The sequence below is a fragment of the Lynx canadensis genome, chromosome X, assembly GCF_007474595.2.
Source record: "Lynx canadensis isolate LIC74 chromosome X, mLynCan4.pri.v2, whole genome shotgun sequence".
NCBI classification, from domain to species: Eukaryota; Metazoa; Chordata; class Mammalia; order Carnivora; family Felidae; genus Lynx; species Lynx canadensis.
Window position 1 is genome coordinate 113,386,747 of NC_044321.2, and position 144,179 is coordinate 113,530,925.

The window sequence follows — 144,179 nt, forward strand, 5'->3', positions numbered from 1 at the left end:
TCCTCAAGACATCACCAAAATTTGTTAGAACTCATAAACAAATTCAGTAAAAGTTGCAGGATCCAAAATAAACATGCAAAAGTCGGTTGCATTTCTATACAATATCAGTGAACTATCCAAAAAAGAAATTAAGACAACAATCCTACTTATCATAGTATTGAAAATAATAAAATATTAGGAATACATTTAACCAAGGGGTGAAAGATGTATACACTGATAATTATAACACATTAATGAGAGAAAGCAAAAAAGACACAAATAAATAGAAAGATACCCCATGTACGTGAATTGGAAGAATTAACATTTTGAAAATGTCCATATTACCCAAAGCAATCTATAGGGTCAGTGACAGCTCTATCAAATTCCAATGGCATTTTTCATAGAAATTGATAAAACAATCCTAAAATTCATGTGAATCCACAAAAGACCCTGAATAGCCAAAGCAGTCTTGAACGAGAAAAACAGAACTGGAGGCATCGCACTGCTGGAATTAGTTATTTAATTTAATTTAATTAATGTTTTTCTGTTTTAAGCCATCTCTGTCTTTTATTTAATTTTAATTTCAGAATACTTAATACAATATCATATTGGTTTCAGGTGTACAACATAGTGATTCAAGAATTCTGTACAGTACTCAGTGCTCATCACAGCAAATGTACTCTTAATCCCCTTCACCTATTTCACCCATCCCACCACCTACCTCCTCTCTGGAAAATCATATATTTGGTCTTTCTTCAATGAACTTATTTGGCTTAGTGTAATACAATCCAGCTCCATCCATTTTGTTGCAAATGGCAAGATTTCATTTTTCATGGCTGAATAATAGTTCTATGATCTTATGTGTATATATACCACTTCTTCTTTTTCCATTCTTTTCCCGTTCATCTACCAATGGACACTTGGGCTGCTTCCATAAATTGGCTATTGTAAATACTGTTAACATAGGGGTGCATGTATTCCTTTGAATTCGTGTTTTTGTTTTTTGGAGGGTAAATACCCAGTAGTGCAATTGCTGGATCGTAGAGTAGTTCTACATTTAACTTTTTAGGCAACCTCCATACTGTTTTCCATACTGGCTGCACCAATTTGTATTCCCACCACCAGTGCACGAGGGTTCCTATTTCTTCACATCCTCTCCAAGGCTTGTTGTTTCTTGTGTTTTTGATCTCAGGCATTCTGGTAGGTGTGAAGTGGTATCTCATTGTGGTTTGGTTCGAATTTCTTTTGAGGATGAGTGATGTTGAACATCTCTTCATGTGTCTGTTGGCCATCTGTATGTCTTTGGAGAAATGCCTGTCCATGTCTTCTTATTTTATAATTGGATGCTTTGGGTGTTTTTGGTGTTGCCTTGTATCAGTTCTTTATATATCTTGGATACTAAGCCTTTATCAGATAGGTCATTTGCAAATGTCTTCTCCCATTCAGTAGGTTGTCTTTTAGTTTTGTTGATTGTTTGTTGTGTTAGTAAGGTTTGGGTAGGTTGGCTGTTGGAGGGGACCTGCAGCTGTGGAAAAACTCCTGCCCAGGTCGGAATGGTGGAGGCAGATTCACAGACGAGTGCAGGGGTGGGGTGCACTGTTAGCAAACCAGACGGAGAGCGTTTGTGCTGTGGTGGTTCCTGGAGGTGTCTGTGTATCTAACCCAGGTGGCAGGGGAGTGAAATGGTGCATGCCAGCTCTTTTGTTCTTGGAAGAGTCTACCAAAGATCCCTGTCCCTTTAGCACATGCTCTGAGATTAGTAAATAAATCTCCTTTCTGTATACCCCAGGTATTTGTCAAACTGCTGCTTCTATGTTGTATCTTAGCAGGGCTGTTTGCTGGGCTTTCTCTTTAAGGGTGGGGACTCGATTTCATATTGGCCCCCCAGCTCTCCCAGAGCTGAGTGGCTGGTTTTTAAAGTGCCAGATATTAAGCCCCACTGAATGCAAGAAGTTGCTAAGTTAGGCTCCTGGGGTTTTTTTGAAAGCCAAATGTTATGGGGATTTATCTTCCCAGTGCGGATCCCCTTGCCTGGTGTGCCCAGGGCTCCTGGGGTGGGATTTGCTCCACTGCTCTCTCTGTGCCCACGGCACCCCTCCTTCCTGTGGACATTTCCATGGCTTGGTTTGGCTCCTGACTGCATCTCTGTCCTTCCTACCCTCTTCTATGTGGCCTCTTCTCTACAGTTAGCTGTGGAGGGTCCATCTGTTCTGCCAGTCTTCCAGTCATTTGAAAATAAACACTCTGATGTGGGTGTTATCTAGGTGTATCCATGGGACCATGATCCCTCCATGAGCCTAGGATCCTCCTACTCTGCTCTTTTTTCCAGAAGTCCACATGGCTTAATTTTAACATACACTATAAAGCTATAGTAACTTAAATAGTATGGTACTGGCATAAAGACAGACATAAACGGGTGCTTGGGTAGCTCAGTTGGTTAAGTGTCCAACTGAGCGTTTTGGCTCAGGTCATGCTCTTGTGGTTTTGTGAGGTCAAGCCCCCCATCGGACTCTGTGCTGGCAGCACGGAGCCTACTTGGGTTCCTCTCTTCCAATCTCTCTGCTCCTCCCCCACTCATGCTGTCTCTGTTTCTCTCAAAATAAATAAACTTAAAAAAAAAAACGCAGACATATAGACCAATGGAGCAGAATAGAAACCAGAAAGAACTCCACACATTTCTAGTCCACTGATCTCCAATACAGATGCAAATTTTGGAAATTTGTAAGTCCACGTGCTGAAGGATTAAATTAGACCCTTATCTCACACTATATACACAAATAAAGTCAAAATGGATTAAACACTTAAATGTTAAGACCTGAAATTGTAAGATTACCAGAAGAAAACACAGAAAAAGCTTCTTGACACTGGTCTGGGTGATGATTTTTGGATATGACTCTAAAACCACAGGCAACAAATACAAAAATGGACAAATGAAATTGCATCACACTAAAAAGCTTTTGCACAGCAAAGGAAACAATCAAAAAAGTGAAGAGACAACCTGGGGAATAGGATGAAATATTCCCAAACCATATATAAAATAAGGGGTTAACATCCAAAATGTATAAGGAACCCAAGCGACTCATTATCACAAAAAGAAGAAAGAAGAAAGAAAGAAAGAAAGATCCTAATTTAAAACTGAGAAATAAACCCGAATAGACATTTTGTTCAAGAAGACATACAAATGGCCCATAGGTATATTAAGAAGTGCTAACCATCGTTAATCATCAGGGAAATGCAAACTAAAACTGTAATGAGATATCACCTTACATTTGTTAGAATGCTTATTATCTAAAAGATAAAAGGTAAGTGCTGTCAAAGATGTGGTGAAAAGGGAATCCTTGTACACTGTTGGTGGGAATGCAAATTGGTACAGCCACTATGGAAAACAGTATGAAGGTTCATTAAAACATTAAAATTAGAACTACCATATGATCCACAATCACACTTCTGAATGCACATTGGAGGAAACAAAATTTGTGTCTCAAAGAGATATCTGCACTCTGATGTTCATTTCAGCATAATTCACAGAAACCTAGATATGGAAACAAAGTGTCCATCAAAGGATGAATGGAAAGTGAAAATGTGGTATAGATATGCAATGGATATTATTTATTTATAAAAATGAAGGGAATTCTTCCATTTGTGACATGAATGAACCTGGAGAACATTATGCTAAGTGAAGTAAGGCAGACACAGAAAGACAAATACTGCTTGAACTAACTTAAATATAGAATCTGAAGAAGTTGAACTCTTTAAACCATAGAGTGGTGGTTACTTGGGGCTGGGAGCTGGAAAATATGGAGAAATGCTGGTCAAATGTACAAAGTTTTTAAACACGTAGGACAAATAAGTTATGGAGGTTCAATGTACAGTATGGTAACTGTAGTAAGCAACACTGTATTCTATGCCTGAAAGTTGCTGAGAGCAGATAATTGTTTTCACCAAAAAAAGTAAGCTATGTGAGGTGATCGATATGTTAATTAGCTTGATTGTGGTAAGCATTTCACAATGTATACATATATCAAAAATCATGTTGTATACCTTAAATATGTACAGTTTTTATCGATTGTCAATAAAACTGGGGAAAAAACCCTAAATCCCATGATTTTTAATATTACAGTACACTGATTCCCTAATGTCATTTGGGCATGTGTTGGGTTGCTATTCTAGATGCTAAACAAGATCAAGGTATTACTAAACGTGAGATGAATTGTTTGACTTTTACCAGAAGGACGTGCTCAGATCCAGAACAGGGTTTTTCCCAAGTGATTTGTTTCTGGGTAAATGTTCAAGGTAGAATTACCCATAATCTACATTGAGAGGGTTGCAGGGCTAGGACTGGGTTTTGCACCAGTGCCTTCTAGACTGTAAGATTACTTTCCAATATTACACTTTCAGCCAGGCACTGAGGCTTGATTCCTTTAGGTGGCCTGAAATGTGAGGTCATCTCCAAGTAATCATCTCTGCGCTTTGATTTCCATTTCTTCTTTTCCAGGTAAGGTAGAGGCCTTACACACATAGCCCTTACTGGACTAAACTATAGAAAGGTAAAGGAATATTGTTCATTAAGGAAAAGGGACACTATCACAAAACCTTACTTCTCTGTTATAGAAATAGCTAAGCTCTGAAGGTCAACCCAATCCACATCCCGTGTCACATACAGAGTTCAATTATATTTATGCCCTAGTTTCGTCACTTGTAAAGTGTACACAAAATTTCTTATAGTATACTTCATTTATTTATTCATCAATATTCGCTGTTCATTCATAAGGCCTTAGGGTGACACTATTTTAGTGTGTCTGGTCTGCTGTAACAAAGTACCATACCACAAACTACGTGGCTTAGAGCAACAAAAATGTATTCTCTCACAGTTCTGGAGGCTAGAGTCCAAAATCAACAGAACTATACTTCTTCTGAAGGTGCTAGAGGAGGATCTTTCTTTGCTTCTTTCCAGTTTCTGGTGTTTGGCTGACGACCTTTGCCGTTCTTGGGCTTGTAGATACGTCACTGCCATCCTACATCTTTACACGTCGTTCTCCCTGAGTGTCTTCAAAGGGTCTTACCTGTGTGCATGTCTGTTTCTGTGTGCAAATTTCTCTTTCGTGTAAGGACACCGGTCATATTGGATTAGGGATCACTCTAATCTCATTTCGATGACCTCTCTGAAGACTCTGTTTCCAAATAAGGCTGCATTCGGAGGTAGTAGGGGTTAGGACTTCAACATATCCTTTTGGGGGGATTCAATTCAACCCATAAGAGATGCTAAGATGAATAAAGCACAGTCCTTGATGTCAAAGTGATTCCTATTTAGTAGGGGACATTAGCTGCACAGAAATAACTGTTCTACGAAGCATCAGGCAAGGGCTTTAAGTGAATGACCATGCCAATTCTGAGGGGAGAGATCACTTTGAATGAAGATAACATGGAAGGAATATGATTTGGAGCTCCTGTTGCCTAACATGGAAGAAATGCCTCCCATTTCCAGTGTGCATTAGGAAATACTTTTAAATAGGTTGCAATAAATTATTTGTGTCCATTCAATAGCTAGCATATCTCTGAACACCCCTGTTCCCACAACAGTCTCTCTCTAGCCTCCTTATCCTGCTTTATTTTTCATAATACTACACACAATCTGACATATTATATAGTTAGTTGCTTATCTACCCCTAGCAAAATGTAAGCTCTTTGAAAATGGGACCCTTGTCTATCTACCTCTGTATTCCTAGGGACTAGATCAGTGCCTTGTATGTAGTAGGTACTCAACAAATACTTGACCAACAAATGAACACATGAATTATCCCGTGCATAGCTTGAAATACCAGCTCGTGAGACGGTTATGGTACTTCCTTTTCCTGAAAAGGATCAGGAAGGCAAGTGACCTTTGGGTCTAACCATCACCTCACGTGGTGAGGGAATCTTCTTGCAGCGTACCAATTTAAGGGATGGAAATTAATTAAGGCTACTAAGTACCCAAGATTCCAAAGAAGGTGCCGGGCCCTTCCGTGGCGGGCAGGAGCTGCCCTGTCAGGTAAGAGGAGAAACAAGAGTTTGGCTGCCAGGACTAATTTATGTGATTCCATTCCTTTTTCCTCTTGGCTCTTCTTCATGAGTTAAAAGCCTATGCAATAACCCCCTGCAATTTCCACAGCATGACAGCCAGGAGGAATCGTGCGGCCAGAAAGCATTGCGGTACAACACAAATGGAGGGGTTCAGCAACGCTGCAGCGTCTGTTCTTTCCTTTCACCATGAGACAATGGCACAATTACAAGCAATTACTTATTAGATGTTTGAAAACTGTTGTGAAAAGCCAGCACCATTTGCCAAAAGTAATTTAATGAAATTGGGCATAATTGCACCCTGAACTGAAGTTTTCTGATTTGCCCACGTTTAGATGACTCCACAGAAATTATTTAGCAAATGAAGGAATAAAAACACATAGACAAAAATCTCTGTGCAGTTGTTGGAAATGCATGGCATCAATACTGAAGACCACAGGTCTTGAAACGATTTAAAATGAGGTTTTGGCAAATGGAGAGGAAGTAAGCTGATATTCGCTTGATAGAATGTAAAACACCATTATGAAGGAAAATAAGATACGTTATGGCTCAAGAATCCATTTGATATTTTGATTGGAAGTTGAAAACAATGATAAATTTCATATGTGGATTAATTGCATTCTTTAAATAACAAATGTGACATCAATTAGGCAAGTTTTCACCAATTTGGATGAAGAGAGTTTTAAATTTGTTAAAACTCCCATTTATAAGATAGTTTTTAAAAAAACAGAATTTCGTTATTTTTTCATACACACAGTAGCTACATTGGCCAGCTAACTATTGTCTTGTCCTGTAGAGTCCATTATTTTCTGCGAATTGATGAGAATGATTTATAATTAACACCTGAATTGTTTGTAAACTGATGCTTAATTACAGCAGGTTCTCTGATGGGATTTGAACATTCCTTCTCATGTTTGTCTATTGATAGGTTATTGGTTTAGCAATCCTGTCTCTATGTGTTTTATTTTCCCATTTATCAATTGACTTGACTTTATCAGCAAATGTTTGCTTATTTTTAAAAAATCAAACAATACAAAAATACAAAAAAGGAAGAAGTCACCTCAAAGCCCATTACCCAGAAACGACCACCATTAACATTAGTGAACATCATTCCATCGTTCCAACTCCCCATGCAAATATACAAGTGACTTGGTGACTAGATAGATGCATGAAATAGTTTTATAAATTTAGGATTATACTATATTAATTTTAAATTTAAAAGGAGTATGTTGAAGTTAACCTGAATTTAGTAGAAGAAAAAGACATCAGAGTCAAATTGAAAAAATTGTCAAGGTTAAGCAAAAAATATACATTCAAGTATTATTTTTAAAATGTTCTTAAGTTCCATGGGGGATTTTTAGACAATATTTGTTACTTATTTTTATTGTTAAGGCTATTAGCATTTAAGTTGACTTCAAAACATCCCAATTCCTATAACTGGTTAGTTTTAACTCTGTTTAAAAGCATTCAGTGCTTACCATTAGTTTGTGGGCACAGCGTCTCCATCCTTAAATTCTATATTTGGATTAATCTCTTATCTGACTGGTTGCATTATAAACTAATTTTTTCAGGTAGGGCTCATGGCGGCACTTGAACGCGTGCATGCTTGAAGAAGCCTTTTACCTTTATGCACAGAGGACAACTTGACTGTTTATAAAATTCTACACCATGGTTTCCTCCCCCTCTCAGGATTCCAGAAATGGCTCTATTATCTTCCTGCACTGAGTGTCGTGTTTCCGTTTACCTGACTTCTCCATTCATCTTCTGTTTGGCTAGATTTCATCATCAAGTTGTTTGTATAAGGGTTCTCTTTCCCCCAGATCCCTTTATGTTGAATGCTGCTACGGAGAAGTGTGAGGCCAGCCTAATATATTTCTTTCTCTTTTGTAAATGCTTTTTTCCCCTTGTCTGGATGACTGAAGAATTTCTGAAGGTGGTAAATAATGGCTTTGACTCTCAAGAGTTCAGTCTTGGCTTTTCTCCGGGCTGTCTCTCCATCTCATCAGTCTGATTTTGACCAGATGATGGGTATCAGGAAGAATTCTCAAGTTTTTATTAACACTTTTTCCCTCAGTATTATCTCTGCAGGTTGTGATTGGGTTAAATTCCTTGATATGTCACCCTAGAATATCAGGATCTTCTTTTTTCCCATTGGCCATGACTTTTTGGAAGTGTTTGCTATGAGCTTATAGCCTTATGTTAACTTGTTACTGGTAAAGTCACCACCCTTCCCATTTTGATTGTTTAAAAATATTGCTGTCTTTCCTCGTTGCATAAAATATTTTCATTCATTCTTCTGAATTATCTGGAAGTAGAGCACAATACTTGTTTATCTGATTTTCCCATCATTTTATTTTTAAAAATTTCGAACATACAGCAATACCGTGAGCACCCTTATACTCACTTACTTGATCAGTGAATGCCCAGTCAAGAGACAGATACTACATCAGAATTTTTTAAACATTTTTAATAGTGATTTATTTATTTGTTTTGAGAGAGAGAAAGAGAGTGCATACATGTGCAAGCGAGCAGGAGAAGGTGGGGGGGGTGGTGCGGGGAGAGAATCCCAAGCAGGTTCCACACCATCAGCACAGAGCCCAACATGGGGCTCGATTGCACGAATCATGAGATCATGACCTCATGTCAGAATTTTGAACAAGGAAATTTAATATAAAACTGCTAACCAGGAAAAAGCTGACTATAGGCATCATCATTTCTCACATTAGTGCAGTATTTTTTCCACCTCCAATCTTGTCACCTTCTCACACCCACTATTGGCAGAGCAAGACTAGAAACTACTTGGCAAAGAGGAGAATGAGTTGCAGAATCCATCTCCAGAATCCCAAAATGGGGCCAAGAAGGGTTGGGTTGAAGGTATGAGGCAATAAATTACAGGCATACCTATTCCCTGGATTCTACCATGAACATTTTCTTATACTTGTTTTATCACATATCTACCCACTGGCCCATCCCTTTGTTCATTCAATCCATCATAAGTTTGATGTATTAGAAAGTAAATTGTAGGCATCAGCACATTTGCACCTCAATGGTTCAGCATGCAGAGCATTAACTAGAGTTTGATACTTGAGTTTTTTCAATTTGAAAACTTGTAGAATTTTTAAATAAACAAATGTAAAATTAAATTGTATGCACAAATTCACTGATGTTTGAAAAACCCACACATCTGTGCAGCCCTAACCCCTATTAAGATATAAAATATTTCCATTGTCCCCAGAAAGTTTCCTCATTCCCATATCCCAGTCAATCCTCTTTCTCTGCTCCCAGGCACCAATGTTCTGATTTTTTTTTTTTTGCCACCATACATTAGTTTTCTTTCTTCTAGAACTCCATAGAGATGAAATCATAAGAGTATGTATTCTTCTGTGTCTGGGTTCTTTCCCTCAGCATAATGTTTTTGAGATTCTATCAATGGCTTTGGCCAATATCAATAGTTCATCCCTTTTAAACACTGAATAGTGTTCCACTGAATAGATATGTCATAGTTTGTTTATTCATGCTCTTATTAGAACACCCAGGCTGTTTTCAGGTTTGACTGTCATGAATAAAGCTGCTATGCACATTTGTAAATAGTTTGTCTGGATTTTAAAGACAAGGTCAAATCTGTGTGTGTGTGTGTGTGTGTGTGTGTGTGCGTGCGCGCACGCGTGTGTGCATGTGTGCCCTTTCTCACAACTTATATGTGAATAAGAACAAAGAGACTTGCATTCTAACATAGGGAGCCTTATCCCTATTCTAAAATTTAAAGAACATAAGTTTTATCTATGTTTGCCAATGAGGCTAGGGGAAAGAAGTTGACTACAGTCAATGGTGATTGGCTGAATCGATGTTCCCCCTCACAAACTGATGTGTATGTGTAGATATTGCCTCAGTCTGCTCTTACTTCTCATTTATTTGTCTACTTCTCCTGTTACAAGAAACATACATAACAAGCATTGGTAGACATATACACTGGAGACTTTTTTCATATTTTCTTTTGAGACTTCTAATAGTCATTCTCATATAATCATACACAACATGCACTACATGTGATTTATTCTTAAAATATTAATTTTAGTGTTTTTTTGCATTGGAAAATATTTGATAATGGTAGTTTTAAATTTTTGATTAAACGGTCGTTGCTCAAACATTTTTATTTGGCAATTAAATAAAAATTGGGAAATTTCGTCTGACTTTGTTTTATTAATTGTTAGAAATTAATCAGTGATCTCTCAATAAAACTGAAAACTTAATGTGTTAAAAGGCTTAGAGATTTGACAATAAATTTCATATATTGAAAAAAAAAGGCTTAGAGAAGCAATAAAATGAATCAGCTAACAGTATCCATGGAAATAGAGGATAAAAAAGGGGGGAAAGCTTAGTAGAATTATGAGGTAATTTTTTAATGAATGGCAACACTAATTTTTATTCATAGGGGATGTGACCCATGCTTGTTATTAAAGTTTATAAAAATCAGTTTGGTCATTTAAATTTCAAACTTCTTTCTCATTTTGCTTCTGACTTGCACTAACACTAAACATTTTATGTAATAATAACAAGTGCATTACAGTGTTTGTTGTTTTTTTTTTTTTTTTTACAGTGTTTGTTTTTAACTATGGGTTGATGCCAAATTTCAGACGTATTGAGTACCAAGTACTGAATAGCAAATATAATGTTTAATGAAGTCAGTAGTTTTCAACTCAGAGCACATTTTCTGAGATAAGCAGTGCTGTGAAGGCATTTCATCCCTCAATCATATCTTCATTCAGATTTGTATAACGTTTCACCGGGGCTACGTACAACAGCCTTCTGTTTCCCTTGCATTCACTATTGTTTTTCTCCAGACTCCAGAAGAGTCTGAGGAGTCAGTCCTTTGCTTAAAAACAGTAACTAGCTCCTCACTGCAATGGAGGCGAAGTCCTAGGTCCTTAGCATTTTGGCTCTGCCTATTGTTGTAACCTCACCTCCGTCACACCTTTGCTTCAGGCTCCCTTGCTCCCGCCAGCCCCAGATCCGCACTTAGGAGAGATTTCAGAACCACATTGTACTTTTTGACTCCTCTTTGCTTTTGCACATACTGTTTCCTATGTCCTATGGCTTTGACCTGTGATCTTTTCTGGGCCTCCCTGGGGCCTGGATGAAACACCCCTAAAGACTTCTTTCTCCTTTGCTCTACGTTCAACTTACCTAGTAGCCCTCTGATTGGAATTTGCCTCCTTATATAGATCTGCCTTCAATGAAGGAATACATGGGTCAAAATTTCTGGCCTTTGAGAGCTGAGGGTCAGATCCAGGATAGTAGGAAAGTCACCCTGGACAGAGTCATCTCGGTATCTCTCACCAGCTGGCCAGATTACCTTTATCTGCCCCTCCTTTCCCATCTTGATTTTGAAAATATTAGTTCACTCTCCCCTATGTCTTTTCCCCTCTCGGCTGTCAACATGTGTTTGCTTTTTAAGTGTGCAGATAATGTGTATAAAGTGTTTGGCCTAGTAGCTGTAAGTGTTGGCTAATATAAACAACCCAGCAACAATAGAATCTCTGATACTTGTCCTGAAGAGAGGAAGTTTACTTCAGTAATCAGTTGTTAGCTTGTTTTAATGGTTGTGTCTACACTCTGGATATTTGAAAATATAGCTATTACATTTTCTAAGGCCCCAACTCTTTGGAATTGTAGAGACAAACAACTTACATCCTTGGAATTGTTGAGACAAACAACGTACATCCTTATAACTGATTATTAGTATTACAACTCTATATCGGGGCATTTGGGTATCCTGGTGTGATAACCTTTAACAACGTAATTTGTGCTTTTGGGATAAATCACTCTTTAAATTGTGTGTCAAGGGCTGAAGCACTGACTAAAGAATGGAACTGTGGGTCTTCAGTAGGCAGTTCATATAAAAAATCCCTTTGTTCTGACGTTATTTTAAAAAGAGGTTCTTATTCCTCGGTTTTCTTCCTAAAGTGTCTAATTCTAGCTGATAAATGTAGCTCAACTTCGCAAGGTTGTTTGCATTTGTCAAATCTTCAAAACAAAAATTCTTATTTGAAAGCCCATGTGTAATTTATTTTGCACGTATACATCTTATTTAAAAATACTTTAGCATGAGAACCTGAATAAAATATAACACTGTATATAGATCACGCATACTTACTGACGCGAAAACAGGCTGTCTAAATATACTTAAACCAGTATATATTGTAATACAAGCAAATGCATCGTCTTAAACATTTCAAAAGTGGTTTAGCTTAGTATTTAGTATGGATTTGTACTTAAAGAGAATTTAAGGAACAGGGATTTTATACATATTGCTCTTTGAGTCTAGGACTCTGTTCTACAATATTTGCTTTACTTTGGAGTTTATAATCGCTGATTATCTAGCCGCCACCATCCCTATGTTTAAAAGCCTTTATTTTACAGAGAAGAGAAGGTCTTGATGTACAACCGACTTGTGCAATTTCAACCTCAGAATGTTTTCTTTGTGCCGTGCGAAATACATCTCCAGGGCTTGCATTGACCGTCTCTGCATATCATTAGACAGATATTTGCAGACTATAATGTGCATCCTCTATGAAAAATATACTGTGGGTATTTGCCAGCTACTTTACCGTTTTGATTCCATGAGATTCTACAACCGTCTATTGATTGCCTAAGTTTTGGTGGGGATCAAGATGAGCAAGACGATGTTGCTGCCTTCAAGATTTCACAGTTGAGTAGGGGGAGGAGAAATGGGCCACAAGTATCCTAGTATCAGAAAAATGTGTTAAAACGTACTTTTGAAAGAGCCACAATGTGCCGCAGGGGTTTGAGGGAGGCAACGTTTGCATCAGGGAAGGCTTCCTGAAAGCAGCAGTTCTTAAAGGGCAGACTGAGCGGAGAACAGCATTTGAGGCAGTGGGAACAACATAAGCAAAGGCACGGAGGGAGAAGAGAAAGATTTGCTGTATCTTACCAAAGCCTTTGTATGTGCTTGCTCATTTAATCTGCACAATCACCCTCTAATGTGAATGGTGCAATTTCCATTTTAGAGATAGCATCAATGCCCAGAGCTGGTAAAACAAGCCGCGGAACTGATATTGAACCCAGATCAATCAGGCATCAAAGTCTGTTCTTTCCTCACAGAGGCAGGAAAATGCACAATCTGTTTGGGAAAAGAAAGGAATGGAGTTATTCAGAATGGGGTAGCGTTGAAACGTAGCATAATGAACAAGGGGATCGATGGAGCCCATAAGGAACCAGATGTGTTCTACTGGATATCAGCAGTGTGGATGATGCTTCCTCCAGTTTCACATGGTACACGTTTTCCTTCCCTAATTCCTACTTCTGGGAACAGGCTTCCGTGAACAGTCTTTATGTGCTGAACATGGGTTACGGGGTCTGACATGATATTTATCCCCTCCATCTTGGGGTGGCCTGATGGTGTTGGGGCAGCTGGAGTCCCTGTGCTGGTTACCTTCTTCCCAAACAGACCTGTCCACTTACCCCAGGGTCGACATAATTTTCTTGGTGTGCCATGATGTGAGAATGGTTGGGAAACACTGATTTTGAAAATAGCTTTGAGTTACTTGCTAAAAAAAAAAAATCAAGCCTTGTTTTATGAGGCAGTGGTATTTTCCCCCCATAGCACCAGAAATATTGGTACAGTCAACGTTGGAGGAAACCGGCGTTATTGCAAAATATACCGCAATGGAAGAAGAATCAGCTCTTTGAGAATGATGTTTTTAGATCATTTTGCTTATCAAGTTGTGAGCATCACATTAATCTGTTTTTCTCTCATGACAAAAACTTTTGGGGATAACAGCAATCACTCGTTTATGTGCAAATACCTAGAATATGAGCAGTGTGAATCCGTAACAGTAGAGGAGGCATCGAGGGTGAGGTGGCACAATTCTTTAAATAGTCACACATAATTTCAATTGAAAAACTTTGCTCAACTGAAAGAATGACAAACACGCTATTGTTAAAGGGGGAAAAAAAACTGTGGAAAGTTATGAATGTCTAAAATTTCCTGCAGTTATTTTTTGCAAGGATTGATTCATATTCAGATTAGCTTCCTGCCAGATGGAAGAAACACACAGTAAATCAGCTTTTGCAGGAGAGAAATCAAAAAGAAGTACAAGCTGCTATTTAAAGGGATTTCTTTCTTCTTTTTGCCGTATTAATAGCACATTAACCCATAGGGAGTATTAATGTAAGAAGATAAACTACGGGGGCTACCATTCTATCCTTTAGGAAGACTAAATATTTTTCAGTCCAATAGGCTGAGAAAAATTATTTCCTCGGATTGCACATCTAAGATAGTATTTCTATTTAATGATGGCCAAGCCTCTTGCATTCCAAAGCAAAAAGGAAGGATAGATGTGTGGAAATAGGAGATAAATTCTTCCTCTCGGACCCAGTGAACCACTGCTTTATGTGGTTGGTCCTGGGAAGGATTAACTACACAGGAGATGAGATGGATTGTGTGCTCAGGGGTTCACTAAATCAGATACATGGTGTTCTGGCAGGGGTACTGGTGGAGCGCACACAGCGTCTTGAAGGAGGTATGCTGGTTCTGGCCAAATCAGCCAAGCGTCTAACAGCAAGATCTTACTACATGCCCAGCGCTAGAGGCTACATTTCCTTGTTCTTATCATGGTGTTTCTGCCTTTCCCATTCAACTCTCCACCCCATTTGTTCTCTCTTTGGGTTATGATCTAGGCTTTCCCCACGATAATACTCTTCGCTCTACTGTAGTTCAATAACATATCATAGGTTGTGACTCTTCAGGCCTGATCCATCCCCAAGTGTGCTCTTGCTCTCTCTCTCTCTCTCTCTCTCTCTGTCTCTCACATGCTGACTCCACGGGGACAGATTTCCATTTGGCCTGTCTGAGCCTTGCTGGAAACTCTGATAATAATTGTAACAATTCAGCTATTGACATTTGTTTTACGAACACCTACAATGTGCCAATCCTCTCGACAGCCCTGTGAGATGGATATTATTATTATATCATGTTTATAGCTGAGGAAATAAAGCTCAGACAGTTGAGGAACCTGATCAAAGATCACAGAGTAAATATTATCGCTTCAGCAAATAGTGCTAGAGCCACTGGACATCCACACACAAAACAAATGAACCTAGAAACAGATCTTACACTCTCTACAAAAATTAACTCAAAATGGATCACAGACCTCAATGTAAAGCACGAAACTGTAAAGCTCCTAGAAGACAACACAGAAGAAACCTAACTGACCTTGGGTGTGGCGATGACTTTTTAGATGCAATACCAGAGATAAGATGTATGAAAGAAATAAGTAATAAGCTACACTTCATTAAAATTGAAAACCTGTGCTCTGTGATATCTTGTGGTATCTCATTGTTGTAACTTGCAATTTCTTAACATTATACGATGCTGAATATCTTTTGTTTATATATATATAATTTAATTGTATATATATAATAATTTATATATATATAAATCATATATATATATAAATGATATATATATCATAAATATATGTATATATATATATATATATAAATCAGCCATAAAAAAGAATGAAATCTTGCCATTTGCAATGACATGGATGGAACTAGAGGGTATTATGGTAAGCGAAATAAGTCAGAGAAAGACAAGTACCATATGATTTCACTCATATGTGGAATTTAAGAAACAACAGATGAATATAGTGAGGGAGAAAAGAAAGGCAAATCAGAAAACAGACTCTTAACTATTGAGAACAAACTGAGGATTATTGGAGGGGAGGTGGGCAGGGGGACGGGTTAAATGAGTGACGGTTTAAATGAGTGACGGGTATTCAGGAGGACATTTGTTTTGATGAGCACTGGGTATTGCATGGAAGTGATGAATCACTAAATTCTTAACCCAAACTAATATTAGACTGTGTGTAACTAACTGGAATTTAAATAAAAACTTGATAAAGAAAAAAAATCACTTTTTCTAGAAATCAAGAGAAACCTTGTACTTCCTCCTTTGGTTTGACACTGAGCTCTAGAGACCATAATTTAATTATAATGTATAAAACATCCCATTTGACAGATAAGTAGTCTCATGGGTTCCGAAGTCAACCAAATCATTGTTGAAGGTTAAGATGAAAGATTAAAAACATCCAAAATACACAAGCATCTACAAAATCAGGGTTTTTTTTTTCTTCAAATCATTTTAACAATACTTTTATAGACCTGTTCCTTCTAAGTACAGAGTGATATATCGTATCTACTCCTTGTGTTTTCACAGTCCTTCCAGTGCACCTTATAAGTATGCAGAATTGTATCAGATGCTAAATGCCTGAAGCATGAGGTTCTCTGGGTTCTTATTCTTAATTATTGTGCTGAATTTCATATTTGGGTCTAGATTTCATATGAATAAATTATTCTCCAAATACATAATTTAAGACAATTAATATTCAGTCTTACTTTAACACAGACTGGAATCTAAGCCAGATTTATCTATGAACAAGAATGTTACATAGAAATGCCATTTAAAACCCCTAAAATTGTAGTTAACTCATGCCTTCTGATTTGTTTTGCTACTGACTCCTTAGTATCCTGGAACTGACAGGTCACAGAATAACTTGGGATTCTGAAAAAGTCATATCCCTGAGTCATTTTCCACTGAGGCTATTGCACGGTTTACAGAGTGCTATCCTGCCTCTCTGCCCTACTCAATTCTGTTCATGATGCAGCCTTGCTCTACCTTCTAGTCTAGGCCTATTTCCATGTTTTTTGCTTACATTAGATTTTAATCTTCTCAAGAATAAGGAGCACTTCTTTACAAAAAATTCCATGGCATTTAGTTAAATAATTTTGCTTCAAATGGATGCTGGGCAGGGGAGGGGCAGAGAGAGATGGAAAGAGAGAATCCCAAGCAGGCTCTGTGCTGTCACTGTGGAGCCCAATGGGGGGCTCGAACTCATGAACCATGAGATCATGACCTGAGCTGGAATCAAGTCGGACTCTTAACCTACTGAGTCACCTAGGTACCCCTGTCGGCTGTTTTTAAAACTCATAAATGACTTGATCCAAGTGGGGTGGAAGAATATTAATCTGGTATAAACTGTAAAAAGAGGGGCGCCTGGGTGGCTCAGTCGGTTAAGCGTCCGACTTCGGCTCAGGTCATGATCTCACGGTCCGTGGGTTCGAGCCCCGCGTTGGGCTCTGTGCTGACAGCTCAGAGCCTGGAGCCTGTTTCAGATTCTGTGTCTCCCTCTCTCTCTGCCCCTCCCCCTGTTCATGCTCTGTCTCTCTCTGTCTCAAAAATAAAAAAATAAACATTAAAAAAAAACTGTAAGAAGAGAAGAGTGATGAAATTACATGTTTTGTCTGTAAGTAATGCAAGTAAGTACAAGAAAAGATTCCCCCCCCCAAATATTGAAAAGAATATAATTCTAGGTTTAGGTAGTGTAATCACTCACGAATGATAAAGGGGTCACTTCTCCAACATGGCATAACAGCCTTAAATGTGTATGCATTTAATAGTAGAGTTTTAAAATGCATGAAACAAAAAATGACAGAACTGATTATTTAACCTGATAAAGAATACCTTAAATAAGATCTTCAATTAACCTACCGATTAGTGAAAGACTAAATACTCCCCCCTAAGATCAGGAAGAAGGAAAACATGTCCATGACCACCACCCATCTTCAACATTGTACATTTCCAAACGCCTTTTAGAAAGGTAAAATTGGATTAGAAAATAATTAGAAAATTGGATTATTCACAGATGACATGCTTAGGTAGAAAATCTCAAAAACTATTCAAAAATGCTGTTAGAACTGATGACTGAGTGTAGCAAGGCTGCAAGATATAAATTTATTACACAAAACTATTTTGTTTATATATTAGCAATAAATAATTGGAAATTGAATTTAAAAAGGAGTAATACAACTTATAGTGGTATTGAAAACATTACACCATAGTATGATTGTGCAGGATCAGTATATCAAAAACTAGAAATGCTGATGGGAAAAAAATTAAAGAAAATCTAAATTAGTGAAACATGTCCATGGATCGGAGGACTAATTGTTAGAATTGCAAATCTCCCCTGAGTTATCTGTCGATGCAGTTCCAATCAAAATCGCAGTCAGATTTTTTAAATAGAAATTGGCAAGCTCATTGTAAAATTTTTTTGGATAAACAGAGGAACTTGAAGAGAAAAAAAACACTTTTGAAATGAACAACAAATTTGGAGGGCTCAAGTGATCTGATTTCCAAACTTACTATAAAGCTACGCATCTTAAAATAGCGTGTAGTACTCTAAAAATGATACAGATATACAGAGATGGAGATAGAAATATGGATCAATGGAGCTGAGCAGAAGACCCATAAAGAGATGCACACAAATATATTCAACTATTGTTTGACAAGGTTTCAAAGGCAATACAACAAAGGATAGGCTTTTTAGCAAGTGGTGACAGAACCACTGGATATACATATGGAAAAAAATGAACTTCTGCACCATATTTGAAACTAACTCAAAAGTACTCATAGTTCTAAATATAAAACCTAAAACAATAAATCTTGTAGGAGAAAACATAGAAGAATATTTTGCGACCCTAGATGAAGCAAAGATTTCTTCTATGGCTTACCACCAACACACGATTCCTAAAAAGAAAGGTGATAAATTTGACTTCTTCAAAATTGAGACTTCTACTCTTCAAAAGACACTCATAAGAGAATGAAAAGATAAGCCACAGAGAGAAAATATTTGCAAATCACACATCTAATAAAGTCCTTGTAGCTAGAATATATTAAGAACTCTCATAACTTAATAATGAGAAAAGAAACAACTCAAAACTTTTTAAAAATGGGCAAAATATTGGAGTCAACAGTTCAACCAGGAAAATATATGGACGCTAATTAAGCACAGGAAAAGATGCTCAACATCATTAGTCAATAGCAAATTAAAATCACAATGAGATACCACTATACCCCTATTAGAACAACTTAAAAAATAAGAAAAAAAATGAGACCACCAAGTGCTGGCAAAGATGAGAATTCCAATACATTTCTGGCCTTCCAATATACTTCCAATACACTATAAAATGTTACCAGCCACTTAAAAAAAAAAAAGTTGGTTAATTTTTTTTAAGTTAGGCATATATATTCTATATGCCTCAATGAGCCCACTCCAAAGTATCCACCCAAGTAAAATGAAACCGATATTCACACAAAGCCTGTATGCGTAATTTTATAGTAGCTCTATTGGAATCACCAAGAACTGGAAACAAACCAAATACCTCTCAAATGGTGATTGGATTAAACAACCCTTGGTACAAGGATTGTACAAACCTTTGTACATCCTTACAGTGGAATGTCACTCAGCAATAAAAACGGAGGCACTAAGGATACATTAAACAATAAAGATGACTCAAAATCATTATGGTGTGTTAAGAAAGCCAGAAAATGAAAAGCCAACATAATTCATCTCTCTATTCTCTTGGCATCCTAGAAAAGGCAAAGTTCAGGAGAAAACATCAGATCAATGGTTGCCTGAAGCTAGGGGTACTAATGGGGGTTAACTGCAAATCAGCATAAGGGATCCTTTGGGATAATGGAAATGCTCTGCAACTGAATTTTGGTATTGTTGCACAACTTTGTAAACTTACTGGAAAACATTCAACCATATACTTATGATGGGTGAATTTTATGAAGCTTTATTTATTTAATTATTTTTTGAATGTCTATGTATTTTGAGAGAGAGAACGAGTGGGGGTGGGGGGTGGGGGTGAGCAGGAGGGCAGAGAGTGCAGGAGAGCGACATGGGACTTGATTTCAAGAAATCAAGAGCCAGACGCTTAACTGACTGAGCCACCCAGGTGCCCCTATGAAGCTGTTTTTTTAAAAGGCACCATAAAAGGAGACATTTACTCTTCAGATGTCTTGGTTCTGAATCTCCCACTTTGGTGAGGTTCAGGCCCTTATTTGAGAGTCCCCTGTTGCCAATTTCTGTCCTCATTCATTTCTAAAGGGAGGATTCCATCTTCACTCATATTGAGTGAAATATTTGGGTGTCGGGTTCTTAGCGAGTACTTGGGTATGGGAAAGAATTCTTCTAAGGAGACTTTGACAATCAGCCCCCAGCTAGAACTCCTGCAGGACTTCTGTTCAAGGAATAAGGCCCTTATTGCTGTAAATTGTCTTTGTCCTGTTGGACTCTCATTACCCAGGATGATTTAAAAGTTTATCGGCCAAGATGGGCCCTTTGGATACCCTGAAATTAGTTTAATTGTATGCACGGGATTATAAAAGCAAACAAAATGAGTGAAAGCTTATTTCAGTTGGCACCTGGAGGCCTCAAAAAGAAACACTGAAAATGTTGCTGCCCTTCAGGCAGTTAACTACAAACTTTTAGAAGCTAACTCGGACCCTTCCAAGAGGCTGTCAAAATTAGAAAAATCGGTTGAAGCCACTCCTATCCCCTTCCTTGGAGTACTCAAACTGTACAAATGTTTGGAGTCGCTAATCACCCTGTATCTGTCTTTACATCCCTCCCCATCCCATTCGAACTGGGACCCATTCAGAGACACCATCCGTTCTTCCTGGTCCTTTCAGCTCTTATTCAATTATTGGGTCAAGATTTTCTTGGAGCCCATCAGGCACACAACTCCTTTTCCCAAAAGGGGGAAATATTTTTGAATATTGAACCTCCAAATCCAAACCTTCAAGAAAATCTTGACATCCTAATATCTATTCCCATTCTTTCTCTAAAACACCCTAACTCAGAACCCATCTTTGATTCTATTCCTGAAACTCTTTGGTCAAAAAGTGACATTGATATTGGGGGTATTCATTCTGTACCACTCATTAAAATCCAGATTGATGAAAGAAAGAAAAAGCCTTTGCTAAATATCAAACAATATCCTTTAAATGTTGAGGCAATCCAAGGAATCAAACCTACCACTGAGGATTTTTTTAAAGAAATTAATTGTCCCTATACTAGTCCCTGTAATACCCCCATCCTCCCATCCACAGGCCACACGGAAGGGGATGGAGATTTGTACAGAATCCTAGAGCAATTGATAACACTGCATTTTCTAAAGAAGATAAAATACTACAACATTAATTACTGAACATAGGTTTATCCACTTTTGGTTTCTTATTGTAGAGAAACTAAGGATATTTGGGGCTATTGGTGAACACGTTTTATGCTACACTGAGAAAGCAACATATTTCAAAAATTATAAAACATATTCATAAGTGTGCTGGTCCACAATTGCTGACTTCTTAGTTTTCACTAGGAATTAAAGATCCTAAGGGTTAAGAATTCTAGTTGATATATATAAAAATAAAACAACTAAAAACAACAAGGATGGAAGAAAATGATTGTGGATGGAAAGTGTGCAAGGAAATAGAAAGTGTGTTTTTGGTAAAAGAAGGTATGAGGAATGGAAATGCATTTTGTTGAGTGAAAACAGAAGGGGTTTTGTGCGAAAGTAAAGCTGGTTAGTTTGGAAAGGGAAAGAACAGGGATAAAGGAAAACGGATGCAGAAAGTTGTAGAAAGTTTGTGGAAAAGGAATTTTATGTTGTACGGTCAAAGCTGGCTAAGATTGAATGGATTTATTTATAGGTTTTTAAAAATGAACTCAAAAGGGTACTGATACAAAACTAGAGTTTGGTTTTCTCTCTGTTGAAACAACAAAATTTTCTTAGATTATCAGTTTTTTCTGAATAAGAAATTATAAATAAAGCTTCTTTGCTGTTAATGTAACCCACTGGGGGAACAAGGATTCTGTGTTTTGTTTTTATCACATCTTTGATGACTTTGAAAAACTGAGTCTCCTCTATTAAAAAAAAAAAAAAAAAGGTAAGCCTTTACAGCAATGTAATCTTCTATATTTGTCCTTGAAACCTTTCTGTCACTTGGGTTTTAAGTAGATAATTAAGTATTGTTTCATAAATTTCTGTGATCCTTTTTAGCCAAGTGTCCAAACCTTTTGATATTTTTGACAAACTTCCCCAAATCAAATTATAAATGAAGTCTTTTGACTTGGAAGAAACTTTGGGATATTTTTTTCAGAGGGTCCTTGGGACATTTCAAAGCATTAATTAAACTAATTAGGCTTATTTGATACGTTAAATTACGTGGGAAGCATTGTCAACTAAAAATAGTACTAAACCGGGGCGCCTGGGTGGCTCAGTCGGTTAAGCGTCCGATGTTGGTTCAGGTCATGATCTCACAGTTTGTCAGTTCAAGCCCCGCATCGGGCTCTGTGCTGACAGCTCAGAGCCTGGAGCCCGCTTTGAATTCTGTGTCTCCCCCTCTCTCTCTTCCCCTCCCCTACTGGCGCTCTGTGTCTCTCTCTCAAGAAAATAAATAAACATCCAAAAAAATTTTTTAAGTAGTACTAAACCTTATTTATGTAGTATTTACACAGGTATATGTTAATATAAGTGTTCAAAAATTGTATGAAATTCCTAAATTTCCGATGTAAGTTTGATGACATTCTGATGACATTCTGCTTCCTTTGATCTAGAGCTGATAAAAGGGGATGTACTTCAATTTTGCAAAAGCCTAATAAAATCCATAGAGAATATTATACTTTCGTAGAATAGTCTTTCCACAGTGTGCTCCCGGGAGACAAAGACATCAAATATCACAGCCTTCAACCCGAGGACGTGGTTTATTAGAAAAGACACATTCACAAAGACTCCCTCCAGCCTCACTGGAAGGGACCACGCCACTTCTTGCTAACCAGTCCTTGCGCCAGTAAATTAGAAGGTGTTGACTCATGGAGTCATGCTTCTCATTTTTTAAAAAAGGCTCCAACGTCCAACCGGACTACTAAACTTACTGGAGACCTCAAACTGACTCTATCCTAGAAAAAGAAGCTGACGACATGTGAGTTGACTGCTTTCCCAAGAGTCAGGACCGGGCTAATACAGTAACTCTTCCCTCACTGCCAAAATTAAAAATTTTTCAAATGTTTATTTATTTTTGAGAGAGAGAGACGGAGTGCAAGCCGGGGAGGGGCAGAGAGAGAGACACACACACACAGAATCGGAAGCAGGCTCCAGGCTCTGAGCTGTCAGCACAGAGCCCAATGCGGGGCTTGAACTCTTGATCCATGAGACCATGACCTGGGCTGAAGTCAGACGCTCAACCGACTGAGCCACCCAGGCATCCCCATAACTGCCAAAATTTTAATGGAAACTCTTAAACTTGGAGTTTTGGATTATTGTTTCTCTGTGTATGAATTCTTAGAATTTTTGCTGTTGTAAATTCAGTGGGACGTCTTCACTGTTGGTAACCGAAATCTGAATGGTTCCTTCCTGCCTTTATGTCTTTCCAACATTATAACATATAACATATAACATAACATATAACATATGTAACATATAACATATTTGTTTTCCTCCCTGCTCTTATCACATCCCTAACCCAGAAGGATAACGTTATTGTTCAAACATCGCAATCCTGGGAATCTATCTGACTGTTGGATCTGCCATCATTCCCCCATTGGAAGTTTTGCAAAAAGTAATGACCCAATAATTATGCCTATCTTTAACTTTTCAAATATTCCCAACTTTATTGTAACTTTTGATACAAAGCCTCCTGCTATATCCTATCAAATTCAAGTTTTCAGCCCCCAAACTCCTATTCCATGCTTTCTCTTAGTACCCTACACCCTATCGACCTTGTTTTCTTCTCTGGTACAAGACCGTTAGACTCCTGGAAGGTGCATTTCCAGGTTCTTACTTGTATCTGCAATGCAAATGCATGGACACACCTTTTCCTGATAAGAATTCACTAGTCTGTAAGACTTTCTTATCCAACCCTATTCCCGTGCCCGCCCCCCCCCCCCCCCCCCCCCCCCCCCCCGCCGACTCAAGCTTTTTAACTTAATAAAACTTCTGATCCCTGACTTGAGCTCACCTCCCCTTCATTGTCTATTAATGAATCTATAAATACTGCCAACATGTCTGGCTTGCTCTGTGCATCTAAGGGATATATTTTTGTTTGTAAATATGATCAACAGTCTTGGGCTTATGAATGTCTTGATAGTTGGAGAGGCCTTGGTAGCTCATGTCTCTGGGTCATTTATTATCCCCTTTCACTATTCTCAAAACAGCTACAGCCAGTACTCGTGAATCTCACCCAAGAGAGAAAGAGGTCTTATCAGAAATATAGGATTACCCTGATGAGGACCCTTGCAAATATGAAGGCAACAGCTGGGGATGAAGCCAAGGCTGTGACCTTCTTGTCGTATATTCTGGAGATCAGTTAACTGGTACTTTACAATCATAAGTTCATGGCTTGGAGCAGACACAGCAGACTTAGAAGTTACAATAAGAAATGTGACCAGAACTGTTAACAGAATAGTCTTTCCATGACCAGGGCCCCCAAAAAGATCTTTAGATTCCTTAACTCAGATCGTCCTTGACAACAGGATTGCCTTAGATTATTTACTTGCAGCCCAAGGAGGAGTTTATGCCATAGTTAGTACCTCTTACTGTACTCGGATAAATACCTCACAGCAAGTAGCATTAGAAACCACTAAGTTACTCAAACCAGCCAAATCCTTAAAGGGACATTCAAATTTTATCCTAGGATGGTTTCATTTTAGGTTTTCAGATATTTTTAGCAGGCTTATTATTTTAATTAATGTGCTGTATGCTATTTTCAATTGCTTATGTTGTATATTTCCCATTGCCGTGCTACTACTCAAAATGTCATAGTGACAGTTGCTCGAAGACTCCAAACAATTCACCAGATCTACCCTTTAACTAAAAGAAATGAGAATGTAATTGATATCTAGACCTTACTTCCTCAAACCTCCTTTTTGCTGAAATATGACTGTAAGACTCTAACTCAGCATGCTTATTGGATCTGTCAAACATCAACCAACTATAAAAGTCCCCATTCTGGAGGATATGATAGACCTAGAGCAGGCTGCCAACCGTTCTCTCAGCAAGAGGGGACTGGCTGCATAATCATGACATTGACCCATGATGCTATCCTGACAGAAGGATCTCCGTTAAAAGGGGGAAATGTGAAAGAAGATTCCAAAATGGAGTCAGCATTGCCAAACGAGTCACTCAAAATAGAGTCCGAAGGACATAGAAGAAGTAGGGTCTTTGCATATCTCCTGTTTCGCTTCTCAGAACACCATGAACTTTGACTTTTGTCAGTTGCAGCCCTACCACCTCCTGAAACACACTTTTCCACATTGAACTGAAATAGAGACAAGGTAGCCCTTGTTAGGTAAATAGCCAATCATGTAGACAGTCAGTCAAACTCTGTCAGTCCCAATCATAATTCTTTCAAAAATCCTTATGTACCTTTGTGGTTTTTGCCTTTCCTGCTTGCAGTTGGCTCCATACTTTGATTTTGGTCCACTCTGTCTCCCAATCCCTGAGACGCCAAATAAATGTTGGTTGCTCTACAGCTCTCTCGTCTTCTTGGTTGACACTTTCTCTCTCTGTCTCTCTTAATCTCTCTCTTTCTCTGCCTCTCTCCATCTCTCCTTCTCTCTCTCTCTCTCTCTCTACACACACACACACACACACACACACACACACGTCACACACATTATCAAACGACAAAAGATTCAACCAGACTGCAGACTGTTCCTGTTAAATAAAGAAAAAGAGACAGCCAATCCAATAGAAAAAGAGTGGAGAAGGTAGCTCAAAAAGGGGGACATCCCAATAGTCGGCAAAACACATAAACAAATAAACAGTAGGCCCATGTAAAAAATACTCAACGTGACTAATCGTGAGAGAAATAAAAACAAACCCGCTGTGAGATACCACCATGTTCCCACCATATGTATGCCAGAATGACTCACAACCAACCGCCACACAAAGTGTTAACAAGGATGTGGACTAACTGGGACTAACTGGAAAACTGTCTGGCAGTGTCTCTATCAAAGCTGGATGCACCCATACCCTACGGCTCAGCAATTGCACTTTCGCTCCACCGTAGGTACTCAACATGTATCTATGCATATGCTTACTGAAGCACATGAACAAGAATGTTCACGCTAGCCCTGTTTGTAGTATCTGGAGACTGGAAACAACCCAAATGGTCCTAAACAATGGAACGGCTGAATAAGTGATGGCATACTATTAAAACAATAAGTTACACAGAAATGAAAACCAATGAACTGTTGTCACAAGCGGGAGCGTGGATGAACCTCACAAACATAAGTCGAATGGGAAGAAAATCAAATACTAAAGACAACATACTGCATGACTCCATGTAAAACTTAAAACCAGACCACACTAATCCAAAAGAAGTTAAGATAGGAGGTACTGAGGCAGCCGGGACCGTGGTGGTGGCCAAGTCCCAGAGTGACATTGTGCGCCCGTGGCTATAGGCGAAGTCCTTCCAGTGGGACATGGAATGTTAAAAAGGGACTGGAGAAAACACTCGGGCAAAGTGCACAGCACTTGTTATTTCAGTTCTGTGGAGATATTATCTTAGCTCTAACTTCACTGAAGGAAGCTTTACTTGGGGATCAGAGCAAGCATAAAAAACTAACAAATCCAAGACAGAAATAGTCCCTGCCACTCAAGAAATCCTCAGAAGTATTTTGCTGTGGATACAGAGGAAGAAGAACACAGAAATGTTAGTAGGTGCTGTTGCACTTGTTCTGGATAAATTCGATGATCTGACTATTTCTCCTCCCCTCACACCCGCTGCAGAGTTCTCGCTGGCATTGTCATGACAACAGGCACAGATGTTACAGCTGCCAAGGTGATGAGTGTTTCTACAGGAACAAAATGTATTAGTGGCAAATACATGAGTGATTGTGGCCTTGCATTAAATGACTGCCATGCAGAAGTCATATCTCAAAGATCCTTGCTTAGATTTCTTTATACACAACGTGAGCTTTACTTAAGTCACAGAGATGATCAAAAAAGATCCATCTTTCAGAAATCGAGGGAGAAGGGCTTAAACTGAAGGAGAATGTTCGCTTTCCTCCGTGTATCAGCAGCTCTCCCTGTGAGATGCCAGCGTGTTTTCACGACATGAATCAATACTGGAGGAACCATCAGACTTGCTCAGTGGCAAGTATCTGTAGCGTGTGCTCACTTAATCTCTTTCAGAGAACTTTATTTTTTCGATGTTCAGGTCCTTAGGCGTAAAAACGACATGTGGAAACTGCTCTGTGGCTAGCACAGGAAAATCAAAGCCATTCTCAAAGGATGATAGGCCATGATCTGGGGCCTCTGGGGCCGTGTCTCTAAGGCCTTTTACTTGACCCCCTCTGCAAAATCAACCTTTTTTTTTTATCAATTGAAAACTTTGCTATGCATAGAGGAAATTATAGCCTGGACATGGCACCCCTGTGTGTGTGCGTTTTTAGTGTTTATTTATTTTTGAGGGGAGGGGAAGGGCAGAGAGAGGGAGGCAGAAGATCCAAAGTGGGCTGGGCGCTGACAGCAGAGGGCCCGATGCGGGGCTCGAACTCACAAACTGTGAGATCGTGACTTGAGCCAAAGTCGGACACTAACCGACTGAGCCGCCCAGGTGCCCGGGCACCTGTGTGTTTTTCTGTCTCTCACGCATCTGTACTCAGATCCTGTCCCAGTAGCAGATGCTCATGGATGCCGTGCAAGTTATGGAAGCATTAGGCTTTTCGATATTAACTTTGGGCTGGAACTTGCTGAACATCCATCCCTTCATAAAAGCCACTTGGGATATGTCCTCACAATGACAAACTGCCACCCACAGAGCGAGCCCCTCTGCCAGTGCCGCCAGAACCTGCCCGGGGCTCCTGGGGCACGATACCCAGGCTCACTCTTGGGAGGTCTGATGGATATGACCGAAACGGACTCATGACCGGTAGATGGTGTTTCAGCGGTGTCTTGTGCCTACGCTTAATGCCCCTTATTACTTAAAAAACAATTCAGTGACTAGCAGGAAAGTGGGCAAGAACTTTTGAATTCAAACGTCCTAACGTCTAAGCTCAATCTGATTTAACAGGACAGAGTTCAGGCATTTTTGTCCTTTTGAAAATATTGTGTTACTTACTGTTTTAAAGCTCAAAGCTAAGGTCATAATCCTAAACTAAAATGTGTGTTTTTTTTGTGTCATGCTGTTTTGTTTGTTTTTTTGGGGGGGGGGTGTGAATGCGTACTCTGCTCTGTTCTGTAGTATTTGGTTACTAGCATGTCTTTTTAAAAAATTTTTTTAATGTTTATTTTTGAGAGAGAGATGGGGTGCAAGCAGGGGAGGGGCAGAGAGAGAGGGAGACACAGAATCCGAAGCAGGCTCCAGACTCTGAGCTGTCAGCACGGAGTCCGACGGGGGGCTCGAACCCACGAGCCATGGGACCATGACCTGAGCCGAAATCAGATGCTTAACTGACTAAGCCACCCAGGCACCCTGGTTACTAGTATATCTTTAATTTGAGAAAAAGGAGGATGGATTTCTTATTTGAAATCAGGTGTATTAGAGCACATAAATTAAGCAGGGATGAGGGAAACAGAAGCTTTCTCAGATCAAATTTTACAGCCTCAAAACCTTAAGAAAAACACAATAGAAAGACTGATGAGCTTAATGGTGGGTAAGTGGAAATCATGGCATCAGTGACCGTAGAGCTTTCGGTGGTGGACGTGAAATACAATGTAACTGTTGTGTTGTACAAAAAAAAAAGAAAAAGTAAGAAGATACCTTTAGGTGGGGCACCTGGGTGGCTCAGTCAGTTAAGCGTCCAACTCTTGGTTTCCACTCCAGTCGCAATCTTATGATTTCCTGCTTGGGATTCTCTCTCTCCCTCTCTATCTGCTCTTCCCTCACTCGTGCTGTCTCTGCCTCTCTCCAAAACAAATAAATAAACTTAAAGTTTTTTTTTAAAGAAGATCCCTTTAGGGAGGAAAGGAGGGTAGTGACTGGGGGGGGGGGCGCGTCAGTGGTACTTGTCCTAGTTTCTGATCTGAGTGGTAGTTACGAGATAATTTTACTGTGGGAAAAATCATCACGCTGCACAGTTATGATATGTGTTCTTTTCTGTATGTATGTCACTTTTTCAATTGACTGATTTTGTTTCAAAAAGAGTAATGGTGCCACAATTAAAACAATTATTTCCACCATTTCTTTCCCCCAATGAGTCTAGTCGACTCATAAATATTTACAGTAATTGGCCCCAAATAGTGTAAGTATTCTTCCGATGCTTAAGGAAAAATTCTAGGTAAGGTTTTGCAACATCAAAACACAAGAATTTCATATATTATTCCATCCCTTTTCACTCTGGAGTAGATTCAGCTTTTCAGTTTAAGAGAGGCTTTATTGCAACAAAGCACGCTTCAAAGTCATCAAGCATCTGTCTCTGACCCTTCCATTTGACATTGTATAATAGCAACATTAAGGGCTGTGACTGATCTTCATCAAGAAATTCTTAGCATTGGCAGCAATACAGGCTCGGGCTGGAGTGTAGTTTACAGTCTTGGAATCCTTTCTCGGATGTCCTCCAACTCCCTTCGGTAGCTGTGGCACAAATTTTCCGCACAAAATGGAACCAAGGAACTCAAACAATACCGTGCTGTACTTTCAGATAGAAACAAAGGAGTCTGTTGGATTCCCCATCCATGTTCACTCAGGAAATCTGCCTCTGGCTAACCTTTGCGTGCACGACGTGCTGGCTGCCGTGTGGATAATGTGTGTTTCTGTCTTTTCTCTTTACCCACCTGAGCTGTAAACAGCCCTGAAATTAACCTGTGTCACATGGTCTCAGCAAGGTAGAAGCACATGGGGGGACCCTGGGGGATTTCTTTTCGTGCTTCTTGCTGACATCTGCCAAAACAGAAAAAAAAGGTACAGTCTCTTCAAAATAAATACACTCACCTTTTTTTTGTCATAAGGCCGAGTGTTTAAATTTTTTTTTAATGCTTATTTATTTTTGAGACAGAGAGAGAGAGAGAGAGAGAGGTAGAGAGAGAGGGAGGCACAGAATCCAAAGCAGGCTCCAGGCTCTGAGCTGGCAACACACGGCCTTACGTGGGGCTTGAACTCACAAGCTGTGAGATCATGACCTGAGCTGAAGTCCGATGCTTAACCCACTGAGCCACCCAGGCACCTCACAGAGTGTTTGTTTCATTAGGAAGCCTGTGCTTAGGATTTCAGCATCCTACAGAAGAAGATACTTGATAACTTCACTTTGATTTTTAAAAACCTGTTAAGTAAATATGTGACCAAAATAATAGCCACAGTCAACTGTGATACATGACATGTGTCTCAAAGTCCTTCCTGAAACTCCAAGATTTGTCAAAAAGGAAATTAAATGATTTGTTGGGGGTAGGGAAGTTGCACAGTTAATGGTGAGGACAGTTTGAGGAGCATGACCGATAGGTTATAAAACGCTTCCTCTCTTGCTACCTCTTTCTGTCTCTGGTGTTCGATGATTCTTCATTTAACAAATGCTCACTGAATGTTTACGTCTACTGGGCCTTGTCCTAGGTGCTGAGGTGCCGTTCTATGCATTGGGAATTCAATAAATAATATAGGCAAAAGGCCCTGACAGCGTGGAGCTAATCCCCTCCTGGGTATAGAGACCACCAGATGCAGACAATAATAAAGGAGTAAATATATAAAATAAATGGTATGTCAGATGAATAAATATATAAAATAGACAGTATGCCAGATGAAGAGGAAAAAAGTAGGGCAAGAATGTTAAGGAACGCCAAGGGGCCTATTTTAAATAGTGTGGTCATGATGGCATTACTGAAAATGCAACATGTGAACTTTTTACCTTGAAGGAAGTAAAGGAAAAAGCCACGGAATTACGTGTCGGTAGGGAGCCATCTTGCAGGAGAGCTCCGTAGTCAGAGCCGTGAGCACACAAGTCTTTGGTGGAGCCTGTGTGAGGAGAGGCAGGGAAGCCAGTGGAGCTGGAAGGAAGGTAGATTATTTTGCCAGGACTGCTGTAACAAGGTACCACAAACGAGGTGGCTTTAAAAAAATTCACTCTCTCACAGCTCAGGCGGCCAGAAGTCCAAAATCAAGGAGTTAGCGGTGCCATGCTCCCCGCAGAAGCTCCAGAGGAGGATCTATTCCTTGCTTTTCCAGGAACCCTGTGATTATATGGGGCCCATTGGGATCATCTGGGATAAGCTTCTCCTTTCAGGATCCTTAATTTAGTCACATCTTTTGCATGGAAGGTACCATTCACGGGGTCCAGGGAAGTGACATGGATATCTTTAGGGGAGGACTTTTGTTTTCCTTTCTTTCCCCCCAGAGGGAGACATTTTCAGCCTACCACAGAAAAGGAAGAGTGAAAGAGTAGGAATGAGGTCAGAGACCCCGCCAGCAAACAGGTCATGGGGTGACGTGGCAGGCCACCGCTAGTACGTGGGCTATTTTGCGGAATAAAATCGGAAGTCTACTGACATTATCCAACTTATTTTACGTTCTTTTTAACTGCTTCAGAAAACCCTTTCAAAGTAACATGTGTACAGTTGTGATAAGGTTGTGATCCTTTCTTGATCACCTGATGGATCTCACCGATCCACACTGTGAAGAGGGGACTGTCCATCCCTCACACTGAAGTCTTAGAGATGTTTTAAAGTCAGAAAGCAAGTTCAGAGACCAAACCTGCCTGTGGCTACTGAACATGCCCAGCTCTTACAAGTTTTCCAAGGAAAACTCAAGGACAGTACAATCGGTGGCAGGAAGGGCAAGTGAGCCTAACAAAGAGCTCCCCCAAAGGGGGAGGAGGAGCGGGCACTGCAGGGAGCTCCCATAAGGCAGATCAAACCTCCCCTTGTCCCTCTCACCTCTGCTCCGTCACCCTCCTCTCTGTCCATACCGATGCGTGGACTCCCGCCTGATCAGAAACATCCTTACCAGCCAAGAAGCTTAGGCTTAACCCTAAGAACGATGGGCCACCACTGAAAGGTTCATAGCTAAGACTCAACGTGGCCTGGTTTTTGTCTCAGACACATCACACAGGGTGCAGAGGGCAAAAGAAATCTTAACGCTCCTGACCCTCATTGCTAACAGTGTTGAAAGAAACAGTGGTAAGTAAAACAGTGTCACGCTATGTGATCTATATTATAGAAGATGGGTCATATGGATCAAGGCATGTTTTCACATGGAGAGTCGCTGTTCCTGACAGATGGGAGCACTGATACATTGCGACCCATGGGGCCCGCTCGTATCACTGTCTCTGGGAAGGAAACTGGGCTGTCTGTAGCAACGCAACTCTCCTTAAATGACGGCTGCTCTTTTTGCTGTGATAATCAAGTCCAGATTCAAAAGAGCACTTTTAAACTAACTCCGTCATTTTCGCCCTGAGCAAACCTCGAGAGAAAAAAATGACCCCTGAAGATATCGACAGAGTGAGCATAGTCTTAGACTTCCCAGGAGAATAACAGCACCTCTGGGGCGCCTGGGTGGCTCAGTGGGTGAAGCGACCGACTTCGGCTCAGGTCATGATCTCGCAGTTTGTGAGTTCAAGCCCCGCATCGGGCGGGCTCTGTGCTGACAGCTCAGAGCCTGGAGCCCGCTTCAGTTTCTTTGTCTCCCCCTCTCTCTACCCCTCCCCTGCTCACGCTCCGTGTCTCTCCGTCTCCTAGGAATAAATAAATGTTAAAAATTTAAATAATGATAGTAATAAAAGCACCTCCATTCAATCTTAAAAATGACCTGGCTCAGATGAATACTTGTATGATCACTCCCAGGAATCAAGATACAGAAAAAAAAAAAAAACCCACCAAAAAAACAAAACAAAAAACCCCCAACTCCTCAAACCTAAGGAGGCATTTTGCAGTTTCATGGCTATCCCAGAGGCATGAACAATCTTGTAGATATCACATTGTCACCTAATGATCCTGTGTCCTAGATTAGAGAAAACGCCCCTGATTTCACAGAGGAAAACGCTGATGAATACGATCAGTGTGTCTGTTCCACTGTCCCCAAGTACTGCTAGTTTTGTTCATATTTAGCAATAAAAGGATTTGGGTGAAGCTTTGCATATTTAGCAATAAAAGGATTTGGGCGAAGGCTCAGGACTGGAATGAGCACCAGAAGGACAAAGAGCAGGAGAAAGTCAGGACCGACACACAGTGGCCACCATTGTATGTTCCCTTCAAGAGGGAAGCGAAGGAGTGAACTCAAGGTAGGGTCTAGCTGCCATATAATGGCATACTCCCGTGCGAGAGTGAAGCAACAGCACTTAGAATTCTAGAAAACTTACATCTCCACGGATGGGACTAGCCACAGAATTTGTGGGGCTGGTCCTGAATGAGAACGCAGAGCACCTGGTCCACAAATCACTACAATTCCAGGATGGCAGCAGCAACACGTTCAACAGAGTGTGGGGCCATTCTAAGTGTCGTGCCCTGTGCAGTGACACAAATGCCCACAACGTCCGCCTGGCTCATCGGGGCCTGGCTGGCCCGGACCGCACCAGATTTTCCCTCCAGTGCCTCCGTACTCCCTCATCACCTCTCTTCCATCCCCGCTTCCCAGACTCACATGAACCTACAATAAAAATAACCGATGTCTTTGTGTCACTTTGCACCTTACGCGGCACTTTCACATACTCCAAAGTCCGTTCGAGCTGCTCTAACAAATAGCACACACTGGGTGCCAGCACGCTTCTCTTCGTCCCCTTATGAAGGCGCCATCGCATTATGGGTGCTCTCTCCAATGACCTTGTCCAAACCCACTCACTCCCCAAAGGCCAAATACCTCCAAATACCATCTCTTTGGGGATGAGGGCTTCCACTTTTGATTTTGGGGGGTGGGGTGGGGAGACAGGTACATTCAGTTCACAGTAACGCACTACCTCAGTGGGTTTCAAACCGGTTTGCCTGGAAACGTCTCGGAGACCAGTGAGGGCAATGAATGAACGACCAGCTGGGTGGGCTCCAGGATCCTACTTTCATCGGTTTTGTTGGGTGAGTTTCCAGGTAAGCCGTCCTCTTGGGAAAGATAAAAGGCTCTACTCGAAAACAAAGCTTAAAAGCCACTGTGTTGTTTGGTTTGAGATAAGCGGGGAAAATCCTATTCTTCCTAATTCTTGAGTGAGAAGAATAGATTAACGTGTATTAAGTGCCTATTGTATTCCCGGTACCCTGTGAAGTGCCTTCAGGCTTTATAACATTTAATCCTTACAACTCCACAAGGTATGTGTAATTATCCACTTTTAATAAATGGGGACACTGAGGGCCAGATAAGTTAACAGATAAATCCAGTCAATATGTGGCAGAGCCGAGATTTGAACCCTGGCCCGTTAACAAAGCACATGTTCTCTCCACAACACCATACGGCTCCCCATTCAGGTAAGCCTGCCATCTGTTCTCCGGCGGACATCTGGCTGCATAATTTACTGGGTAGCTTTTGGTTAGACTCTCGGCCACCAGCCCATCTCTGTACCCCAGGGAACCAGCAGAAAGCTGGGAAGCTATTGAATGGAGAAGAGAGAGGCCAGGAGCCCAGGGGAGCCCGGACTTGTTGTCTTTGAGGACGGTTATAAACCACGGGCAGGGAAGCCCAAGTGATGACCCAGAAGGTATTGCACCGTTTGTCCTTTGAGAACTGGACACTGCTTCATCTCAGAACAGCGTAATACCTTCCGACAATCACTTCTGCAAATGCAATTTTCGGCGTCAAAGAGTCTTAACGTGTTTTAGGGATATAGTGTCAAATTAGTTCTATGGAATGACTGTAACGTCCATCAGGTGAATGAATCCCGAGGCGTCTCTCATAACGAATAGTATTTATTCCATGCTGGAGTGTTGCTGAACACTCCCGTGCCGGAGGCAGAGTTTGGAACAGAAGTATAAAGCTCCATACTGGCTTTGGGCAAAGAAAAACTGTATGGAAACGGTAAGACACACAGACAAGATGCAGACATTGTAATAAAGGGTCGTGATCTGGTGAGATCAGAGGGAATATTCTGTGTCAACAAGAATGAAGAGACTGTTGCCAAGGACAGCAGAGGGTGTGCTAAGGCTGGTGGTTTTCAAATAAAGGGTATATTCAGAACCCCTGCTGCCAGGACGCACGTTTTTCTCACACAGAATGGAGATAAATTGTGTGTGTGTGTGTGTGTGTGTGTGTGTGAGACGCTTCCTTAGATTAAAGAGTCAGAATTAAATTGAAAGTAATTCGATCTTATCTTGGTATTTTTGATGCAGTCGCATGTTATCTGTAACAGGAGGCGACCACAACTGGTTCCCATGTCTCCGTCGTCTTTTAAATGAAAAGAATGTGGGGATGAAAGCACAGCTTCCTTCCCATTAGTGCCAACAACTGCACTTCTCGCTTTTCAAATTTGCCTCTTGGGAATTTGAGTTTTAATAAGTGCTTGGGCACCAAGCACTTTCACTGAGAGAAAAGCTGTAATTTTTACCAGAAGTGCAACCTTCAAGCTGAATTTAATAGAGTCGGAAGGCGACAGAGAAGGACTTAATATGCTATATTATCCTATGCAAATTACAGTTGTTGGGCAATAATTAGGTGTTCTACAATTTCCGTTCGTGGCGCAGCTTTCATATGTGGACTGCTTGAAAGTTGGAAGTCTATTCCTTCTTAGACAGGCAGTCTATGGCAAGCTACATAGGACCAGAAAGTTTAAAGGTCCCTACGTCAATCGACAGCGAGAATTGGATTTTCTGTTAAATACTAGCAAAGCTCCTGTAGAAACTGCCGAGCTGCCCTCACTCGTTTGGAGGAAACAGCACTGTCCTTCAGCCTCCCAGCTCCTGACCGCTCCCTGAATATGGCCCCTGCTGGCCATTCCATGGAAGAAGCCTTATTTTCTTCATCTGGAAATTGGGTTCAACACCTGACTTACAGGACTCTTGGAAATTAGGTAAAGAATCACGATGCAAAGGGCCCGGCACTCTCTAAATAGTAGCTACGGATATTATTATCATCAGTATTATTGCTGGTGTGGTTGTGACGAAGAAGAGAGGGCGAATGCCACAACAAGTAACAGTATTAGCTTCGGGCGTGTTTCCATAATAGCAAAAGCAGAAAGGACATGATGTCAGAACTACAAAGAAGCCGGAGGAGAAAGCCCAATTCTCAACGTACTGACTGAGCAGCTGTGGAACTCTGACCTTCTGAAAACAGCATCCTGGCACTATTCCACTACGATGACACTGGCTCCCAAATGCTCCTCTAACATTTGAAAATCACTGTATCATGAGGGTAAGTTGATAGGCATGTTCATTTCACCATCCCTTTTATTTTCCGTGGTATACATTAGCAGGTCTTTACCCAATTTCTCTTTCTTTAATGGGGAACTTCACCTTCTTTCATGACATTCCTGTTTTGCCACTTGACACGTAAATGCTTTTACTGAAAGCAAAGTGCAATTTACAGCATGGGACGTTTCCAAATTACAGGTTGTGTGAAACTCGGGTCGCCATCTTAGAAACAAACTTCAGAATCAAAGAGGAGCCGCAGAAAACAACAGCAGCCAGTGACACAGATGCCAAACAAATCGGAGGTGACATTTCGAGCTACATTTTAATTCTTTTCTCTCGAGTAAACTACCTTTCCCATTAAATCTCTGTAGCCCTGTACTCAGCTGTGATGCCGCAAATCTGCCTAGCGTTGCTCTGAACACACCTCTTTATTTATTTTTTAATGTTTATTTATTTTTGAGAGAGAGAGAGAGAGAGAGAGAGAGGGAAAGAGAGAGTGATCAGGGGAGGGGCAGAGAGAGAGAGGGAAACACAGAACCCAAAGCCGGCTCCGGGCTCTGAGCTGTCAGCACAGAGCCCGACGCGGGGCTCGAACCCATGAACCGCCAGATCATGACTGAGCCGACGTCGGACGCTCAACCGACTGAGCCACCCAGGTGCCCCTGAACACACCTCTTTAGATTAGAACCAAGATAGACCTGCCTTCTCACAGGAAACTATGTTTTCATTTTGGGGCAGATATGACAGTGCTTTGCCAAACGTTGTGCCCGATGTTCTTTCCCGCATATTCCCGTGGTGTTCAATGACTGTCAACGAAGACCAAGGTGGCAGATGACTCAGACAAGAAACTCAGAGACTTTGTGACACAGGTAGTGTTTTCTTCCCTCCTTCCTACTGCCGTTTGCGGCCTGGGAGGAGAAAGGCAGCTCTGGTTGGGAAAAGGCTTCCAAGAGAATGGACCTTTGTAAAACCCAGATGGGATCGCGTCAGACCTCTACTTAAAACTCTCCAGGGGCTTCTCATGAAGTACACGGTCCTTACAATGACGGCTATGGCCCGCTTCCGATCTGTGCTACTGCTGGCCTCTTGAAACTCATCCCTCATTCTCCCCGTTGCCCACTCTGCTCCTGTTCCAGTGTCCTTTTTCCTTGCTCTCAAGCAAGTTCAAACTCGTTCCCACCTGCGGGCATTTGCACTAGATGATCACTCTCTGTGGAAGGCTCTTCTCCCATAACTTCATGTGACTGGCTCCTTATGATTCAGGTCCAGCTCCAATGTCACCTCCTCAGAGATGACTTCCCTGACCAGAAATAAAATAGCCCTGTCAGACTACAGTATCAACCCCTGCTTTATTCTCTGTCTGGCATTTATTACTTTGTGACATTTATTTGTTCACATGTTGGTCTCTTCCATCTAGAATGTAAGCTTTGTGAGATCAAGGATGTCACATGTCCTGTTTGCCACTGTATTTGCAGGGCCCAGAAGAGTACCAGGCAAGCTTAGTGGATACTCGATAATATTTGTCTATTGTGGAAACAGGGTATGAATTTCTACCCTGTAGCTTTATATATCAGATGAATGTGTTCTTTGTTCAAGTTAGAAGGCATCTCAATGCATGGGGATAAACATATTTGCTTACGCCGAATATGACGAAAGGGTGGAAAATACGACCTGATAAACTTCCGAAACCAGTTACTAAAGGGAACGCGAGGCAACATTAAAAAAATGAATGTGGGGGATATTAGAGATTAACATAAGAAAAAAATCCTGAAGGGATTTAGGGCCGCAGATGTGTATATGCTAACATGGCCAGGGTAGATAATAAACAGGGTAAATACGAGTTTATTAAAATAATATGGTGACGGTGGTCTCATAAATAGTATGTTTAGGTGGGATGACGATCAAGATTAGAATCCAATGTTGAAAAGGTCTTCCCTGTATGCCTGATATGCTGTAATACTTACTGGCCAGCAGGACATTCATGAAAAGGAAAAATGAGAGAAGTGACACAAGTGTGGAAACATCATTGTTAGTCATATGTGAAATTATTTCAGTATTATGTGCATAATCCTTCTCTACCCAAACAGGTCAGACAGCACAATCCAGGGCCAGGTGGTTCTTGGCCAGCATCAGGGTAGCTGGTGGGGTTTAAACCTGGGGGAGGGGCATCCATAGCCTTTGGGTTTGGCATAGGAAAGGAGGGAGGGAGGGAGGGAGGGAGGGAGGAAGGAAGGAAGGAAGGAAGGACGGACGGATGGACACAGGTAGTGTGTGGACACAGGAAGGATGAAGTAAGCAGAGGGACTAGTGAGTGCACACGAACAGACTGGTGAGTGGGCACACACCTCTTCCAAGATGGACAGTGTTCTGGCTGCCCCTTCCTGTGTTCTCAGGAGCCCTAGCTTTCAGCCCACTTAAATGCGGTCATGGATAAAATTGGCGTGGGAAACAATTAGGGCAAGTTCTTTTATCTATGCTTGATTTGTTTCCTTTTAAAATACATTTTCAAGGGGGGCAGATTATAAAGAAAATTACTAAATGAATATAATACTTATGGATTATGGGAAGTTTGTCAATACAACTGAAGTGGTACTTTAAACAATGTCATTGTGTGTATTTTCCCCCGTTTGACTTTGAGTACGAGGATCAGACCCGCACCACGGTCTTAGGATTTTCCCTCACGGGTGTTTCATCTAACGTATTTTTTGCATGTCTGATTCTGCCTTGGCATCTCTGATTCTCAGAGGACATGAACTAAACCTCAGACATTAAATATAAAGACATACATATGTTAAAACTGAAAGAATAGAAATATATGTCATACAAAAACAAATCATGAGAAACCAGGCAAAGAACTATATCTTTTTATCTATAATAGCATTTCTTATTCTAAAGTCTATTTCTCTGTTATTAATATAGGCACTTTCGTTTTCTTGTGATTTCTTTTCGTATGATATATATTTCTATTCTTTCATTCTTAACCTCTTTGTATCTTTATATTTAATGGATGGCGTTAGAAAGTATGACGCTAAGTGAAATAAGGCAGAGAAAGATAAATACCATGTGCTTTCACTCATACGTGGAATTTAAGAAACAAAACAAACAAGAAAAAGGGAAAAAAGAGAGAGAGGCGAAGCAAGAAACAGACTCTTAACTATAGAGAACAAATTGATGGTTACCAGCGGGGAGGGGGTGGGGGATGTGTGATATAGGTGATGAGGATTAAGGAGGGCACTTGTGGTGAGCGCCGAGTGTTGTGTGGAAGTGTTGAATCACTGTTATTATACACCCGAAACTAATATTACACTGTACGTTAGCTAACTGGAATTTGAATAAAAACTTAAAAAAAGAGATAGTTCATGATGATACCAATTTATTGAAATGACCTAAAATTCAAAATGTTTATGCATCTCCAAATAGATGAAGCAAAAACTGACAGAACTTAAAAGAGAAATAGACAAATCCACAATAATAGTTGCAGACGTCACCACTCGTACTTCGCTAATTGACAGAGGAGAAAGACACGAAGTCAGGAGATACAGAAGACTGGAAAAGCGCGATCAAGCAACTTGACCTAGTTGACATATGGAGAATACTCCACCATGAAAAAAGAACATGAGTTTGTTTCAAAGGCACATTGCAACATTAAAATTGACAGAGCATAAACAAGACTCAATACCTTTTATGGAATAAATGTATTTTTCACACAGCATTTGTGTGACCACACAGGATTGCATAAAAAAAAAATCAATAAGAAAAAGATATCCAGAAAGTCTCCAAATATTTGGAAATTAAATCTGACCACAAAGAAACCTGTAAGTTCATATGGTTACCCTGGTGAATTCTACCAAACATTTAAGGAAGAAGCCATGCCAATTCAACAGATAGTGAAAGAGGAGGCACCACTCTCTAACTAATTATATGAGGGCAACATTACCTGAATACCAAAACCACATAAAGACATTGCAGCCAAAGAAAACTGGACAAATATCCCTCATGAACATAGATGCAAAAACCTTAACAAAATTTTCGCAAATGTAATTCTGCAATATTAAAAAAAATCACATCATGATCAAGTGGGGCTTATTTCAAGAATTTAAGATTGTTTTGTATTTGAAAATTAATTGGTGTAATTTTCCATGTGAACAGGGGAAAACGATCATTTCAACAGATGTAAAAAAGCATTTGACAAAAGTTAACAGCCATCCACGTTAAAAACAGCCAACTAGGAATGAATGCAAAGGAAATATCACAATCTGACAAAGAACACCTAGGAAATCTTAAAGCTAATAGCATCCTCAAAAAGATTGAATGCTTTCCCCCTAAAATAGACAGTGCATTAATGCCAAACAATGGCATACACGTTGGTAACAAGATATAAAACTGTCTTCGTTCACAGGTAACATGACCACATGTGTAGAAAATTATAAGGAATCTACCAAAAAAAAAAAAAAAAAAAAAAAGCTTCCAGAACAAATAAGCAAGCATAGCAAGGTTGGAAAATGCAAGGTCCATGTATGTAAATCAGTTGTATTTCTATATAGCAGTAAGACAAATTAGAAATTGAAATACAAATATTACTTACAAAGTCATCAAAAATATGAACTACTGTCAGGTAAATTTAACAATATATGTTCAATACCTGTATATCAAATCCCACAAAACATATCTAAGAGAAATTCAAGATTTAACTAAAAGAAGCTGCATAACAGGTTCATGGTTTGGAAGACTAAATGTTAGGGTGTCCAGGGACACCTGGGTGGCTCAGTTGGTTGAGCGTCTGACTCTTGGTTTTGGCTCAGGTCATGATCTCATTTCGTGAGTTCAAGCCCGCCTCGGGATCTGTGCTGGCAGCACGGAGCCTGCTTGGGATTCTCTGTCTCCCCCTCTCTCTGACCCTGCCCCACTCACGTTGTCTCTGTCTCTCTCAAAATAAATAAATAAACTTAAAAAAAATAAATGTTAGGATGTCCATTCATTTCCAATTGATCTATAGATTCAACGAATCTCAGTTGAAATTCCAGAAGGCATTTTGAAGAAATTGACAAGCTATTTATGAAATTCATATGAAAAATGGAAGGGCCTCCAGTAGCTAAAAGTTTTTAAAAAGAACAAAGTTGGAGCATTTACACTATTTGATTATAAGGCTGGTCATCAATATAGAGAAGCATTTGTGCAAATATAGATCTGAATTATCATATAGATCAATGGAACAAAATGAAAGAGATAGTCGTTTCAATAAATGGTGTTAGAAAAATGGACTATATGCAAAAAAAGAATCTAGAACCACTATTAATCATTTCCACTAGTAAAATCTACCATCCATTTTGAGTTAATTTTTATGTATCGTCATCTGTGGAAAGCTAGCACCTAATGTCATTAGTGATGAAAGACTGAACACTTTCTCCTCAAGACTGGAAACAAATATATCTTCCCTCACCACTTTTAATCAGAAATTTACTGGCCATTCTAGCTAATAAATTAGGTTAGAAAAAAGAGTCATTCAAACAGGCAAGGAAGAAGTACAACTCTCTATATTTGAAGATTACATGATCACATGCAAAGAAAATTCCAATAAATCCAAATACTAGAAGTAATCATGAAATTTAGCAAGGTTGCAATATCCAAGGACAATATAAAAGCGTATCTGATTTGTACATACTAGCAATGGAAAATTAGAAAAGAAAATAGACCTAAATAAATGGAAATAGACCTAAATAAAATGGAAATAAATGGAAAATAGACCTAAATAAATGGAAAGAAATTCCATGTTCATAGATTAAAAGACTGAATATTGTTAAGATGTCCATTCTTCCCAAACCGATCTATGGATTCAGTGCAATTCCAAGATGGTAGAAGGCTTATTTTGTAGAAATCGGCAAGGTGATTCTAAAATTTTCATTGGAAATGCAAAGACTTGGTAGAGTCAAAAAATTACGAAAGAAGAGCAAAGTGTGAGGACTTACAATATTTGATTTCAAGAGACAGTGTGGTATTCTAGGAGAGACATATAAATACCCTGAAAGGAATAGGGAGTCCAAAAATGGACCCACACATATATGCTAATTAATTTTTGACCAAAGTGTCATGGTGATTCAATGAGAGGAAAGGACAGTCCTTTCCACAAATGTGGCTGAAACAACTTGATATGAATATAAAAAAAAATATGAACTTCAACTCTGCCTTCACACTATATATAAAATTTAACTAAAAATGTATCATATACCTGAATGTAGAAGTTAAAGCTCTAAAACTTCTAGAAGATCTTCGGATACCAAAATTATTATTTGAGTTATACAAACAGTGAACCCTACAGAAAATTCATAAATTGGGCTTCACCAAACTAAAAAAAGTTGCTCTTAAAAGAGTACTGTTCAGAAAATGAAATGCAATGCAAGCTACAGACAGAAAATGTTTTACTAATCCCTGCAAAAGAACTTATGTCTAGAATATATAAAGAACTCTTACAACACAGTAAAAAGACAAACAACCCAATAAAAATGTACAAACGATTTGAACAGATACTTCACCGAAGTTGATATGTGAATGGCTGGTAAGTACAAGAACATATGGTAAAATAATTAGTCATCAGGAAGAATGAAATACAACCATAATCAGACAACACTATACACCTGCTAGAATGGATAAAATTAAAAATAAAGACTAATACCAACTGTTGGCTAGGATGTTCAGCAATGGGAACACTCATAGTTGCAACTACTTTGGAAAACAATGTAATAATCTCTTTAAAGGCTGGCCTTGAATTTACACTCTGGGCCAGCAAGTTTACTCTTAGATATTTACCCAATAAGAAATCAAAATACATGCCTTCACAAAAGGCTGGCACACAAACATTAACAGCAGCTGTATGCATAGAAGCCCCAAACTGAAAGCAATGCAAATATTCACCAGCTGGTTAAAAGATAAACAAATTGAAGTATATTCACACAATGAAAGACTAGCAGCGGTGAAAACGAATAAACCGATACATGTAAAAATATGGGCTGAATCTCAAACACATTATACTGAGCAAAAGAAGCCAGGAACAAAAGAACACTTACTCTACGATCCTATTTCTATGAAATTCTTGAACAACAACAACAACAGAAAACCAGTCAGTTTTGTCAGAAAGTAGATCAGTGATTTTACACTGGGGTGGTGTAGTGACTGACTTCAACGTGGACTGGGGGAGCTCGGAGGGGTGGCGGAACTGTTCTTTAATTTAATTGCAGTGTCCGTTCATAGGTGTATATGTTTCTCAAAACAGATCAGACTGGTCACTTAAAAATGGGTGTATTTGTATCATATGCAAATTAGATCTCATTCAAGTTAAAGTTTTAAATTTGCAAATCTCATTTATTTTATTTTCTTTTTTTTCAATATATGAAGTTTATTGTCAAATTGGTTTCCATACAACACCCAGTGCTCATCCCAACAGGTGCCCTCCTCCATGCCCATCACCCACCCTCCTCTCCCTCCCACCCCCCATCAACCCTCAGTTTGTTCTCAGTTTTTAAGAGTCTCTTATGCTTTGGCTCTCTCCCACTCTAACCTCTTTTTTTTTTTTTCCTTCCCCTCCCCCATGGGTTTCTGTTAAGTTTCTCAGGATCCACCTAAGAGTGAAACGATATGGTATCTGTCTTTCTGTGTATGGCTTATTTCACTTAGCATCACACTCTCCAGTTCCATCCATGTTGCTACAAAGGGCCATATTTCATTCTTTCTCATTGCCACGTAGTACTCCATTGTGTATATAAACCACAATTTCTTTATCCATTCGTCAGTTGATGGACATTTAGGCTCTTTCCATAATTTGGCTATTGTTGAGAGTGCTGCTATAAACATTGGGGTACAAGTGCCCCTATGCATCAGTATCATTTATTTTAAATTAATTATTTTTAATCCCAGTATAATTAACGTAGTGTTATATTAGTTTCCGGTGTAGAAAGTACAGCACTTCTACACATTACTCAGTGCTCATCACGATAAACATACTCTTAATCCCCTTCTTCACCTATTTCACCCGTCCCCCCACCCGCCTCCCCTCTGGTAACTACCACTCTGTTCTCTCTAGTTAAGTCTGATTTTTGGTTTCTCTGTATTTTCCTTTGTTCATTTATTCCTTAAATTCCACATATGAGTGAGATCATATGATACTTATCTTTCTCTGATGGGCTTATTTCATTTAGCATTATACCCTCTAGCGCCAGCCATGTTGTTGCACACGGCAAGAGTTCTTTCTTTTTTATGGCTCAGTAATATTCCAGTGTGTGTGTGTGTGTGTGTGTGTGTGTGTGTGTGTGTACACCACATCGTCTTTATTCAACAATCTAGGGACACTTGGGTTGCTTCTATAATTTGGCTATTGTAAATAATGCTACAATAAACATAGGGGTGCATATATCTTTTCAAATCAGTGTTTTTGTCTTCTTTGGGTAAATACCCAGTAATGGAATTACTGGATCACATGGTAATTCTATTTTTATTTTTATTTTAATTCCAGTATAGTTAACATACGCGGTTATATTAGTCTCAGGTGTCCAATATAGTGATTCAACAATTCTATACACTACTTAGTGCTCATCATGATCAGCGTCCTTTAATTCCCATCACCTACTTCACCCATCTCCCCACCCACCTCCTCTACCTACTTTGACCAGCAGATGACAGCTGGTAATATAATAAGGTGGGAAGTTCCTGTGTCCCTGAATCACCGTGTGTATCAGAGCTACTCTCCCACCTTACGCTATTCATCCTGTTAACACGAGGAAGAAAAACTTTTATATTATTTAAATCAATGCATATGAGGGACTTTTGTTAGCCTTTATGTTAACATTCCCCAAATAAGAAATTCCCCAAATATGAAGAAAGGAGAATTCTAAATAGTCTCTAAGGATCTTACAACTCTATGGTTCAATGGATTTGTATAAATTTTCTAAAAGAATTTGGAACAAAGCAACCATGACCCTTAGTACAAGCCTATGCTTTTTCAGTTTTCCATACTTTACACCATGGGGCCTTCACTTGGAGCTTCCATTATTTAGGGACATTCCTTGTGTTCATTTTCTTTTTCTTCCTTCCCTCTTTTCTTTCTTTTTGTCCTTGTATTATTTACTTAGCATAGCTGCCTAGAACACAGACTCTGGAATCAGATCGCAAAGGTTCTCACCAAGACTCCAACCACTTCCTGGTTGTTTAATTAGTTAGAAGGTAAGTCAGTTAACTTCTACAAGCAATCAGTTCCTTACCCAAAACAATGGGAATGAGGGGCACCTGGGTGGCTCAGTCGTTAAGCCTCTGACTCTTGTTTTTGGCTCAGGTCATGATCTCACGGTTGTGAGATTGAGCCCTGGACATGGAGAGTGCTTAGGATTCTCTCTCTCCCTCTCTCTCTGCCCCTCCCCTGCTCATGCTCGCTCGCTCTCTCTCTCTCTCTCTCTCTCTCAAAAGAAAAATTTTAAAATATTTACTTTTGAGAAACAGAGAGCATGCATGCATGGGCGTGTGAGTGGGGAAAGGGCAGAGGAAGAGGGGAACAGAGATCTGAAGCAGGGTGTGGACTGACAGCAGAGAGCTCAATGCAGGTCTTGAACTCACAAACCGTGAGATGAGGATTTGAGCCGAAGTCGGACGCTTAACCGACTGAGCCACCTGGCACGCCTCTCAAAAAAAATTTTAAAAAATTAAAAAATGAGAATGAAAGTTGTACCTACCTTGTAGATATATTTTTGGGATTAAAAAGTACTTTCCTCAGAATCTGACAAACAATAAGCATGAATGTTAGCAAACTCCGATAACTCATTACTATTGATCTTTTGTTAATGCTGTTTCCCTAGTGTGGGAAATTATTACATTTCCTGTTCCTATCAGAATTCTGTTAATCTTTCAGGGCTCAGCCAAAATACTTCCTCCTCTTTTGGGGCTTTTCCTATCAACATCCAAACAGGAGAGTTCTCTTCCCTCCCATCATGCATTGTTTGCAGTAAGAAATTTGTCTAAGGCTACAAAGCACTGAGTCATTGTGCTTCCTTGTGTATGTGTATGTGTGTGTATAATACACACATAATTTTTAGTTTTCACTACCACTTCCCTGATTTTCCTTCTAGGTCACTGGCCACTCTTTTTCAGTTTCCTTTGGTTGGCTGTCCCTTGTGTATCTCACTTCTAAATGGTAGCGTGCCCAGGTTCAGTCCTTAGGGCTTGTCAATATCGACAGGTGAGATCATTTCGTCTCATGTATTTAAATACCATCCATGCTCCGATGACTATTTATTTATGTCTCCAACATAGATCTCTCCTAACTCCAGTCTCCTCTATCCAACTGCATTCTCAACATCTCCACTCAAGTATCTAATTGGCATTTCAAACTTAACCAGGCAAAAATATATCTTTCCATCCATGCACTCGGCCTAAATTTGCTCCTCCTGTGGTGTTCCCCATTTTAATAAGTTAAACTATCATTCACCCAATTGCTTAGGCCGGACATCTAGAACCATCCTTCATTTTCTGTATTTCTCTTACTCTCCACATCCAACCACCCAGCAAATCTAGTCACCTCTATCTCCAAAAACATATCAAGTCCAACTACTTCTCACTGTTTTCTCTACTACACACACCTTGTTTAAATCACCATCATAAACTGATAAATCCTGCAACAGCTTCCGGTCACCCTGCCTCCTCACAGAGCTATAAAGGAGATTTTAATATGGAAATAATAACAAATCTGCCTCCTAATCAAACTCTCCAAAGACTTCATATCACATCTGGAGAGAAATTCAAACTCACTCCACGGCCTAGAGGGGCCCTATGTGATCTAGCCCGTGTCCTACTCTTTGCCGTCATTTCTAACCCTTTGTCTATTACCTAACTATACTATCTTTCTTTCTGTTACTCATGCATGTCAGGTTCAATTTCACGTTAGGTTATGCGCATTTATTTTTTCTCTCTGCCTGCAAGGCTCTCACTCCTGATATTTTTCATGGCTGGCTCCTTCTTCTCATTGTTCCTTGAACACTCATCCTAAAATAATCATCTACACTTACTCTCATGTCAGCCAATTTAAATTCTCTATGTAGCACTTAATACTAGTTGATGATATACTTGACTATTTATATCTGTTTATGTGATTCCTATCTCTTCTGCTTACCAGAATGTGCGCTCCGCTAGAAAGATCTTGATTGTTTAGGGGCGCCTGGGTGGCGCAGTCGGTTAAGCGTCCGACTTCAGCCAGGTCACGATCTCGCGGTCCGTGAGTTCGAGCCCCGCGTCAGGCTCTGGGCTGATGGCTCGGAGCCTGGAGCCTGTTTCCGATTCTGTGTCTCCCTCTCTCTCTGCCCCTCCCCTGTTCATGCTCTGTCTCTCTCTGTCCCAAAAATAAATAAACGTTGAAAAAAAAAAAAAAAAAAGAAAGATCTTGATTGTTTTATACTGAGCTCCATACCCAGTATCTATCCAAAACAATGTGGAACATAGAATAAGAATTCGAGAAATATTTGTTGAATGAATAGCTTTGCCTTTAGTTTCCCATACAGTGCTTATTTATTTTCCTCAATCAAATAGGTGTAAAGTATAAAGAAAGAATAAAGACACTAGAACCCGTCAGAAGCAAATCAAAGTCAGAAACATTTGTAGAAAACTGTGTTGGACAAAAAAAATCTTATCAAGGCCAATTAATAGACGTGTGTGTATAGCCATATACATACACACCTATAGTCATAAAATCTATTTCCAATTCCAACTGAAATGTACGAATAGGGGTAGGAGGAAGGATGGTTAGTGCTGACCTATACCTCCAGTGGCATCATCTCAGAAATTACATGTCCTTCTAAGGAAAGGTTGAGTTTCTTGTGTCATTTAAGCTGGCACCTAAGAGATGCTATATGGATAACATGTAACTGTCACAGACTGGTAAGTGCCAATGGCCAAGAAAGATAGTTACAATGAATCACTGTCACAAGAGACCATCCTGTGGGAAGAACTCCTTTTTGTGAAAAGACAGAAAGACTAATATGACTTATTTGCAGTTGCTTAAGACAGAAATTATTTTGACATCTGATTCATAAGTAACCATAAGTTCAGTGATCCAGATAATGAAAAGTTGAAGACGCTTCTGGAAAACGGTTATAACTTCTGATGCTGGCCAGACTGGAGTCAGCTCACCACATTCCATCTCTCCCACTAATTATAGCTAAAAACTGTCAAGAGAACACAAGAAGTCACTTCCCGAGAACTCTGAAAAGCAAAGTAAATAATAGGAAGACTGGAAAGAGAAGTCAGAACGTGAAGAATGACTACAATGGTAGCGAAGGGCCTGGTTTTATTTTCTTCCTTTGTAATAGGTTTTGACCCAAGGGTAGGATATGTTGCCGAGGTACACAGTGCGAAGAATTCTGAGAGACGCTATTTTTTCTCACTTCCTTGCCTTGAGGGAAGGCCCAGTGACACCCAACATTCTCACCAAAGGAAATAGGAAAAGGGGCCCCTGAGAGCTAGAAAGTGTGGGGGGAGTCCTGGAGAGGACAGCACTAGAGAAAGGGGTCCCCTAATTCTGTGTATCAAGTAATCCATGTCTAGAACTTGCCCCTGAGCAAGACATGCATAAAAGAAGCAAAGAGGCATAGCTTGACCATTGAACTATGATATCAACCACCACAAGGGGGCGCCTGGGTGGCTCAGTCGGTTAGGCCTCCGACTTCTGCTGTGGTCATGATCTCATGGTTCATGGGTTCAAGCCCCGCATTGGGCTCTGCACTGACAGCACAGAGCCTGCTTGGGATTCTCTTTCTCTCCCTCTCTCTCTGCCCCTCCCTCACTCGTGCTTTCTCTCTCTCAAAAATAAAATAAAATCAAAAAAAAAAAAAACAAAAAGCAAAACAAACCAAACCAACCAAACAAACAAACCCTCAAACCACCACATGAGCCTCAAATTAACCCCCGAGCGGCACATACATGAGGCAGACCCGTATACCATGATAAGGGTTTCGAAACCTCAACTGCCATTGTAGTCACTGCCCACAGAAGGTGAGGCAGAATTTGAGATTTGCACCTAACCATGATGTTGATTGCCTTTAAAGCAAATGAACAAAAATCTACACTCTACAGAGGCCCCAGAGTCTTACAACATAATATTCACAATGTTCAGAATACAATCTAAAATTACTCAACCTATAAAGAACTAGGAAATTCAGACCTAATTCTCAGAGAAAATTATAGTCAGCAGGTGCCAACACTGAGAAGACACAGATGTTGGACTTGTCGAAGGTTTTTAAGCACTTACTAAAAACACATTACATAAGATAAATGTAAAGTATCTTTAAATTAATGGAAAAGTGGAGGTCCTCAGGAGAGAAGGAAATTATTTTTAAAAAGCCCAGTGGAGATTTTAGAACTGAAATATAAAACATCCAAAATTAAAAAAAAAAAATCTCATTGGATATGTTCAAGAGTAGAATTAAAACAACAGAGGAAAGACTCAGTTAACTTGAAGAGTGATCGGTAAGAATCATCCAATCTGAAGAAAAAAAGAAGTGGTGAAAAACTGAAAAGACCTTCAGGGACCTGTGGGACAATCACCTAAAGTGTAGCATTCATGTCATTAGAGTCTCAAAAAGATACTGATTGACTGAGAAAGGTATTGATACCCCCAAATTTTGAAAAAATAATGGCTAGTAATTTATCAAAGTTGTTTGGAGACATAAAGCTACATTCAAGAAACTCAGCAAAATAAAAATAAGGTAAATTAAAAGAAAACCAAAAGTAGATTCAGCGTAATTAAAATGCTGAATACCAACGATAAATTTTATTTTAATTTTTAAAAATGTTCTCTTAATGTTTATTTATTTTTGAGAAAGAGAGAGAGAGACAGAGTGGGAGTGGGGAGAGGCAGAGAGAGAGGGAGACACAGAATCTGAAACAGGCTCCGGGCTCTGAACTGTCAGCACACAGAGCCAGATACAGGGCTTGAATGCACAAATCACGAGATCAGGACCTGAGCCGAAGTCAGATGCTTAATCGACTGAGCCACCCAGGCCCACCCCCAAAGATAAATTTTAAAAAACCTTGAAAGGGGGTGGTGCCTGGGTGGCTTCATTGGTTGAGCCTCTGACTCTTGATTGCGGCTCAGGTCATGATCTCATGGTTCATGAGATCAAGCCCCGCATCGGACTCTGTGCTGAAAGCACAGAGCCTGCTTGGAATTCTCTCTCTCTGCCTCTTCCCTGCTTGTGCACACATGCTCTCTCTCGTTCTCAAATACATAAACTTTACAAATAAATAAAGATTAAAAAAATCTTGAAAGCAGCTGGATAAAAATGACACATTACCTCAGTAAGAACAATTCAAATGATTGAATGTTCCTCATCAGAACCCATGGTGGTCAGAAGATATTAAACATCTTTAAAATGCTATAGGGAAAAAAAAGAAGAAAAGAGTCAAACCAGAATTCTATATCCAATGAAAATATCCTCTCAAAAATGAAAGCAAAATAAAGACATTCCTAGATGAATAAAAAGTAAGAGAATTCATTGCCAGCAGACTTTTTCTAAAAGAAATGTTAAATTAAGTTGTTTAGATGAAAGGAGAATGATAAAAGAAAGAAATATGGAACTTTAGGAATGGAGGAAGAACAAAAGAAATGGCCAATGTCTGCATAAGTATAATAAACTATCCTAAGTTCTTCAAAATATATATCACCTTCGAAAGCAAAAATTACATTATTTGGTGGCATTTTCAATGTATGTATGTGTGATACATATAACACAAAGGGGATAACATAAATAGACCACCCGAGGGGGTAAAATGTTAACTCTAACTTGACTGTGAATGGTAGATATGCATGTTGAAACCCCTTGAGCAAACACTAAAGATAATAACATAAAGAGATACAATCAAAAAGTCAATAGATGAATTCGGATATATATACACACATATATAATTCTATACATATACACAAACGTGTGTGTGTGTGTGTGTGTGTGTGTGTGTGTGTGTGTGTAAAATAATTCAAGTGTTGTCAAGGATGTGGAGCACCTGGGCCTCTCGTACAATTCCGATGGGAATGCAAAACGGTATAGCCAGTCTGGAAAAGAGTTCGGCAGCTCCTCCAAGCACTAAAGCTAGAGGTACCGTGTAAGCCAGCAATCTTATTCTCTGGTATTTACCCTAGATAAATAAAAACGTATGTCCACACAAAAAAATCTTGCGTATGAGCATTTATGGTAGCATTATTCAAAATAGCCAGAAAGTGGAAACAACCTAAATGTCTACTAAGTGATGAAAGAACAACATGTGGTAAGCCCATACTGCTATCTGGATTCTACGGACAAATAAACAGACGTGAACTCTAATACACGGAGCAGCATGAATGAAACCCCAAAGTAGTATGCTAAGTCAAATAAGTCAACTTCAAAAGGCTACATACGGCATGATCCCACCTACAAGACATTCTGGAGAAAGGAAATTATGTGGATGAGGACAGATTACTGATCGCTAGAGTTCAGGAAAGAGGGTTTTGCTTCGAAAGGGCAGGCAGCACAAGGGAATATTTTGGGGTGACAGAACTGCACTTTCACGTCACTCCATTTATCAAAACTCAGAGAATTGTATGCCAAAAAGTTTCAATTTGACCAAATACACGTAAAAAAATAAATTAAAAAAATAAATGAGTGTGTGGTTGAACTCCCTATCATCTGGGAAAGAAAAAAAAAAAAGTCTTAACCTAAAGAGTTGTTCAGTGTAAATATGATCACTAATCTAAAAGGAAAAAAAAAAGAGAAATACTTGAAAAAAATCCCTCCAGTTAATGTTATTTAACATCTCTAAAAGCTGACGCAGACAGCATAACCAGGAGTTGGACCGCAGGGAGTCTCATCAAGAAGTCATCAAATTAGGGGCGCCTGGGTGGCTCAGTCGGTTGAGCGGCCGACTTCGGCTCAGGTCATGATCTCACGGTCCGTGAGTTCAAGCCCCGCATCGGGCTCTGTGCTGACAGCTCGGAGCCTGGAGCCTGTTTCGGATTCTGTGTCTCCCTCTCTCTGACCCTCCCCCGTTCATGCTCTGTCTCTCTCTGTCTCAAAAATAAATAAACGTTAAAAAAAAATTAAAAAAAAAGAAGTCATCAAATTAACATACCAGGCCTGCTGGGGAGGAACTGCTTTCGGTATAGAAGTGGCACATTTCAACGTTTATTTATTTTTGGGACAGAGAGAGACAGAGCATGAACGGGGGAGGGGCAGAGAGAGAGGGAGACACAGAATCGGAAACAGGCTCCAGGCTCTGAGCCATCAGCCCAGAGCCTGACGCGGGGCTCGAACTCACGGACCGCGAGATCGTGACCTGGCTGAAGTCGGACGCTTAACCGACTGCGCCACCCAGGCGCCCCTAGAAGTGGCACATTTCAAAGATCTGTTCTGCTTTCTAGAATCTTCTTCCAAGAACCGTATATTACCTCTTCCAGGCTTGTGCGTCCCATCACTTAGGAAAAAAAAAAACAAAACAACTAATATATTTAAAAGACTAATTAGAATTTAGCTTGCACACTTGGAGACATCAAAATAAAAACATTAAAAACACGTTTAAGAAGACTAGGATAGAGGGGCGCCTGGGTGGTTCAGTCGGTTGAGCGTCCACTTCAGCTCAGGTCATGATCTTACAGTCTTTCAGTTCAGCAACGCCCCCGCCCCATCAGGCTGTGTGCTGACGGCTCAGAGCCTGGAACCTGCTTCCGATTCTGTGTCTCGCTCTTTCTCTCTGCCCTTCCCCTGCTTGTGCTCTGTCTCCGTCTCTCTGTCTCTCAAAAATAAATAAACATTAAAAACATTTAAGAAAGAAGACTAGGATAGATATGGCAACTGGAAACAGGAATGATGTGAGCATTAAATTAGTTACTTGTCAGTTTTATATAAAAATTTGCGGCAAGGTATGGTTCGGGGGCCTAAAAAGATAAGTGTTGATAGAGGACCTACGTACAAAATGCTGGCCACAACTATATTTCAGTTATGACTATTTCACTGTTCAGAATACAAATATGACGGAGGGACCATTTATTTATCACTCAGTATGGACTAAGCACCCGCCATGCATTTTCTCATTCAACCCTCAACACTTCTGTGAGGTAGCATTTATTGCCCTTTTTCATTGATGAAAAAAATGGCAACTCAAAGAAATTAGGTGTGATGCCCTGTATTACAGAGAGGATTTGAACCCAGATTTGATTTCCGTTTCACACTGTCTCTTTAAGTAAGTACCAGAAGTACCTCAGTCCTGTAGCTGAAAACATAAGTGAAAATATAACCAAGGGGAAAGAGGCCAAACAGTGCTTATTTTCTTGATATTTTTACATGTAAGGGGTCGGTTCAGGGACTGATAGAGGGAGAACAAGAAGAGAGAAAAAAGTAATAGTGGAAAGTTTGGAAAATTTTAATCAAATACAGTTATTTTTGGTGCTCCTAGTTTCTTGTTTCTCCCTCTGTGATTTATAAAAATAAGGATGTTTCAGACCTTTTTCTTGCTCAAATGATCACATAACTTAGAAAAAAATGTTAATGAAAACCAAGATTCACTTTTCAAAATGTTGTTAAGAGGTAACTGCACTTAGAAGGATATGTTCTTTATTCCCATTACATTTTTGGTTTTTTTGCATTTGATATGGCATGGTATCGTTTCCGTTTTTCTTTAAGCTCACACTCTAGTTGACTTATATTCATTCTATTCTTGCTCTCTCAAGACCAGCTTCACTTCATAAATTCTTGTTACAAGAGTTGTCTGGGGAAAAAAATGTATGTACCTTCCTGAGATTTTGTGTTCCTTTCATTCCAACCTCAGCTTCACTCTGCCAAATTCAGCTGGGTTTTTTTTTTTTTTTTTTTTTTTTTTTGCTGATAACTCTGCCTGAAGCCCAGCTGTTATCAGGACCTAACCCTACCAAGCTTACAACTTGATGATAATCAGTAGAACAAGGTCTGTGTTTCAGGACACCCACATCCACCTCGAAAGCTAGAAAAAAATTCTAAAAGTTTATCTTGCTGTGCACATTTGTATTCATATACATAAACATGTATGCTTAAAAAAGCTAGTCTCGTTATAATAGTAATTTTCATCATGGCAAAATTAGCGGGGTAACAGATGGTTTGCCTTAGTATGTGAAATGCATTTGTAAAGGACAAGAGGTGTGTAAGTGCTCTGGGAAATTTCCCTTCTTTCAAAAAAAAGGGGAAATTATATTTAGAAGAATTGAATAAACTGATATTACAACTGTTGAATTTTTTCTAAACAAAAACCAATAATGTATGACCCATCTGCTTATGAGTCAACTTTTATTTCAGATCCTAAATATAGTTCCCCAAAGTTCCTCGGATAAACTCATTTTAAGGTATCTGACTTGTTATCACAATACAATGTTAGAGAAGCCAATGTCAACTGATATTGGAGCTTTCTTAAAGGATACTTAAAAAACAATTGATCTTGAGATTTTAAGTTCCTGCTAGAATTCTACTGAGGCAATTGTACAGAGTAAAAGAATTAAGAAAGGTCACTGAATGTATTGATCGCGGTGGTCCCAATTTAGTCACACAAATGGCTCATTCCTTGCCTCACAGTGCCATCTCAAATGAATGTGCTTGATTTAATCAATTCTGATCACAAAAAAAGAGAGAAGAAAGAGAGACAGAAAGCGAGAGATAGACAAAGAGAGAAAGAAAGGGAGAAAGAGAGAGAAAAAGAGAGAGAAAGGGAGAAAGGAGAGAAAGACAGAAAGGGGTAGGGATGAAGGAAGGAAGAAAAGAAGGAAAAAGAAAAAAACAAGAGAGGTCATTCATGGTAAATGGCTTTTGCGATTCAATCAAATCAGTTTTCGTGACTATCAAATCTAACCCAGGAATATTCAGCGCAATGTTTTATAAAATGAAATTTTCCAAAACGCAGATGCATAACTTCCTTATTCTATTTACTGTCTTTCTGATATATATTTTTTCATTTTAATTTAAGGAAAACCAAGGCTCAAACAAAACATCAATTATATTATAGCATTTCTGTCGAATAAAAGCCAATCTAAGTGCCATAGTGCAGGGAATTTATTTTTACAAACATTATGATTTTTACCATGCTTTTAATTATAGCACATAATTCTCTTCTAAAGTAGTTACAAGATAGAAAACTAAGAGTAACATACAACTCAGGAAGCTTCTCTTCAAAAGAGACTATGAAGGGATTAGTGATGAGTGAATATGCAGCTTCACATATCTGCTTTCCTCTCCAACTCTCACTATGTGCATCTTTTGTAGTGTGGCTGCATCGCCCAGTTTCATCTCATGAACTATCACATGTAAATTACAGCTCTGCCCTCACACACAACGGGGCTAAGGGTGGTGAAAATAGATGATAAATATAAAAGGGAACAAGTACTGCAAAGGTCCCAGGATGGAAACAAGCTTGGCATAGTTGAGAAGAAAAATATCATTGTAGCCTAAGGACGGAAGGCAAGGGTTGGGCGAAGATAGAAGAGGTCACCAGAGGCTGGATCCTCCAGTCTTGCGGGTAAGAGTCCTACAGTCTACAGTCCTACAGTTAAGAGTCCAAATGTTATTCTAAGGGTAATGAAAAGCCATGGGAAGGTTTTGCATAGGAGAATGAATGGTCTGACCAAATTCTAAAAGGGTCATTCTGCCTGCTGAGTGGCAAATCAACTAAAAAGCAGCAAGGACAGCAAGAGAGATCTGGCTGGAGGCCATTACAAGAGCACAGGAGAGAGCTGGTGATAGTGGCCGGCGCTGGGTTTACGGTACAGAGCACAGCGAGGAGTGGTTGAATGCAGAACAGATTTTGGAGTCTCCCGTGGATTCGCTGATGGATTGGATGTGGGGAGCGAGGAAGACAGAAAGAGGTAACGGGTGACTCTTACTTGTCTAACCCGGGGAGCTGAGTGGACAGTACCGTGAAGGCAAAGACCGTGATGGAGAGGTTGGGTGCGGGGCGGGCATAGATCAGGACTTCTGTTTGCACCGTGTTAGGGTTCAGATGCCCTATGAAACATCTAGGTAGGGTTGATGATTAGGCAGTCTCACATGCAAGTCCAAAGCTTGGAGGGGAAGGTTGGCACGTGGGGCATACATAGAGCCGAGGAATGGATTGAAGTCGGTCAGGGAAGAATGCAGGTGGTAGAGGGCCAGTGGAAAGATTGCAGATACAGGTATTCCCTGCTTTTTGGGAGTGCGGGGTATGCCACTTAACTTTTACGAGACACCTCCATTGGTACCTGTTTTCGCTAGCCGAAGAGGATTTTTCACCTTTATGAAAAAAGGTGAAAGGTGAAAAGAGCGTGCCGCTTGTTGTGCAGCAAAGCTGTTTTATACAGGCAGGGCGCACACGGGCACAGCTGCCACCGAGGTGCCACCTGGCCCCTTCTCCAGGAGCTAACCCAGGATCTCAGCATCAAGGCACCATAGCTTGAACTGTGTCTGTGGGCACCTGTGCTTTTTCCCAAATTGTTTTGCGCATCTGTTAACAAGAGGTGTCCTAAGGGATCGGAAAGGCCTAAGAGAGGCAATTTTGGGGGGTCTGGGAACACTCAAAAATTTTTCCACATAAATTAATGGTAATTGCTGAGGGTTGATGGGGGGTGGGAGGGAGGGGAGGGTAGGTGAGGGGTATTGAAGAGGGCATCTTTTGGGATGAGCACTGGGTGTTGCATGGAAACCAATTTGACAATAAATTTCATATATTAACAAAAAATGGTAATTGTTTCTTCACTTCACGTCACTTCGGCCCAGGAAAGGTTTCCTAAGAACGCTCTACTTTTGGATAGTGAGGGAGACCTGTAATCCAGTATTCAGCTAGTGCAGAGAAGAAGCAAGCAGACAATCAAACGAGACTGAGACAGGGTTCCCAGTAATAAGAGGAAATAAACAGGAGAATGTGGCATCTTGGAAGCCAGGAGAAAGTAAAGACGTTGTAAGAAGAATGAAATGAGCCTTCTAAAAGGGAATTGAAGGATTCGAGAATGAAGAGATGTATCTTCAAAAAGTATTGCTCTGTGAGAAAAGGAACTGAGAAATGGGGCTGTAACTAGAAGGTGATAAAGGGTAAGACAAATGTTTATTCTTGCCTTTGACATAAGAGACACTAGAGACTTCAACTTTTATTTTTATTCTTAATTGAAGTATAGTTGACAATACAATCATCATATTAGTTTCAGGTGCACAACAGAGTGACTCAACAATTCTATACATTATGAAATGCTCACCAGAAGTGTAGTGACCATCTGTCACCATACAAAGCTATTAACAATATTATTGACTATGTATCCTGGGCTGTACCTTTCATCCCCATGACTTACTTATTTTACAATCGCAAGTTTGTACCTCTTAATCCCCTTCCCCTATTTTCTTGGTCTAGTTTCTGATGGGAATGACATAGTAGAGAAGGAAATGCTCGATGCAGGAAAGAGAAGGGAACACCCGTCGCCGGACTGATGACCTGAAGAAGGTGAAGAGATGACACCAGAAGCACGGTTGTGGGGTTGGCCTTGGATAGCAAAGGAGGTGCTGCTTCCACAGCGTAACAGGAGGAACGTAAAGGAGTGTGGATAGAGATGCAGGGATGTTGGGAGTTTGGGTTTGGAAAGATGGCGATTTTCTGGTTTACCTGCACCAAGAACGTGGATTTAGGGGTAGGGAGGATACTTGCGATCAGTTCTATGAATTCACACATTCCCTGAACTCAGACTTCCTGGTCATAATTCAGTGTTAATCTTACCATTGTTGCATATACTCCTACACAGCTTATTCCTCATAACTTCCCGAACACACGGTAATCAAAGTGGGTATTAAGGAAATTAAATCAGAAAGAGGACTTTTCTAATGTCACAAAAGCAATTCCAAATTTTCTAGATTTTGGTTTTAGTCTTGTGGCTAAAAAATTGTTTGCTTCAGAAGCCTAGGTCCCTTGATTCTGACCAATGTAGGGCTTAGAGGACTGTAGAGCTCTCAGACCATTTAGTTTAGGGACCTGAAAGCTTTATTGACTTCGTCACTTCCCTTCTGTAAGAACTCTTTCTAGGGGCTTCCTCCAATGTTGCTCTACTGCCTTTTATCACATCCCAGGCAATCTGCCAATCCCATCTTTCAGAAACAAAGAGGGTTGATTCAAAGTTTGTCAGCCCATAATATGTTCAGTTATTTTCAGTGGGCAGATGCTATATGCAGGGCATAGTTGTAAGTTTTCTGGGGAAGCAGGGTCTCCAATCTGTATTTTCAGGCATTTATTAGAGACCCTGCGGCTTGTAGCCTGATGCAATGTGCCAGGAAACAAGCGGGCTACATGATTCCAATAGTGCTGTTACCAGCTCCAGTCTTCCTGTTCTCTATTGTTAAACCCAAACAGCAATTCTTTTCATGTTTCACATTGACATAGTATTTTCAGAATCCAGCATACCAGAACTCTTAGATTTATCTAGTTCAGCAACTTTACACAATATATACAATAGTATATAGTATAGTATATTTGGGGGAAACTGAGACCAACCTGAGGCTAGAGACTTGCCAAAGTTGACCCAGACTTACTAACTGCTTATGCATCACTCCGTTCACTGTTGTTAACATGCTCCCCTCTCTCAAGGGATCACCTCACTGTAGCAATAGTCTTCTCAGAGCAGGCCAAGTGGTCATGTTGACTCCTGATGGCACCTGTACTGCAAGCTTCTAGAACAACTTTCCCAGGGACCATTGCAAAATCCAGTCATGGTTAAGGAGCAAAGACTAGAAAACAATAATAAAGCAGAGGAAGGAAGAAAGTGATACATGGGGAGAAACACAAAGATACAAAGTCCTGAGAAAATAGGAGAAAAAAAAATCTAGCATGGGGAAAAATGAAGAAGAAAAACAGCTGGCATGAGGAAAAATAAAGAAGAATCTATAAATTGTTTGAAATAGAGGGGCAGAGAGGAAGGTGAGTTATGTAGCCCTCTCTCCCAGACTGATGGGAAGGACCCAACCCAGCTGCCCTGACTCTTCCAAAGGCCACTCTATTTCTTGCTGGTGATTCATCTTACCCTTGACAGAGATAGACCTCCTGCCTAGCTGCTCTTTCCCCTGTTCCCTGCTTTTACTATCTTTGGTATTGTAAGATGACATTACTGTTAGTGCAATCTTTTTGTTAGGGAACTCATGGCCTTGAAACTAAAGATTTCATTACAAATATAAAACACTTAACAGCTTATAAAGTGCTAACTCATATATTGTCTCCTTTGGATCCCACAATACACTTGAGGCAAATATTATCTGAGACCCTTTAGCAAGGCTGGTGGGTGGGTAGAGAGGGGCTAGAGGCCGTGAAGGGTCATTAAACCAAACATCCTCTGGAACACACCAATTAAGGAGGACATTCCAAATGGGACCAGAAGAAAGTCAATGCCGCAAGCCAGGAGAGGCTAAATCGTATAACCAGGTGCTGAGGTGACAGAGGAAGATAGGGAGGAAGACCAAGGAAACTGAGATCCTGGATTAATGAGTAAGGGTGAAATGTGACAGAGTTAATTGATTCAGAAATGTTGGCATCTACAAATCCTAACCGTGCTGCAGAATGCTCCAGCCAGACCCAGCAACTCTCCTCCATCTGCATACTATGCTAAGCACCCATGCTCTTAATGAGCTTTCCATTCCTTCTGGAATGCTGTTCCACCCCATACCCATATCTACATGGCTAACTCCTTCATGTCATTAGGTCTCTACTGAAATACCGCCTTACTAGTGAGGTTTCCCCATACCTTCCTTTCCCACCTAGCATCCTTTTCGATGCTTTATAGTTCTCCATAGCATCTGTCACTATCTGAGTAGAGATGTAGATGTAGATACAGATATATCTATATAGATACAGAGATAGACATATACATGTCTACACACACACACACACACACACACACACACACACACACACAGACTCATTTGCCATCACTCTATCCCAATTGTAATATGGTTACAGGGACAGAATGTTTGTCTCCTTCCTTCACTCCGTCTCTCCAGCCCCAGGAACAGTGTCTGGCCTAAAGAGAGCACTCAATAAATATTTGTTGAACCAATGAAAATTACATTTCTCTGTCTGTGTAGCTAGACTGCAAATATCTCAAAAGGCAAAAATTATATCTGTTTTCATCATTATATCCCTGGTTCTTTGCAGGACGCCTAGGACACTATGGGTGCTCACTAGGGATTGGTAGAGTGAGAAATGGCCAACCTGTCACACTTCTATGGCTCGAACTGCAGTGTAACCTTAACTCTTTGTCCTGCTAACCTCAAATTTACCTCTCTTCCTTCAATTTCCCACTGAGCAACTGCTTTGTTATTCTGAGAGCATCCATTCTCCTTATATGATTGCTTTCCTAAAACTAACCCAAATGAATATGGCTTTATTCTTTGAGGAGTCAGCTTGCTCAGGGTCTTCTGTATCTGCCGAGTTTTTTTGCACTTGATGAGATATTTGTTAATTAACTTACAATTGACGAGGAATAATTTCATCTACGTGAGCACTATCACATTACAGTATCTTAAAATGTTATTTGAAGCAACACAATTTTTAACTGGAAAGATGTAAAAATATCCTCTAAGTATAAGGCTAGCTAAATGAGTTCCCCAATCAAGATTTCACAAGTGATTACAGAAATGGATACATTCTGTAGTTGAGTTAATGGACTTCCTTTTTTAGGGTATAAAATCCTTAATATCCAGATCATGGTTTCGATGTGTTCTTTATGCTGCCTAACACATTTTGACTGCTCAATAAATAGCGATCAAATTGAAACCGTGGCAACTGTAACACTAATAAGTCCAACGGAGTGCTCGGCTCTGCCTTTCTCTTTCACTAGCAAGTACCTGTCAAAGGCCTTACATAACAGATGCAGTGCAACTTTAGTCATCAGTATTTTGTCCGTTTTCTCACATGAAAGAAGATTTAGACATATTTATACTCTGTAAACAGCAGAAGGAAAGATATACATACAAACAGTAGCGAATTAGTAGAATTCAGCTCAAAATGACAAAGTAATAAATCAGAATTACAAGAGGCCATTGACTTTTAAATTTTCTTCGGAACAGATTACGGGGAACACCTTGATTTGGGAGTGGACAAAAAGGACCATTAAATGGCTCCTTTTCACAGGTGATTTTCTCTTCCCCCGTCAGTTCATCTGCCACGGTAGCTGCCAGTATGATGGGACGATAAACTTTGGATAGGGACAAGTACCACTCTATGCACACCCTCTCATCCCAAATAAGTAGGGATGGTTGACTACCAATAAAAGGGCACCCTTTGGTCCCATGTTAAAAACAGGAGTCATAATGCACAGTGATATTGTGAAGGTTATATTGAATAATGTATATGAAAGTATACAGGGCCTCATACCCAAACAGATACAGTCCCATTTATAACTTAGAGCACCCTAGTTACGCTTTTGCATTCTTGTGATTCTCTATAGACCAATTTGTAATTGCACATAACTCTACCATATACAGATAAACTCATGAATACTTCATAATTTTTTTCAGAGTATAGGTTTCACTCTTCTCAGCTGAACTTCCTGTGGTCTTTGTAAAGGGCTGAAAAAATCGTCCACTTTAGTAAATACATGTTTCATTATCTATTGGGCATTAGGTATTAACTTAAATAATAATCTTATTGTTTTAATCTTCCCAATAACTCCTTAGTAAGTGGATAATAATATCCCCATTGAAAATGATGAAATTAAGAATTAGATGGGTTAAGTCACTTGCGCAATGTCATACAACCATGAATAGCTCAAGCTATTATTCAAAATCCAGTAGGTCTGACGCTGCTATTCTTTCCCGAATACCAGAGTGCCTTTCAAGTACTGTGCAAGAGTATTTGAACTGGAGGTCCAAGCGATGGCTGTAGTCATTGCCCTAGTGCTACATTCGAGTAGAACAAAGGAGCTTTATGGATTTGGGTATGAGACTCCATAGACTTTCATACATGTCATTCAGTATAATCTTCACATTATCACTGTGCATTATTACTCCTGTTTTTAAGATGAACCAACTGGAACTTGGCAAGGTTGAGTAACTTGCTCAGGGTCACACAGCAACAGGCAGATGCACATATCAAACTTCAGCTCTCCAACTTCAAGTTCTATGTTTTGCCACTGGTTATCATGCTTCGTTTTGCTACTTGACTCCGTGAGTGTCTATACACATACATGTGCACATCTGGTTTATCTCTTTAATTAGACCATAAGCTCTTAGAAGGCAAGGATTATATTTCATATTGATCTATATGTTACATTGTACTTTGTACATGTACATGGAACTACATCTTTACTAGCAGTATGAAAATGATTTAACATAAATGTCAAATCAAAACTGATTTCTAGTACTGTGTGGAGAAGTGACACGAGCTACTCATAATACGACACATGTTTTCAATATACTCTGGTACTTCAAGCTAGAAATCAAGAAAAAACAACACCCAAACTATTTTTATCCCAAATCAGGGACATTGAAAACAATCATTTGCTAAAAACTGCAGTGCAGTGTGAATTGAAAGTGTTTTATTAAGTTTTAATTGACATTTAAGAATATAAGAGTTCTTCAAAGGAGAAAGCTGTGAAAGATGAGATACTTTCAACCTTTGTATTAAGTATAAGGCAAGTGAACGGTCTATAATTAAAAGTAAAATGAACATGTAAAGCAGATTTCTAAAACAACGAAAATCTAAATGGAATTTAGATGGAATTTCTAAAACAATGGGTAGAACATGGCTGACAGAAATGGTTTGTGGTCCCCGAAACAAAATTATTTGGTGCAATTGGTAAGATGCAAACATCAAAAAGAAATTTATATAGAACTCAAAATAATGGCATTAATTTTTAACTCCATATAGCTGAAGCACACTGCATATGAAAGAAATACGTAGCTAAATAAACTGATGGCTGGGCCATGTTTAGTGTATTTAGATATATAAGGCATCAAAAGAATATGTGAAAACTGAACTTTTTTTTATTTTGCTATTTCATGCAAGTGTTCCAGATTACAGCAAAGCACAATAACTTTGCATGACTTATCAATAATTCAGGCCAATATATTTATATCGTGAGTTTATTTTTCAAAGATTCATGCAAGCTTGTGTGAAATAAAGCAAAGTTGGCTCTAGATAGGAAATAAGGAAATTAATCACAACTGGATTGTTCAAAAAATGCACAAATAGACGTGTCAGGAAGCTGACAGAGGTAGAAAATATTGACAGAATATAGGTTCATGAAGAGGACACATGGAGTGATTCTCTTCATTCTGAGATGGCAGAGACAGAAGACCTATTGATTTCCTTAGGTAGATCATCTGTTTACCAAGAGAATGAAATAAAATTCTGGTAACTGCATTCTATTGGAAATTATCTGTCTCGGCTCTCTTCTTCTCCCTGTTCGACAGAGAGCCACATCTCCTGGTGCAGTGCCAGCTGCATCCTGGAGACACGATGGTGAAGGTCAGAATAAACGGATTTGGCGATATTGGGCATCTGGTCACTGGGGCTGCTTTTAATTCTGGGAAAGTGGATATTGTCACCATCAATGACCCCTTCGTTGACCTCAACTATGGGGTCTTACATGTTCCAGTATGATTCCACCCATGGCAAATTCCACGACACAGTCAAAGCTGAGAACAAGAAACTTGTCATTGATGGAAAGCCCATCTCCATCTTTCAGGAGTGAGAACCCGCCAACATCAAATGGGGTGATGGTGCTGAGTATGTTGTGGAGTCCACTGAGGTCTTGACCATCATGGAGAAGTCCGGGGTTCACTCGAAGGTTTGGGCCAAGAGGGTCATCATCTCTGCCCCCTCTGCTGATGCCTCCACGTTTGTGATGGGTTTGAACCATGAGAAGTATGACGACTCCCTCAAGATTGCCAGCAATGCCTCCTGCACCACCAACTGCTTGGCCCCTCTGGGCAACGTCATCCATGACAACTTCTGCATCGTGAAGAGACTCATGACCACAGTCCATGCCACCACTGTCACCCAGAAGACCGTGGACGGCCCCTTTGGGAAGCTGTGGCGTGATGGCCGAGGGGCTGCCCAGAACATCATCCCTGCTTTTACTGGCACTGCCAAGGCTGTGGGCAAGGTCATCCTGGAGCTGAATGAGAAGCTCCCTGGCGTGGTCTTCCGTATCCCCATCCCCAACATGTCCATTGTGGATCTGACGTGCTGCCCGGAGAAAGCTGCCAAACACTTGATGACATCAAGAAGGTGGTGAAGCAGGGGCATCCTGGCTACACCAGGGAAGAGGTTGTTTCTTATCACTTTAACAGTGACATCTACTTTTCCACCTTTGATGCTGGGGCTAGCATTGCTCTCAGTGACTTTGTCAAGCTCATTTCCTGTTATGACAATGAATTTGGCCATAGCAACTGGGTGGTGGACATTATGGTCCACATGGCCTCCACGGAGTAAGAGCTCTCTGGACCACCAGTCACAGCAACAGCAAGAGGGAGAGGCCCTCAGCTGCTGGGGAGTCCTTGCCCCAAACACACTGAAAATCTCCCTGCTTCTACACAGTTTCCATCCAAAACCCCCTGAAGAAGGGGAGGGGCTTGGGGAACCCTACCTATCAGGTACCATCAACAAAGTATACTGTACCCAGCAACCCCCCCACAAAAAAAAGAAAAAAGAAATCATCAGTCTCTTCTTAAGTTCAATCATCATCATTTTGATGTTCAAACTGTCCCTATAACAGACACAAACTTTCAGCTATTAAGTCTCGAAAACACATGGAGGAAACTTATACCCATATTTCTAAATGAAAGGAGCCAGTCTGTAAAGGGTACATACCGTAAGATTCCAACTATATGATATTCTAGGAAAGACAAAACTATAGAGATGGTAACAAGATCTGTGGCAACCAGGGATTCGGGTTGATGGAGGGAGGGATGAATAGGTGGAGCACGGGAGATTTTTTAGGGCAGTGAAACTATTCAGTATGATAGCCATGGTGGATGCATGACATTATGGATTTCTCAAGACCCATAAAATGAGCAACACAAAGAGTAAGCTTATCATAATGTAAGCTATGGAGTTTTTAATAATAATGTTTTCATATTGGTTCACCAATTGAAAAAATTTGGCATAATAATGCAAGATGTTTACACTAGCGGAAGTTGTGTGGGCAGGGAAGGATCCCTGTGCTTTCTATTCAGTTTTTCTGTAAATCTAAAATTACTTTAAAAAATAAAGTCTATTAATTTTTAAAACAATCTTCTTCATGTAGTGTTAGATTTACCCATAAGTATTTCATGTTGTTTGGGTGACTGTGAATTGAATTTTGTTTTAAATTTCAGTTTCCAATTGTTCATTGCCAGTACATGGAAATAGGTTTGCGTGTTGATCGTATACCACGCAATCGTGCTAAATTCACTTATTTCTTCCACAAGTTTTTTTTTTCCAGATTTACTGGAATTTTTCTACACAATTAGCTTGATTATGAATAAAGATGATTTCATTTGTCTCTTTCCAGTCCGTATATGCACATACACATACACAGCTCATAGCTGACTTTGCAGGAATGGACACATTTCATTAAATGACAAATATTAGAATGTTTGGAAGTTATCTGCATAATGTACTTCTGTCACTATGAATTCCTTTCATAGGTTATATTTTTAAGTGACAATCATAGCTACATCCAGAAAATAAAGTCATTTTTGATGGATGTGTGCAATGACCCAAATACTTAAGTAACATCTATAAAAGGACTTTGGAACTATCTAGATAGAGATAATTGCTTTTCTCATGTTCTGCAGATTTCCTGCAAAAGATTGCTCAAATAATGTCAACACTGTACCTGGTAAATGCATCTCAGAAAGAATATTACTCAATCATTCTGATATGGAATTAAAACAACATAGAGTTTGAGTTGAACTGGGAAGAAAAGACATATTCTTACTTTGATTTCATCACTTACACAAAAGTGATCAATGATAGCCCATCATCTAACGATTCTCAAGATACCAGTTACACTAAAAATTCTGCATCTGATTTGAGTTCCCAGTAGACTTCAATGGAAAGAACAATCAAGAGAAAGAAAATACCCAAGTAATTGGTATTCTCAAGAGTAAAAAACTACACTACCCAGTAACCTGTGATAGATAATCAACATGCAGAATTCTTTTGTGGTTGTTTTGAAACTGTTTTAGGGAGGCATATTTTGCATATCATAAAATTCTCCCTTTTCATGTATAATTCAATGACATTTTTGGGAAAATTTATTAAGTTTGGTATAACTACTAAAACCATCACCGTGAATCAGGTTTACATTTTCATAACCTCGATAAAAAACTTCATGCACATTTACTGTGAATCCTGTTATCCACCACTAACATACCAGGCAACCGCTAGCCTCCTTTCTATCTTTATAACTTTGCTTTTTTGGATATTTCATATAAATGGAATAACAAAATATGTGGTCTCTATGTCTGGCTTCTTTCACTAAGCAAAATGTTTTTGAGATGTAGCATGTATTAATTTCTTTTTTTAAACTTTAAATTTTTATTTGTTTGTTTGTTTGTTTGTTTGTTTTTAAACCACCCTATTGAAGAATGATTGACATGCAAAAAGCTATACATATTTAATGTGCATAACTTGGTGAGTTTAAGATGTGGCTGTTTTTTTTGTTTGTTTTGTTTTGTTCTTTTTGTTTTCATTTTTAAATTTACATCCAAGTTAGTTAGCATCTAGTGCAACAATGATTTCAGGAGTAGATTCCTTAATGCCCCTGACCCATTTAGCCCACCCCCCTCCCACAACCCCTCCAGCAACCCTCTGTTTGTTCTCCACATTTAAGAGTCTCTTATGTTTTTGTCCCCCTGCCTGTTTTTATGTTATTTTTGCTTCCCTTCCCTTATGTTCATCTGTTTTGTCTCTTAAAGTCCTCCTACGAGTGAAGTCATATGATATTTGTCTTTCTCTGACTAATTTCGCTTAGCATAATACCCTCTAGTTCTATCCATGTAGTTGCAAATGGCAAGATTTCATTCTTTTTGGTTGCTAATACTCCATTGTATATATATACCACATCTTCTTTATCCATTCATCCACTGATGGACATTTGGGCACTTTCCATACTTGGGCTATTGTCGATAGTGCTGCTATAAACATTGGGGTGCATGTGTCCCTTCAAAACACCATACCTGTATCCCTTGGATAAATACCTAGTAGTGCAATTGCTGGGTTGTAGGGTGGTTCTATTTTTAATTTTTTGAGGAATCTCATTTCTTTTTATCACTGAATCATATTCCATTGAATGGATCCACCACATCTAATTTATTCATCTGTAAGTTGATGAACATTTAAGTTGTTTATAACCTTTGATTATTATGAATAATTAATTATACTATTAAAATTTGTTAACAAGTCTTTTTGGGTGTGGACCCAAAATATTTTCAATTTTATTGGGTATATGCTTACAGTAAAATTCCTGGGGGGGCGCCTGGGTGGCGCAGTCGGTTGAGCATCCGACTTCAGCCAGGTCACGATCTCGCGGTCCGTGAGTTCGAGCCCCGCGTCAGGCTTTGGGCTGATGGCTCAGAGCCTGGAGCCTGTTTCCGATTCTGTGTCTCCCTCTCTCTCTGCCCCTCCCCCATTCATGCTCTGTCTCTCTCTGTCCCAAAAATAAATAAACGTTGAAAAAAAAAAAATTCCTGGGTCATATGGTAATACTGTGTTCAATTTTTTGAGAAACTGCCAAATATTTTTTCAAAGGAGCTGTGCAATTTTATTCCCACCAAGAATGTATATGGTTTCCAATTTCTGTAACACTTGTTACTGTCTGTCTTTTTGATTATAGTCTTCCTGTATATACAGATATATAGAGTATATAGAAGTGTTTTATTGGATTTTTATTTGTTAATTTCTTCCTTGGTAAAATGTCTATTCAAACCTTTTGCCCATTTTTTTTTCTTTTTTTTTTTTTTTATGAAATTTATTGACAAATTGGTTTCCATACAACACCCAGTGCTCATCCCAAAAGGTGCCCTCCTCAATACCCATCACGCACCCTCCCCTCCCTCCCACCCCCCATCAACCCTCAGTTTGTTCTCAGTTTTTAACAGTCTCTTATGCTTTGGCTCTCTCCCACTCTAACCTCTTTTTTTTTTTTTTTTTTCCTTCCCCTCCCCCATGGGTTCCTGTTAAGTTTCTCAGGATCCACATAAGAGTGAAACCATATGGTATCTGTCTTTCTCTGTATGGCTTATTTCACTTAGCATTACACTCTCCAGTTCCATCCACGTTGCTACAAAGGGCCATATTTCATTTTTTCTCATTGCCACATAGTATTCCATTGTGTATATAAACCACAATTTCTTCAGGAAACCATCAGAACCTTAGAGGAGAAAGCAGGAAAAGATCTCTCTGACCTCAGCCGTAGCAATCTCTTACTCGACACATCCCCAAAGGCAAGGGAATTAAAAGCAAAAGTGAATTCCTGGGACCTTATGAAGATAAAAAGCTTCTGTACAGCAAAGGAAACAACCAACAAAACTAAAAGGCAACCAACGGAATGGGAAAAGATATTTGCAAATGACATATCGGACAAAGGGCTAGTATCTAAAATCTATAAAGAGCTCACCAAACTCCACACCCGAAAAACAAATAACCCAGTGAAGAAATGGGCAGAAAACATGAATAGACACTTCTCTAAAGAAGACATCCAGATGGCCAACAGGCACATGAAAAGATGTTCAGCGTCACTCCTTATCAGGGAAATACAAATCAAAACCACACTCAGGTATCACCTCACGCCAGTCAGAGTGGCCAAAATGAACAAATCAGGAGACTATAGATTTTGCCCATTTTTTGATAGGATTGTTTATTTGCATTAAGGTGTAAAAGTTTTGTGTATTCTGGGTACAAGTCTTTATCAGATACATATTTTTGCAAATGTATTCTCCCTTTCTGCTGCTTGTCTTTCTTAAAATTAAACTTTTTATTTTGCAATAATTGTAGATGCACACGAAATTTTAAGAAACAATACAGAGATCCCATATACTCTTTACCCAATTTCCCCAATGGTAAAATCTTGCAAACTACAGTATGATATCGTAAACAAGGATATTGACATTGATATAGTCATATAACAAAACATTTCTATTACCACAAAGACTTCTTATGTTGTTTTTTTTTTAGAGTTTATTTTTGAGAGAGAGAGAAGCAGAACATTAGCAGGGGAAGGTGCAGACAGAGGGAGACAGATTCTGAAGCAGGGTCCAGGCTCTAAGCTGTCAGCACAGAGCCCAACGCAGGGCTCAAACTCACAGACCATAAGATCATGACCTGAGCCAAAGTCAAATGCCTAACTGACCGAGCCACCCAGGCACCCCTTATGTTGCTTTTTTAAATAGCCACATTGATTTTTATCCAACTCTACCCCTTCCTTAACCCCCGGCAACGAGTAATCTGTTAATTTTTTTGAGTTTTTCTTCTTTTGTTGTATGTGCTTTAAAAAGTACTTTTTTTTAAAGTTTTCATTTAATTTTTATTTTTTAATATCATTTATTGTCAAATTGGCTTACGTACAACACCCAGAGAACCCCTTTCAATATTACTCTTGTAGCCACAGTTTTTGGAAATCCTCCCGATTTAAAAAAAATTTTTTTTAAATGAAATTAGTTTTTTTTAATTTGACTTATTTTTGCTTTTCATAGGCCAGATGCCATCATATGGCTTCAGTGTGTTCTACTTCAGTATCAGAGACGAAACGAAGTGGCCGTCAGATTTCTCTAGAGTACTCATATAATAAAAGAAATGGTTGGGGCGCCTGGGTGGCGCAGTCGGTTAAGCGTCCGACTTCAGCCAGGTCACGATCTCGCGGTCCGTGAGTTCGAGCCCCGCGTCGGGCTCTGGGCTGATGGCTCAGAGCCTGGAGCCTGTTTCCGATTCTGTGTCTCCCTCTCCCTCTGCCCCTCACCCGTTCATGCTCTGTCTCTCTCTGTCCCAAAAATAAATAAAAACGTCGAAAAAAAAATTAAAAAAAAGTATGCTTAAAAAAAAAATAAAAGAAAAGAAATGTTTTATGAAGCCAGAAGACCTGGCCTTATGACAGATCCTCCAGGATGGTTTAGGTCAGTAATTCAGGGTAGCCAACTGAAACACGAAGAATATTAGATGGTACCTGCACTGGAATAGCCATCCTGTCCAAATGCCTCAAAAGATTGCCGGTTGATGGTGTTAAAAGCTATTTTTTTTCAGTGGTCTAATCCAGTCTCACTTCAGTTTTAGAATAACTTTTTCATGAGTTGCTATAGGCATACCCTTCCATTAGTCAAAGAAGTTTCCATTGTAAATCTGACACCAGGTATTTATATGAGAATCAATGTTAAACTTGGTTGAGTTATATCACTATAATTAACGAGTATAAAGACAATTATTTAGGCAATGCAGCCTTAAATTCATTTTCCTTCACCTATGCTCTCTTCCTTTTGTGCTCTTAAGAAAATGGAAGTGACAATATTTATTAGTCAGTATATGCTAGGTTATGCTGTGATAATATACAACTTCAAAATCTCAGTGGATTAAAACAAAAAGGCTCATTTTTTCACTCACACAAAGTGTACTGCTAAATAGAATATTGAGTGAAAAAAGGTAAAACCAAGCAAATATATATCAGACTTCAAGATCAGGCAAAATTTAACTACATAATATTTAACAAAACATATATATAGGGTGAGAAAATGCATATGTTAATTACATTGACTACAGCAATAATTTCACTATTTATATGTTTATCAAAACATCATTCTGGGGGCGCCTGGGTGGCTTAGTCGGTTGGGTGACCGACTTAGGCCCAGGTCATGATCTGTCAGTTCGTGAGTTCGAGCCCCACATCGGGGTCTGTGCTGACAGCTCGGAGCCTGGAGCCTGCTTCGGATTCTGTGTCTCCCTCTCTCTCTGCCCCTCCCATGCTCAGGCTCTGTCTCTCTCTGTCTCTCAATAATAAATAAAACTCTAAAAAAATCATTCTGCATACTTTAATATACACAATTTTTATTAAAAATATCATTTAGGATAGTGGTTCCCTTTAGGACAGATAGTGCATAGACAGTCGTTATCTTTTATTCTTTATATCTTATGTACAAATATAGTACACACTTTTTACTGTGTGCAATATTTCATAATAACAGTTGTCCAAATGGTACATCATCAATGATAAACTTGAATTTTAAAAACATTTTTTAGAGGGGCACCTGGGTGGCTCAGTCGGTTAAGCTTCTAACTCTTGATTTCGGCTCAGGTCATGATCTCACAGTTGACAGTATGAGCCCCACATCGGGCTCTGTGCTGACAGTGAGGAGCCTGCTTGGGATCCTCTCTCTCTCTCTCTCTCTCTCTCTCTCTCTCTTTCTCTGCCCCTCCCTCACTCGTGTTCACTCTATAAAAAATAAATAAACTTAAAAAAAGTTTAGAGGCCCTGTTTAAGAGTAATAAGTAATGACAACTATAGCTAGTTTGTAGTACTTAACTGAGATAACAGTCTAACCATAGATCCCCCCCTATTGTGAATGTTTCCATAAATTCTATAGACAAACTTTATATTTGTGAATGACATAAAGAAGCAGTATATGACTGTAGTTAACATGAACTAGAAGCAAAATGTCCCAGATTTGATTCAAGTTACAACAAGCATACCTACCAATAAATGAAACTGTAAGGATACCTGAAAACCAGGAGGCGTGAGGTCTTCATTCACTTTAACAGTTAACTGAACAATTAGTCCATGATCATCACCGAAAGGAAAAAGTGGGGTTCTTTTGAGACGTGGTTCTGTGTGAAACTGCTTGACAAGTGACAATCACACAAGACTCCAGAAAGTGGCATCAGCTCTTTTTTTCCCCCACAACAGCCTAGCATAAATGCAAGGTCATGATATACATCCAGGGGAATATAGATTTGTTGGGAAAGTTCACAAACATAATAGTTTTCCCTTTAAAATTAATCTATACAAGAATGGAAAGATGAAAGACTGTAATATCTTCTAGACTGGGATCTCCCTGAGGTCAAAAGCAATCTTTTACCTCAGACTAACAGGGTAAGGTACATAGTACATACTCAGAAAACTTTTGTAAAATGGCATTAAGTTGATCCAAATTAAGACCAATGTTTTTCAAGTTTCCCCATATGTGAGTCATCTTACTACCTATCCTGTCTCTATCTCTACATCGATATCTATATCATCTATATCTATATCTATATCTATATCTATATGATCTATGTCTATCTACCTCTATCTATCATCTATATAAAACATTCTCTGGGCATGGAAACTCGAAGAACAATAGCACAGAAGCCTGAAATGGTTGACTCACAGGGAAACGACTAAGTCACCAAAATGCTATAATGTGGGCACTTAAACTATCGAACATGAGGATACTCACACTTATGGGCTATAAACCCTCATAAGTAGTTTATGAATGGCACTTAGGGAGCCGGCAAACCTGGCTACATCAGAAATACTTCAGCAACTACAAAAAGCTGTTCTTTTAAATAATTACTATGTGACAGCCCTCTAGAATTATTAGATTTGGGCTGTTGCTGAACAAGATGTAAAAGCCAAAATGTATACATCTATAATGGACTGATATGTAGAGCAAGTAGGAAAGGATACCACAGAGTAGCTTAAAAAAAGTATTCGAGGGGCGCCTGGGAGGCTCAGGTCAAGATCTCAGGCTCCGTGCTGACAGCATGGAGCCTGCTTGAGATTCTCTCTAAACGAACGAACAAACAAACAAACAATTTTAAAAAAGCATTAGAAATAATGAAACTAAGCCTGAAGGAGTAAAGTAGAAGTTTTTGAAGCTTAGTGACAAAATTGAAACTAAATATCCCTTCCGCCATGACACACGTAGAAATAGGACACCCTTTCCAAAAGCCCAAAGTAGAAATGTGACTTGAAATTTGTCCTCAACAATAACCAAGAAGACTCTGTGGTTTAAACACTTAATCTGGACAATAGTAGTTGAAAAGGGAATATAATGGGGTTCTTGGGTGACTTTAGTTGGTTAAGAGTCCCATTCTTAATTTGGGCTCAGGTCATGATCTCATGCTGTGGGTTCGAGCCCTGCTTCGGGCTCTGCTTTGACGGTGTGTAGCCTGGAATTCTCTCTCTCCCTCTCCCTCTGTCTCTGTGCCTTTCTCCTGCTCTCTCTCTTTCTCCCTCTCAAAATAAATAAACTTAAAAAAGAAAAGAAAAGGGAACATAACTCATCAGTTTGCTAGATGTCATGCCCTTCACTGGATACCGGACCAAATTCCAGCCATCTGAAAGATAAAATGTAGAATTCTGGAGCTTTGAGAGCATTGGCTTAAATTACCGTATTTTATCTGAGGAAGCCGAGTTTTCTCATAGGAGTTCACTGACTTGTATTAGGGCACAGCCAGTGGGCGAACATAGCTGGGACTAAGACTCTAGACTCCACGTCCAGTGCCCTTCCTTTTATGCACTTTAAGTTCCTTTGGATCGTGTAGTATAGGATCAGAAAAATCTGTCCTTAGCAAAATTTTGAAGAAGGAACAATTTGGCCTTGGCCTCCCTGCCCATTTTCTCAGTGTCTTCCTCCAGGCGCTCAGCACTCCTGTTGGGCTCACAAGTCGGGACCACGGCACTGCATGTGGTCCAGTCCTTCTGGGCAACGCTTTGAATTCCAGACCTTTATATTCTCACTCCCCAGGGTTGCTGCAGTTTTGAATGTAAGAAAAAAACCCAAGACTGGAATTTCAGGCCACAGAAAGGCTTAGAAAGGAAGGGGACATTTGTATATTCTCAAATCACAAGCAGTTTCATATATAAAACTACTCCCGTGGCATTCACACCTATGACAATATATATGTATATATACATATGTATATATATGTAAATATATATGTATATATATGCATATATATGTAAATATATATGTGTGTGTATATATATATATATATATATATGTATATATGTATATATTTACAGTTCCAAAGGTAAAAGTCAACTTAATATTTTCCACAGGTGCTCATGCAAGCCCTGAGTACAGAGTCCCAGATTGCATCGCTGATGAACATTTGCAACAAGGTTATTTCAGGCAACTTAATGACCCCACGGCTCAGCAATCAAATCAATTGTTTGGCAATTGTTCGGCACCTGACCTTTAACTAGACAAAAATGTATGTCCCTGACAAATCGTACTTCCTGACAAAAAAAAAAAAAAAAAAAAAAAAAAAAAAAAAAAAAAAGAGGAAAAACTGACTAGAGCATTAGCAAGCCTGAGATAAGAGATCAAATTACCTTATAATTTAATAAAATATATAATCACTTTTTCTTGCCCACAAATGCATCAGTACACCTACAGATTCACTTCCAGACACTACAGTCAAGCTACTCCAACTGCACTAGAAAGTCTAAGACCTCTCGTTTTTACATTAAGTATAGCTTAATTAGGAACTGTTGTAGAATATGGGTTTATCACACTCTTTCTCCAGTGACAGTGTATGTCTCTGTTACTACTTTTCAGAATGGCAGTTCTCTCCATCCCCAAAATCTAAATAAAGAAATTTGATTGTGTCACTAAAACATATTGCCATGAAGTATTTTCCACCACATAGGTGAATAGAACTCTGGTTATAACAGTGCCACCATTTAAAGGTGTGTTTTTTAAAAATAAGTCATAGCCTTGCAGACAGTCAAGGTCATATATATATATATATATATATAGGCTTATTTATTTATTTTGAGACAGAGAGACAGCGAGCAAGTGGAGGAGGGGCAGAGAGAGAGGGAGAGAGAGAATCCCATGCAGTCTCCGTGTTGTCAGTGCAGAGCCCAACGTGGGGCTCAATCTCAGGAACCTTGACATGACGATCTGAGTCGAGATCAAGAATCAGATGCTTAACCCACTGAGCCACCCAGGTGCCCCAAATTAAATACATTTGTATGATGTGAACAATAATGACCTTCTCTTAAAGGTCGCTGCTGTGACTGGTCAGTACAGGCTCTGAAACCTATAGTAATAGCTCACAGCCAACACCCTAATTAACAACTGGGTCCATGAGGCCCGCCAAGTGTCCACGTTTCTCTGGGCATGGCCTGTAAAATCATTCATGCGTTTGCCTACAGTGATGGCCAAATAACATTTCTTGTAAAACTTTCTTCCTCTCTCTTTCTCTGAAAGTAACCCTGTGCTTTGAGAATTGTTTCTGACTCTGCAAACTGAAAGCACAACTGGGTTAGTGAAAGAACCTTCCTTCAGTTTCCATTTGAGTTCTGTATTTGGAGAGAGAAAAAAGACGATTCGGCTTGTCTTAATTATGCATGAGGCCTGAGTCCCTTACTTATTAATTAGCAGTTGAGATGTCAACAGATGTGCTCCCTATATGAATGAATAGATGCCTGTCATAGAGTTTATCCTCTTGATGTTCTCCAGTCTCTAGAATGTTGAACGAGCTACTGGACGTGCCACAGTGATGCACTGTTGCAGTTAGGAGAGCCGAACATTAAGCCCAGACTTCTTTAAGTATTTGGTTGTCCGCATATATCCTCATTTCTATTTTTTTTAATATTTATTTATATTTGAGAGAAAGAGAGAGAGACAGAGTACTAGCAGGGGAGGGGCAGTGAGAGATGGAGACACAGAATCCGAAACAGGCTCCAGGCTCTGAGCTGTCAGCGCAGAGCCCGATGTGGGGCTCAAACTCACAGACCTCGAGATCATGACCTGAGCCAAAGTTGGCCACTCAACCGACTGAGCCACCCAGGGGCCCCTCATATCCTCATTTCTGATAAAGAAAGAACAAAACCTCTCAAGAACTCATTGCGACAGTTAACAGCATTAAATGCCTCAAACTAACATTATACAGGTGACAGAACTTTATTTTATTTTATTGTGGCCTGATATTTTATTGTTTGTGGCCTAATACACCTCTTCCTACAACAATTAAATTTTCTGGTTCAGATATGATTTTGGCTTTCTACATAGTTTAGTACATTTGTGGTGCATATTAATATATGAGAATACAATCATTATGTAATGCATTTAATGTTCAGTCAGTTGGATTATCTTCTAGTTTCAACCCCTGGTTATAATATCTATTAGAGAGAGAGAGAGAGGGAGAGGAGGGGCAGTCGGGCGGGAGTGTGGGGGTGTGGGGGGTGAAGGAGATTGAGAGACAGTGGGGTGGAGAGAGTTGCTGTTCAGGACTGTAATTGAAAGCTAACAGGATGTTTCATTACCACCCAGATAGGATCCCACTCCACCTATAATTTCACTAGGAAAAAAAAGAGTGCTTTATGTTCTATTAATTCCAAAGAATTTTTTATTGTTTATAATATTTTTATAATACACTCTGTAAAGGTAATAAATTGTGTCATTTTCCATTTGGTTTCAACATTCTATCTAATCAGCTTGCGAATAACGAGGAACGTTATGAAGTAGCAATGCAATCTTGAATACACATGGAAACACAGAGCACCACAAATCTGCCTGCCTATTACTTTCAGCGAAGGTAATAATCAAAAGTGCCTCTTATAAAAAGTACTGCATATTATAGCTTCAGAGAATTCAGATGCCATCTCAGAGAACTGCTATGTATAACCGTTCATGAAGGTCAAAATAACCAGTATAGCATGGGATGTGCTGCCTAAGGGAAGGGAGACTTTTCCAATCTTACAGAAGCTCATGAGTCCGTAACCCAGCAGTACTACAGGGTAATAGGACAAACCCAAGGGGAGTTAGCTCAAGCAGGGGAGGAAGTGACTTAAGCAATTACAAGAAGTCACCAACACTGATCAGCTCTTTTATGTGCATTATTTCAGTGGTTTCCAACTGCATTAATTAGAATATTGTCCAGTTGTTTCAACAGAAAAATAGAATAATTGGTTTCTTTCCCACAAAAAGAAAGCGTGGTGGATCAGTCTAGTATGGGTGCTCTACAACTATCATGATTCTGGGTCACAGGATCTTTGCTCTCTCTTTCTCGATGCACTTCTCCAATTCATGACCTAGAATGGCTGCTCCAGCTTCAGACCCAATTTTTGCGGTCAGCAGGAAGGGGATGGTAAATGAAGAGGTCCTGCATCTTCTTTCTCAGCATTCCCAGATGCTTCCCGTCTCACTTATGCTTACACCCCATTGGTCGTAACTGGGTGACATGGTCATTCATGGTTGCAGGAGAGGCCAATGAGTGAAATCATTATTCAGGCAGCTGTATGGCCAGCTACAGGTTATTTGATCATAGTAGGATATGAGAATGGATATTGGAAGCCAATTAGCAGCCCCTGTCACCGCAACAAGTGGTCTGTGGAGCTCAAGTGACCCTAGAACTGTGGCAAAGGAACCACAGATTCGTGTGTGTACCAAGTATTAACTGCAAAAGGAACAAACAATGCACCTCATAGCTATATCCGCACAGTTAGATAATGAAATGTAAAGGTATTTCAAAGTGCTCTTTAATTCGTGACAGTATTCCTATCATTGCACAGTCTCCCAGTTAGTGGATACTAATGTACCTACTTCAAGTTAGGAAAAGGAAACCGGAGCTTAGGGAGGTCAAATGACCTGCCCCCGAATTAGACAACTAGCCAGTGGAGGATCTAGAACTCCTACCTAGGTTTGTGTGAACCCAAAGCCGGTATTTGTCCACTATTTCACACAATTTCTAGGCAAGCAATGCTGATAGTTTTTCATGCGGTTCAACAAAGATGGCGAAGAACCATAATTAACACTGAGCAATCTCCTTTGTACACCGTCCTCTCTACTAGGCTAACTGGGCAACATTTGTCATGCTTAGTCTAAGGAAGTGGGCAAGGCAGGGCAAGAGAGACCAAGATGATGACTACAGTTAAAGCAAGAGTTCTAATTTTGACTTTCAAGAGCTCCCAGCCACAGGCTACATAAGACTGTGGGATTCACGGGGGTTTGCAAGGTCTACCAGGCTCAGACAAGAAGAGCTAGTGTCCCTTAGTCTTAGGTCTCGGCTCATCACCTGAATGCCCAATTTTATGTTCCCTGCCCACCCTGAAGGTCAGAAAGTCAGCATATTATAATCATGCTTTGGATTCAGGCACACCCAGATTTAAATCATTGAGAAGGAATTTAAATTTAAGTCCATTGTACTTAAAAAACATTAATCTGTACTGCTCATCAATGGGGATAGGTGGTGATGAGAGATGTAACAGATTCTAAGCCATGTTTTAAGAAAAGTGTATTTTTAGCAGCATGAAAAATGAAGAATAGCTAGTCTGGAGACTGGGAATCAAATTAGAAGGCTGTTGCAATAGAATTATGGCAGTGGCTGTGAAGGAGAAGGGGGGAAATGTACAGCGGTTGTTGCTGATAATGCTGCAACAGAACCAGGTAACTGATTTGGCTCAGGAGGGCAAGTCAAAGAAAGTGGTTTCTAGATTGGAAGATTAGAGAAATGGTGACAAACGAAGTAACACCTAAAAGGAGATTGATGATGACCTTTGGTCTACATCAGGTCGATGGTAAGCAGGAGATGGAAGGGTGGGGAGTCAACCGGTTTTAGACATAGTGAGTTTCAGGTGTTGGAATTGGACATATACATTGATTACATGTGCAGCTATCTTGCAGTTAAGGTAATAGGAAGTTAACAGATTATTTTAAAACCTCAACTGTCTATAAAAGTAAAATACCTTCCAAAATTAACTTCATAAATGTGAACGAATATGATCGAAGAGGGTTGATAATCCTAGTCCAGCCTGTCTCAGAAAGTCATTGTGAAGATTTGAGGAGATAGATAGGAAAGCGATTTGTAACTTACAACATGGTATACAAATAGGAACAACTGACATGGCTTAGGGAGGTCTAATAGGTATGTGCATACTGGAGCCCAGCTGCTAAAGGACAAAACCAGCTCAAATAATAAAGCGCCAAGTGTTAACATAGAGGGACTGTGAATGGTGGAACACAATTTACTTTATAACTGCCTTATTTGTATAACTTGGAAACAAATCAAATCAGGGCCAAGATATATGAATTGAACTATCACCGGATTGCATAATGGATTTTGCCCTTAACCTTCAAACTGTAGCACACCTTCTAGAGTCACACAGGATAGAAAGCATTCCATTTCATGTGTCTATTAGGAAGGGATTTATCTTTTGTCCCTCATTGCCTAGTGCCTCACACCACAGGAGTTGCCCCATTATGGTGCTCTTTCTTTTGAAACCCTGGGTAATGAGAATGAACTAGATATATCCCATGAAATGGCTTTTGCAGATTTAAAAATAAGGATTGCATTTGGCTCATTAAAAAATCTTTGTGGGGGAATTTCCACTGAAAGAAGGATATTTAAAACAGTTGTGTGAGAAAAGTAATATGTGAAAATTTTATTATTCCATAAGTACACATAATATAGTTCAGGAATGTTACAGAGAAAATTATTACACGAGAAGAAAGAGTTAACATGCAATTGAAAGTACATCTCCTAGCTACATAATGAAACAGTAGAAAGTAATCATTATTTAAAAGTGCATGGCATAGACAAAATGAATAGGGTCATTTTCATAATGTCTTTGTGGGTTATGAGCCAAATCTTCCCTAAGAATATGAAAAAATGAAAATGAAAAAATCACTCAGTTTCCTGAAGCTTCTCTCATATGTAACTGCATAATTAGCCAGGGATAATATCCAATTGTTTCTAAACTACCTGTATCTTTACACACTAAAATAAAGCATTTCACCAAAACATCAGCTGCCAGCATAGTAGAGATCATCTATTCCAAATTTTACTTTATACATGAGAAAACTAAGTCTCAAAGAATGGAAGCAACTTACCCAAGGTCACACATCTAGAGTAGAGCTGGGACTAAAGCCCGGTGCTATTTTCAACCCACCACACATAGTCATACCTATATTTTTGTCCTACATACTGTTTTTTTTTCTACCAAATCCTCTGAAATCTGTAATGTTGTTTCCTTAAATGTATTCTTCAACAAAAGCAAACATAACTCAAATTTGTCTGTCTACTAGGCCCTCCATGTAGCTAGTAAGAAGAATGGGCAAAATTGAATTGAATTGAAATAATCAAAAGTTATAAATTGTGAGTACCTTCCAGCTGAGACAGCTGTGTCATCATTTGGTGTTTTGTTCTTGGTACCACGGGGTGCAAGAGACAGAATGTCACTGCAAGTAACTCAGTGAATTTGCGGGTGGAATGTATGAGTTTTTTTTAGCTACAATTCCCATTGCTTCTATATATTTCAGGATTATTTCTCCTTTTGAAAATCTGCCTGATTGAGGGTATTGTTTGAAATCACAGGTTATTTTTGTGATTTAGAAACTATCTAAAAACACAAACACAGGAAAAGGAGAATAATTTCTCAACATTTCTAAAACTAGAGGGTTACTGGATCATAATGGTCTACATATATTAAGGAAATAACTTCTTAAAATTAAATAGGATAATAACAATCTCTTAAAAAACATTCTGTAACATGTACTTGAGAAAATTACATGTGAGGTTCTATAGTCATATTAAATTTAAAAGAAAAATAAATATCTGATGTTCTAGGGATCACCTCTGCTTAACACCTTGAGAACAGATTCAAAGATTCAAAACACAATGTACCAAAATAGGATCTTTGTCTTATAATTTCATAAATGCACTCAACAGCCTAGGGAAGACGTTACTATTAGACTATGAGCTGGTCATCTATTTAATTACCAAAAGTGTGGGGATGCCTTTGCCCCCAGGGCATGGTACAGTACAGCTAGAGTACTCCCTTCTTGGTGTAGCTGCTTCACTTAGAACGATTCCCCAAATACACATGGTTACCTGCTCAATACCGGTAACACTCAATAGTCGAGTGTTCCAGAGTTTAGTAACTGACGCAGATCAGACCACAGTCCTTCCCTAAAATATTTCCAATGTGGGTTGTGAGTTAGTTTCTCTTTGATAATAGGACGTATAAAATGGGAAACTTGAGAATAACCGGACATGTGGAAAGAAAAACCAATGAAAAACAGAAAGAAATTTCTGCTTCCAGTTGTTCTGAAGCCTTGTCCCTACTGTGGCTTAATGAATAAACCCCTTCATTAGCTTTGGAAAACAAAACAAAACAAAACAAAACAACAACCCTATTTTCTTCCAATACATTACTTTTTTAGCCTAAGTTAATTTGAGGTTCTGTCATCTACAAACCAAAGTGTCTTAATTAGTATATCTGCATTTTAAGCGGAATTTTCAATAAAGATCTCAACAAAATGTTCACTAGAGCAAATTGGACATTTATAATATTTTCAAAGAAAAAAGCCACATGGGGAAATTTCATATGCTTATGGGAAGTAAATCAGAATGAGATGGTCTCATTTAATATTTCTTTTATGTATTTTTAATTCTTATTAACACTTCACTGGAAGCATAACTTTTAATGTATCCACTTTTTTCTCTCAGAACTCTTTGGAGAAAGAGAGGGTAAAGTTCTATTTATTTGAATATGGGAGAATTTGAGGAGAAACATTTAACAGCCCATTTCTCACTTTTTGTCCAAAACGTTATCTGATTATAAATCTCTTGAAAGTGTCTCTGCCAAATTCTTACTAAAATACTGAGGAAGGCATAGAAAGAGGGAAGATTAAAAGTAAACAATTCTTAAAAATTGAGGGTAATTCATCGTAACTACGAGGTCAGTGCACCTGGATGAAGACACCCAATTAGTGGCATATACGTGCTTCTCCCGCCACTCCCCCACAAGACAGCTTGAGTTGCTTGACAGCCAAGAGGAATCTCTGGCCTGTGTTTGGTAACACGAATTCTGGAGGGATCACTTCTTACTTGAAGATAAATAAAGGAAAAAACTGAGGCCTGTGAAAAACCATTGAAGAACACCTAAAAGGAAATTTAATAATAAAGGCTCAGAAGAACCTGCTTTTATAATTTTCATGTTACTGAAAATTATCTACTACAGGATCCTAAGAAAGTTTTAGGAAACAACTTGGCAACTTTTGTAGATGACCAGAAAACATGGCTCCTCTCTCTTTCTCATATATATATATATATATATATATATATATATATATATATATTCTCATATATATATTCTCATATATATATTCACACATATATATACATATATTCTCATATATATATACATACATATATTCTCATATATATACATATATATTCTCTCATATATATATATATTCTCATATATATATCTACATATTCTCTCATATATATACACATATATTCTCATATATATATCAGCACAAATGAGTCTGAAAATTAACAAAAAATATATTTGATTCACAATCATAATAAAACTGTAAAGAACCTACAAATGAACAGGAATGTGCCGGATATATGTAAGGTGAGCTATAAAACCTTTCTAAGGAAAATAAAAGACATGTTGAGAAATTATTGGTGTGAACCATGCTCCTGAATGGCAAGATTCAATATTGTAAATCTGTCTAGTCCTTTTCAAATTAGCTTGTAAGTTTAAGTAAGTGGACGTTTTGAAGTTGATTTGGCATAATAAATGGCCAAGACTTACATCCAATTTTCAAAGCAAAGTAACAAAGGTTGAGGAATTCAACTAGATATTAAAATTTAGTTTTAACAGACAATATTTCACCGGTGTGAAAATAGCACAAATTGAAGAGACATAGCAACATCAGTAAACAACATATATTTTTACCTTTCAAACTCACAAAGATTTTCTAAAGGATAATATTTAATGTTGATAAGTGTGGGGTAAGATGGCTATTTCAGGCACTGTACCAAAAAAAATGATATATTCTTTCTGGAACTCAATTTGACAAAACATATCACAAGTCTTACAAATACACATATGATCAGATCTAGGATTTTCAATTCTAGGATCTGTTCTAAGAAAATTGTGAGAAAGAAAACCAAAGATTTGCATATAAAGATATTTATGTGAGTCTTACTCATAACAGCTAAACAGTAAGATAATCTAAATGTCTAGCAATAATGTCTCATTAAATAAAATATGGTTCATTCATATAATGTATTATGTAGACTCTAATAAATACTAACTGAATATTATAAATTCAATAAAAATCACGTGGGAAAATATTTAATGGAATGGGAAAAGGTTGATAAAATAAAAAAAAAGATAATTGTATTAAAATATAATTCTACTTATATTACTTATATAATATTGTACATATTCACAAAAAATATCTGGAAAAATGCATTAAAATTGTATTCAGTGCATTATCCATGGTTTTTCTTTTTTATAGTTTCCATATTTAAAAAAATTTATACAATTAATATGCATTATTTTCATACAAGTAACAAATAAAAACATTATTTTAAAATTGTTCATTGTCTCACATCAGGGAATTCTTTCCCTGGGCTCTGTTCCATTATTCTGGAACTAATATATACATATAATTGGTTTACTTGGCTTCCTATCATCATTTATATTGGTTTATGAATAGGTTGACTGCAACTTGTGATTAGTCCTAATTTATGCCAATTTCTTGCTATAATTATCAACCCCAGTTCACGTCCCAAAATGTCCCAGCTTGCATAATGAAGTATATGTTTGGTCGCTCAATTTTATTCATTTATTTATTTTTAAAATTTTTGTTAATGTTTATTTTTGAGAGAGAGAGAGAGAGAGAGAGAGAGAGAGAGAGAGAGAGAGAGAGCGCGAGCAGGGGAGGGGCAGAGGGAGTTGGAGACACAGAATCCGAAGCAGGCTTCAGGCTCTGAGCTGTCAGCACAGAGCTGGATGTGGGGCACGAACTCACAAACCATGAGATCATGCCCTGAGCCCAAGTAGGACGCTCAACCGACTGAGCCACCCAGGTGCCCTGGTCACTCAATTTATAAGAGCATTTTTGTTATCAGCACCATCATCCACACTTCACACTTAGGGTTCATCATCAGGACTATGTTTTTGTTTTGTTTTCCATTAAGTCTTTAGTAAGGGTGAGAAGTACAATGACATCAAGTATTCGCTTACAGATAACTTTGAAAAATACTACATGAGCATGTGAATACCAGAACAGCCTCAGACACACAGCTCGCTTTTGCATTTCTGTTAGAGAAGAGGTGAATCCTGATTTCAATGTTTTATTTGGCTTACATAAAAAAGTTCCACATTGTGTTACTAGTTTGTAGAATTTGAGATTAATGCTTAATGGATGTTTACAAGGGCATATTTTTATTTTTGTAGCCTGAGTTCATGCTATTGGGCTTATACCGCTCATCTAGTACAAGCTCATTTCAATTCTCAACTATAAATATGTTTCTAATTACTGAATACATAATGGAAGCATCAAAAAATCTTTTCTTTCATCATGAAGAAGCGAGGCCTGAAATTACTTGTTGGTTTCACGTGTGCCTTTTTGTTTGTTTATTTAAAATTTATTGCCAAATGGAGGTTTTATACACTGTTATGTTTCACCTAAACTAATATTTTCCATAGTAGAATTTCTGAAACATCACTTATATAGTGTATATGGACTTTATTAAAGTATAACTCATTTCAAGGAGGCCCCCTTCCAGAACCTGAAACTGTTTAATTTTTATTAAAAATGTTTTAAAAACAAGTTCAACTTAGGGGCGCCTGGGTGACTCAGTCGGTTGAGCCTTCGACTTCGGGCCACGTCATCATTTCGTGGTTCGTGGGCTCGAGCCCCGCGTCGGGCTCTGTGCTGACAGCTCAGAGCCTGCAGCCTGCTTCGGATTCTGTGTCTCCCTCTCTCTCTCTGTCCCTCCCCGGCTCGTGCTCTGTCTCTCAAGGATAAATAAACATTAACAAATATTTTAAAAAATAAATAAAGGGGCGCCTGGGTGGCGCAGTCGGTTAAGCGTCCGACTTCAGCCAGGTCACGATCTCGCGGTCTGTGAGTTCGAGCCCCGCGTCGGGCTCTGGGCTGATGGCTCGGAGCCTGGAGCCTGTTTCCGATTCTGTGTCTCCCTCTCTCTCTGCCCCTCCCCCGTTCATGCTCTGTCTCTCTCTGTCCCAAAAATAAATAAACATTGAAAAAGAAAAAAAAAATTTAAAAAATAAATAAAAATAAAAATAAAAAGAAGTTCAACTTAGGTCTCACTGAGGAGGACACTTCTCACTTTTTATTTCGTTTCTTTTTTTTTACTTTCTATGATTTATTCATTTTTTATAATTTATATCTAAGTTAGTTAGCACACGGTGCAACAATGATTTCAGGAGTAGATTCCGTAAGCCTCTTACCCATTTACCCCATCCCCCCCTTCAAAAACCCCTCTAGCAACCCTCTGTTCCTTCTCTATTTTTAAGAGTCTCTTATGTTTTGTCCCTCTCCTTGTTTTTATATTATTTTTGCTTCCCTTCCCTTATGTTCATCTGTTTTGTATCTTAAAGTCCTCATATGAGTGAAGTTATATATTTGTCTCTCTCTGACTAATTTCTCTTAGAATAATACCCTCCAGTTCCATCTATGTAGTTGCAAATGAAAAGATTTTATTCTTTTTGATTGCGGAGTAATACTCCATTGTATATATACACCACATCTTCTTTATCCATTCATCCATCGATGGACATTTGGGCTCTTTCCATACTTTGGCTATTGTCGATTGTGCTGCTATAAACATTGGGGTGCATATGTCCCTTCAAAACACCATACCTCTATTCCTTGGATAAATACTTAGTAGTGCAATTGCTGGGTTGTAAGGTAGTTCCATTTTTAATTTTTTGAGGAACCTCCACACTGTTTTCCAGAGTGGCTGCACCAGTTTGCATTTCTACCAGCAGTGCAAGAGGGTTCCTCTTTCTCTGCATCCTTGCCAACATCTGTTGTTGCCTGAGTTGTTAATGTTAGCCATTCTGACGGGTGTGAGGTTGTATCTCACTGTGGTTTTGATTTGTATTTCTTTGATGATGAGTGATGTGGAGCATTTTTTCATGTGTTGGTTGGCCATCTGGATGTCTTCTTTGGAGAAGTGTCTATTCATGTCTTTTGCCCATTTCTTCACTGGATTATTTGTTTTTTGGGTGTTGACTTTGATAAGTTCTTTATACATTTTGGATACTAACCCTTTTATCTGATGTCTTTGCAAATATCTTCTCCTATTCCGTTGGTTGCCTTTAGTTTTGCTGATTGCTTCCTTCACTGTGCAGAAGCTTCTTATCTTGATGAGGTCCCAGTAGTTCATTTTTGCTTTTCTTTCCCTTGCCTCTGGAGATGTGTTGAGTAAGAAGTTGCTGCGGTGGAGGTCAAAGAGGTTTTTGCCTGCTTTCTCCTCAAGGATTTTCATGGCTTCCTGTCTTACATTTAGGTGTTTCACCCATTTTGAATTTATTTTTGTGTAGGGTGTAAGAAAGTGGTCCAGGTTCATTTTTCTGCATGCCACTGTCCAATTTTCCCAGCACCATTTGCTGAAGAGACTGTCTTTATTCCATTGGATATTGTTTCCTGCTTTGTCAAAGATTAGTTGGCCATACGTTTGTGGGTCCATTTCTGGGTTCTTTATTCTGTTCCATTGATCTGAGTCTGTTTTTGTGCCAGTACCATGCCATCTTGATAAATAAGCTTTGTAATACATCTTGAAGTCCGGGATTATGATGCCTCCAGCTTTGGTTTTCTTTTTCAAGATTGCTTTGGCTATGCGGAGTCTTTTGTGGTTCCATACAAATTTTAGGATTATTTGTTCTTGCTCTGTGAAGAATGCTGGTGTTATTTTGATAGATATTGCATTGAGTATGTAGATTGCTTTGGGTTGTATTGACATTTTAACAATATTTGTTCTTTCTATTCAGGAACATGGAATATTTTTCCATTTTATTGTGTCTTATTCAATTTCTTTCAGAAGCTTTCTATAGTTTTCAGTGTATAGATTTTTCACCTCTTTGGTGAGATTTATTCCTAGGTATTTTACACTTTTTGGTGCAATTGTAAATGGGATCAATTCCTTGATTTCTCTTTCTGTTGCTTCATTATTGGTGTATAGGAATGCAACCGATTTCTGTGCATTGATTTTATATCCTGCCACTTTGCTGAATTCATGAATTAGTTCTAGCAGTTTTTTGGTGGAATCTTGGGTTTTCCATGTAAAGTATCATGTCATCTGTGAAGATTGAAAGCTTCACCTCCTCCTGGCTGATTTGGATACCTTTTATGATATGAATTTATTGCCATTATGTTGTCTGTAGAGTTGGAGTTTCTGGTGGTATTCTCTGGTCTTTTCTAGTCTTTGTTGCTTTTATCTTTTATTTTTATTATCATCTTTTCTCCCCTCAGAGAGTCCCCCTTAAAATTTCTTGCAGGACAGGCTCAGTGGTCAGAAACTGCTTTAATTTTTGTTTGGGAAACTTTTTATCTGTCCTTCTATTTCGAATGACAGCCTTGCCAGATAAAGAATTCTTGGCTGCATATTTTTCCGATTCAGCACATTGAATATATCCTGCCACTCCTTTCTGGCCTGCCAAGTTTCTGTGGATAGGTCTGCTGCAAACCTGATTTGTCTTCCCTTGTAGGTTAAGGACTTTTTTTTTTCCCTTGCTGCTTTCATTATTCTTTCCTTGCCTGAGTATTTTGTGATTTGATTATGATATGCCTTGTTGATGGTCAGTTTTTGTTGAATCTAATGGGAGTCCTCTGTGCTTCCTGGATTTTGATGTCTGTGTCTTTCCCCAGGTTAGGAAAGTTTTCTGCTATGATTTGCTCACATAACCCTTCTATCCCTTTTTCTCTTTCTTCACCTTCTTGGACCTCTATGATTTTGATGTTGTTCCTTTTTAATGAGTCACTGATTTTTCTAATTCTTAAATCATGCTATTTTGCCTTACTCTCCCTCTTTTTTTTTCTTCATTATTTTCTGTAAGTTTGTCCTCTATATAGCTGATTCACTGCTCTGCCTTATCCATCCTTGCCGCTGTGGCATCCATTTGAGTTTTCAGCCCAGTTATAGCATTTTTTAATTTCATCCTGACTAGCTTTTATCTCCTCAGAAAGGGATTCTAATCTGTTTTCAATCCTAGCTGGTATTCTTATTATCATGATTCTTAAGTCTGGTTCAGACATCTTGCTTATATCTGTGTCGATTAAGTCTCTGGCTGTGATTTCTTCCTGTTCTCTCTTATGGGGTGAATTCCTTTGTTTTGTCATTTTGAAGGAAGAAAAGGAATTAATAAGGTAAAAAAGTTAAAATTAAAAAATTAAAAACAGCACAAAAAGTCAAATAAAGGATGCTAGATCCTAGGTGTGTTCTGGTCTGGTTGTTGAAAGGAGCTTGATACCTTAGAGAAAAAAAACGAAAGGTAAGAAAAGAAAAAAAAAAGGAAAACGTTTGAAAATTTGAATAAATGAATACAATGAAAGAGAATAAACTGAAATTGAAGTAAAAAAATAGAATTTGAAAACTTTACAAAAAAGTAACCAATATAGTAGAAAAAAATTAAAGAAAAATATTTTTAATACAAATGGAAAACAAAAATAAATCTTTTCTCTTCATGTATTCAAGAATAAGAAAAGAAAAGAGATTGAATAGATGGACCAGAAAATGGACTGAAGTACGATTCAAATTACATTGGTTTCCCCTAGAAGTTGAACTATGAAGCATTTTTTAGGCCATAAACTAAGCCGGCGGAGAGTCTTGGGTTGTTCCTGAAGAGCGAGGTTGGCCCAGGTGGGCAAGGCTTAGTGTAATGCCTCCGTTCTCCACTAGATGGCGCTGCTTAGCTTATTGGGTGGATTGTGGTGCGTGAAGGTGCACATGCACATGAGCAGGAGGGGTGAAAATGGCGTCACCCAGCTATGCAGTCTCTAGTATCAGAATTCTGTACTCTCCCTGACCAGCAATTGCACACCTGTCCTTTGTCTCTGGCTTCCATCTACTCCCCGCTTTTATACTGTCCGTGACCAAGCTGTCAGGTTGCCAGGCAGCACCTCCCTCCTTTGTTTTATCTGAGATGCGTTTGTGTTTCCCAAGCCCTCACTTCTGAGGGACTATGGCTTTGAGCCCCTCAGACCTTCTGGGGGAGGGTCTCACCTAGCAATGGCCAGGTGCCGGCCTGCCCTCAGGAACGTTCAGGAGACTGCTGCTGCCGATGCCCAGAGACTGTGGCTGGGTGCCAGCCCACCCCTGAAGAATTTCACATGATCGTGTAGCAGCAGCATTTCAGGGCTTATGGAAAATCACAACACGCATCTGGTGCCAGACTTCTTTGTTCTAGCACCAGCGAATGTGGTTGTTCTCTGGGGTCAGCTGGGACCTTCGCCCTTGGGGAGGCTGCACAGCCTCTACCAAATGTCCTCCCAGCAGGTGAGCCACCTCTCGCTGTGTGGTGTGAGGACCTCACTCTGCTCCTGGAGACTCATCCTTCCCACCAGAGCACGACCAGGTATTGAGCTGTGGAGTTTTAGACTCTGCGCTCCCCCTGTTTATAGAGTCTTAATGGAATTCAAACCCTATCCTTTCTCCATTCTCCCTTTTTTGTTCGGTCCCTTGCATACTCTTTCTTTTGTCTCCAGCTTCTTTAGGGCGGAGGGTGGGGAGGGATGTGTTCTGTACTTTCTCCCTGTTTCCGTCCTCTCTCCACAAGCAAAAACAGCTCCCTGCCCTCTGTAGCTTTCTCCCCAGTTCACCTCTCCATGTGGCATACCTGCTGAGTTCTCTGGTTCAGGTCGTGCAGATTGTTGTGTTAATCCTCAAGTCAGTTTTCTAGGTGTGCAGGATGGTTTAATGTTGATCTGGCTGCATTTCAGGGAAGAGAGATGCAAAAAAACTTCCATGCTGTTCTGCCATCTTGGCCCCTCTAGGACTGTTTTAAGTGTCGCGTTTCTCCAACACAATTCATTGTTAGATGAACATTAGAGAACATATATAAATATTGCATCGGTATTCAAATTAAGATTGGTCTCCTAGAAAATATATGATGTACCACTTCTGAAAAAAAAACTGTAAAGCTATTTTTAAGAGGAAGACAGGGGTACAAATCCAACAGAAGACTGTGATAGTGTTCAAGAGGAGGACAAGAGCAAGAGACATATTTTAGATTTTCCCGGCTATAGTGAAGGATAACTGAATCCAGGGTAAATTAAGGTCTAACTTCTATAAAAGTAAATGCAATCTCATGACTATAAATGCTTTCCTAAGGCCCTGTAGACCATGTTAACCTACCTTCATTGTCCCCTAAGGTGAGCAGAAGTGATAAAGTAAAAATCTCTTTGCAAGGTAGTAATTGTTCCCATTCCATGGTGGTAACCACAAAGAAATCTATTTTTCAATTGTATCCTATTATTTTTTTTCCTTTTCACCTTCACACTAACCTCAATGCACTGCTGCCTCTGTTCCATCTTAAATGCAGCAGACAAACTACTCTTTTAGCTGATTTCAGCTTCCACTGCCTCTTCAAACGCTTGTGTGCCATTGCTATCCTTGGGAGTTTTACTAATGGAAGAGATTATTCGGAAGAATAAAAAGCGAATCATAAAATTACTCTTTCTCCCAAACCTCTTTCTTCGGTGGCCCCTTGCGACACAACATTGGTTACCCTGCTGATAATTAATAAACTACAAAAAGAAGGTTCTTTCATGAAACCAAACTGCAGGACATTTTTCAAAAACAGTACCTGTGATGACTCAGGCATCAGGTTAATAAAACTAATTTTTCCTGAGGGTTTCAGACAATTTAGGGTAATTATTTTCTTCCATCATTTTCATTTACATGGCTAGAAACAACTCAAAGCATTCCATGTCGGCAGCTAGGGCAGTGCATTGAGTGAGTGACTAGGATGTAATTATGAAAGCACCCTGGAGGATCCCATTATTTAGCAAACAAAAGGGGAACGTGTGGCACCCCACATAATTACTGGTCCGTCTTCACTAAAGGGCCGTAGTTTGAGCCCTGTTGCTTCCTGTCAGTTCAGAATTATGGTCTGTGAAATTGAAAGTCAGTTACTGAATTTCAATGTGCTGGCTACCTGTTGCTCCCACCTCTGATTTGGTTACCCTAGCAAGAAGGAGAGTGTGTTTTGTAATTCCTCTGTGTTTCTCTTTGAAATCTCTTCACACACTTTGCGGAAAGGCGTGTAATCAGTACAGAAACTTTTTCCAAATGCATCTATTTACACAAATGTTTTTTTTTTTCTTTCTGTGTACTACTTTAATTAAGTTCAACATACAGGTATTGTCTGGACTGAATGTTTGTGCCATCCCCCCCACCCAAATTCTTATGTTGAAACCCTTCCAATGTGATGGTATTTGGAGGTGGGGCCTTTGCAAGGGAATTATGTAATAGGGATGGAATTGAATGGGATTAGTGCCCTTGTAAGGAGAGGCTAGGGCACTCTGATATCCCCATGTAAGGCTGTGAGGAGAAATGAGCAGTTCTCTATAGAACCCGACCACGCTGGCCACCTGATTTTGAGCTTCCAGCCTCCAGAACTGTGGGCAATACACTTCTGTTGTTTATAAGCCACCCAGTCAATGGTATTTTATCATCCCAAGCTTACTAAGGTAGGTATGTTTAAAGAATATAATTCCAGCTTCCCGTGCTCTGATTACTCCTTGTTACTTTCCAAATTAAGCACAAACTCTTCAACCTGATATTCAAGGAATTTTCACAATCAAACTTCAACTGCATATTCCTGGTTTATCACCACTACCCACTCAAACCCCACGCTTTAGTCAAATAAAAGCCATCAGATTTCTCTGATGACAGGCTCAGACACTCCTGAAGTCCCCTGCATAAAATAATTATAAAATCTCTACCTAATATAGAAAGCAACTGCATGAAGGTACAGGAGTGTCCACAGAAGCAGATTCTGGTAAGGAGTATATTCTCAGAAGAGGGGGAGGTAGGTAGCTACATGAAGTTCCTGCTTTTGTTGTGGACTTTCTCCTGAGATTAAGTGCAGCTGCTTGTATGATGCATAAAGTGGTGGAGGCACTAGTGGAAAAATCACTTTTTTTGGGTCTTTTTTGGTCTTGTCTGTTCTTTCTGGCCAGAAAACCCGAAATTTTAAAAATTCACTTGATGGGGGCGCCTGGGTGGCTCAATCAGTTGGGCATCTGACTTTGGCTCAGGTCATGATCTCGCAGTTCGTGGGTTCGAGCCCTGCATTGGGCTCTGTGCTGACAGCTCGGAGCCCGGAACCTGCTTCAGATTCTGTGTCTCCCTCTCTCTCTGCCCCTCCCCTGCTCGCACTCTGTCTCCCTCTCTCTCAAAAATAAATAAACACGAAAAATTCACTTGATGGATTGGACAGCTAAATGGAGATGACAGCAAAGTATATGTGAACCATAAAATAAATCAGCAGAAATTATTCAATGAGGCCAGGGTAGAAAGCAGTATGGAAGTTCCTCAAAAAATTAAAAGTAGAATTGCCACAGGATCCAGTAATTCCACTACTGGGTATTTACCCAATGAATACAAAATATTAATTGAAAAAGATATATACACCCCTATGTTTATTGCAGTATTATTTACAATAGCCAAGATACAGAAGCAACCCGAATGCCCACCAGAGATGGATGGATGAAGATGAGGTATATATACAGTGGAATATTATTCAGCCATAAAAAGGAAGGAGATCTTGCCATTTACAACAACATGGATGGATCTAAAGGTGAATATTGAGTGAAATGTTAATATTAATATTAAGTGAAATAAGTCAGCCAGTGAAAGACAAATACCATATTTCACTCATATGGGAAACTGAAGAAACACAACACATGAAAAAACAAGCAAAAAAAGAGACAAACAAAAAACCAGAGTCCTAAATTCAGAGAACAAACTGCTAGTTGCCAGGGGGAGGTGGGTGGGGGTGGGGGAAATAGATGCAGGGGATTAAGAGTCTACTTATCATTTTTTTTTTAATTTTTTTTTTCTCAACGTTTTTTATTTATTTTTGGGACAGAGAGAGACAGAGCATGAACGGGGGAGGGGCAGAGAGAGAGGGAGACACAGAATCGGAAACAGGCTCCAGGCTCTGAGCCATCAGCCCAGAGCCTGACGCGGGGCTCGAACTCCCGGACCGCGAGATCGTGACCTGGCTGAAGTCGGATGCTTAACCGACTGCGCCACCCAGGCGCCCCAAGAGTCTACTTATCATGATGAGCACTGAGTGATGTATAGAATTGTTGAATCATTATATCATACACCTGAAGCTAATATAATACTTTATGTTAATTATACTTCAATTAAAAAATCGAAAACGTTGAAAAAAAAGGAAAATGTATTATTAGGAATGCTCTGAATAACAAATACTTGTGTAACAACAGACTGCTTAGAATACTTAATAAAATGTTTCTCTTCTTTATTCATTTTTATGATGGATTTTATGTTTAATATGTCATAATTTAAAATTCCAAATAGATGCAAAATACATGTGATTTTAACCATCAAAAAAAGGAAAAAATTATTCAATATGGATAAAGAAAAAGAAAAGTTATAAAAATAAACAAATAGAAGCTCAGTTAACTAATGGATAATACTGAACTTTCCAGCATATGTGTAACTGACACTCCAGAACAAAGGAAAGAGAATGAGACAGAAAAAATTACTTGAAGAAATAAAGGCTGACAGAAAAATTTTGCATATACAGGATGCTTCAAGAAAAAAAAGCAGAATAAACATGAAGAAGCCCATGCCGAAACACATAACAGTCTTACAGTTGAAAACTAATTACAACAACAAAGCTTGAAAACAGCAAAAGAAAAATGATGAATTACATACAAGGGAACAATGATCTGATTAAAAACTGACTTCTGATCAGAAACAATGGCGTCTAGAACAGATGGAACATCTTTTAAAATACTGAAAGGAAAAAAATGTTGGTATAAAATTCTATATTCAGCAAAAATATCTTTCAATAATGAAAGCAAAATAAAGGGACTTTCTAAGAAAAGAAAACAAAAAGAATTCAACACTAGCAGATCTTTACTAAGAGAAATACCAGTGAAAATTCCTCAGGCTAAAGGGAAATTATACCAGATGGAAAGTATCAACTTCAAAAAAAAAAAAAAAAAAAAGAATAAAGAACATCTTTAGTGGTAAATGTCAAAAGTACATTCAAAAGACTATTATTCTGGCTTTTCTCCTCCTCTTAATTCTTTATGATATATATAACTATTCAAAGAAAAATATATAGCATTGCCTTGTGGTGTTTAATGTAAGTAGATTTTACATACAATAACTCTAGAATAACATATATAACACCAGAATAAAGGAAGGAGTGGTGTATGTGGCCCTTGACTCTTGGAATGTTTTTATATTTTATGTAAAGTGGTATAATATTAACTGAAAATGAATTGTGAAAAGTGAAGGATGTATAAGGAAATTTCTAGAAGAAACTAAAAATATGCCAGTAAGCTAGCTAAAACCCAGTAAGAAAAGTCAAATACAATCCCGAAAATATAGTTAATCTCATTAAAAGGCAGGAAAAAGGTAACTGAGGGACAATAAAGCAAAGAACACCAAAACAAACAAAAGAATGAAATAAAAGGAAATGAGTAGATCCGGACTCACTATTAGTTTTCTGGGGCTGCCATAGCAAAGTAGCACAGACTCAGCAGCTAAAACAACAGAAACGTATTTTCTCACTGTTCTGGAGACGAGAAGTCTGAGATCAAGATGTCAGCAGGTTGTTTGTTCCAAGGTTTCTCTCCTTTACTTGCCAATGGTGTCTCTTCCCTGTGTCTTCATGTGGTTTCCCTCTGTGCACGTCTGCCTCGTCACTTCCTTCTGAAAAGGATTCCAGTCATGTGAGATTCGAGCCCATCCCAATGACCTCATTTTAACTGAGATTTAACTTTTCTTTCTAGGAAGAAAAGATCTAACTTTCTCTTTCTAGGAAGACCCTGTCTTCAAATACAGTCACATTTTGAGGTATTGGGTGTTAGGAATTCAATATATGAATTTTGAGGGGACAAAATTTAACCTATAACATTCACCAATATCAACAGTTACATCAAATATTCATAGACTAAACACCCTAATTGAAAGGAAAACTGGGAAAACAGATTTTTTAAAGACACATTTACATATTTTCTAAAGGAGACACATTTTACATGTAAAGACAGACAAATATAGAGTGAAAGTAAATGGATGGGAAAAGATAGACTATGCAAAAAATAAGGATAAGAAGGATGGGGTGGCTACATTAGTATCAGATAAAATAGATCTCAAGATAAAAAGTAGTACCAGAAAAAAGAGAAATATTTCATAGTAATAGAAGTGCCAGTTCACTAGGAAGATATAACTATAATAGATGACTGTGAATCTATTGACAAAGTTTCAAAACATGGGAAGGAAACATTGACAGAAATTAGTAAGAAATACTAATACATTTCAGCATTCGTGGTTGGATATCTTCACACACTCATCTCCTGGAATTTGCTAGAACAACTTAACAAACAACAGAAAAGTAATGTCTTAAAAGTTCTGTACAACACTCTCAAACACATTGACTTCATCGATATTTACAGAGCACTGACCAGCAGTGGCAGAATAACACGTTCTTTTTAAGGGCACCTGTCATTTAAGCCAAAATCGATCAAATGATCAGTTATAAAACAAGTCTAAATAACTTCAAAAAGATTTAAATAATACAGAATCTGTTCTCTTGGCACAAGTAAATGATATCAGAAATCAATAATAATATCATAACTAGAAAAATACCAACTATATACGGAAAATAAACAATGCACTTCTAAATAATACAAGAGACAAAGAAAATATCCCAAGAGAATTTAGACACTGTTTCGAAGGAGTTATAATAAAAATACGTTATATTAACCTTTGTGGGGCAGAGTTAAAGCAGTACTTGGAAAATTATAGCTTCCAATAATTATATTGGAAAATAAGGAATATCTAATATCAGCGATTTGAGTTCCCACCTAAAAACATCTTTTTTTAAATAAGGAAGAGGAAATTAAAGCCAAAGTGAAGTGATAGAAAGAGATCATTGAAAAAAAAGCAAAATCAAATAAATATTAATTGAAAAATAATAGACAAAAATCGATGACACCAAAATCTAATTTTTTTGAAAATACCAATAAAATCAATAAGCCTCTTGTTGGATTGAAAAAGATAAGGAAAGAAAACACAAATTACCAGTATCAAGAACAAAAAGGCGGCCATTACTACAAATTCTACAAAATTAAAGAGGTAAGAGGAAATACTATTAATAATTTTAGGACAATAAATTTGACAAACTGGACGAAAGGTAAAAAATTTCTTTTTAAGATTTTTTTTATTGTGGTAAAATGCACATAATATAAAATATACTATCTTAACTATTTTGAAGTATACAGTTTAGTGATGTTTAGTGCATCATATTGTTGTGCAAACATCACTGCCATCCATCTCCAGAACTTTTCTCATTTTGCAAAACCAAATCTCTGAACCTTTCTAAAACAATAACTCTTTATGACTTTCTCCCCCTGATCCCCAGCAACCACTATTCTACTTTTTTTTTTTTTTTTATATCTTCCCTTTTCCACCAACCCCCAGCTTCTGGTAACTACCATTCTACTCTCTATGAATTCAGCTTTATTTTATTTTATTTCATTTACATTCCACATAGAAGTGAGATCACACAGTATTTGTCTTTCTGTGTCTGGCTTATTTCACTTAGCATAATGGTCTCCAGAATTCATCCGTGTTGTCACAAATGGCAGGATTTACTTCTTTTTTTATGACTAAATAATATCCCATTTATATCTATACCACATTTTCTTTATCCATTCATTCCTCTGTTAGCAGACACTTAAGTTGTTTCCATGTCTTGGTTACTGGGAATAATGCTGCAATAAACATGGGAGTGCAGATATCTCTTTGAGACAGTGATTTTATTTCCTTTGGATATATACTGAGAAGTGAGTTGCTGGATCAAAAGGTAGTTCTATTTTCAAATTTTTGGGTAACGTCCATACTGTTTTCTATAATGGCTGTACCAGTTTACATTCCCACCAACAGCACCCAAGGGTTCTCTTTTCTCCACATCCTCGCCAACACTTACCACCTTTTGACATTTTGATAACAGTCATCTTAATAGGTGTGAAGTGATATTTGCAATTCTTTGATAATTAGTGATATTGAACATCTTTTAATATACTTGGGAAGATAATAAAAACAGTACACTATGAAAGTCAATTAAATACAAACGAAGGCTGCAATGGAGGAATTGAGGGACAAAAATGTATAAAGGGTACAGAAAACAAAAAGCAAATTGGCAAAAGTAATTCCTTACTAGTAATTACTTTAAATGTAGACATGATTCATTTTCCCATTAAAGGACAGAGATTGGCAGAAGGAATGCAAAAAGATCTATCTGCATGCTAACTACATGATACTCAATTTAGACTGAAAGACACAAATAGGATGAAAGTAAACAAAATAAAAATTATACTTCAAGCATATTGGAAATAAAAGAGAGATGGGATGGCTTATATTAATATCAGACAAAATGCAATTTAAGTAAAAAATTGTTACAAGAGACAATGAAGGATATTATATATCAATAAGAAGATCAATCCATCAAGAAGACATATAGTTATAAATATACACACCCGTGACCGGAAAGCCCCAACATAGATGAGGCAAGAATGACAGCATTGAAGGGGTAAACAGAAAGTTGTACAACAATATGTGCAGACTTCAATACTCCATTTTCAATAATGGACAGAACAACTAACAGAAGATCAGTAAGGGAATAGAGGATTTGAACAGCAAAATAAACCAATTATACCTAATAGAAATACACAGAACATTGCACCCAACAAGAACAGAATACATATTTTTCTCAAGTGTACACAAAACATTCTCCAAGATAGACTATTTTAGATTATAAAGTCCAAATAAATCTTAAAGGATTGAGATCATACAAACTATCCTTTCCATAGCAGATGGAAAACTGAAAAATTTAGGAATGTATAGAAATTAGTCAACACATTCTTAAATAACCAATAGGTCAAAGAAGAAATCACAAGAGACACTAGAAAATATTTTGAGACGAATGAAAATGAAAATCCAATATACCGAAATTTATGCGCAGCAGAGAAAGCAGTGCTCAAAGGGAAACTTACAGCTATAAATGCATACTTTCAGCCTCACTTTACTCCTTGAGAGACTCAAAAATGAAGAGCAAACTAAACTCAAAAATGGCCAAAGGAAGAAAATAATAAAGATTAGTGCAGAGAGTAATGGGATAAAGAACGGAAACACAATAGAGAAAATTAATTAAACCAAAAGTTTGTTCAAGGAAAAGATGAACAAAATTGACAAATCATTATCAAGACTGTCTAAGAGAAAAAGAGGGATGACTCAAAATTGCAAAACACAACTTACTAAAATCGACTCAAGAAGAAAAAGAAAATTTGAATAGATGTGTAATATACAGAGATGGAATCAGTAATCAAAGAGCACACAAGAAAAGCCCAGGACCAGATGGTTTTACTAATGAGTATTCTACAAAATTTTCAAGTATTAACACTAATATTTCTCAAACTCTTCCAAAAAGTAGAAGTAAATACTTCCCAACTCATTGTTTTTTTCAAAACAGTACATTTTATTTGACATTAGGCAGCACATTCCCAAATTTATCTCAGTTGTGGTATGTAGATGGCTTTAGATTGCTTTTTGGTGGTCATCCATGCTGAGCAAGATTTTTCAATCTTCAAAACACTCAAAGCTCAAATATTCTGCATTTCACATCAGTTCACAAGTCAAAGTATATCTTCCCATTTATCAGAGCATTTGGCATAGATTTCCTTTTAGATAAAAGGGTAGAGATGAAGTCATTGCCTTTACAAATGGATGAGTTCACAATTTCATTTATGCCATAAAAGTCAGATGATGATAACATTGTTCTTTTATTCTTTCCCAGTAGTGGTAGTCTGAGGATGCCAGAAACCAAGCCCAAAGAAATAAGGTGTAGCTGGCTGGCACTTCTCATCAGGCTGGCCCATCTGAGTATTACTTGTCTAATTCTTCTCATTGGCCTGGAACGTCTCTTCACATTTTCTCTAGATAGCCTATCTCTTCCTCCACACCCCTCACCAGCCTGATGCTTTCCTTTTCTCATCAGTCTAGAGTTTCTAAGGAAAAGGGAGGACTGGAATACAATGTTACCTATATGTCCATCTCAAGTGGAATGGAGGTGAAGAGAAATGGAAATGTAAAAAACAAACACTCAATAAATGGCTCAACACTGTGATAAAAATTGGCTTCAGACTGGCCTGGGTATAATATTGCCAATCTAAAGATACAGTTCCTTAAAGTAACAGCAACATCAAAAAGGACCATCTTAAAGGAAGTGGGCTTAAATGGAAACATGAGAACTGACAAGGGAGAATGGAAAATGTCCACAAGTAGAGAGGGCAGCAATGGAAAAAATCTGGGGTTTAGCATTCTAATCTTGGGATTTCCTTTGGTCTTGGGGCTTCTATCCTTTCTGGATTCTGGGTCATGGGCTTCCAGCTTCCCACCCCATTTATCCTTGAGGTATCTTTCTCTCTTGGGCCTTCTGTCCATCTAAAGTGGCTGGAGTCCTGGGCCTTTATGTATGTTTGGGCCCTTCCATCCTTGGATCTGAGATCTTTAAGCTAAGGTTTTTATCTCAGCCCTTGGACCTTGTGTCTTAGGTCTCAGGACTTTCATGGGTTCTGGTTCTTAGGCCTTTAGTTTCCCACATTCTGTGATGCCATCATTACCCTCATACAAAAGCCAGACAAACACATCACAGTAAAAACAAACAAACAAAACCCACTCGAGGCCAATATCCCTTATGCATAGAGATACAAATTTCCCCAAGAAAATACTAGCAAACCAAATCCAGCAGCATATCAAAAGGATTATACAACATGTCAAACCAGGGTTTATCGTGAGAATGAAAGTGATGTATTTCATATTTAAAAAATATAAAAATCATTCAATTCAATAGGCCGTGTCAATTGAGTAAATGAAAAATGCATGGTCATCTCAACCGATGCAGAGAAAGCATTTTGCCAATTTGAACCTTCTTTCAAAACACAAATACTCAGCAAATTACGAACAAAAGGGTACTTTCTCACCATGATAAAGGCAATGTGGAAAACTCACATATAATGTCAGACTCAAGAGTGAAGGACTGAAAGTATTCCCCCTAAGATCGGTGCAATACAAGGACGCCAGTTTTCACTACTGCTATTCAACACTGTATAGGTAGTTCTAGCTAGAGAAGTTAGGCAAGGAATAGAAAGCCATCCAAACTGGAAAGGAAGTCATCCAAACTAGTTCTGTTCAAAGATGACATGATCATATGCAGACAATCCTTTAAAATAAACAAATAAACAGTGTAGCAGAATTCAGGGTCCGTAATCAATACTCCAAAATCAGTTGAGAGGGAATGAGAAATGACGGCTAAATGAGCATTGGATTTTATTTTGAGGCGATGAGAATGTTCTGGAACTAGATAGTAGTGATGGTTGTACAACATTCTAAACATACCAGATATCACTGAATTGTACACTTTAAGATGGTTAAAATTTTATGTTATGTACATGTTACCAGAGTAAAATCAAAGCCAATTCTTGTGAGCCCTGGTCATGGATTTAACTACCCACTTGGACACTTACCAGCTGTGTGATCTTGGGCAAGTGACTGGCCGCCCCAAGTCTCATTCACCATAAATACAAAAATGGGCCTAACAATATTAATCAGGTAGGAATGTTTTAATGATTCAAGATGGTATATGTAACTATAGTACTGACTTGATCATTAACAAATATTTAGTAAGTAGCACTGAAGGCTGGGTGGTGGTAATGGCACCGGCATCATTATAAAAATGGCTTTACTAAAAATAAAAATAAAATAAAATAAAAATGGCTTTACTGGCAATTCCTAAAGCTTAAACTTTGGCCTGGTCAACTAAAACACAAACTAATTAGGTGGTATAATACGTTTATTGATTTCCTGAACAGAAAGTTATACTTTTCCCCGTTTAAAATGAGAGAAAATTAAGATTCTGTGTATTCTTCAAAGATCACTGGAGAGCATGATTATTGATACACTATACAGTATGTTATGGCTGTTTGCCTTAATTGAGAGGAATATATTTCACAAACAACAAAATCAGTAAATAAGTTAGAGATATGCCTTATAATACCTTTTAAATTATAATTTTAAAGCTCTGAAAAGTTATAAAAATAAACTTTATGATCCACGATGGTCCTGATTACTATAGGCAAAGTTATACACCATTAGCTCTGGAGACTTTTTTGTTTAAATCTCAAGGCTTCAAATGGACACTTTTTGAGTATACATCCTAAGTCTTTCAGTTTCCTGGAAGCATTGCTGAAATATTTGAGTGCAAACAATATGTCGGGCACTACAAGGTCCTAGTGCTGAAGATATACCACTAAACAAAAAGAGACATGTCCATACAGTCTACTTAACAAGATAGATATTAAATGAATTGTACCCAAATGTATATTATTACAGTACTTATGAGTGCTATGAAGGAAAATTACAAATGCTAGGAAGGATATGAGTTAACCAGGGAGGTCTAACTAGGCTCTTTTGGTAAAATGATTACTAAGATCCAAACTTAAAAATGAATACAAAACTTAGTACAAAACACTTTGTAACTAATAGTTAAACTGAAATACAAGATTATATAGGTAGTCCTATGACTTGGAGAGTTGTAGAGACATATTAAAACTATAAATAAGAACCAAGTGGAACTTCCAGATATGAAAAACAATATATGAAATTAAAAAATACACTAGATGGCATTAATAATGAATTAGAAACTGCAGAAATAAAGATCAGTAAAAAAGATGACGTAGCAATAGAAACTATACAAACTAAAGCACAGAGAAGAAAAAAAGATGAAAAACTGAACAGAGACATATGAGTTAGGGCCAATTTCAAGTCTTATGATACATGTTTCTTTGGAATCCCAGAAAAGAAAAAGAGATAGAAATTTACATGAAAAAGTATTTGAAGTGGGTGATCAAACTTGGTTACCTAATTTTAACTCTGCCACTAACCGAGTAAGTTATCATTTTGAGGTAAGGAAACTGATTTGCTTGTATAAAGATTGACTTGATATGAATTTTCACAGAGTAACTTTGTATCTTTGTTCAAACTACCCTATGATCCAAAAATTGCACTACCAGGTTATTTGCCCAAAGAATACAACAGTACTGATTCAAAGGGATACATGCACCACAATGTTTATAGCAGCATTATCACAATAGCCGAATTATGGAAAGAGCCCAAGTGTCCATCGACTGATGAATGGATAAAGAAGATGTGGTATATATATAGGTATATGTGTGTATATATATACACACATATACATATTACCTGGCAATCAAAAAGAATGAAATCCTCCCATTTACAACAACATGGATGGAGCTAGAGAGTATTATCCTAAGTGAAATAAGTCAGTCAGAGACAGACAAATACCATAGGATTTTACTCATATTTGAAGTGAATTTAAGACACAATAGAGATGAGCATAGGAGGTAAAAAGAGAGAGGCAAACCATAAAGCAAACTCTTAACTATAGAGAATAAACTGAGGGCTGCTGGAGGGCTACAAACCATAAAACAGACTCTTAGCTATAGAGAATAAACTGAGGGCTGCTGGTGGGGGGATGGGCTAAATGGGTGATGGGCGTTAAGGAGAGCACTTGTTGTGATGAGCCCTGGGTGTTGAATGTAAGTGATGAATCACTAAATTCTACTCCTGAAACTATTATTACACTATAGGTTAACTAACTGGAGTTAAAATAAAAACTTGAAACAAACAAAAAAAGCAAACAAAGATTCTCTTTTCCACCTCTGCCAACAAAATGAGGCCGAGGATGAAACAAGAGAAGAGGATTTCATGAAAACTTGATGGAAAAAAGTAGACAGAACAAGCCATGGGACAAATTCACTTCCAAATATGTTTCATGATAGGGGAGATACTGTCTTTTGATTTTTAAGAAAACAATATAAGCAGCCTGTTAGCAATGATTTCAGCATGCTTCATAAATCAGTCTGGCTTCTCAATTATTCTTTTATTTGAGAAAACAAAATGAAGATAACGATGTTATGTGCTGCCATTTCGAATTTCAAATTTTAAATCAGCCCTAATTAGCAGCATATAAATTTATCCGCTAGTCATTATTATTTCTTCATGTAACCTAATTTTTCCAACATCATCTTTGTCCAAGGTCATTGAATTTCATGATTATATATTCAGAATTGACATTACTGTTTTAAACACTATTATTGTACAAATTAATTCACATACAGTCTAGATTTACAATTAAATTCACCTTCACATTCCAATTTGTTTTGAAAATTCTTCAGTCAGTAAGATATTTTACTGTAATCCACCAACAGTGATATGGGTATTAATGGACTAATTAAAATAACAATTTGGGAGCCATTGGAGGAAAATGAACTCTATCCAAACCTGATGGCAGAAGGCACTTGAGGTACCATGGTAATCTACCTTGCTTTCCAAACAGGGGAGAAGATTGTTAAATAATCAGTGTTGACAGCAGTAACCTTTAACAAGGTACAGAGCCAGCCTGAGAGTAGAAGCAGAATACAGACATGGCTATGATTTCAGGGAACTCCCAACATCACCCACAAACAATTCCATTCACCAATGACTGCGTCTCCAAACTCCTCTATTGGAGAATTTCTCCTTTAGTTTAATTAAGGCTTTGGAGCCTTTTAAAACACTAATCCTTCTGAAAGAAGTCATGCTTAATGTATTTCTTTTCCATGAAGAAAATTCCCTGGCAAGTAAAACTAATAACTCATTGCTTTCCTATACACAGCATTGATTTTTCCAACTTTATTGAGATGTAATTGACATATAACATGTAAGTTTAAGGTGTACAGCGTGATGATTTGTTAAATGTATATTGCAAAATGATTACCACAATAAGGTCAATTAAGACATAGATCAACTCAACGTGATTTTTTTTGGTAATGAAAATTTTTGAGATCTACTCTCCTGAAGCTTAATCCTCCTGACGGTGTTAATCATATCCTTTCCCAAGAACAGAGCTAGATAAAGAGAAGCGGAAAACTAAGTATTCTGAGATCCAAGCAAAGGAGACTGGGCCCAAAAAGTAAATGGGAGACCAGAGATGCCAGAAACAAATCGAGTCTTCATTTCCAAATGAGCTGTTTCTCAAAAGAGGAATCAACAAGTCATCAAGGCACAGAGCGAGTTTCATTTTGGGTCAAGCCTAGTGCTATGAGTTTGCTTTCAGAATGAGAGAAGGAGGGATCTAACTCACACTGGACACCTAATGTGTGTCAAATATTGTGGTACACACTTAGTTATAAAAGTTTTACTCCTAAAGGCTAAAGTGAGAGAGAGAAATTAAGAAGCTACTGAAATAGTCCCTGTCCCAAACAATAAAACAACAAACAAAAACAACCCCTCCCCCCCAAATAACAAGCACCTGAAGTGTGGCAGGGGTAGTGAAGGATTGATTTCAATTTGATCTAACGTGGTGACTGGCTGGATATGGAGAGATGAAAACAGAGGAAGGAAGGACGAGTATCAGGTTTTATTTGGAAGACTAAGCAAGAAAAACTGGCAACATTAACCTTCTCGGAACTGTAAGAGTCAGTGTGTGTTACGTAGGAAGCAGTGAATTCAGAATGGTTGAGTTTTGTTTCAGTTACCTATGTATTCAGTTGGAGATACTTGGAGTTTAGAAAAGAGATCTTAAATTCAGATAAACATAGACAAAACCTGGTGAATAGATGATTTGTGGAAAAGATGATGAATATGATGAGGACTCTGGTCCAACCTCTAGGAAACAACATTTTATTTTATATTACCTCCAACAATTATATATACTACAAAATACTCACAAGAAGTATATTACTATATCATTGACTATATTCCCTATGCTGTACTTGTCATCCCTGTGACTTTTATTTTATAAGTGGAAGTTTGTACCTCTTAATCTCCTTCACCCATTTTTCCATCCTCCACCGCACTCCCTCTGTCAACCACCAGTTTGTTTTCTATTTTTATGACTCTGTTTCTCTCTTTTTTTGTTATTGTAGTTGGTATAGTTTAATTTGTTTTTTAGATTCCACACATAAGTGAAATCCTACAGTATTTGGCCTTCTCTGTCTGACTTATTTCACTTAGCGTGATACCCTCTAGTCCCATTCATGTTGTCAAGAATGGCAAGATTTCATTATTTTTTATGGCTGGGTACTATTCCATGGTATATACCACATCTTCTTTATCTATTAGTCTGTTGATAGAAATAACATTTTAAACACAGGCAAGGAAGAAGTTTCAGTGAAAGAAATTGAGGAAGAGCATACAGTGATATAAAAGGAGTATAGGAAGAGACTAATTTTATGTAAACCAAAGGAAGCGTGTTTCAGGAAAGGAATAATCCACATTGACATTTGAGAGAACATTATTCAACGTAGAGTGATGGAAGCAGAAGCCAGATTTAAGTATGCTGAGGAATGAATGCAATGAAAAAAGGAAATTAACGCTTTCTAGAAGCTTGGATGAGAAGGGAAGGAAAGGAAAAATAAAGGATCAAATAAATTTTTTATTTGTTTTTGTTTTTTGTTTAAGATTGGGAAATTGGCATTTTAAAAGAAGGAGAAAACAGAAAAGTCTGAGTATGTGGGGAAAAGAAGAGATAATTGATTCCCAGAGGCATGAGAAGGGAAGGAAATTCAAAGTACAGGTTGAATGGCAGTATGTTTTTTTAAGTTTATTTATTTATTTATTTTGAGAAAGAGAGAGAGAGAAAGAGAGGGAAAGAGACAGAGACAGAGACAGAGAGAAAGAAAATAAATGAGGGAGGGGCAGAGAGAGGAGAGACAGAATCCCAAGAAGGCTCTGTGCCATCAGATGCACCCGACATGGGGCTCAAACTCACAAACTGTGAGATCATGACCTGAGCTGAGATCAAGACTCGGCACTTAACTGACTCGGCCACCCAGGCGCCCTTGAATGGCATTATCTTATTCTGAGAATAGAAGAAAAGAGAAAATGGCTGGTAAGTGTGGATACACAAGGCTTGTAGATGGGAAGTCAGGAAATTGATGAAGTAGAATAATAGGCCTGAGAAAGATAAAGAAAGTTTCAGGGGTGCCTGGGTGGCGCAGTCAGTTAAGCGTCCGACTTCAGCCAGGTCACGATCTCACGGTCCGTGAGTTCGAGCCCCGCGTCAGGCTCGGGGCTGATGGCTCGGAGCCTGGAGCCTGTTTCCGATTCTGTGTCTCCCTCTCTCTCTGCCCCTCCCCCGTTCATGCTCTGTCTCTCTCTGTCCCAAAAATAAATAAAAAAAAAAACATTGAAAAAAAAAAGAAAGTTTCAAATGGTTTCAAAGAGGGTGCCAGATTGACTCATCAACCCCAATTCTTCACCTTTCCCTGCATCCACACTTTTGTCACTGATGAGTGCAAAAGGTACATTGTCACTCCTTGATTTGGGGCTTGGCCTTGTGACTTGCTGTGGCCAAGAAAATAGGGCAGAAGTAACAGTATGCCTGTTCTGACCCTATAACTCAAGAGGATTCACATGTTTTTGCTTGCCCTCCTGTGCCTCTGCAATGAGCATGAGAAGAAAGTCCTCAGGATAGCTGTTCACCCTTCAACCTGGGCCCCAGAAGGAAACCCATTGAGCAGAACTTCCCCAGCTGCTACACCACTGAAGCCCGAGACGCCAAGCCAACCTACAGGTTCATGAGAATTAATGATAATGTTAAGCCACAGTTTGGACGAGGATCGTTATACATTATTACGGTGGCAATATTTAACACACACAAGAGATGGACCAGAGGTAAGAAAACAGATGCCTCTTATGTATCCCAAATGAGATTAGGAAGAAGAGAGATAGAAAAGAGAATTAAAGGGGGCAGCAAAGGGGCGCCTGGGTGGCGCAGTCGGTTAAGCGTCCGACTTCAGCCAGGTCACGATCTCGCGGTCCGGGAGTTCGAGCCCCGCGTCAGGCTCTGGGCTGATGGCTCAGAGCCTGGAGCCTGTTTCCGATTCTGTGTCTCCCTCTCTCTGCCCCTCCCCCGTTCATGCTCTGTCTCTCTCTCTGTCCCAAAAATAAATAAATGTTGAAAAAAAAAATTAAGATTAAAGGGGGCAGCAAAGCTCAGACAACTTAAGAAACTTCCCCGATGTTGTAGACAACCAAATTATGAAACTAATTCTGGAACTCAGGACTGTCTGATTCCAACTCCAGGTTCCTTTTGACCTACCAATCTGCATGCCTGAGAAGCATGGTCTCAGCAGTGTCGGTACCACCTACCTAAAGAGTTATGAATGGAGATGAACTTGGACCAGTATTTGAAAATACAGGCATCAGGAAGCAAAACTTATATCCTAAGGCTAGTCATGTATGAAGAAGTACAATTTTATACCACGTACTGGCTTTCTGGGGGGGGGGGGTCCCAAATTCCTCTTTAGGCACGTTAAAAAAATGATGATAGGGTGGGCATATCAGAAAGAGTCTTTGGAAATAGAGCCAGGATTGAATTGCATATATGCAATTTACTTGCTATGTAAACTTCAGCAATTCACTTGAATCTCTTTGCACTTCATTTCCTCATATGTAAAATAAACAAAATTGACCTTGCTGGTTTGTTCAAGGGATTTTTATTAACTTAATTAGGCACCTTTTTCCTTAGTAGATACTCAATAAAGGTTAGCTCCCTCCTGCTTCTTATCACAAGGGCACTGGCATCTATACCTAATGCACCCTTGTACACAGGAATTGGAGTGCAACAACAACAAAACAGGGTTCCTCTAGACCTGAAGTTGTCAGAAGTTTTTACACAACAAAAATTTCTTTCAAGAGCAACACCCAAAACTACTGCCTACTAGCCTTTATTATAAATATATATATTGTTCCCCTATTATTTCATATTTTTTCCTCCAAATGTATCTTTACTCGGTTTCCAATTTTTTAATGAATTCATGTGCCACTTTCCCTACTACCTCATAGTATTTTGTCCAGGCTAGATAATAGGCAAGGTGAGTGATGGACAGGGGAAGAATCCCATCTCCCCTGCGGCCTAAATCCTGCCCTATGCCCACCAAAATGGTGGATCCAAACAGTAGAGGAAGAATGTGAAGAGGAATACATTTTATTTATCTCTTCTCTCAGAAATTTTCTTTTTCCCTTCGGTTCAGTAAGGGTCATGCTGAGGGTAAGAGTGGAAGATTACATGGCTTCCCTCTGTGATTTAAACAACAACAACAACAAAAACAAAACTCTACACTTCTCTTCACCTCCCTTTTTACCAGGTTTCCAGAAGAAAAGCAAAAGTGACAGATTAGTACAGTAATCTGTGTGTCACACACAGAAAATAATAATGGTTCTGGGTAGAATAATAATAGTAATAATAGTAATAATAAAAGCTAGGATTTCTCATGTTCCTACAATGTGTCAGATACTACTTTAAGGGCTTTATATGTGTTAATTCATTGAATCCTCATACTAGTATTACTCCTATTTTACAGAAAGGAAAAATGTCTCCAACTATAAGAGTGAATTCATCTATTTTTCCTTGGGGTTCTGTCAGTTTTTGCTTCATGTATCATGATCCCCTGTTGTTAAGTGCATGCCTATTGAAGATTGTTATGTCTTCTTGGAGAATTGACTCTCTTATCATTATGTAATGCTCCTCTTTATCTCTCATAACAGAGAAGGAGGGAGAGGGAGAATTCTAAGCAATGAGGGCTTGAACTCATGAATTGTGAGATCATGACCTGAGCCAAAATCAAGAGTCTGATGTTTAACCGGCTGAGCCACCCAGGCGCGCCCATCTGTTTACTTTTAATCTGTGTGTCCTTATGTTTAAAATGTTTCATATAGAAAACATTAAGTTGAGTTTTGGTTTTTGATCTACTCTGGCACTTTCACAATCTCTTTTAATTGGTGTATTTAAGCCACTGATGTTTAAAGTGATTATTGGGGCGCCTGGGTGGTGCAGTCGGTTAAGCATCCGACTTCAGCCAGGTCACGATCTCGCGGTCCGTGAGTTCGAGCCCCGCGTCGGGCTCTGGGCTGATGGCTCAGAGCCTGGAGCCTGTTTCCGATTCTGTGTCTCCCTCTCTCTCTGCCCCTCCCCCGTTCATGCTCTGTCTCTCTCTGTTCCAAAAATAAATAAATGTTAAAGTGATTATTAATGTAGTTGGATTAATATGTACATATTTGGTACTATTTTCTATTTGTTGCCCTTGTTCCTGTTTTTGTCTTCCACATTTTGTCTGGTGTTTGTGGTTTTAATCAAGCATTTTGTATTATTCCATTTTCTCTCCTTTCTTTGCACATCAATTATACATCTTTAAAAAAATTTTAGTGGTTGCGTTTGAGTTTGAAATATACATTTAGAAATAATCTAAGTCCACTTTCAAATAACACTATACAATTTCAAATGGGTGGTATGAATACCTTATAATAAAATAATTCTAGTTTCTACCTCCTGTCCCTTGTATCATTATTATCATTCATTTTATGCATACATAAACATACATAAGCATATATACAATCAAGTACATTGCTGCTGTTATTATTTTCAACAAACTATAATCTGTTAGATTATGAAAAAGGAGAAGTTTTAATTTTATCTTCACTTAGTCTCTGATGATCTTCCTTTCTTTATGTAAATCCAGGTTTCTGACATATATTTTTCCTTCTCTCTGAAAAACCTTTCAATATTCCTTGCAAGGCAGGACTATTGACAACCAATTCCTTCAATTTTTGTCTGAGAAAGTCTTTATTTTTCTTTACTTTTGAAGGATAATCTCACAGGAACAGAATTCTAGGTTGGCTCTTTTTTTCTCTCAAAACTTTAAGTATTTCACCCCACTCTCTCTTTTCTTGGTCACAACTATTTTAAAAAGCTTATTTATTTATTTTGAGAGAGACGGAGTGCAAGTGCGGGAGGAGCAGAGAGAGAGGGGGGCAGAGGATCTGAAGTGGGCTCTGTGCTGACAGCAGAGATCCCGGTGTGGGGCTCGAACTCACAAACCATGAGATCATGACCAGAGCCAAAGTGAGACACTTAACTGACTGAGACACCCAGGCACCCCTCTTGGTCACAACTTAAAGCACCCAATAAATAATAGTTTTTATTATATTATCCACATACTAAATGTTTCTTTTTCTTCTCCTGAGATTTGTTTTGAGTAGCTTCTGCAAGTCTGAGCCTTATTTTATCAGCTATAAAAATGGAGTAATAATTATCTATCTTATGGGGCTGTTGAGAGGACTGGAACATGGTAGGTGCTCAGTAAACAACTGTTAATACCTAATTGGTTACAATTATCACCAGAATTTCCAGCAAGGCTCAGACAGGGAAGATGGAAAGCTGTCTCCATGGAGTCAGGATATGAGAGAGAGAGAGAGAGAGACAGAGAGAGAATAGAGAAAGGGAACACTTGGGGACGGATCAAGCCTGAAGAGTCACAACCTACAGTATGTTATTGAACTACAGTCGAGAAAAGAGTATTATCATGAGGAAAGCCTAGATCATAAGCCAAAGAGAGAACAAAGTGGGTTAGATTGAACGGGAAAGGTGAAAACATCATGATAAGAACAAAATGAATACTGGAAACCAGTAGAAACAAAATTAATTGAGTGTGGAATGTGACTCGTGGCGCAGACAGGAAATCTAATCTGTGACATCGGGCATACAGTGAGATGGTGTTCTTACACACTTGGCTGACTTGGATAGAATATACCTCCTTTAAGACACTGCATGGGTTCTACCAGCCCCACGCTTTGAATATTATGAACCTGGTTTAGTGAACCCCCATGGGTATCAATCCGTCTCATGTTCTATGGGCTTAATGCTTCCAGGATCAAACAACAAAAGTAGTGGTTCACTGGATGCAAAAGGAGGACAACTTTTACCTTATTTATTTATTTATTTATTTATTTCCCAGGTTATATTATATTTTCATATGTACATGCAAAATTTGCAAGTATATATATATGCGTATACACACACACACACACACACACACACACACACACACACACATACATAGAAAGAATACCCTCTGAGTGGGCAGTGAGCTTGGGGCAATTTTGGTTTCTTCCTATGTATGTATGTATGTATGTATGTATGTATGTATTTATTTATATTCAAGTTAGTTAACATACAATGTAGTACTGGTTTCAGGAATATAACCCAGTGATTCATCACTTACATATGACACCCAGTACTCATCCCAACAAGTGCCCTCCTAATGCCCATCACCCATTTAGCCCATCCCCCCACCCACATCCCCTCCAGCAACCCTCAGTCTGTTCTCTGTATTTAGAGTCTCTTATGGTTTGTCTCCATCTCTGTTTTTATCTTATTTTTCCTTCCCTTCCCCTATGTTCATCTTTTGTGTTTCTTAACTTCCACATATGAGTGAAATCATATGATATTTGTCTTTCTCTGACTGACTGATTTCACCTAGCATAATACACTCAAATTCCATCTAGGTTGTTGCAAATGGCAAGATTTCATTCTTTCCTTTTTTAAGATTTCATTCTTTTTGGGGCGCCTGGGTGGTTCAGTTGGTTAAGTGTCTGACTGCGGCTCAGGTCATGATCTCACAGTTTGTGGGTTCGAGCACCACGTCGGGCTCTGTGCTGACAGCTCAGAGCCTGGAGTCTGCTTCGGATTCTGTGTCTCCCTTTCTCTCTCCCCTCCCCTGCTCATGCTCTATCTCTCTCAAAAATAAATAAACATTAAAAAATTAAAAAAAAAAGATTTCATTCCTTTTGATAACCAAGTAATATTCCATATATATATACATACATATATGTATATATATACATATATATATCTGTACATAATATATATGTAGATATATACCACATCTTCTTTATCCATTCATCAGTCGATAGACATTTGGACTCTTACCATAATTTGGCTATTGTTGTTAGTGCTGCTATAAACATTGGGCTGTGTGTGCCCCTTCACATCAGCATTTTTTTACCCTTTGGATAAATACCTACTAGTGAAATTGCTGGATAATAGGGTAGTTCTATTTTTAATTTTCTAAGGAACCTCCATACTGTTTTCTAGAACCTCCACACCAGTTTTCATTCCCACCAACAGTGCAAAAGGGTCCCCTTTCTCTGCATCCTTGTCAACATCTGTTGTTGCCTGAGTTGTTAATGTTAGCCATTCTGACAGGTGTGAGGTGGTATCTCGCTGTGGTTTTGATTTGTATTTCCCTGGTGATGAGTGATGTTGAGCATTTTTTCATGTGTCGTTTGGCCATCTGGATGTCTTCTTTGGAGAAGTGTCTATTCATGTCTTTTGCCCATTTCTCCACTGGATTATTTGTTTTCTGGGTGTTGAGTTTGATAAGTTCTTCATAGATTTTGGATACTAACCCTTTATCCGATATGTCATTTGCAAATATCTTCAACATCATAAAAGCCATACATGAAAGGCCCACAGCTAATATCACCCTCAATGGGGACAAACTGAGAACTTTTGTGCTAATGTCAGGAACACGACAGGGAGGTCCACTCTCACCACTGTTGTTCAACATAATACTGGAATTCAGCCTCAGCAATCAGACAACAAAAAGCAAAAAAAGGCATACAAATTGGCAAAGAAGAAGTCAAACTTTTCACTCTTCACAGATGACATGATACTCTGCATGGAAAACCTGAAAGATTGCACCAAAGAAACCTGCCAGAACTATTACATGAATGGAGCAGTCACAGGATATAAAATTAATATACAGAAATCAGTTGCATTTCTATACACTGATAATGAAGCAGCTGAAAGAGAAATCAAGGAATCGACCCTGTTTACAATTGCCCCCAAAACCATAAGATACCTAGGAATAAACCTATCCAAAGAGGAAAAGATCTGCGTGCTTAAAACAATAGAAAGCTTATGAAAGAAACTGAAGAAGACACAAAAAAATGGAAAAACATTCCATGCTTATAGATTGGAAGAACAAATACTGTTATAATGTCTATACTACCCTAAACAATCTACACATTGAATACAATCCCTATCAAAAGAACCAAGCATTCTTCACAGAGCTAGAACAAACAATTCTAAAATTTGTATAGAACCAGTAAAGACCTCGAATAGGCAAAGTAATGTTGAAAAAAGAAAACCAAAGTAGACGTGTCACAATTCCAGTCTTTAAGCTGTATTACAAAGCTATAATCATCAAGACAGTATGGTATTGGCACAAAAACAAACACATAGATCAATGGAACAGAATAGCGAAAAGGACCCACAAAGAATAGAGAAAAGGACCCAGAAAAGGACCCACAAATGTATGGCCAACTAATCTTCAACAAAGCAGGAAACAGTATCCAAAGGAATACAGACAGCCTCTTCAGCGAATGGTGCTTGGAAAAGTGGACAATAACATGCAGAAGAATGAAAACTGGACCACTTTCTTACACCAGACACACACATAAATTCAAAATAGTGGAAAGACCTAAATGTGAGACAGGAAACCATCAAAATCCGAAAGGAGAACACAGACCGCAAGCTCTTTGACTTCAGCCACAGCAACTTCTTACTAGACACGCCTCTGGAGGCAAGGGAAACAAAAGCAAAAATGAACTATTGGAACTTCATCAAGATAAAAATCTTCTGCACGGCGAAGGAAACAATCAACAAAACTAAAAGGCAACTGAGTGTTACTTTATTTAGATCAATGTCTTCAGAAACACTTTCTGTAGTCCCCTAACCTAGCACTCCCTCCATCCCTATCTCAATACTTTAATTTACTCCATATTATTTATGCTTACCAGATGTTTTCTTGTTTATCTTGTTGAATGTGTCTTTTAATTACAACTTATGAAGCTCCATCAGGTTAGGTCTTTGGAGATCTTGTTTGTAACTGTGTATTCCTGGTATAGAACAATGCCTGGTATACAGTGCATTCTCATTATCAGTAACTGCAGAATGATTAAAACATTTCTTACATTTGTTCTGTAGTCTCATTTCCATGTCTTATTTCCATCTGTTCCCCTTTCCCTTTTTTTTTAAATGTTTATTTTTATTTTTGAGAGAGAGAGAGACAGAAGGCGAGTGGGTTAGGGGCAGAGAGAGAGGGAGACACAGAATCCGAAGCAGGCTCCAGGCTCTGAGCTGTCTGCACAGAGCCCGATGTTGGGCTCGAACCCACAAACCGCGAGATCATGACCTGAGCCGAATTCGGATGCTCAGCCAACCGAGCCACCCGGGTGCCCCTGTTTGTTCCCCTTTTCTGACATTTGTTTCCCCTCCATATTCCTCTGTTGGTGTCCTTTCCCCTCTATGACACCTCACTCACATCTCACTTCTTCTATGTCTTCCTTTATTCTCCAGTCAGAAACAACGTGTCCCACTTAATCTGTTTTATTTGGAATAGCCATTTTTTGCTCTAAGAGAACAATTAGAGGAAAACAAGGGCATCATTTCTGAAGATCATCGCATTCTGTATTGAATCATAAATACTGATGCCAATATCTCTCTTAAGCATAAAATTAGGAGTTGTGCAGAAGTGTGCAGTGTTATCATCTCAATGTCCTCTGTAGTACTTAGCACATTGTGAACTCATAGGAGGCAGTCGAGTATGCTGGTTAAGCATTTAGGTGGTGGAATTGGACAGCACGGATTTAAATCCCACTTGGTAGCTGTATGATCTTCTACGGAACATCTAACCTCAGTGTCCTCCTTTGCAAAATGTGGACAAGTAGTGGTACCTACCTTGTATGGATATGGTGAGGAATACATGTGATCATGCATATGAAATTTTTAGCACAATATCTTACACCATAAACAGGCACTCCATAAATTTTATCTTCCATTGTCATAATCACCATTACTGATATTATGATTGGGAACTCAAATGATTATTGATTCCATTTTATTGTAATAACACTAAACTTTATAGAGTATCTACTTATGTACACTATCCTTTGAAAATAAATATAAAATCCATTTGTAGTAATTAATAAAGTATCACTGACTTAAAAGTGGCAGCTCCTTTTACTATGGAATATGTGTATTTTAAATGGTCTACTGGCACATTTCATAAGAGCATGTTAAAAACATAACAATTGTGTCTTAATTTCGAAGGTTCGGTGTTAATCACAGACCTTCACTTTGGTTTCTCTTCTAACATAACAGCTGTGGCTTAAAGATAAAGATCATTACACTTTTTACCATGACAAGTAACATTAAGTTGTTCACCACTAGTAACAATTATGATGACCTGACTCTTCCATAATACCCTAAAATTTTAAAACAGGGGTATATATCTCCTGAAGTTTATGAGCACTAGTTCGTTCTACAAAGTCTACATTAAAAATGGCATTAGTTTCAAAACTATTTGTAGAAAGAATTATTTTTAGAAAATTTAGCTTTAATTCTCAAGAGTTTGCCAAGGCAGCACTTCTATAACTTCCAAAGAAATCAGTTTTGGCCACCTTCAATGTATGAGTGTGAGACAGTTATGTGTGTGTGTGTGTGTGTGTATGCACGTGTGCACACATGCATTTGTGTATGCGTGTGTTTGTGTGTGTGCTCCAGTATGCCTGTATGTAGAGTCAGACTAAATTTGAGTGTGAGAGAAGCATCCATTGGCAAATAAACAAGCATGCATATAAAACATATTGGCAACTTATGAAGATATGCTTACAAACAAGTAACATATGCAACCACCTTCTGGTCATGACGTACTGTCCTTCAGTTCTCTTCTTAGGTTAACTGTTACCTCCTTTCAGAAGTCATCACCAGTCACCAGTCACTTCCCACACCCTGCCCCATGCCCTGAGCCATTCTCTTCTTTCCAGGAAGCAATTTCCAAGAAAGTGGGAGTTTTCTTTTTTTCCCCTTACTTTGTTCCTAGTTTCTGCTAATAGGTGCTCTGTAGATATTGGTTAAGTGCATTAATATATGCTACTCAGAGATTTAGCTAAGTTAGTGTCCAGTCCAGTGGTTCTCAAACTTAGCTGTGGATATGAAATCACCTGGGAAGCTTTTTAAAAACCTCAGTCATGGGGAACCCTGGAGATTTCATTCAATAGGTCTGTTTTGTTCACTGCTCTTTCCCTAGCCCAGCTGGGGCATATAGCTAGGGTTCAATAAATGGTAAGTAATTGGTATAATCATGACTCATATTATTATGAGTATTTTTCTTTTTTTAAAAGTTTATAGTTTTGAGACAAAGAGCACATGTGCACACGCAACAGAGTGGGGGAACAGGGGAGGGGCAGAGAGGGGCAGAGAGAGGCAGAGAGAGAATCCCAAGCAGTCTCCGAGCTGTCAGTGCAGAGCCCGACATGGAGCTCGATCCCACAAACCATGAAATAATGAACTGAGCTGAAATCAAGAGTCAGATTCTTAACCAACTGAGCTTACTCGGGCACCCCTATTATGAGTATTTTCTTGTAGTAACCTTCGACCTCATTCCCTGCCTCCATTTGTTCCCTTGTCCCTAAATTCACACACTCTCGTCCATTTCACTTTCCGTGTTTACCCATAGAATTCTGTTCTGAACTAGGCAAACTAAACAAGGCACTACCATACATAAAAGCAGCCCATCATTCTCTATTTTCTTCAGGATGAAGTCTAAAATCCGGACCCCTCACAAACTGACTCCAGCCTACCTTTCCAACCTTTCCAACACTGAACTTCTCCCAGTACACTAGCCTTTGCATGTTCTATTTCATCACTCTAGAATGTTTTTCCTCCTTTTCCATGTCAAACTCCTTTTATTTATTTTAAGATGTACATCTAACATCACCTCCAGGAACCTCTTCCCAGATTTCCTAGGCTTAGTTAGCATTTAGCACAAAACCATTATATATTAAGAATAGAACTCATGAGAATAAAAGGCACAGCATAGTAAATAAATATAGTTAATGGTATTGTAATAGCATTGTGTGGTAACAGATGGTAGCCACACTTGTGAGCACAGCATAATGTATAGAGTTGTTGAATCGCTATGTTGTATATGTGAAAGTAATGTAACATTGTGTATCAACTCTACTCAAATAAATAGGTTTTTGAAAAGACGCTAAAAAGAACATAAAGGCAAGTATTATTACTTATGCAGTTACAGTATCAGTCATGGTTATTCGGGGGACTCATTTATTTTATTATTTATTTATTTTTAAAATAAACTTTATTTTATTTTTTATTTTATTTATTTTTTTGAGAGAGAGAGAGAGCGAGAGAGCAGGAGAAAGACAGAGAGACAGGGAAACACGGAATCTGAAGCAGGCTCCAGGCTCTGAGCTGTCAGCACAGAGCTGGACACAGGGCTTGAACTCACGAGCTGTGAGATCATGACCCGAGCGGTAGTCAGACCCTTAACCGACTGAGCCACCCAGGCGCCCTGTATTCGTTTATTTTGTAATGAGAAGCGAGAGGCAAACACTTTGAGTGAAGTGAAAATCAAACTTGAACTACTGGGCTAAGGGATTTTCTTTGGTATCTTATCCTCCTACCACCTCTCTAACAAGGTGAAACTCTGAGGAGATTTTTCTTTCAGAGACAATCTCTGTGACCTTTGTGTCAGTCTTTTGTCAGAAGCAGCATTATGACATATCACTTGAGAATAAAAATGGGGTCTTTGAAGCTAGTCATCCTTGCTGCCTCCCATTCCCTGTGGAGTAGCATGGGCACAACTTTCCCAAAACAACTTGTGGCAGTCACCGTTCTTTTGCTTACTAGCTGTGCGCTCTTGGGCAAGCCATTTTATATCTCCAGGCCTCAGTTTTGTCATCTGTAAAATTAGAGTAATGAGTAAACAACCGCCCTACCTACTTACAGAGGTTTTGATTTTTAGCCCCCAAATTCCCTAGTTTGAATTTGACTGTGGAGAAGACATCGTTTTTTTTTGTTTTTGTTTTTTTTAACAAAGGTAGTCATTGGATCAGAACCAGAAGCTGCATGGTTTAAAGACCCAAGAAATATTCCCAGGAATTGGGGGATTATGTTCACGGCAGTAATTCGAAAATTCTTCTGAGAAAAAGGTGCTCACGGTGCAGGAGTGAGAATGCACGGCTCTTTTGGACTTATGTATGGCCTGACGCAGCAGCTCGAAGCCCCAAACTTTTTGAAGACTTCTCCTTATGTAATAAAATATGCTTTAAAAATTCTAACTCCTAATATATCTGCTTTTACTTTAATATAAAGTGCTTTTCCACTCCAAATTTTCAAGGTAACGTAGCATTCTAGGAAGTTACTCCGTGTTTATCTTTGAGGGTCATGTCCGGGCATATAAGCGTGTGAAGCCTAGTTTTAATTTGTTATTAGGGCCTGATGCAGAGAAGAAAGGGGCCAAATGTGGTGACCTCTGTGCTGAATTTGGTAAAACTATGTTTTTCCTTGTTCATCTATGGTATCACTTCCTTTGAACATCTAAAGAGCCCTTCCCTTTGCCCTTCATAGAAGGAAAAAGCACAATGCATTAGCACAAAATTATTTGTGTTCTCATGTGATCTGAAAAGCCAACGTGAATCTTCACCTCTTTGGGGCTAGGATTTAAATTAGTGACCTTAGACTTTCAAAGTGAAAGCCCGTACTGACTATGCTCCGGGACAATTCCGGTGGTTTTCCCAATTTGCCATCCGCCCTCCCCCCACTACCTACCCCTGCCGCTGTCTTGAGTGGCGGGCTGAAGAAGCCGGGGAAAGCAATTTCTCAGTCTCGAGGTACTAAAATATACATGCTGACATTCACCACACAAAGACTTTCCACTGATCTTCCATTAAAGCAAAGACCAAGGGCCCCTCATGAAGGATCTTGGCAACAACTATACAGAACCTTCATAAGGCATCCCATTACACTTCCCTGGGGTCACGGCAAAGGAGCTCCCAGGGAGGCATCTGGGCTGCATACGGCACTTGGCTTTGCGTTTCTGCACTGCTGATGCCAATATCTGCACATCTGTCTGAGGGTACGGGATACGAATAATAAAGAGAAGCATCGGGGAAAATCTTGGCACGAACGAAACGTAGGATTCATTTCTTGGAATCTCCCCTTCAACTTAGCACCAAGCAAGCGACTGCTGGGCCCTGGGGTTGGCTGGCTCTGAAATGTTCTGCATATTCAGCAGCACACGTTCCCGTGCGCGGCTCATGCAGGCAGGTGTGCCGGTCTCTCTTTGGTAACCGGCCATCTGTTGAGTACATTTTGGGATGTGGTGTGACGATGCAGCTACGCGATGGCCGATCACCTCGCGGATCGGAGCGCTGCGTCTGTGCCACTTGACGCTCTGGGGGACTTCCGGGCACGCCTGGACAAGTTCGCTGCTAAGCTGCGCCTCCCCGTCGTGCTGCCTCACCGTAGACTGTCAGGGTGCTCATCTGACGACCGTAAAAGGACTCTGTGGGTTCCCAAATGAGCTTTTGGAATGCGGCCTATTCGCAAAGGCAACAACTCTCAAGCCATAAACACAGCTTTAGGCGGGATGGTGGAAAAATCAATACAACCTGTTCACGCAGACTCGGATTCCTCACGCCCTTCCCTAAATGCTGTGCAAAGATTATTCCTCCCGGGAACTGCCCTTTTCTTCTTACCAATATGACAAAGCCAGGGGTTCAGACAGTATGGCGAATCTGTAACCAGGACCAACTGTTTGCTAGTCTAAGTAAACTTCTCATGGTGACATTTTCGCATGGCTTTTAAGAAGTGGTCTATGTAAAAAACAAAAACAAAAAAAAAAAACAAAAAAACAAAAAACAAAACACCAAGGTTTTATTTCTAATTAAAACTAAAGTAATTCCAGGGTTCCTTTTTTTTTGGATTGCCAAAACACTTGAATCCTGAACTAATTCAAGATCATATTTTTTATTTTATTTTATTTTATTTTATTTTAATTTTATTACTCTATATATAGAGAGAGTGTGTGAGCAAGGGAGAGGGGCAGGGAGAAAGAGAGAATCTTAAGCAGGCTCCATGTTCATTGTGGAGCCCCAAGTGGGGCTCAATCCCATGATCCTGGGATCATGACCTGAGCCTAAGTCAAGAGTCGGACGCTCAGCCGACTCAGCCACCGGGCACCCAGTAAAGAGCATCTTATATGTAGCACTGGTTTTTCGACTCTCCCACTTCCCCTGAGAAGCAAATTCACCCTTATCAGTGTCACAGCCAGCAGTGGTTAGGCTACTGCCACTGAGACGAACGGCAGGGATATGGTTCTTGTTGCCGATAGGGCGAAAAATGCAAGTACTGAGCTTGGTATCTGCGACCACAGCTTTAATCTCCTTCACTCAGTGACTTTGTACAGTGCTACCTCCATGCTTTCACTCATCATTTTTGAAACTGTAACGTGGAAAGGTGCCTGGAACCTAGTAGGCATTACGTGAATGTTCCTGAATATTCTTCCCCTCATTCTGCCCATCTGGCCCATCTATCATTTTTTAATTCAGCTTCCATCTCCTTTGTGAGAGTCTGTTATTACTGATACAACTTGTATAGCTCCACAGGTTAAAAAATATAACATCTGTTTTATCTTCATAAAAACTCTAAAGGTAGTCTTGTTTTCTCTACATTACATAAGAGGAAACTCAGGTTCAGAGAGTGAAGTAACTGGTCATGTTCATATAGCTAAATTGCAGAGATGAAAATTGCCTAACTAAAAAAGAAGAAAAGGCACATACAGTCAATGATCCTAAGAACTACTCAGAACTTGGGGATAAAGATTTGACTTCTACATTTTATTTCTTTACTTCTTTCTGACATAAGTGTGCTGTATGTTTTTTTAAAAAATTGACAAATGCCTAGATTTTTAACAAGTTATTTATTTTGAGAGAGAGAGAGAGAGAGAACGCAAGCGTGGTAGGAGCAGAGAGAGGGTGAGAGCAAATCCCAGGCATGCTCCCCACTGTCTGCACAGCCCAACTTGGGGCTCAAACTGACGAACTTCAAGATCATAACCTGAGCCAAAGTCGGAGGCTTAACCCACAGAGCCACCCAGGCACCCCCACTCCTAGATTATTTTTAGTGAATGACTAAAACAAGCCTTTACTTCTTTCCCTCTGAATACACAACTGAAGAGGTCCAAAGATCTCACAACTGTGAGATCCAAAGGTCATGTCATATCACATGACTTGTTTTCTAAATTTCTCTTGTATTTTCTCATTTCCTCGTTCTTCTCCCAGATCACCAGCCCACCTGTTTGCAGTGTTGGAGAAGCATGTTTGCTGCTGTTGTCAACTAACAACAATTAAAAATTTTAGGAAAAGAAGCCTTTTCATTGCACTTCAGTCTGTCTCCACAAACAAACAAACAAACAAACAAACAAAACAAAACACAAAGTTGTGTGTCATGATTGCCCTTGAACAAGGAAAGAGCCAAACTGGCTTTGGCAATGGTCGTGTCCTGATGTAGAGATCAGGATATCTGCCCAGTTTGCTCCTTATCTCCCTTCTGCTTTCACAGCAGATAAAGCTGAGAAGACATATACTACAAACTCATCAAGGGAAAATGAACAGACCAATGAGATGGAAACTACTCCACTGGAAAATACGGATGGAATAAAGTTATAACTTCTGGAAACTGATGCCAACCTCTAAATCCAGGAGGGAAAAAACAAGACAAACCATTAATGTGCAAAGCAGACTTCTAAGGGATAATTGAGTGCGTTGCAGTACAGAGGTGCTGGAAAATCAGAGGAAAGTCTTCACTACTCATTTTCTGAGGGTTCCAGAGGGAGCTGATGATAAAAATATGACATAGTTCTTTCTGAAATTCTTGAAAATGTTAGGGCTGAAGATGACTTTTTTTTAATAAGCAGGGGAAAGATTTAGCAGAGCGGCTAGTGAAAGGAGTTCAATCTAAGAGTACTAGCCATGATTATGTTCTTTCTTACTAGATACTTTTATGATGAAAGGATTTAATAAGTCAAAACAGATTTATTTCCAGTCAAGAAATTCAGGCAATTTGGGGAGGAGGTTGGATGTGAGGAACTCCAGAATTTCAAGAGTTTGTATTTTGGCCTAGTAACCAGGTACCGCAGAAGGGGTTTCAAATGTGAACATACCTATAAAACCCAACGAAGATGCAAGTATTTTGAGATCTTGATTTAGATTGACTTGATGTGTCTATTTACTGAATTTTGAGGTAGTTCTCCTTACTTAGGAAACAGAAAGCTAATGTTTGTTCTGATTTAATATTCATGATAACTTGTTATGGTTAAGGGAAGGATTATTAAGAAATTAATTTACAGTTGAAAAAAACTCAAGCTCAGAAAGGGCAAGTTATCTGCCCATGTCCCACAGTTCTTTTATTTAACAAGCATTTTTGAGCCTCCGATATATATAAAAAACGGTGAAATGAAGGCATGAAAATGAATGATCCCAGAATGACCAAACAAAATGCCTAAAATGCTTGTCCTCAAAGAGACCATCTTACTTCTACTAGGAAAGACACTTAAGTAGAAAGATAACTGCAATACAATAGAGGCTATAGTAGAGATACAACAACAGGGAGCAAAAAGAAGTCAAGGTACTTGGCTCTTCATTGGGGGAAAGTAGAGGATTCTTTAAAAAGCCTCACAGAAGGAATAAAACCTGAGCTGAATTTTAGAGAGTAACAAGACAGTTTCCAAGAAAACATAATAGGGAAAGGCATCAGAGAGGCAGAGCTATAGAGATCTGTGCTTCTTATTTTTCATTTATTAAAAAAAATTTTTGGGGCGCCTGGGTGGCGCAGTCGGTTAAGCGTCCGACTTCAGCCAGGTCATGATCTCGCGGTCCGTGAGTTCGAGCCCCGCGTCGGGCTCTGGGCTGATGGCTCAGAGCCTGGAGCCTGTTTCCGACTCTGTGTCTCCCTCTCTCTCTGCCCCTCCCCCGTTCATGCTCTGTCTCTCTCTGTCTCAAAAATAAATAAATGTTGAAAAAAAAATTAAAAAAAAAATTTTTAATGTTTATTTTTGAGAGAGAGAGAGAGAGAGAGAGAGAGAAAGAGAGAGAGACAGAGCATGAGCAGGGGAGGGGCAGAGAGAGAGGGAGACACAGAATCTGAAGCAGGCTCCAGGCTCTCAGTTGTCAGCACAGAGCCCGATGTGGGGCTCAAACCCATGAACCACGAGATCATGACCTGAGCTGAAGTCGGCTGTCTAACCGACTGAACCACCCAGGCGCCCCAGAGATCTGTGCTTAAATTTTAATGTGCATGTGAATTACCTGGGGAGCTTATCAAAACACAGATTCTGAGTGAGTGGGTGTAGTGTGGGGCCCGAAATTGTGGATTTCTAGTAATGTTCCAGATGATGCTGATGCTGTCTGTCCTGGGAACAGCAAGGTGCTAACGGACAGAGGTAGACTTGAGAATTTTTCCAGCAAGTTACATCCTGAGGGCCACCAGTGGTAGACTTCTGCATAAGGACAGAGTCCCAGGGACGACTGAAATATAAGGTTTGAGAGGAAGGAAGAGATATTAAGAAGCACTAGACAGACAGGAGTAAAATTTTAAAAAGAATGGTGTTTTAGAAGCTAAAGACAGAGTTTTTTTTTTTTTTTTTTTTTTCAACGTTTATTTATTTTTGGGACAGAGAGAGACAGAACATGAACGGGGGAGGGGCAGAGAGAGAGGGAGACACAGAATCGGAAACAGGCTCCAGGCTCTGAGCCATCAGCCCAGAGCCCGACGCGGGGCTCGAACTCACGGACCGCGAGATCGTGACCTGGCTGAAGTCGGCCGCTTAACCAACTGCGCCACCCAGGCGCCCCTAAAGACAGAGTTTTAAGAAGTAGTTAATGGTCTTAACTGCTCTATAACGTTCAGTCAATAAGATATTAAAAATGCTCATCAGATTTAGCATGTAAGTAGGGCACCTGGGTGGCTCAGTCAGTTGAGCGTCTCTGACTCTTGATGTCAGCTCAGTGCATGATCCCAGGATCGTGGGATCGAGCCCCGCATTGGGCTCCACGCTGAGCACGGAGCCTGCGTAAGATTCTCTCTCTCTCCCTCTGCTCCTCTCCCCTGGCTCCCGTGCTATCTGAAAGTAAAAATAAAAAATAGAAGAAAAAGAAAGATTTAGCACGTAAGTAATCGGTGTTGACCACCTCAAACATAGTCACTGTGGCATGCGCTAGGTCTGCGCTGTCCGGTACAACAGCAACTAGCCCCATGTGGCTGTGGAGCACTTAAAACGTGGCAACTGTCGACTGAGTCATCTGTACGTGTAAACACACGTTGGATTTTGCAGACTTAGCATAAGAAAAGAATACAATATATCTCTCTAGTAATCTTTATATTGATCACATAGTCCAATTATATTTTGGATACATTGGATTAAAATATATTAGTAACCATCATTTTACTGGTTTCTTCTTCTTTTTTTTTAATGTGGCTACTAGAAAATTTAAGAGTATACGTGTGGCTCACACATGGCTCACACAATTCATTGCACTGTGCTGATCTAAGTGGGTAAAAATTGGGCTTGGAGCAAAAGGGAGCAAGGATGTGGATACAGTGAGTAGAGCGAAATATAGGATCAGTGTAGTAGAGTATTTTTTTAAGTTTATTTACTTATTTTGAGAGATACAGACACAGCACGAGTGGGGAAGGGGCGGCACTGGTGCCCAGCACAGAGCCTGGTGCGGGGCTCAAATTCAAACCGTGAGATCACGACCTGAGCGAAACAAGAGTTGGCCGCTTAACTGCCTGAGCCACCCAGGCGCCCCAGTGTAGGGAAGTATTTTTAATGGGAGAGGATTGAGTGCATTTAAAGTTAAAGTGCCAATATAGAGAAAATGTTAAAGACAAAAGGGAAAGTTCACAACTGGTAAATGATAGAGTGGTTATTGAAAACCACAGGCCTGGAAGTACATCAGACTTAGGTTTCATTCCTGACTAACTATATCTTAACTGTGTGATCTTGGGCAACTTACCTGACTATTCCGGGACTCTCTTTCCTTACTTGTAATATGGACATGATAATAGTTCCTAACTCATAGGGCTGTTGAAGGATTATGTGAAATAATATATATTAAGCACTTAGCACAATGCCTGGCACACAATAAGCACTTACTTAGTAACTGTTAGTTATTGCTAGTGATACACTTAAAAGACAGAAGATCCCAGACGTAGACATTTCTCTTGCACAGGAAGGAGTTGTAGGTTTAGGGCTTTTCATGTCTCACTACTGATTACTTGTAATTAATCAGTGAAATAGGAAATAAGATCACTTGCAGAGAAAGAAAGGTAGGCAATGAAAATGAGGAATCTGATCAGGAACATGTAGACATGCTTCCAAGTAGTCTTGGTGGTCCAGCTAAGGTAGGAGACCATGGCTTTGTGGTGGCACCTGACTGTGAAGAGCAGGGCTGGTGTATGTAGGGGGCAAAGAGGGCAGGTGGTTGGATTGGTTTGGGTTGGAGGCACGCTGGATAGGAACAGCGACAAAAAAAAATGGAGGATAGCAGCTTCACTGATACACAATAGGGTCTAGCTAAAAGATACTGAACCAAGTGCAACCAGCAAAGAGATAAAAGAATTTGAGGAAGTGGAAGAGGATAAGGAATGGGAACTGAAAGGGAGTTAAAGAACAAGTAGCATGGGAACAATGGAATAAGAGAGTAGGAAAGGTAGAAAATAATAGTTAGAGGATTGCATATTTGAATTTAAGAGGTCAGCAGTGGACGAATTCCAGATGATGACACAGTCTAAAGAGTGAAGTAAATAAAGGTGAAGGTTATTGGAGTCAGGAACCAAGACTATAGTGTTGGTTGGGTTCTTCTTCTGACTTCTAGGCTAGTATTAAACAATAATGGAGATGATGATGGTCTTTTTTCACCATAGCTTTAACATTATCCTCTCAATTGTTCGATCACTTCATATGGGTAGATGAGTGTTTGATCTAGGTATTTTTAAGAAAAACACAGTAAGAAAGAATCTTTCTTTACTAATTATGAACCGACTTCTTATCAGAAAAGATAAGACTTTTATGAAGTGGTACTTGGATTTTTATCATATTGGCATCTATTGATATGATAATATGCCTGTTAATGGTGTAAAATATACTAAGAGACTTCTTAATATTGAGCCATTCTTGGAATAAAACCTGCTTGGAAGTTTTATGTTATTTTTTTTTAAATATTCTGTTGGCTATAACTTGTGATTATAACCACAGATTCTGCAGGTGAATTCATAAGTGCAATCTATGGGTACTTTTCTTTTTCTGACATTGTCACATTTCAGTATCAAGTTTTTATTAGCTTAACAAGTGGAATTGTTAATAATAATTGCTTTCATTTTATATTGTTACCAAATCTAGGGAAAACTTTAAATGCTTTACATATTTAATTTGTACAATAACACTAGGAGGTAAGAATGTGTGTGTGAGAGAGAGACAGAGACAGAGATACAGAGACAGAGACATGTAATCCCTATTTAAGAATGAGGAAAATAAGACTCAGAGAAGTTGACTGTTCAAATTCACACAATTTTAGTAACTGGCAGAATTAGGAACTGAATCCGGATATGCTTTACTCCAAATCTAGAACTTTATTATGCTATATAAACTATTCAAATTTGAAAAGAAAATATACAGGTATTCATATGCCGTGAAACAGTGTAATAATATCGAAATTATATGCTTATTGAAGATTTGAAACAAATTATCTGTAAAATAATTGGGATTTGGTGCTTTTATTGAGGTACTTCTTTTGTTGTTTTTAAAAAGTTTTTATATCAGGAAATAATTTTTAAGTTTTATGTTAAGTGCGAGAAATTACAGAGTTTCAAAAAAAGAGTAATCCCTGCCTTGTTAGAAGTTTTTGATTGACTGTAGTCACTGTGCTGTAAATCCATCCCGATGCCTGACTTGTTTTATAATTAGAAGTCTGTACCTCTTGATGCCCCTCAGCCATTTTGCCCAATCCTCAACACCCACCCACTAGTAACCACCATTCTACTTTCTGTATTTATGAGTTTTGTTTGTTTGTTCATTTGTTTTGATTTTTCGATTCTATATATAAGCAAAATCAAACCTTATTTGTCTTTTTCTGTCTGACCTATTTTACTTAGCACAATTCCTTCAAGGTCCATCCATGTTGTTACAAAGGGTAAGATTTCATTCTGTTTAATGGCTGAGTAGTATTCCATTGTGTGTTTGTGTGTGTGTGTGTGTGTGTGTGTGTGTACACATCACATCTTCTTTAGCCATTTATCTATAAAGAGATAGTTCTTTGACAGCGTTGTCCGTTTCTTCCATGTCTATTGCAGAATTTTTACTTCTTGAGCAAACGTTAATTTTTGTTTTGAAAATTAATTACTTGTTTCCTTCAGAACTTTATACTTTTTAACACTGTATATGGGTAGTATTTTTTAAAATGTGTTATAGTAGTTATAACCTGCCACTCAACCATTTTATTGCAAACGCTGAATGGATGAAACTTGTCAGAGATTTGTCTATGCTATTGGAATTTTGAAATAGCCATATTTTGATTTATTAATTACTACTGCCCTTTTCTGTTATACAATTTACTACTCTCTGCTTTTACCGTTATTGGCTCCTTCCTCTTGCCTTTGATATTTTTTTTGGTCTTGTTATTTTGCAATTGTACCTATTAAAAACTAAAATTGAACGTACAGGGTTTAGTAATTCAGAGCTCTCTTCATCAGTACATGGATTTAATATCAAGTGGAAGTTATAGATCAGAGAAGAAAAGTATTGACTGAAAGGAAAGAAAGGCATTTGGGTCAGTTCATAGAAGTAGAAGGACTTAAATTAATAAAGTGAAAGCAAACTATTTAGGTCAGCCAGAACTTAAGGCAAGAGAGAGACCTTTGAGGGAGAGAGACAAACATACAGAGTAAAAGACAGAGTTGAATAATGACTTTAGTTTTACTAATGACAAGAATGCTGATAGCCAAGAGCAGAGTAATAATCTTAACAGATAAAGTTCAAGGTCTTAGTCAAAGCTGCACTGTTCATAGTCCATTCTCAGTTATTTTAAAACTAGGTCTCCTTCTTTATGTGAATAGCATTACGATAGGAAAACTACAAGTAAATGAAGTAAACAATAACTGGGGCTGGAGTAACATGTCCTCTCTAGTTCCTCCTTGAGGGAAGTTTGGGAAAGAAGTTTTAGAGACATACATTATGCAAAAAAACGGTGTTATGAAGGGAGACTTAAATATAAAAGTTAGCTTGCTGCACTGACAACTGTTGTTGTTAGATAAAAGTTATATATACACACTGCGTTACTGGTCTACTCTGTCATCATTACTTAGGAAGAGACTTGAGAAATTAGGGAACTTGGACTGAGAAAAGAGACACACACTCTCCTGATACATTGTATGAGGTTTAAAACAGTTTAGACAGCTTGCTTTTTGCATTGATCTCCATGCTTATCATCACGCTGGGAAAGGCTATCCAAACAGGGAGTAGGAAAGAGAACAGCAAATCTGCACTTATGTATTTCAATTAATCCTTATACAAGACTGTTTCAGAATGGTGGTGCTATTCATGTACCAGCAGAAATATATGTACTCAGTCCAGTGGAGGAAAAAAAGAAAATATAATAACTAAAAAAATGGAAGTATAACATAGCATAGATAAAGTGCTAATATAAAAGAATCCAAAACAAAATTCAATGGGGTTCCACCCCATGATGTTACAACATTGCCATAGTAGGTATAGATTCCAATATATAGCAGTAAGCAAATGACCACACATACATTCCTTATAAACTATATTATCAGACAACAAACGATTAGTAGAGCTTTTCTTTTCTTCATTTGGAATTCATTTTAGCTAGGGAAGGATACCACAACGATACACAATAATTATTACTAGTTTGGAGGAGAAAACCTAGTTTAATCCATCAAGAGTAAGTAGTAATTGTAAATATAGATGCATCCAACATCAGAGTGTCTAATTATATAAAGAAAATATTAACAGATCTGATGGAAGAGACAGACAGCAATATAGTCATAGTGGGGACTACAATATCCTACTTTCAACAATGGATAGGTCATCCAGACAGAAAATCAACAAAGAAACATCGAGTGTGAACCACACTTTAGACCAAATGGCACTAATAGACATATACAGAACATCCCACCCAGCAGCAGCAGAATACACATTCTTCCTAATGCCTGTGGAATTATGTTCCCCTCTCCTAGAACATAGGAAAGAACATAGGAAAGGACATATTATGTTCTCCTATCCTAGAACATAGGAAAGGTCACAAAACAAGCCTTAGCAAATTTAAGAAAACTGAAATCATACCAACTATCTTTTCTAATCACAATGAGATGGAACTAGAAATCAGTAATAGAATAAAAGCTGGCAAATTCACAATATATGGAAGTTAAACAACATACTCTTGAAAAATAAAAGGGCCAAAGAAAAAAATCAAAAGGAAAGTAAAATATTTTGAAACAAAGGAAAATGAAAGCACAACGTATCAAAGCATACTGGATGCTGCCTAAGCAGTTCTAATAGGGTAGTTTATACTGCAAAATGCCTACATTAAGAAAGATCTCAAGTATACAACCTAACTTTATACCTCAAAAAAACTAGAAAAAAGAACAAGCCAAGTCCAAAGAAAGGTAGCAGAAGGAAGGAAATAAAAAAAGCAGAAATAAATGAGAGACCAAAAAACAATCATGAAGATAAACAAAACTAAGAGCTGGTGTTTTGAAAAGATAAACTACATTGATAAACTAACTCGGCAAAAAAAAAAAAAAAAAGAGAGAGAAGACTCAAATAAAATCAGAAATGAAAGAGGAGACATTACAACTGATATTACAGAATTATAAAGGATCATAAGAGATAACTGTGAACAATTATATGCCGAACTGAATTAACCTAGAAGAAATGGACAAATTCCTAGAAACATACAGCTCACCAAGACTGAATCATGAGGAAATAGAAAATCTTAACAGACCAATGGGTAAGGTGATTGAATCAGTAATCAAACCTGCCCAAGACAGAAAAGCCTGAGACTGGATGGTTTCACTGGTGAATTCTACCATACATTATAATGGAATTAATGCCAATAATTCTCAAATTCTTCCAAAAAACTGAAGAGAAGGGCCTACTCTCAAACTTATTTTATGAAGAGCCAGCATTATCCTGATGCCAAAATCAGATATGAATACTATAATAAGAAATAACTACAGGCCAATATTTCCTATGAATATAAATGCAAAAATTCTCAACAAAAATTAGCAAACTGCATTCAATAGCACATTTGAAGGATTAAATACACCAAGATCAAATGGGATTTATCCATGGAATACAAGGATGGGTCAACATATGCAAATCAATAAGTGTGATACACCACGTTAATAGAATAAAAGATAAAAAACGTATGATCATCTCAGTGGATGTAGAAAAAGTATTTGTCACATACAATATCCTTGCATTATAAAAATGCTCAACAAATGGAGTATAGAAGGAACAAACCAACATAACAAAGGCCATATATGAAAAACCCACAGCCAACAGTGTACTCAATGGTGAAAGGCTGAAAGCTTTTCCTCTAAGATCAGGAAGAAGACAGGGTGCCCACTTTCACTACTCGTATTGAACATAGTACTGGAAGTCCTAGCCAGAGCAATTAAAGAAGACAAAGAAATTTTTTAAAAATCCAAATATGGAAGGAAGAAGCAAAATTATCTTTGTAGATGATATGATCTTTAAAAAATTTTTTTAAATGTTTATTTTTGAGAGAGAGAGAGAGAGAGAGAGAGAGAGCGAGCACAAGACGGGGAGGGGCAGAGAGAGATGGAGAGACAGATCTGAAGTAGGCTTCAAGCTCTGAGCTGTCAACACAGAGCCCTGTGTTGACACATGGGGCTGTCAACACATGGGGCTCGGGCTCATGGACTGCGAGATCATGATCTGAGCCAAAGTTGGATGCTTAACCAACTGAGTCACCCAGGCACCCCTGACCTTTTTTTTTTAAGTTTATGTATTTTGAGGGAGAGAGAGAGAGAGAGAGAGAGAGAGAGAGAGAGAGAAGAAGAAGCAGCAAGGGAGGGGCACAGAGGGAGGGCTCCACATTGTCAGCGTGGAGCTGGATACTGGGCTCAAACTTACAGAATGCAACATGAGATGAAGACCTGAGCCAAAATCAAGAGTCAAACACTTAACTGACTGAGCCACCCAGGTGTGTTCTTATATGTAGAAAATCCTGAATATTCTATCAAAAACTGTTAGAACTAGTCAACATTTTCAGTGTGGTTGCTGGATACAAAATCAACATTCACAAAATTATTTGTGTTTATATAAACTAATAACAAAGCATTTGAAACTAAAGAAAACAATTCAATTCACAGTAGTATTAAAAACATAAAATATTTAGGAACAAACTTAACCAAAGAGGTGAAATATCTGTACACTAAAACCACAAAGACTTTGAGGAAAGAAAGTGAACAAGACAAAGAAATGTAAAGAGATCCTATGTTCATGGATCAGAAGAATAACGGTGTTAAAATGTCCATACGACTTACAGCCATCTGCAGAGTCAATGAACTCTCTATCAATATTCCAAGAGCATTTTTCACAGAAATAGAAAACAACTATGCTAGAATTTGTATGGAGTCATAAAAGACCTGAATAGCAAAAGCAATTCAGAGAAAGAATAAGGCTGGAGACATAAGACTTCCTAATTTCAAACTATACTATAAAGCTATAGTCATCAAAACAGTATTGTAATGGCATAAAAATAGACACATTGACCAACAGAACAAAATTGAAAGCCCAGAAATAAACTCTTGCATATATGGTCTACTAATATTTGACAAGGGAGTTCAGAACACACAATAGGAAAATCTCTTCAATAAATGGTGTTGGGAAAACTGGGTAACCACATGCAGAGCAGCAAAATAGGAACTTTATCTTATGCCACTCACAAAAATTAACTCAAAATGGATTGAAGACTTGAAAATAAAATTCTAGAAGAAATCATAGGGAAACAGTTTCTTGACTTTGGTCTTGGCAACCGTTTTATGGGTATGACATCAAAAACAAGTAGCAAAAGCAAATATAAACAAGTGGGACTACATCAAACTGAAAATCTTCTGCAAAACAAACAATCAACAAGATGAAAAGGCAATCTATGGAAATATTTGAAGATCATATATCTGATGGTATATCTGATACAAGATTAATACCAAAAATGTATAAAGAATTCGTGCAACTCGATAGCAAATACCCAAGAAACCTAATTAGAAAATGGGTAGAGGAACCGAATAGACATTTTTCCAAACAAGACATACATATGGCCAACAGGTCATGAAAAGGTTCTCGATATCACTCATCATCAGGGAAGTGCAAATTACAAGCACAATGAGATATCACCTCATACATGTTAGCATGACTATCATCAAAAAGACAAGAAATCACAAGAGTCGGTGAGGATATGGAGAAAAGAAAACCCTTGTGCAATTTTAGGGGGAATGTAAATTGATATAGCCGCTATGGAAAACACTACGGAGGCTCTTCAAAAAATGAAGAATAGAACCATTTGAACCAGCAATTCCATTTCTGGGTATAGATCCAAAGTAAAGGCAAACAGGATCTCAAAAAGATCCCTATGTCCCCATGTTCATTGCAACATTGTACACAACAGCCAAGATGTAAAAATAACCTAAGTGTCCCTGAGCAGAGGAATGGATAAAGAAGATGCAGTAGATACACACAATGAAGTATTATTCAGCCATAAAAAAGAAGAAACATACCATTTGTAATAACTTGGATGAACCTCGAGGGCATTATGCTAAGTGAATATGTCAGACGAAGAAAGACAAATACTGTATGATCTCACTTATATGTGGAATCTAGAAAAGCTTAACTCAGAGAAACAGAGAGTAGAATGGTGGTTACCAGGGCCTGAGGAATATGGGAAATGGGGAGATATTGCTCAAAGCGTACAAACTTCCAGTTATAAGATTAACAAATTCTGGGATCTAATGCACAGCATGGTAATTACGGCTAATAACACCGTATTATATACTTGAAAGTTGCGAAGATGGTACATCTTAAATGTTCTCACCACAAACAAAGAAATGGTAATTATGTGATGGGATGGAGGAATAGTATTAACTGATGCTACGGTGGTAATTATTTTGCTATATATTAATGTATCAAATCAACACACTGTACAGCTTAAACTTACACAATGTAAAATGTCAACTATATCTCAATGAAACTGAAAAGTACATAGATAAATAAAAGCATTATGTGAATCCTAGGATATGAATGTTGAAATATTATAGTCCAGACTGAAGAAAATGCTAGATACCTGGATTTTATATTGTCCTTCTAAATTTCTCCAGACTGGGGTAATGGTTAGTTTCCCATCCAATTGTGTGTATATCTTAAGGGTCCATCAGTACAAGGCAGAAGTCAAAGAGAGAATGCTTATGGCAGAGTAGTATCTTTGATGAGAGAGGTAAAGAAGTCTGCTTCCTTTGTCCCCAGGTTCAGTCCATGAATAAAGAAGACCAATGCCTGTGCCAAGGTACTTTGGCCCTACTGTATTACTTAACCTGAAGAAAAAAAAAATCTATTACATACCTAAAAACCCTTTGTTAGACTAAAGGCTCTAGTTGACTGACAGAGTAACCTTCAAAAAATTCCTCATGTAACAGAAAAGGTGAAAAGTTCCTACTGCCCTTGATCAAAGAGAAAGAGTTTTAAAAAGGTGCTAAGAATTTTTTTGAGTGATGCCTGAGTCTAGCTCAATTGTACGTATGTTTAGACACAACTTTGCCAATTTCACTAAGGGTCAGTGTTTTGCCAAGTAAAATTCTAGGAGGAAAGAAATGAGATCGAAAACACTTCCTCTTGTGGAAGACCCATAAATGTCATATGGTCACGTATCTGTTCCTTTTCTCTGATCTAGGTTTGTGGTGTTCCAGGTAAGCATGGTCACAAAGGGGGTGTAATTTGACAATTATGCAGCACAACGCAGGGCTCATGTGGCACACTTCATTGATTCTGCCCTGCACTTACGTAATCACACTTTTATGCTGATTAAGTCTACCAGTTGAATACTCATGGTGTACACTTTGCTACCTTTTCTGCATATTTTATTAACAAAAAGTTATACCACGCTTATCCAATTTCATATTTCAGAGATCCAGCGGCAGAACTTGATGATGAAGCTACATAACTTATTAGCTTGGCTGAATGCATAAACAAGCATTTAATCAATAATCACGTTGCATATGTTAATGGAAACAATGCAGTGACTGTGATAGTCAAAAAAATATGTACCAAACAAATTCATATTCTTAATTATTCTAAAGAGCAACTTAATGCTCTTTAGGCTGGTATTTTCAAAGGAAATACATACTTGTGGACTTAACAAAGATAAATACCAGAAGTTTTCCTTTGTAATTTTTGCTATTTGCCCCTCCTCCCACCACCCCCCACCTGCAAAAAAAAAAAATCTTCAGAACTGAAGTTTGTCTTCTTTTAACACAGAAGCTCTATTTACCCAATGGGCAGCATAACGTTCCCCAAAGCAGTCGAACCATGACTTTGTGAAACATAGCAGCTAGGAACCTTCTAAAAAAACTAAGAGGGTCAGCTGAATAGTTCAGAAGTAGTTTCTTCACTGCATATATGATGCAACCTGTTTTCAAAGTATGACGTAAACAATCTCAGAATGATTGGCTTAAAGAAGATTTTAAATCCTGGTATCTACTTCAAAAAGCCCTTATTAAATAATAATACTGTGTGCCCAAAGCTATTTTACATATTGGAGGTGGAGTTGGGATCATGGTATCTGTCTTCCAGGACCTTAGATCTTAGCAAATTATTTACGAAGAGAGATGAATCCCGGCACAGCTAAAAGAACGCAGAGTGGTAAGCACCGGCATATAACCCAGGATTGTAGAAGGCAAGGTAGGGGGAAATTCACTGTGATGCCGACATGGAGAGTTGGTGAGGACAAAGCATTCCAGGCAGAGTGGCATTCTTCACATTTGTTGAAGAGCAGAGCCCTTTTTCATTGAAACCAGAAGAAAAGTTTTTGTCAAGGTTAAATGTTGTGGATTTAGAGATACTGTCATCATTTTTTCACTTTTCAGAAAAGGAAGCTGACTGCTGCTAGGAATCACTCTTGGTCTATCTGCTGTTGTCAGAGGCTGGTTGGTGACTCCAGCTCAAACAGGGAACTGGGCCTTGGCCGTGTAGGCAAGAACAGAATAAATGAGGCAGATGTTGTACTGACTTCTGCTCTTTTGGATCCGTTCTGTGCAGAAGGGGGATGCTGTTTGCCTGAAATTATTTAAGTACAGCATTTGTCACTTCTATAATTCACTTTACCACCACCAGATATGCAATTACTTTAACTGCGAGCCACTTATATCTTAGTCAGTTCTTCTGTCTAAAAATATGTAGGCTTTTATTTGAAGAGCTAAGATTGAAGCTGTCACTTGGGGCCATTCCAAAACTCTGCTAATTGTGCACGTCAAGTAGAGAAATGTTTGAATTAATTTTCCTCTTGAATTTTAAGAAAACAGATTACTCATGTCATGTTTTTTTCATTTATAATGATCATTTTACACTCCTTTTCAAGAATAGAAATTGGGAATTGGTCAGCCTGAAAGGCTACACAGTTGGGCCTGCTATTGGGCCATGACTTACACCTTTATCTAAACGCATTCTTTCTAGATGGCTTCCCTGCAGATTTGATCAACCTCAGTTTATACTGTAATCCTTACCAACCAGCACTTTATTCACTTCCTTATTGTTAAGGGCACTGAGACTCAGAAAACAATACAATTCTTCAGTGAACTGTGTCTCTTTTACACTAAACAGGGCCCTGAGAGATTGCATCTGCCATTCATGAGTAGAAAATAGAAATAATAGAAATAGGAATAGAAAACTTCTGGAGAACAGTTTATTTAGCTCAGAGCTAGGCAGGATGGCCCTTCTGGGTTGAGTGCAGGTGAGAGATCCCTAGAGTAGGTTAAAAATAGGCATGATGAGAAGGAGGTTGGGCAACTTTCATCGCAGATACACGGGCAGAGCCTTGATGCTCACTGGGAACACAGGAAGGTTTTGGTGACTTAGGAATAAAAAGCCTGGATATCTTTGCCACGTTGGGTTGTACTCCGGGGTGAATGAACTGCGGCATGTACCCGCTTTGCCACTCATCTCACCAGCTGTCCGTTTTCCTGGCAACTGAGTGTGGCATATTCTTCACCTTAGTTGGCTGGACCCAGCACTGACATGGAGAAGCTTAGCACTGCAGAGGCTGAGGATGCAAATCTTTGCTCTATTCCCACGCTTGTCTGCCTTTTTATCTTTCAGTTCTTCTAAAACTCTGTGTTCTTTCTTGCCTCAAAGGCACACTGTTCCCACTGTTGCACACTGCACACTGTTGCAACTGTTCCCACACTGTTCCCACTGCCTGCAACTCTCTCTCCATCCTTTGCCCGGTCAACTCTTTGCCACCTACAAATCTTACCTCTAAAAGTCACATCCTCAGAGAAACCTTCTCTGACATCCAGAGGTCAGGCCCATTTCTATGATCCACAGCATCTGCGTCTTCCCCTCTGTATCACTTACTGAAAACGGAATGGATGATTTGCTGCTTATTTATTTTTTAAGATCTCCCTCTCAAATGTATACTCCTCCAATGCAGACACGGTGCTAGTCTTTGAACTTGCTGTATCCCCAGTTCCCAAATGGAGACCCCTCAATACTTATTTGTTGAATGAATAGCATAGACTGCAAGTTGAAAACACATACAGAAGATCCGGTATTAATCTCCGTGGCCAAGGTTTTATCTAACAACTTATTCTCTTTGTTTTTCTTGCTACTGGGAAAGGCTTAAGAGCTCTAAGGCAGATGATGTGCTTCGTTCACTGAAAAGTATACAGTCTTAGTGGCTGTTAGAGTTGGATTTGAATCCTTCCTCTTCTGCTTGAGTTGAGTAACAGTGAGAAATACACTTCATATTCCTTAACTTCCTTTTTGGCATTTCTAAAATGGGAATCGGTATCATAGTTGCATTGTTTTTACATTCAAGGGGACAGTAATGCCTATATTGTTATGTTACAGTGAGAACATAGTAGGATCTCAGGGAATGCTGATTGACTTCCTTCCCACCCTGTTTCTTCCATCTGAAAGCACTTAAAAATTTTTTTTGTAATGTTTGTTTATTTTTGAGAGAGAGAGAGAGAGAGCAAGAGAGAGGGAGAGAGCTAGCGGGGATGGGGCTGATAGAGAGAGACACACACAGAATCTGAAGCAGGCTCCAGGCTTTGAGCTGTCAGCACAGAGCCCGATGTGGGGCTCAAACCCACGAACTGTGAGATTATGACCTGAGCAGAAGTCAGACGCTTAACCTATTGAGCCACCCAGGCACCCCCCAAAGCACTTTTTGATGTGAGACAAGTGAAGTTTAATATTTTAGCTCAATCTTTAGAAAGCATAAGATAACGTCCAAAGACATCACTTTCCTTTTTTTAGGTTTATTTATTTTTGAGAGAGAGAGACTGAGCATGAGCAGGGGAGGGGCAGAGAGAGAGGGAGACACAGGATCCAAAGCAGGCTCCAGGCACAGAGCTGTCAGCACAGAGCTAGTCGTGGGGCTTAAACCCAAGAACTGTGAGATCATGACCTGAGCCCAAGTCGGACGCTTAACCGATTGAGCCACCCAGGCACCCCAAGGAATCACGTTTCAAATCAGAAAGAGTATTTGTGCTTTCTGAATGGTAACCTGTTTCCCATGAAGACTTGGAACTAACTAATTTATTTTGAGAATGATCAAATACTAAAATGATGGATTACACTGAACCATCTCATCAAGAACTGACAAGAGGAAGCAAAATACTTTAAAATCAATGTCACATACTATTTACAGTCTGCTGAATAAAGGAAATCATTTCTAGGTTTCTAATCGAATAAGACCTCATGACCTTGGCAAAAGAACACCAGTTATAAAAAAAAGAATATCAGTTATTAATTTGATACCTAACTACTGAGCACCTACCATGTGGCAGTCATTGAACATACAATGTTGAGCAAAACTATAGATCCTCAATTAATGATGATATTAAACAGAGTGTGAAAATCACAACAATAGAGGTACAAAGAGATACATTGTGTACTAAATGTGGGATTTAAAAAAATTAATCTAATTTTGTCATATGGAGTAAGTAAACTTTATCGAGAGGAAATAGCATGCATGGAAATAGCAAGCCAGGAGGCAAGATAGTCAGAAATTATTCCTGGATCAGTGTATCATAGATGTATCATAGATGCCAGGGTTCCCCCGGAGAAACAAAAACAATAGGGCAGAATATCTATATCTATATATCTATAACCCTCTATCTCTATCTCTATCTCTATCTCTATCTCTATCTCTATCTTTATCTCTCTATCTCCAAAGGTCTGAGAACCAGAGAAGCCAATGTTGTAGACTCTAGTCTGAGTCCAAAGGAGAACTCCGAGCACTGAGGGCAGGAGAAGATCCATGTCCCAGCTCAAGCAACCAGGTAGAAAGAAAAAGGGTTGAATTCCTCTTTCCTCCATCTTTTGTTCTATTCAGGACCTCAATGGATTGGATGACTCCCACATCCACTGGGGAAGGCAATCTACTTTTCTGAGTCTACTGATTCAAATTCTCATATCATCCAGAGACACCCTCACAGAAACACCCAGAAATAATGTTTAATCCGGGCACGATGTAGCTAGTCAACTTGACACATGAAATTAACTATCATGACAGAAAGAGTTTCACTGGAATCTGGATGCTTTTAAGAGCGCATATGCATTGTGGTCAACATTTATCAGGCACCTACTATATGTAAGGCACTCTGAATATGGAGGTTATTAGGATGGTGTCCTTGCCTTCCAAGAACGCACAGTCTAGCAGAGGGTGAAGTAGTGACAGGAATAAAAGAAATGCAGTTTGTATGAGTTCAATGCAACAACAGAATGACATACACAGTAAAGATAGAGAAAGAGCAATTAAGTCTGGAGACCGTGTGTGTGTGTGTGTGTGTGTGTGTGTGTGTGTGTGTGTGTGATGTGTAAAGGCTTTGTAGTGTTGGTACAGGTTACCTGAGTGGGGTTTTGAAGACCGGATATTCACTAGGTAGACAGGCCTAAGCAGAGGCATGAAAGTTTGCAGTAGCATGGTAGGTACAGAAAACCAGTAGCAATTGAGTATTACTAGAAAAACAGGGACCAGTAAGACATGACCATGGACAAGCAGACAGGAGTCAGGTCCTGAAAGGCCTTGCAACCTGTCTTAAGCATTTGGGGCTTAAACTTCAATGTAATGAGAAATTGAAGGTTGTAATGCAGAGAAGTAAGGTGTCAGATTTGACTTTCAGGAAGATCTTTCTGGCTGCTGTGCAGAACAATTGCTCTTGAACTTGAGTTTTTATATGTTTATATTCTTTATATATATTTATATTCTTTATATGTTTATATTCTTTTCAGAATAACCTGGGAAGCTTAAAAAATGCAGATTCATGGAGTCTACTCCAAGAGAAGAGAGCACGGGGTTCATGCATGTGCATTTTAAGAATTGAGGGAGTTTTTTCAGATGCGAGTGGTCCTCATATGGATTTGGTGGTGGTTATCGGAGTTAGGAGCAATTCCTGAATCAGGGAGACCAGAGAGTTACTGAAGGTAACTCTAGACTGAGGTTCAGAAACTGAGCTCTGAGTATTGGATAGAACAAGACAGGAGCCTCTGAGAGGGCTGAAGTACCTTATACATTATTAATATATAGCTTCAAGCACAAATAAGACAAGATCCAATTATGGGAGATGGCTGGGAGACAAGGTTAAAGTTGCATTCACAATCAGGTAGCTTGCCAAAATGTTCCAGTCTGGTTCACATTCCCGTGCTTGAGGTCAGATTTGGTTTGTGATGGCTCACTGTATAGGTACACAAGCTGATGACCCGGGTGTTGAAAGGAGAGGCCTAAAGAAGCTGGGAGCCAGTCAAGATTCTCGAGGGATTGGCAAAACGTCCAAACAGGGATCGAGGTCCAGCTGTACAGCTGTGGTTCAATCGCATGAAGTTTTCAACTGTTTCCAGCCACAAAAGCTTTATTCCTCAGGAGAAAAAAAAGTTATTAAGCACACCACACAAGTTAATTTACCATGTTTCGTCACTCAACAGATCATCATTTACAAATGACTACATAAGCACAGCATGCAAAGCTACTGAAATTATGTGAAAAAGAGGGAGAGAGAGAGAATTAGGATACGTTTAATCATAGGTATATAGTGCAGTGTAACCAAGTCTGTTTTTCATTGATGCTGTTGTAATAAACCTTTGACACACATTTTTCCCTCCCTGTGGCAATTTTTTAAATTGGATAAATGTAGCTATTGCAGCATTTGCCAAGATAAAGGAATCACACATCTCCGACTACCATAACTCATCAGTGCATTTTGGTTTTGCATATTCACTTTCTGTCTTTGTTGACATACATCTGTATTTTAATAGTTGTACTGCTCTCACCATTTTGACCTTTGCTTCAGTATTAGTTTGCTATGGCTGCCACAACAAAATACCATAGAATGGGGGACTTAAAAGATTTCTTTTGTTTAAAGTTTATTTATTTATTTTGAGAGAGACAGACACAGCAAAAGTGGGGAGGGGCAGAGAGAAAGTGCTGTCAGCACAGAGCCTGATGCGGGGCTCAAACTCAGAACCGCAAGATCATGCATGACCTGAGCTGAAATCAAGAGTTGGACATTTACCCGACTGAGCCACAACGTGCCCCCAAAAGATTTATTTTCTAACAGTCATCCAAGATCAAGGTATTCTCGGGGTTGGTTCCTTCTGAAAGCCACGAGGAAGGATCCACTCCAGGCCGCTGTCCGTGGCTTGTAGATGGGCACCTTGCTTCTCTCTGCATGTGTCTATGTCCCCAGATTTCCTCTTTCTTTTTATACATAGAACTCTTTTCTCTTTTGTTGCCACCTCTATAATATCCCCCCAAAACATCGAATGCACGTTGGGCATTTTAGGTTGTTTCCAGTTTTTCTGATATAATAGGTATTGCTTCATTAAACACCTTGGCGCATATGGCTTTTTGCTTCTCCTCAATTACATCCTTGGGATGAATCCCCAAGAGTGGGATTACTGGGTCATTTCTAAGGCTCTTGACACATATTGCCATATTGCTTTTTAAATGGGCTCTGCCAATTCATACAGCTACCAGCAGTATTTGAATATACAGCTTCGCTACAATACCAGCATTTGGTATTAGAGCTTAAATTTGTGTATTTAATAGGTGCAGAATGTTACAGCATTGCTGTTTTTATTTGCATCCCTTAAATTACTGCTGAGGTTATTCGCTGTTGGTTTTCTTTCCCAATTAGAAAAGTTCATATAAAATATCAGGAAACCTTTATCCAAGCATTAATTGCAGAAGTCACATTAATTTAAATTAATTGAGTCATTAACAAAAATCTTTTGGTACATGTTTGATGAGCATCTGCTCTGTGTCAGGTACTGTGATAGGAGTAGAAGATACAAAGGCAAACAGATTCTTCGTGTCTAGAATAGGAGGTGTATGTCATGTCGGCCCTTACTGTCACTTAGAACGTTTATGGAAAAGAAAAGCTTCATAGGTGCTCCAAACTTACACAGTTAACTTTGATCAGGTCCCTGTGTCAGGATCTCACTGAAACAGATGACCTATTCAAGAAGAGTATATGAAGAGTTTAATAAAAGAACTATTTAAAGGCAAGGTAACCAATAAGGAATAGTGAAGTATTGTAGATTTTAGCAATGGTGGAAGCCTGGGAAACCATTATCATCCCCAGGCCTAAAGGGACAAGGAAGGCAACCATTTCTGGAATATAGTGAGAGTTATAGAAGAGGGGCCATGGAGGAGCTGTAGCCTTAGGTAGAGGAACGCAGGCCCTGCCCAACAGCACCCCCTACCAACTCTCCCTCCTCCCTCTCTCCAACAGTCTGCTAGAGTTTCCAAGGGGCTGAACCAAATGGAAGCTAAGGGAGCCTGGATGACCCAGTCAATGATGTCAGTCCACCAGGGCTTAAAGAAGGGCAAAGAAAGGCAGAAAATGGATCCTGAGGTGCAAACAGAGAATGTCCAGCACTGTCCACCACCATCCCTCTGCCAAAAAAGGAATAAAACTGCTTCATACCGAGATAGGTCAGTTTGGGTATCTACTCTGAAAGTGACCTAAAACAACTTGTTTGAAACTAATGATGTACAGCATCACTTGGGGAAGATTTCTTTATTTTTTAAAAATGTTATTTACGTATTTTGAGACAGAGAGAGAGAGAGAGAGAGAGAGAGAGAGAGATAGCATGAGAGGAGGAAGGGCAGAGAGAGAAAATCCCAAAAGACTCAACGCTCAGCACGGATCCTGATGCGGGGTTCGATCAGTGAGATCACAACCTGAGTGGATATCAAGAGTTGGATGCTCAAGTGACTGAGCCACCCAGGCACCCCTGGGGCAGATATCTAATGCTACAAGTCACCAGTACATTTGCTACTGCTAAAAGACTTGGTCTTAATTGGCAGGAAGTGGGAATGGCAAAAGAGAGAAGTTTAATCAGATCCCATGCTGCTCCTGACCAGTGGGCATCTTGACAACGTAATGGGATGATTCCGGTGTTTTAATTAGAAAGTTATAGTCTCACTCAGGTTATCCTAAATCATGGAGTTATTGTAAGTGGCCACAGTAACTGCTCTGATGCTCTATTTGTCTGGGCAACCAAGGTGACATTGTTGATGCAGGGCTCTCTTGCTCTCTCTCTCTCTCTCTGTCTCTCTCTCATGGCATCTTGACTTCTCTCTCTTCATTCCAAATATTTTCTTCTGCTATCAACAAGAAGATTATCTTATTATCCAACCAATTTCTGGCTGGAAAGGGTTTGACTGGTCTAGCTAATCACCTAACGGGATTAGCCATCCTTAGGTGAGGTGATCCATTTATGATACAGTAAGTACTATCCCTTGCTCAAGAAGCAGCCCAATGACACTTTCATTAGCAGAGCCCATGGAAAGAGCAGTTTCTCTTAGAAGAGGACCGTGAGAGTGGCACTATTGGTACAAAGTACTCAGAGCTAACTGGAAAACCATAAGCCTTTCTTATTTGAAACAAATCTCTCCCATATTCACACCAGTACAGATTAATTGCTCCTTCCAATGGGTTTCTGCAACATTTTTACAGGTTTGTTGAGGTTTCATTGACACATAATATTCTGTATATGTTTAAAGTACAAAACTCGATGATTCTGACATAGGTATACACTCATGAGTTCACCATCATAATCAAAATAATGAATATTTATATCAATATAAAATTTTCCTCTGTTACCCTGTAGAGGGATATATGACAAAGGTCCTGTCCTCAAGGAAACTAGCGTCAAGTTAAAGACATGTAAAGAACTTACTGTGGATGGGCTAGGCAGAATGAAATGACAGGACACCAAACTGCAAACAGTACACTGTGCCTCTCTGTTCAAGATTTACAATCGCAAAAGAAAGAACCTTATGTACTTGGTTTGGATCCTGTACCAACCCCTGGATCAATAACCATGGCGAAGTGATCAGGATCTCATAGTATTAACATGAGCGCTGGTGGCCTACCATCCCTGCATATTGAGGCCATTCTCAGAGGAAGGACAATTCTCAGCTGGAACACCAGTCCGAGAGGTGTTTACTGTATGCTAACAGAGATTAAGAGACTTGCCCAGCATCACACAGAATATAAACCTTAGTTCCATCTTTTCCACTCTACCGCATCTGTGTTAAACTGTTGACTTTTCTGTCTGCTGGACATTTTGACTGACAGTGATTTCCCTTTCCCTAGGAATCTTAAAACCCTATTTTTTTGCCATCAAATTTATATCTCCAAATTAGCTGACCTTAATCTCTTGTGCATTTTTGAAATCGTCCATTTCAGAGTTAATACCACAAAAATTGCATGTCTACTCAATTCTAACCCTTAATGAAATACACACACACACAGACACACACACACACACACAGCCTGCCTCTCCACAGGATTCTTTGTATATCTGTTTTTGGTTTTCGTTTTTTGTTTTGTTTTTTTTTAACCAGGCAATTACCTACGTGAAGTTGTGGGCGTGATATAATGACTTTGTGAGTGGTGGATCCAG

At 38.9% G+C, this 144,179-nt stretch overlaps 1 pseudogene; it reads left to right on the top strand.

The window, feature by feature from the left end:
- The first annotated feature begins 63,606 nt into the window (after positions 1-63,606).
- On the top strand, positions 63,607-64,662 carry LOC115507269 (annotated as a pseudogene).
- The last annotated feature ends 79,517 nt before the right edge of the window (positions 64,663-144,179 follow it).